The following is a 144,179-nucleotide window of genomic DNA, read 5'->3' on the forward strand; positions in this document are numbered from 1 at the left end:
CACAAGCGGAAGAGTACTTTTTCTCTTAGCTCCGTTAACCTTTGCCACGTAGTCGGAGTCCTGGCTCTGGCTGTCGGCTATGGGACTGAAAAATAAGAATCTTAAAGCTACGTATTTTGTGCAACTTCGTGCGGCTTTGGAGAAATATTATTATTATGTTAATGGCGGGCGAGTATTTCGCTTCCGCTAATTTTTCATAAGTTATTATCGCCACGTAATGGCGTCGTTGGCTGCATCGGGCGCTGCGATTGTTGAACTGTAAATTACTTGAATGCAGGTTAATTCAAGGTAGGCGGACATGAATTCGGGATCACCTCTTACAAATTAAACGTGCACAATAATATTAAATGAGTATTTTATATGCTTAATTCACACAAATATGCTTACATTTGCCAGCACTCGCAAGATGTCCGTCTATACACAATCAAGACAAGAGAAGAAGTGAAGACGGCTAAAAAATTGACAAAAGAGCGTATCTTGTCACCTCTTTAGATCATTTTGTCATAAATTATTTCTTTGCAACCGAAACTTACATAGAGAAATGATAAAAATACATATTATTCAATTTTTAGAAGTCTCTTCTTCATAAATACCGTTTTTAAGTCTTTTCGTAATATAGCCCTGGGGACGCTATACTGTGCTGTAAGTACTGCCATCCAGCCTTCAGGTAGTAGCCACATATTGAAGCCCTGTGTGTTAATATCACTGACACATTGGAAGGACGGAAGCCCTGTGCGTTGATGACCTACCAAGTTGTGACTCTGTTATGGCTTAGGCTGCGGCTATAGTGGAGCGCGGTGAGGCGAGCACAGCAGCGATGGCGAAACAAACCAGTGTCGCGGACTGCGCGTTGGTACTGTGGCACTGCAAGCAGTTGGTGGGCGGCGGTCGGTGGAGCGGGGGTGGTGCGGAACAGGGCGGCAGAGATCGGCGGTGAGCGAGTGGTTGTTTCTGAGCGCGGTCGGATGCGGTCGGGTGCGGCCGGCAGCATTTGGCTGTTGCTGCGGGTGGCAGCGTCAGTGTTCAAAAATTCAAATGGCTCCAAGCACTATGGGACTTAACATCTGAGGTCATCAGTCCCCTAGACTTAGAACTAATTAAAGTTAACTAACCTAAGGACATAACACACATCCATGCCCGAGACAGGATTCGAACCTGCGACCGTAGCAGCAGCGCAGTTGCAGACGAAGCGCCTAGAACCGCCACAGCGGCCGGCAGTGTTAGTGTTGTTTCTGGCTCATGTGTTTCTGTAGTACTGCAGAGAAAATAATAACAGCAGAAGCCTTCCAGAATGAGATTTTCACTCTGCAGCGGAGTGTGCGCTGATTTGAAACTTCCTGGCAGATTAAAACTGTGTGGCCAAACGAGACTCGAACTCGGGACCTTTGCCTTTCGCGGGGAAGTGCTCTACCATTTTTTTTTTTGCAGCTTATAAGAAAACAAATAAAAACCTCTTGTGTAAGAAAATAAAAGACGACGTTCTTCATAAAATAACACAATATCCTTTGAAAACGGAAAACATAAAATATAGCTATATTTCCGCAACGGCCTTCTATTTTTAATCTTTTTTTTTTGGTAACATAAATGAGTATACAGTCTCACCATCAGCAGCAAACTCCTTTTTTTTTTCTTTTTTGGAGCATAGGTGAGTCGAAGGGTGGCCGTGGTTCTGTCGGTGTTCGTATCGTCGGGCCTTAGTTGTGTGCATTCATTACGGACGTGGCCTTCTTTGCCACAACCGGAACATGTTCGAGGTTGTCCGTCGTAAATGACCACCGCACGGCAGCCGCCGATAGAAATGTACGATGGAACGTGCCGTTTGAGATCGATTCGGACTTGTCTCACACCATTAAGCAACGGATACGTCGTAAACTGTGCCCATGTCTCGGCTACGTGGCTCTGGACTTTTCCGAACGGGCTTAGCGCCGCGATGACTTCATCTTCATTCACCTCGAAAGGCAGTTCGAATACACGGATCGTCCGAAGGCCAAGTCCTGCATGGTCGACATCCACAGGCCCGACGTTTCCGTCGGAGTGCCGAAATTTTAGTCCATGTCGCGTCCTTTGAATAATCTCATTGCAGGCAGCGTCGGAAGTCATCTTAACATAAACGACGCTGCTAATGATCGATAGGTGTATGCCGATGAGTTCGTCACGGGGGATCATCACGTCTTCGCGTAGGAAGCGTTCGACGGCCATTGCTTTGGGTCGTGCGTATTCATTTGAGAAGGTGAACTTCAGAGTGTTCTTCCTGTAAGAGTTGGCCATTAGAGCGTGTTCGACTGAGAAGCGCTGTGACGAGGAAGTAAACAAAACACTCCGCGGGCGCAGCCGCGTGGACGGCCGGGCGCGGTGCCCACTGCTGCCCTGCCGAACGCAGACTGCCCATCTGAGCTACCCAAGCACGACTCACGTCAGGTCTTCACAGCTTTACTCCTGCCAGTATCTCGTCTCCTACCTTCCAAACTTTACAAAAGCTCTCTTGCGAACCTTGCAGAACTAGCACTCCTGAAAGAAAGGATATAGCGGAGACATGGCTTAGCCACAGCCTGGGGGATGTTTCCAGAATGAGATTTTCACTCTGCAGCGGAGTGTGCGCTGATATAAAACTTCGAGTTAATGTCTCGTTTGGTCACACAGGTTTAATCTGCCAGGATGTTTCATATCAGCGCACACTTCGCTGCAGCGTGAAAATCTTATTCTGGAAACATCCCCCAGGCTGTGGCTAAGCCATGTCTCCGCTATATCCTTTCTTTCAGGAGTGCTAGTTCTGCAAGGTTCGCAGGAGAGCTTCTGTAAAGTTTGGGAGGTAGGAGACGAGATACTGGCAGAAGTAAAGCTGTGAGTACCGGACGTGAGTCGTGCTTCGCTAGCTCAGATGGTAGAGCACTTGCCCGCGAAAGGCAAAGGTCCCGAGTTCGAGTCTCGTTTGGTCACACAGTTTTAATCTGCCAGGAAGTTTCAGCAGAAGCCTTGATAGCAGCGGTTTTTAGTTGGCGTGCATTATGGGACCAACGAAAAAACTATCATCACAATTAATTCATTCTTGACAAGTTATGTAATGAGGTGGCAGCAGAATTACAGACTATAAGAACAGAATGCATTTCATTACTTCCTTATTTCTGTCATTGTCGTAAAACGAGTGGCGATACTAAATTTGACGCAGTATAGCTGAGAAGTACATGATAATCGTGTTTTATTAAGTGAGAAATTTTTTTCCAACAGTTCTTATTTGCACAGCTTTATTTGAAGGTTTGTTACACTTTCGGTCTGCCTAACAAATGCCTTGCATAGAACGCTCGATGTCTTCTGTATGTTGCTCTTCGACACTCAGGGATCCTTGTAGGTCAATAATAGTGCTGTGGAGAACACGTACATTTCACAATATCGTCAGAAAATTCTTATGAAGTTTCTATTTTCTATCAAAACATCCTCTACTTAGCCCACATTATTCCAAAAGCACATTCTGTTAATCGCTGTGGTCTGGAAAAGCGTTTGTCGAAATATTCATACAGTGGGTCTGAAACACATTGGTTGTAATATTTGATAAAATGGCTCAGCAATGGGTATGTTTAACTTCCAATGAATGCAAAAGTCAATCTAACCGATATATTTAACAGTGGAGAGTCTAATGGTGTATTAAGCTCCCCTTCTTGCACCAAGGGAAATACACTAGACGAATGAAAATCTACCCATATTCCCTTTATTTCTCATATCCCCCAACATCGATTATAATGGATTTCTCCTGAGGATCTGCAATTACTTACAGAGCAATTGAATGAAAATTTTTATTACTATCAAACGTTGTACCAGAATTTTCTGTGCATTTTAGACAAATGTGTTTTCTGTCAAAGTGACTGACTGCAGTTCGGAAGTTCTGTATGTTATGTAAATCATTTGCAGCATTTAGAAAAATACGCTTGCATGTGGTGTAACTGTAGGCAGTCCCACAACATTATCGTCGTTTACGCCACAGTACTTAATGTTTGTGACTTATATTGTGAATGTCAGAGCCATGTCCCGAAAACTTTTTCTGGTTTCAAGGAACCACCAACAATTATAATTTCATCAGCTATCGATGGCCCTTAAAAATAACGTTATATCATTGGAAAAATCTTTAGTAGCTTGAATACAGTTATATATGGAACTTTCGCCTATTAATCAAATGGCAAAAGACTCTTCTGTTTTTCCACAATCATGTTTCGATATCTCAAGCCGCTTTTGAGATATGGGAAATGTTACAGCTATTTCATTCTGACTTTTTCGCTGTCGCCTTTCGAAATTCTTATGTAAGTTATTTAATTTTGCTGTATCACAATAACTACGACCATTAATGAAACGATAGGAAGTTAATTATGAAGCTGACGAGTAAAGCTATGAGATGGGCGAGAGTCAATTTTTTCACATTGTTGTTTTTTGAGAATCGTTTGGGAAAGTCTGCACGTCGGCCAGCTTGCGAGTTTGCCGTCAACGAAGTGAAGCGAGCCAGCCAGCTGCCAAGCTGCTCCCAGCCACTGTACATCAGGGTGCGAAGTAGCAGTGGGACAAGTGCCCCACGAGCTGCTCCGTTATGCACTGTTGCGCCGCTCCACTATAATCCGGACCTTACGTGATGGAAACAATGCTTTGGCACAAAAGTGTCAGACCAAGCTTGTAGCACGACTATCCGTTTTGACTGGACAGTACCAGTCAACACCTGGAGTCAGCTACGAGAGGAAGTCTGCGACAGTTATCGTCCTGAAATGGGTTATCTGGATGCTGCTGCCAGATGCTGTCTTCACTAAGCCGTGGGTCTGACTGCTGCACTTAAATCCAATTGACACTGGATGTGGAACGGGTGCCTACCAGATGGAAGGCCACCTGCTGACCCACTCCCAGCAGCTTCGGGTCCTCAACATGTAGGGGTCTCTGGTCGGCACCTGAGCCTGTCTAGCTGCCTCACACGGGCAAAGTCTACTGTGGCCGATTCATCCTGTCCCGGGAAAACTTTACCGCTGCCAGCCATTGACACTGACACCTGTTCTGGGGTCCTCACTTCAACGGTGTGTGCTCACTGAGTAGCGCATTTGTCCAGCTAACTCTACATACTTTGCAAAGCCTGTGACAGTGGCGCACTGACCGACTGCCTGTGAGCTGACCCTGTGCTATGGCGCCGGAGTGCTGACCACGCAACCTGGGCTCGGCTGCCGCCTGGTGGGTAAGGCGACGCCACACACTGGCCGCTTGCTGACCGAGGCACACTCCACCTGCCACCTCTAAAAGAAGGCGGCTCCTCCATCCACTGTAGAGGTCAAGTGACCCCTGATCTCTACATATGCATGAGGTTTTGTCGTTAACTCTAATCCAATCTGCACTTACTGGCTGTTTCACAATTCCTGCTGTCTTCGCCAGAAAAGTTCCAGGACATATTTAAAAAAAAAATAATAGCTTGCACTTAGCAAGCAATGATCCCAGCTCCTATGGAAGTAGTTACCTTGGCTATCTACACTACTGGCCATTAAATTTGCTACACCCCAAAGATGAAGTGCTACAGACGCGAAATTTAACCGACAGGAAGAAGATGCTGTGATATGCAAATGATTAGCTTTTCAGAGCATTCACACAAGGTTGGCGCCCGTGGCGACACCTACAACGTGCTCATACACAAACAGCAGCAGACGGGCATTGCCTCGTGAAACGTTGTTGTGATGCCTCGTATAAGGAGGAGAAATGCTTACCATCACGTTTCCGACTTTGATAAAGGTCGGATTGTAGCCTATCGCGATTGCGGTTTATCGTATCGCGACATTGCTGCTCGAACTTCGTCGAATCCAATGACTGTTAGCAGAATATGTTAGCAGGAGGGTAATACGGTACGCCGTGCTGGATCCCGATGGCCTCGTATCACTAGCAGTCGAGATGACAGGCATCTTATCCGCATGACTGTAACGGATCGTGCAGCCCCGTCTCGATCCCTGAGTCAACAGATGGGGACATTTGCAAGACAACAACCATCTGCAAGAACAGTTCGACAACTTTTGCAGCAGCATGGACCATCAGACTGCATTACAGACAGGAGCGCCTACGATGGTGTACTCAACGACGAACCTGGGTGCACGAATGGCAAAACGTCATTTTTTCGGATGAATCCCTGAGTCAGCAGATGGGGACGTTTGCAAGACAACAACCATCTGCAAGAACAGTTCGACGACGTTTGCAGTAACATGGACTATCAGCTCGGAGACCACGGCTGCTGTTACCCTTGACGCTGCATCACAGACAGGAGAGCCTGCGATGGTGTACTCAACGACGAACCTGGGTGCACGAATGGCAAAACGTCATTTTTTTGGATGAATCCAGGTTCTGTTTACAGCATCATGATGGTTGCATCCGTGTTTGGCGACATCGCGGTGAACGCACATTGGAAGCATATATTCGTCTTCGCCATACTGGCGTATCACCCGGCTTGATGGTATCGGGTGCCATTGGTTACACGTCTCGGTCACCTCTTGTTCGCATTGACGGCACGCTGAACAGGGGACGTTACATTTCAGACGTGTTACGAGCTGTGGCTCTACCCTTCATTCGATCTCTGCGAAACCCTACACTTCAGCAGGATAATGCACGACCGCATGTTGCAGCTCCTATACCTGCCTTCCTGGATACAGAAAATTTTCGACTGCGGCCCTGGCCAGCACATTCTCCAGGTCTCTCACCAATTGAAAAGTGTGGTCAATGGTCGCCGAGCAACTGGTTCGTCACAATACGCCAGTAACTACTCTTGGTGAACTGTGGTATCGTGTTGAAGGTGCATGGACTGCTGTACCTGTACACGCCATCCAAGCTCTGTTTGACTCAATGCCCAGGCGTATCAAGGCTGTTATTACGGTTCTGGGTACTGATTTCTCAGGATCTATGCACCCAAATTGCGTGAAAATATAATCACATGTCAGTTCTAGTATAATATATTTGTCCAATGAATACCCGTTTATCATCTGCATTTCTTCTTGGTGTAGCAATTTTAATGGCCAGTAGTGTATAAACAGCTGCCAACGTTACTGGATGTCTTGGAAGCAAGCAGGAAAATTTTCAGCTGTGATGCTTGTAAGCCCATTTGGCACACCCCACTGGATGTCTGTGATATCTGATTCTACATCATAGTCTGCAAGCCACCTAATAGGGTTTGGCGGTGGGTACTTTCGGTACCACTATCAGATGCCTCCAACCCTGTTCCACTCGCGAATAGTGCGTGGGAAGAATGATTGTCGGTAAGCATCTGTATTGGCTGCAATTTCTCGAATTTTGTCCTGGTGGTAAATACGCGAGATGTATGTGGGGGAAACAATAAGTTAATCAAAATATCCACGAGTGTACTGCCGGTCTATAGTGTCCAACGGGCACAATATTTCGGCGATCAAACACGTCGCCATCATCAGGTGAACTGACGGACTGAGCTCCTGTGAACGTGCCGGCACGGAGATCCGCACGCTATGGTTGCTCAGGGGGAACTGGGTTCGGTCGCGGCGGCGGCCGATTTAAATACCCTCCACCCGCGGCGCGCTCCCTCCGCCGTCCGCGCCCCGCGCCACGGTCTCGCGGTGGAACAGATTGCGACGGCGTCTGAGATGACGTCGGTGTGATGGCTCTGTCCGCCGTGGTCTCACAACTATGCGTTTGCTCGATTTACTCTTGATTAACCCAATCGCTGGTTCCCAAGCCTTGCTAAGATTATAGCCACAGTCACGGTTTATGAGGTCGTCATTGGTGCGAATTTCGATGGCCTCTCTAACAACGCTGTCCCAGTATCTCGACGTCTGTATCAGAATCCTCGCGCGGTCATACTCCATAGCGTGATTTTCCGACAAACAATGTTCAGCGATCGCCGACTTGCTCGGATACATCAGTCGAGTGTGCCTCTGGTGTTCACGGCATCGATCCTCGACAGTACGCATCGTCTGACCAATATACGACTTGCCACATTGATACGGAATCTGGTACACGCCAGCCTTCCTCAAACCGAGGTCATCTTTGGCGCTCCCCACCAGTGCACGAGTTTTATTCGGAGGACAAAACACAGTTCTGACACGGTGTTTCTTCAGAATGCGGGTGATTTTCCCCGAGAGTGCGCCTGTGTATGGAATAAATGCAGTGCCTACCTCCTCCCTCGTGACTTCATCCATCTCAACAGGTTGTGCAGCAGTGGTTGGGCGGAGAGCACGTTGGATCTGCCACTCTGAGTACCCATTTTTTCGAAACACAGTTCTCAGATGTTCCAATTCCTGGGGTAGACTCCCTGTGTCAGAGATAGTGCGCGCCCTATGTACTAGAGTTTTAAGTACCCCATTCCTCTGTGAAGGGTGGTGGCAGCTGTCTGAGTGCAAATACAGATCAGTGTGTGTTGTCTTTCGATACACCCCATGACCTATGGTGCCGTCAGCCCTTCTCCTGACCAAGACGTCAAGGAAAGGTAATTTACCCTCCTTTTCAGTCTCCATAGTGAATTTGATGTTGGGGTGTATGGAGTTTAGATGTGTAAGGAAGTCAAGGAGTTTATCCATACCATGTGGCCAGATGACGAACGTGTCGTCCACGTAACGGAAAAAGCAAGTAGGTTTCCATTCGGATGACGACAGGGCTTCCTCCTCGAAGTTCTCCATGTACAAATTCGCTACCACCGGTGAGAGTGGGCTACCAATGGCGACTCCCTCCGTTTGTTCGTAGTATTCTCAGTTAAAAAGAAAATACGTGGAAGTCAAGACATGCCTAAAAAGTTCAGTGGTATTCTCGTCAAACCTCTGACCAATCAACTCTAGCGACTCTCGCAGGGGTACCCTCGTAAACAAGGAAACGACGTCAAAACTCACCATGATATCTGACTCATCCAACCTGAAGCTATCAAGGCGTTTAACAAAATCCACGGAATTACGGATGTGATGAGGGCATTTACCCACATAAGGACTTAATATTCCCGTGATGTGTCCTTGACAAACCATCTCTGCAGGTTCCGTGCAAGACTGTCATCAATTTGAGTGGCATGGTGTTGAGTGATGATGCGGTCTCGGTTTTGCAGAAAGGTCTCAACTTTGCTCCCACCCCCAAGTTCACTCCGGTCGCAGAAATTGTTAGTGCTGTTGAACAGGTTGCAGCACGACTTCCGCCAGAATCAGCCGAGGAAATACGTCGTGTAACTTGTCGTGCGTTGACGAAATCCAAGCCGATGAAGTCAAATATCAGCACTAAAGAGAGGGCGGCCATTCGTGATCTGAGGGAACGCTCTGAAATTGTTGTCTTACCGGCTGACAAAGGCAATGCTACAGTTGTTGTCTCCCGTAAGGACTACACTGATAAGATGCAGAGCCTGCTAAATGACGATTCCTACCGGAAGATCAGCGTTGACCCTACAAAGAAGGTGGAGAACAAGACGAGGGTTCTTCTCAAGGACGCAGTTTTGCCGGAGGGTGACGCTAAGAAATTGCTACCCCAAGGTCCGGTACCGCCTAGACTATATGGACTCCCGAAGGTTCACAAAGAGGGGGTACCATTACGCCCCATTGTCAGCAACATCAGGGCACCTGACGGGAATATTAAGTCCTTATGTGGGTAAATGCCCTCATCACATCCGTAATTCCGTGGATTTTGTTAAACGCCTTGATAGCTTCAGGTTGGATGAGTCAGATATCATGGTGAGTTTTGACGTCGTTTCCTTGTTTACGAGGGTACCCCTGCGAGAGTCGCTAGAGTTGATTGGTCAGAGGTTTGACGAGAATACCACTGAACTTTTTAGGCATGTCTTGACTTCCACGTATTTTCTTTTTAACTGAGAATACTACGAACAAACGGAGGGAGTCGCCATTGGTAGCCCACTCTCACCGGTGGTAGCGAATTTGTACATGGAGAACTTCGAGGAGGAAGCCCTGTCGTCATCCGAATGGAAACCTACTTGCTTTTTCCGTTACGTGGACGACACGTTCGTCATCTGGCCACATGGTATGGATAAACTCCTTGACTTCCTTACACATCTAAACTCCATACACCCCAACATCAAATTCACTATGGAGACTGAAAAGGAGGGTAAATTACCTTTCCTTGACGTCTTGGTCAGGAGAAGGGCTGACGGCACCATAGGTCATGGGGTGTATCGAAAGACAACACACACTGATCTGTATTTGCACTCAGACAGCTGCCACCACCCTTCACAGAGGAATGGGGTACTTAAAACTCTAGTACATAGGGCGCGCACTATCTCTGACACAGGGAGTCTACCCCAGGAATTGGAACATCTGAGAACTGTGTTTCGAAAAAATGGGTACTCAGAGTGGCAGATCCAACGTGCTCTCCGCCCAACCACTGCTGCACAACCTGTTGAGATGGATGAAGTCACGAGGGAGGAGGTAGGCACTGCATTTATTCCATACACAGGCGCACTCTCGGGGAAAATCACCCGCATTCTGAAGAAACACCGTGTCAGAACTGTGTTTTGTCCTCCGAATAAAACTCGTGCACTGGTGGGGAGCGCCAAAGATGACCTCGGTTTGAGGAAGGCTGGCGTGTACCAGATTCCGTATCAATGTGGCAAGTCGTATATTGGTCAGACGATGCGTACTGTCGAGGATCGATGCCGTGAACACCAGAGGCACACTCGACTGATGTATCCGAGCAAGTCGGCGATCGCTGAACATTGTTTGTCGGAAAATCACGCTATGGAGTATGACCGCGCGAGGATTCTGGTACAGACGTCGAGATACTGGGACAGCGTTGTTAGAGAGGCCATCGAAATTCGCACCAATGACGACCTCATAAACCGTGACTGTGGCTATAATCTTAGCAAGGCTTGGGAACCAGCGATTGGGTTAATCAAGAGTAAATCGAGCAAACGCATAGTTGTGAGACCACGGCGGACAGAGCCATCACACCGACGTCATCTCAGACGCCGTCGCAATCTGTTCCACCGCGAGATCGTGGCGCGGGGCGCGGACGGCGGAGGGAGCGCGCCGCGGGCGGAGGGTATTTAAATCGGCCGCCGCCGCGACCGAACCCAGTTCCCCCTGAGCAGCCATAGCGTGCGGATCTCCGTGCCGGCACGTTCACAGGAGCTCAGTCCGTCAGTTCACCTGATGATGGCGACGTGTTTGATCGCCGAAATATTGTGCCCGTTGGACACTATAGACCGGCAGTACACTCGTGGATATTTTGATTATCAAATACGCCGGGAGAAACTCAAGAATCACAAACAATATGTTGTTTGACTCCTTCTGGAAAGTGCTGTCCCGAAATTTCAATAGTAAATATCTCCGTGATGCATAAAGCCTCTCTTGTAACGTCTGCCAGTGGAGTTTGTTTAGCACCTCCGTAACGCTCTATCGCCAGCTAAACGATCTCGTGACGAAACGCTCCGCTTCTCATTGGATCTCCTCTATCTCCTCTATCAGCCCTACCTGATAGGGATCCCAGATAGATGAACAGTATTCAAGAATCGGGCGAACAAGCGCCTTATAAGCCACTTCCTTCGTGGATGAGTTACATATCCTTAGATTCTTCCGATGAATCTCAGTCTTGTGTCTGATTTTCTCACCATCTGTTTTATATGGTCATTCCACATAAGGCCGCCCTGGATAGTTACGCCTAGATATTTTCTGGCAGGCGTTGTCTCCAGCTCTTTGTCAAGAATAGTGTAGCTGTTGTTGTTGTTGTTGTCTTCAGTTCTGAGAGTGGTTTGGTGCATCTCTCCATGCTACTCTATCCTGTGCAAGGTTCTTCATCTCCCAGTACTTACTGCAACCTACACACTTCTGAATCTGCTTAGTGTATTTATCTCTTGGTCTCCCTCTACGATTTTTACCCTCCACGCTACCCTCCAATGCTAAATTTGTGATCCCTTGATGCCTCAGAACATGTCCTACCAACCGATCCCTTCTTCTTGTCGAGTTGTGCCACAAACTCCTCTTCTCCCCAATTCTGTTCAATACCTCCTCATTAGTTATGTGATCTACCCATCTAATCTTCAGCATTATTCTGTAGCACCACATTCAAAAGCTTCTATTCTCTTCTTGTCCAAACTATTTATCGTCCATGTTTCACTTCCATACATGGCTACACTCCATACAAATACTTTCAGAAACGACTTTCTCACACTTAAATCTATACTCGATGTCAACAAATTTCTCTTCTTCAGAAACGCTTTCCTTGCCATTGCCAGTGTACATTTTATAACCTCTCTGCTTCGACCATCATCAGTTATTTTGCTCCCCAAATAGCAAAACTCCTTTACTACTTTAAGTGTCTCATTTCCTAATCTAATTCCCTCAGCATCACCCGACCTAATTCGACTACATTCCATTACCCTAGTTTTGCTTTGGTTGATGTTGGTCTTATATCCTCCTTTGAAGACACAGCCCATTCCGTTCAACTGCTCTTCCAAGTCCTTCGCTGTCTCTGACAAAATTACCGTGTCATAGGCGAACCTCAACATTTTTATTTCTTCTCCATGGATTTTAATACATACTCCGAATTTTTCTTTTGTTTCCTTTATTGCTTGCTCAATATACAGATTGAATAACATCGGGGACAAGCTACAACCCTGGCTCACTCCCTTCCCAACCGCTGCTTCCCTCTCATGCCCCTCGACTCTTATAACTGCCATCTGGTTTCTGTACAAATTGTAAATATCCTTTCGCTCTCAGAATTGTACCCCTGCCACGTTTAGAATTTTAAAGAGAGTATTCCAGTCAACATTGTCGAAAGCTTTCTCTAAGTCTACAAATGCTAGGAACGTAGGTTTGTCTTGCCTTAATCTATTTTCTAAGATAAGTCGTAGGGTCTGTATTGCCTCACGTGTTCCAACATTTCTGCGGAATCCAAATTGATCCTCCCCGAGGTCTTCTTCTACTAGTTTTTCCGTTCGTCTGTAAAGAATTCGCGTTAGTATTTTGCAGCTGTGACTTATTAAACTGATAGTTCGGTAATTCACACATCTGTTAACACCTGCTTTCTTTGGGATTGGAATTATTATATTCTTCTAGAAGTCTGAGGGTATTTCACCTGTCTCATACATCTTGCTCACCAGATAGCAGAGTTTTGTCATGACTGTCTCTCCCAAGGCCGTCAGTAGCTCTAATGGATTGTTGTCTACTCCTGGGGCCTTGTTTCAACTCAGGTCTTTCAGTGCTCTGTCAAACTCTTGACGCAGTATCGTGTCTCCCATTTCATCTACATCCTCTTCAATTTCCATAATATTGTCCTCAAGTACATCACCCTTGTATAGACCCTCTATATACTCCTTCCACCTTTCTGCTTTCCCTTCTTTGCTTAGAACTGGGTTTCCATCTGAACTCTTGATATTCATACAAGTGGCTCTCTTTTCTCCAAAGGTCTCTTTAATTTTCCTGTAGGCAGTATCTATCTTACCCCTAGTGAGATAAGACTCTACATCCTTACATTTGTCCTCTAGCCATCCCTGCTTAGCCATTTTGCACTTCCTGTCGATCTCGTTTTTGAGACGTCCTTGTCTTTTTACCTACTTGATCCTCTACCGCCTTCACTACTTGATCCCTCAGAGCCACCCATTCTTCTTCTTCTGTATTTATTTCCCCCATTCCTGTCAATTGTTCCCTTATGCTCTGCCTGAAACTCTGTACAACCTCTGGTTCGTTCAGTTTATCCAGGTCCCACCTCCTTAAATTCCCACCTTTTTGCAGTTTCTTCAGTTTTAATCTACAGTTCAAAACCAATAGATTGTGGTCAGTGTCCACATCTGCCCCTGGAAATGTCTTACAATTTGAAAACCTGGTTCCTAAGTCTCTATCTTACCATTATATAATCGATAGATTATATTATCTGATACCTTCTAGTATCTCCAGGATTCTTCCATGTATACAGCCTTCTTTTATGATTCTTGAACCAAGTGTTAACTTTGATTAAGTTATGCTCTGTGCAAAATTCTACCAGACGGCTTCCTCTTTCATTTCTCTCCTCCAATCCATATTCACCCACTATGTTTCCTTCTCTCCCTTTTCCTACTCTCGAATTCCAGTCACCCATGACTATTAAATTTTCGTCTCCCTTCACTACCTGAATAATTTATTTTATCTCATCATACAGTTCATCAGTTTCTTCATCATCTGCAGACCCAGTTGGCATATAAACTTGTACTACTGTAGTAGGCATGGGCTTCGTGTCTATCTTGGCCACAATTTAGTGTAGCTGTACAGTAGTGGATTTCTTTTCCTATGTATGCGCAATATGTTACATTTATTTACCTTAAGTATTAACTGCCAGAGTCTGCACCATTCATCACTTCTCTGAAGGTCGTTCTGCAAATTCTTACTATCTTCTGGCGTTGTTGCTTTGGTATAAACAACTGCATCATTTGCGAGTAGCCTTAAAGAGCATCCGACGCTTTCTACTAGATCATTTATATATATTGTAAACAGCAATGGTCCTATCACATTTCTCTGTGGTACTCCGGATATTACCTTTACATCTGTCGATTTAGTTCCGTTAAGAGCCACGTATTGAGTTCGGCAAGAAAGTCTTGAATCAAATGGCAAGCCTGCTCCGATATTCTGTAAGCTGGTATTCTTTTCATTAAACGGCAATGCGAGACGGTGCCAAAGGCCTTCCTGAAATCAAGGAGCACGGCATCAGCCTGAGCATCGTCGGCCACTGCGCTGTGGATCTCATGGAGGAATAGAACGAGCTGAGTTTCGCGGGCTCTCTGTTTGCGGAATCCATGTTGATTTTTATAGCGGATATGTTCATTTTCCAAGAACATTATAATTCTTGACCATAAAACAAGTTCCATAATTCTACAACAGATTGACGTCAACGATATGGGTCTATAATTGTGTGGATCTGCCTTACGGCCTTTCTTAAAAACGGGAATGACCTGCGCTTTTTTTTCAGTCGTTAGGTATCTTTCGTTGCGCAAGCGATCTACGATAAATTACTGCAAGAAGGGGAGCAAGTTCTTTCACATAATCTTTATAGAATTTTATAAGTATCTCATCTGGTCCTCAAGCCCTGCCACTACTAAGCAATTGTAGCTGCTTTTCAGTACCGCGATCGATTACCTCAATATATGCCATTTCCATGATCGCACGACGATTGAAAGGAGGGACAGTTTACGATCTTCCGCGCTGAAACAGCTTCGGAAGACCGAATTCAGTATTTTGGCCTTCTCTCTGTTATCTTCCGTTTCCGTGCCGGTGTGGTAGCTGAGAGAATGACTAGATGAGTTTGACCAACTTACTGATTTTACTAGAATCTCTTAGGGTTTTTGCTCCGGTCGGTTGACAACGTCTTACTTTCTAAATCACTGGACGCTTCTCTCATTGTTCTCCTTACGCTCATTTTTGCTTCGTTCAGATTTTGTTTCTCATCTAGGTTTTTACTTATCTTGAATCTGAGATGAAGTGCTCTTTGTTTAAGTAGCGCTTTTCTAGCACGTCTATTAAACCATGGTGCACCTTTTCATCCCTTAAAACCTTACTCGGAACATACATGTCTAGGGCATGTTGAGCGATGCCTTTTAATTTTTTCCATTTTTTCTCCACATCTTCGTCCTCATCACAGAATATTTGATGCTGACTGCTGAGATATTCTGAAATTTGTGTCCTGTTACCCTTCCTGAGCAATGTATATTCCTACGTTTCTTAACATTCCTTGTAGGACCCATCGTCATAGATGCTGTCACAGCCTTATGATCACTGATACCTTCCTCTACGTTAACTGATTCGATAAGTTTTGCCAGGAGGACCAAGACGTTACCCTCACGAGTTGATTCTCTATCTGCTCAAGGTAATTTTCGGACGAAACATCCAGGACAATGCCACACGATTCCCTGTCTCTGGCACCAGTTTTGATGACATAACACGCCCAATCTATAACTGGCAAGTTGAAGTCATTATTACAACGACATGATCAGGAAAATTACTAATATCTTGATGGAGCTTCCCTTTCAATTGCCTTTTCACTCATAGAAGCAAGAAATTGCTGCAAGGCGAGAGATAGGGCGAATATGGCGGATGTGGGATGGCAATCACAGAATGGCTGGCCAAATAAAGCAGTATGAGGTCTTGCATTATTATGCAGTAAGAACCAGTCCTGACAATGGCAAAAATCAGGGTGGCGATGTAGAAATTGCTTGTTGCAAACATTTCGAAACTTCGGTGTAAAGATTCTGGTTCACTGTTTGACCTGAAGAACATACTCATGGTGAACTAATCCTTTACCATCAAAGAATGCGATAAACACTTTTTCCCGAAGGTTGTCGTTTGACTTTCTTCATGGCTGGTGATCCAGGACCCCACCGCTCAGCACTTTGACACTTCATGTGAGGATCGTACTGCTAGCACCAGCTTTCATACCTAGCATTTGACTGAATTGTGGGATCACGTCTGCCTCTATGTAGTAGTTCAGGACAAATTCTTCATCTTTTCTCTTTCTGTGCTTCTGTTTGTATATGAGAAACAAGTTTTGTGTTAAGTTTCCGTTTCCATGAATCTTTGCGTAAAATCTTATGATACACCTCACAATTCAAATTAAGTTCTTCTGAAATCGTACAGCTCTGAGATCGTCTTGCACTTAACCTCTGCCTCCACAACAACTTTTGTGCCACCCGAAAACACTTCCTGAAAGTGCCTCGCCTGCATATGCTTGCTTAAACATTGACCACGTGTCACAAGGAATTTTCCTGAGTTTAATGCAGAACTTAATGTTCACTCTTTGTTCACGATCAGCATCCATTGTGTCGCCGTAACTAATGCACCGAGAACCCAAACAGTGTGTTGTTACGCACAGCCCTGCCGCCTAGTGTGTTTACATGCAAAAATGTCAAGGTCATTTCAAGGATACACAATACCAAGTAACGTAAGAACAACATTTGTTCCTTTGTGGTATTGAAAATTTAGAAATAAAAAAAGTCTGTCGTGGACAAATGGCGTATTACAGGCTTCTAGGGTTTGTAGAGGGAAATTATAGGTAAAGTTCTAACAAGGAATCCACGCCCAGAGATGGTCCTATTGAAGATTGTGTCACTTTCAAATCTACTGCTTCACGATACACACATAACGAAGACAATGAGCTGTGACCTATGTGTTCTGCAGCAACCAATGGTAATGGCAAATGTTTCGAATGCTCGTGGTCAGGTTCTCTTCTATGTGATGAAGAACATCCTCTTCAGAACCGAGACTGAGGAGCGTCTGTTGAGCTGTACTATCAGCTTCCCTAGCTGCGGCCATACCAGTTTCACACCCATTGCTGTAGACGAAAGAAAATGGTATGTGGTGTCATAATAACACCAGGGATGGCGCCATCTTCTCTGTTTGTGTGAATACCATCAGACAATAGAACTGACAGGTATTCCATCTTCATACTATTTTTTACATCGAAACGGTACATTTCTACATAGATACGTGCTCCTTATGAAAAATTTGCCTATTAAATCGCCTCGACAACCTGTAGAAACCTGTAGTGGAAACTGTGAAACTGTGTATAATAACACAACGTTTATTATAATGTTTGTCATCAATATTATCATTTATTGCATTAATGGGCCTTTAAGGCTCAGAGCAGAAAAACAAATCACGACATCACAAAAGGAAAAAAGAGCGCACTATAAAAGGTTATAAGAGAACATATAACAAAAAGCACAATCAAAAAGAAAGGTAGGGTCCCAACAGAAGAGATGTCCACTGCAGGTGACAGTCCATCTTTGTGGGCCTGTAGCTTCATCTGTCACAGCTGTTAGCTCCACTCTTTAAGGTTTGTTATTACTCGATCCTTCCATCGCGCCCTTGGACATTCCTCTGGGCGTTTTCCAGCAGGCTGAGAATGGAGAACTCGGTATGAGAGAGAACTATCATCTCGAAGAATGTGGCCAACACACTGCAGCCCCTCGAGCTCTAATGTTCGGCCAATGTGCGGCTTCCAAAAGTGGCTGGCATGTGTTTTCTTTCGCTCTTCGTTTCCATTTGTCTTCCATGGTACTTCAGTTGACGCTGATGTCACCCAGGGTTCACAAGCACAAGTAAGTAGCGGCCATACCTATGTTATATGCAGCAGGACCTTATTCTACTGGGGTATCAGCCTTGACTTGAATAAATCGTCATTACTAAAATTACTAAACAACATACGATTAGCGTTTATTATTCGTTTATGCACTTTTTCTTGACTTCACTTTTATTAGTCAGTGAGGATTCCAGGCACTAGAACTCTTAAATTCCCTCAACAGTTTGCCCTTGCCCATCGACAACAGTGGAAGGAAGGAGAACTTGACAGAATGCTACAATGCGATTTTTGGTTTATCATCCTTCACCGCAAGTCCAGTTTTCTTCACGTTGTGGAGAAATTGGTAAGTATCAGCACATACTTGCTTCAGGGTGTCTCCAAGAATCACAGCATCATCAGCAAAACCCACGATTATACTCGCTGCCACCATCTTCATTTCTCCGATCTGATCAGTGTCATGGCTTTATTTTTACAACATCAAGATGAATAATGTTTATAAGTAAATAAATGGGGTGTGGCTAAGAGTTTGATGCAAATATTTTCGTCTGACTCAATTTCAGTGACGGACGAGTCTGTTTAAACAGATGCTGTCAACAGCAGTCGAATACATTTGCATGGTGTGGTTTGTTTCTGTACCATATACAAAGTTGTGTTATCCTTTTCACTTGCATACATAAAAATCTGAACCATGTTTATCAATTTTCTACAACCTTTGTGTAAAGTTTACTATAATATACCCAGTAACTGCAGAGTTTTTTCAAGTTTATCGTACAATTTAGGGAGTTAAACAGAGTAGTAAGTTTAATACATCATAATAAAATTGAATGGTATTTTTTGTGTTTATATCGAAATTTTTCCGATGGTAAATGAAGTAGTTTGTTAATCAGAGAATAAAAAAGTTCCATTGCTAAACTCAAAAATAGCAGAAATTATATATTTTCATTCCTTCCACCCGATTTAATAAATGGTATGTTTTTATCGAAGGTGGAACAACAGGTGTAAGTATTTCTGAAAGGTCACAAATCACGTTAAAGGGAAATGAATTACTTCTTTTTTAATATTTATCACTGTCCTAAGATTCATAAATTCTTTTCCGTTGGAGAGGAATGTCTATGTAGAACTTGTTTTAAATAAAAAACAAGCCTTTACCGTTATCACTAGATTTAAAATTATTTTTGTAGGTCCTACCAACAGTACAAGGAAAAGGCAACTGCTGTCTGAGGGGAAAGGAGAGGGGGTCTTTGCCAAACGATATCTCGTTTGTGTGGGGAAATGCGTCCTTGACTGCGTCAGCTTATTTTGTAATACTACTAGGAAGCAACTTGTTCTCGTAAACGACCATCGCTTCGAGGAAAATCTTGAACTATATCTTTAATTACATCGGATTCGTACCGATATAAAAATCTGATAATCTAATATCGTTTTGTCAGGAAAAAAAGCCCGGAAGTGTCGTGAACAATTAATTAACTACGTAGTTAACCGATTGGCCAGCTACTTCAAAGGATGCAGATATATTTTTTCAGCGAGTGTCTAGCTATCATTCTGCCTCACCACTCACTACCTTACTATCGCACACACACTGTCACGTGCTCGTGGGTCGCACACACTGCAGCAGAATGCGTAGTTTGTTGCTTGCCATCTCACTACTTCTGGTAAGTAATATTTGCTGTTTTCGTATCGTGTCTCTTTCTTCTGAACGCTAAATGTGAATTCTCTGTTTCTATTCACACCAAACTGATTACTTTTCTGCCTAAAACTGTGTAGTGTGAAATCTACGTATTTTAATGTAAATCAAAACGATTCGACGAGCTTCACAGTTCTGTGAGTTGCTAATTGATGTATCCATTTTTCCAATGCGACACACGACCGTTAATACATTAAAGTTAAAAGAACGAATTTGTTAACAAATTTCACCAAAGATGTGCGCCGTGCACACATAGATAATTTTCATAATTTTTTTAAAAACAGTTTTGAGAAGTTTGAATATCTTGATAAATGCTCTCATTGTGATTATACACGTAGGAAAATGGTGATTTCCAATCAAAATGACACACGGAAAGAAAAGATTTTCTAAGACTTACAGTTTGAACTGTTAAGAAAAGCTTGTTTTGTAAGTAAAACTGCCTTTTCTTGCTGCAAATTAATTTATTTTTCCCAGAAACGAAAAGTGTTGGGTATTATGGGCCATACAACAAAATGTAGGTTTTTAAATAAATACAAGTTTCTGTGATTCACAAACAAATTAATCTGTTAATATATTAAAAGTACTAGATAATAAAAAGCATTTGGTTAAAAAGAACATTTCTACTTGTGGTCGACTGTACCTGACACAACGCATTAAACCTCTGGACTGAGGTATTCCGTAAGACAGTTCTCGATGGTTCTTCATACAATATTGATAGAAAACTTCATCTGGCAATTTCTTTTCTTTGTTAAGCCTTTGGGGCAATTTTAAATTTTGCTGCCAAATTCAAGACAACTTTCGAAACTCAATCCTAGCTAGCGGCATTAACCTGGAATCTAAATCTCTCATGTGTACTTGAAACATTTGTTCATAAATTTCTTCAAATGTTCATTTGAAAAATACCACCTTAGGCGTCGCTGATGTCTGCTGATTCGCTACAACGATTTTAATCTTCTTCGCAGGGTCGTTCTAGGAACATTAAAACGACCTGCAGCAGTCTTTTCGGTCATTTCGGTTTCCAAAGCACTTGAAACCGCCTCCTTCATTGCACTCCCCGACCTCTTCCGTCGACCTCCACCAATGGGATTCTGCTTCAACCTTGGTACTATGCATTAAAAGCAAAACAAAAATATATGGTCCATACCACCCGACTTTTGTATGGCCCATACTATCCGACTGACTCTGGCTCTAAAACGTAGTGGAAACAGAAACCATCTTCAGTGATCGGAATTTCATTATTACGATACAATCTACATTAGGCTACTTAAATATTGAACAGTAATATGATGATATTATTGCTTACCTTCGAAAGCATAAACCGATACTGAAAATTTCTCCGTTTACCATCTTTGACACCAAAAACAAAATAAAACATAATTGTGACACAAACTCAACAGTTACAGCACTCAAGCTGTAGCAAATGGCAGAATGGTGATTGCATTTCATTCCAAGCACTGAATGCTACCGCTCTTTTGCGGCAAACCCGAGAAACACCAAGTGCCCCTTGCTACACACTGGACCACACTAATCACATTTCTTCTGTTCCTAGTGTGCCGTTAAGATGAGCAGCTGAGCTTACCTAATACTATTTACTCTAATTCGTAAATTTCAATTTCCTGTACTGAGGTTTTGGTTCCCTCACACACAGATAATCGGATGTGATATGCAATCCAGTGATGTGATTCCAATTTTTGTTTGTTCCTGTTAAATTACATTCTGCACAGAGTTTGTACTAAAATGTAAGACAGTCAATGAATATAATATTCCAGGGCAAAAATAGAAGAAAAACAAACAATACTACGAAAAATACACAGTATACAGTACTACATTTGAGGTTTCAAGAAAAAACCACAGCCCTGCAGACAACAGACATACAAGACTTACAGTATTACATACATTAGCATACAGATTACATCATTTGTAATGTAATACATCTTTTACAAACCTAATAGCCACAAAAAATTTAAATTGTACACATTGTGGTTTATGAGAATTTGTTTCACTTTCCTCTTGAATATATGAGTTTTTTCAGTGACCTTTGTTATATTCAGTGGGAGTTTATCGTAAATACTTATTCCAGCCTGGGTAATTCCTTTCTGTTCTACATGGAGAATTACAGAAGTTTTTTCTTCTTACTTGTGCTATGACTGATGTTTTTGGCTGTTGAATACAAATATCGGCAACGAGTAGATGCACTGACTTGTGAGCACCAATATCAGAAGTGTGTTAAATAGGTACCTACAGAGTGTCCGATTTGAAACGCCACAGATCAGCCTTACAGCACGCTTTTGTATTTTAAAAACTTTTTCCAGTTTTGCAGCATCTCCCATGACTATTATATCATACGAGATCAGAGAGTGAAAATATGCGACATATGACTATATTATTTTCTCCCTGTAAACATACTGTGCAATAGCTCTTAGCGCAAAGGATACTGAGCTTTCATTCCATCTTAATTTATTATCAATTTGTTTTCCTAGGAATCGTAAAAGTTAAGTTTCATTAATTTTCTGACGATTGATATCTATTTTAAGAGCTGTTAGCTTTTCGTTTTCAGTCTGAAAGTGCATTAAATTTATTTCTGAGAGATTTAATGAATAATTATTTGCTGCAAACCATTCGTTTACTTGTCGTGTTATTGTTTCAGCTGTAATCTGTATTGAAGATTTCATGCCCTTGATCGACGTACTTATATCACCAGCAAACATTTCGATCTTTGCATTGTTACTTACTGATGCTGGTAACTCATTGAGGTACATTAAGGAGATGAGTGGTTCAAGAATCGACCCTTGAGGAACACCGTTTTTAATAGTTCCACACTCTAATTTTATAGTTTGACCTGTACCTTTTAGCACGACTCTTTGTTTTCTGTTATGTTAGTAGGATTGTAGCCAAGCTAATGATTGGTCTTTGATGCCAAATATGTCCTAATATGTTATGTTTTACACAGTTAAACACCTCAGCGATAGCAGACACCTTCAAACAGAATTGGTTCAATGTTTTAAATTAATCACAAATGTGAGAATTGAGTCCTTGTATAGTTTAGTCTTGAGATGTATTATGGATAAGTTTCATCCTTAATTTATAGCTTATATATTCTACATGCTGTTGTCAGTGGTCTAAAAATCAAATCTTTGTCTCATTTTGATGTTTTGTGATCAATATTTTTACTATTAAGTATTGAGGTAGTGGCAGAACAAGAGAGTTTTTGAGAAGACATTCAGTGTAAAAATCAAATGGTTTTTGGAGGCTATGGCTGCTCTTAATATTCATTAAAATTCAGACCCAAGAAAGTTCTCATGCTACCAGCTAAACACTTATTCTGCAATTGTAGATGGAACTTTCACGCCTACTGAAGCATGGGAACTTCTATTATCAGAATCCATATTCCAGGGTTTTTTGATTAGAAAAAGGCAATAGATGAAAGCTAGTTTGTGCGTCACACTTGGTTACAGGTTATGTGTTTTTGATTCGAGCCTCTGCCTACAATACCGTGGACGATGCCATAGTAGCGACTAGTGAGGGATGAAAACTACCAGCGTTATATGTCAGACCTTCCATTACCAGTCTACCCTAACTGCCACTTTTGATGTTAACTTTTTACTACGATTAAACGAATATTTGACTGACATAATTAGTGTCTTTTTTGCCCTGCATAATGTCTTTGAACAATGTCTTGTGTACCACATGTGCGTTACGTTGGGAGACTGGGAAGTCAGCCAAAACCAGATCGTGTCCGCGCATTTGTAAAAGTATTTCTGATGCACTCTGTATACAGAGTGAACCTGCACTGCACAGGCAATATTTCTTAGTTTGTTGTGGGATGATTTTGATACAAACGACCATGTTCTTGTTATTCAAACAGAATTGGTTCAATGTTTTAAATTAATCACAAATGTGAGGATTGAGTCCTTGTTTATTTGAACAAGTGGAATAAGTTTCCGCACATTTTTACTTTGGACTTACCAAAATGATCCATCCTTGGCTGGCCATCTCCAGTATTTCCCCCTTTCTGATCATGGTGGACACGCAAATCTCAATGACAGATTACTGGTGGGGATGGCACTTCACCAAAACAAAGTGTACATGGTATTCGAGGTGGTGTGGAGGCCCCTGAGACTGTCTGGGATTCATCGCAGGTCTTGTTCGATGTAATCCATTGGCAACTTTTTGAGGTTGTGTAGGATTTGTGGAAACTGATGATTGAGAAGTCTCACCGTCGTCTAAAAAGGAGAATGAGGGCTCTTCAGCCCATGAACTATCATTAACGAAGTCCAAACTGTCATCACGTGTGGCATACCTATTGTATGACACACTGTCATCAGAATTCGTAGAAGAAAATTCAGATCGACATATTTTGAGAAGTTTTTTCTTCTTCGACTTATCAGCCTTAGCCATGTCCTCCTTCTTCATTGTGCTTGGAATTTTCTGCTTAGTGGATCTTTCAACACGATTCAATCTTCGATGGCAGTGTGTGTTGGAATAGCAGTAAACCTCATTTTTCGGCGCGCTTGGACTGTTGTCATGTGTCGGCTGTAGGGAGAGGACGAATCTTTCCTGGGGCGATGTATACTTATTAATTTTTTAAATAAGTTGTTTCTTTTTGAATGAATATTAATGGATGGGTTACTTGTTAAAGGTGTGAAGCAAGCTATCATAAGTATGCCAACTGATCTCATACCAAACCCTGCGCACTAGCCCCAAGGCGATATCAAAACCGAATTGGATTGCACACAATACAAAAATGAGAAACAAAAAAGTATCATACACGAATACAACCACACAGTTCACCACTCTTTCGAAAACCGGCGGAAGTAGCGTCTCAATCACAAATAACGACGAAACAATTTACTGGCCAGTCAGAAGAACGAATAAAACGGGGTCCTTCCTGTGTGACACTTCCCAACAGACTGAAGGTACGGTGGATGCTACACCTTTACATACAGCCTGTACTAGCGCGATGCCAGCGCTCTAACTCCGCGGTGGCGAGAAATAGAAGCTGTGCGCCACGTAGCCCCTTATGCCAACTAACCCCAGTCTACCGTACTAAAGAGTGCCTCGCAAGTATTCCACTGCGAAATCGGTTATATTTCAAAATCCTCACTTATAAAGAACTGGTGGTATTGATGCAGGGCAACAAATAATTACCGCTTGGCTTCGAAGCAATGCCTATCATGACCGGTGTGAGTCATTCCATGCCACAGTGCATAAATTATAAGCAGTGGGAAAAAATGGTATGTATGACGACAAAAAAATTACCCACTGTGTGTGACATATACATCCTCAAGTGGTTATGATGAGGTCATAAATCACTCTGCACGCTTAATTCCCACTTACTTGTCGGTTACAAGAAATTATGGCCTCGAACTCTGATCCATTTGTCGGATAACTATCAAGAATTTTTATTCTGTCGTAAGGAGTTTGTATTGAACTCTCTCGTTATCTCTTATGAGCAAAACGTAGATTACACTAATCTTAACGAAACCTCTCGATTTGTTTTCCATAGAGCACTCTCTTCAACAAACAAGAATACTGATACATCATAATCACTGAGTACGTGTATGGTCAAGAACGTATAACTTGCTTGCGCAACTCGAGCTTGTGATAAATGAAGGCAAAATGTCTTGAAGACATTATAATATATAATTAACAAATTTTCAGGTGAAAAAGACTGTTTCAAGTACGTCGAGCGACCATTCGGGTAGTCTCGTGGATTACTGGACAGGCTCCAACCCCCGACCTGGGACGAGACGTAGACAGCTAAAAGTGATGAAGGGCCTAATCAAGAGCCAAAATAACAATAACAGCTGATAATTCCAGCAATTTTTGTATCTAGGGCATTCCAGGTGCAAATCACCATAGGCAAAAATTATGAGGCATTTGGGCAAGCATGAAGGCTTTCATTACCAGATGACATAACTGCTGGTAAACCTTTTGGGATGTAAGGTCGTGGTCCAAGAAACACTTCTGTTCCTGACTTTTCGTCCAGGACCGTGGTGGACATCATCACATGCTCTCTTCCGCTGAGTCGGCAAGTCTCAGTGGGAGGAGCGCCTCTGAGGATGTGCAGCGCAGTTCTGGACCAAACGGCAGGAACGGAAGGGTTCATGGACCACGACCTTACATCCAAAAAGGTTTACCAAGAGCTACTTGGGCATGTGTCGAAATAGCGGAAAATATCAAAATCTGCAAAACAATGCATCCACTGGTAACTGAAATCAGGAGATCCTAAGCGCAATTTGTCAATGTAAGTGACATATCCGATGGCAGAATACATGTCCGACTGAGAATGTTGCTATCACAAACCAAGAACCGACTGGAGAAATAAGGGATTGTGCCTAGTAACCGTGTCTATCCTGGAACTCAAAAGCAATGCACCAGATACAAAAATGTTTGGCGGACGTCGAATATCGGGAATGTCACCTTAGTACACAGTGGATGGTCTGTTGGATTACTAGGGTGGCAGGGTGAGCATGCCTTACTCCAATTTATTACCTGCAAATTGTTAATGTTATGAAATAGTTGTCAGTGTAGCTCAAGAACAGTGGCGTGGTAATATCGATACGTCTGTCACAGAACACTAAGAAATCAAACTGTACGCTGGACTGGGAGTATTTGCTTCCTTCTGAACTTCACTGTGTGACCAGTGAGTTGACAGTTGGACGGTCATTTGAAAGTGAGGCTCCTTGAAGCAGGAACAACTTACGGTTGGCTGACAGGCGCTCGTAAGGGGACTCTGTGGGCTGTTCTGCTGGCGATGGAAAAATAGAAATGGGCGTTTGGCGTAATTGGCCGGGAGGCCCCTTGCAGGGCAGGTCTGGCCGCCTTGGTGCAGGTCTTATTACATTCGACGCCACATTGGGCTACCTACGCGCCGGATGGTGATGAAATGATGAAGACAACACGCAGTCCCTGAGTGGAGAAAATCTCAGACCCAGCCAGGAATCGAACCCGGGCCTGTAGGACGGCAGTCCATCATGCTGATCACTCAGCTACTGGGGCTCGATAGACACGGATAACAGTCTCTGGTTGAATGCTGTGTTGAAGTCTCTCATGTAGATGTTTGGCAGATGAAGAAAATCCCAATGGAAAAATACTGTGGAAGGGATTTTCCTTTCACTCGTGTACGGGAGTGAACACTAGTGAGACAAGGAAACTTCATACTCTGGATTACAATGGTTGCCTGATCACTGCGGACTGCCAATTCTGCAACAGAAACCACAGTACTCGAACTTTAGAATAAAGTGCCACAATAAAACATCCAGAACTTAACATATTCTTAATACTATTGTCCAACTACACTACCTGATCACAAATATTCGACCGGTTATTGGTTCTGCAGAACTAACTATGAGGGTGAGTCAAATGAAAACCTTAAATTTGGCCGGCCGCGGTGGTCTAGCGGTTGAGGCGCGCAATCCGGAACCGCGCGACTTCTGTGGTCGCAGGTTCGAATCCTGCCTCGGGCATGGATGTGTGTGATGTCCTTAGGTTAGTTAGGTTTAAGTGGTTCTAAGTTATAGGGGACTCATGACCAAAGAAGTTAAGTCCCATAGTGCTCAGAGCCATTTGATCCATTTGAACCTTAAATTTGTAATAACAAATCGAAATTTCGCGCCGTTATCCTGTAAGTTGGTAAGCGTGCTACAAACAGGATGCAGAATGGCCTGTAGGTGGCAGCATAATGCAGATGCACACATACCGTCGCAGTATCAGTATAAAGATGACCGCCCCTCTTGCGACTTGCACCAGGGAAGAACAGCGTTCTGTTATTCGGTTTTTGCGTAGTGAAGCTGTGAAACCTATTGAAATTCATCGACGAATGAAGGTTCAGTACGGTGATGCATGTTCATCACAGCAGCAAGTCTACGAATGGAGTAGGAAGTTCACAAATCGTGTGACTTCAGTGGAAGATGCTCCTCGCCCAGGTCTGGCACAACGAGTTGTGACTCCACAGAACATTGCAGCAGTTGAAGCCATAGTGAAGAATGACATTACAGCATGTTCACAGATTAGTCATGGGTCAGCACACCACATTGTGCATGATGTGCTCCAGTTTCACAACGTGTCTGCAAGATGGGTGCCACGGAAGTTGACTCCTGAAATGAGAGAACGACATGTTGATGCTTGTGAAGAACTTCTTCCACGCTTTGAACGAGAAGGTGATGGCTTCCTTGCAAGAATCGTTACTGGAGACGAAACCTGGGTTCACTTCCACCAACCGGAAACGAAGAGAGCGAGCAAGCAATGGCGCCATTCCTCATCACCAAAACCAAAGAAGTTTCGAACAGCAGGGAAGGTTATGCTGACTCTCTTTTGGGACGAAAAAGGCGTCATTTTGGAGCATTACATGCCTAAGGGGGCCACTGTCACCAGTGCATCATACACAGATCTTCTAAAAAATCATCTGCGGCCTGCAATCAAATCAAAGCGACGTGGATTGCTGTCAGCAGGTGTCCTTTTGCAACAGGACAATGAAAGGCCCCACACTGCCCGTACAACAGTTGCAACAATCACATACTTACATTTTGAGTGTCTTCCTGATCTACCATACTCACCAGATCTTGCCCCAAGTGATTTCCATATGTTTGGACCACTCAAAGACGCAATGGGAGGAAAGAAGTTACGTTCTGATGAAGAGGTACGCCGCCCGGTGCATGAGTGGTTGCGCGGACTACCAACAGATTTTTTTTTCTAAAGGAATTTATGCACTTTGTAACCGCTGGAGGACTTGCATTGAGCATGGGGGAGATTATGTTGAAAAGTGATACAGCTTTGTACTAATTCTTCTCAACAAATAATATTTAAAAAAATATTTAAGATTTTCATTAGACTCACCCTCGTAGTATATGTCACACGAGGTGGACCCGCCAGTGTAAAAAGGGGCGAGTAGAATTGTGGCGTCAGAAGGGAAGCCGTTGTAGCAAAAAGTGTCGTTCAGGAGAGCTCATTGACTTCGAACGTGGACTAGACACCTCGATATTTCCTTGGTTATAAATCCATGAGGGACATTTCAAGCTTTCTAAAGCAGCTCAAGCAGATTGTTGGCGATGTGACTGACGTGGAAAGATGAAGGAACAACAATAGCTGAAGCAGGACCAGACGGACCTCTCGTACCGATGGAAAACGATCGCTCGGGATGGTCGTAAAAAAGAAAATGTATGAAGTCTGCGGACTGGATCACTCGTGAATTTCAAATTGCTGCCAGCAGTCCATCAAGCTTATTGAATGTGCGTAGGGAGTTAAAAGTGGTGGGCTAGAATGGTTGCACAGCTCCACGTAAGCCAGACATTTCTGCAGTCAGTGCTAAGAGAAGCTTGCGGTGGTCTAAAGAGCGATAGTTCTGGACAGTGGGTGACTGGAAACAAGTGAATTGCTGTGATGATTCACGCTGTGCCCTGTGCCCGATGGAAGGGTTTGACGAATACGTGGAGAACGTTACCTGCCAACATGTGTACATTCAACAGTGACGTATGGAGGGAGGGGAGAGAGTTATGGTATGGTGGTGTTTTTACGTGGCAAGGATGTAGTCATCTTTCTTCGTTTAATGAAACGCTAAATGCGGAAGGATTACAGAGTTGTGTATTCCATACAGCGGAGGAACATTTCAGAGACGGTAACTGTTAGTTTCATCATCACAATCCACCATGCTATAAGGAAGCTTCACTGAGGCGAAGCTTTGCGAGCAAAGTTGTTGTTGTGGTCTTCATTCTAAAGACTGGTTTGATGCAGCCCTGCACGCTACTCTTTCCTGTGCAAGCCTCGTCATCTCCGAGTAACTACTGCAATCTACATCTTTCTGAATCTGCTTGATTTATTCAGTTCTCGGTCTCCCTCTGCGATTTTTTACCCACCACATTTCCCTCCAATATTAAACTGGTGATCCCTTGATGTCTCAGAATGTGTCCGATCAACCGGTCCCTTTCTGTGGTAAAGCTGTGCCACAAATGTTTTGTCTGTTCAGCACATCCATATTACTTTCGTGATCGACCTATCTGATCTTCAGCATTCTTCTGTAGGACAACATTTGAAAAGGTCCTATTCTCTTCTTGTCTGAACTGCTTCTCAATCACGTTTTACTTCCATACGTGGCTATACTCGATCCAAATCTTTTAGAAAAGACTTCCTAATACTTAGCTCTATATTCGATGTTAACAAATTTCTTTTGTTCGGGAATGCTTTTCTTGCCACTGTCAGACTACATTTTATACCCTCTCTACTTCGGCCGTCGTCAGTTATTCTGCTGCCCAAATAATAAAATTCTCCTGCTACTTTTAGTGTCTTATTTCCTAATTTAATTCCCTCAACATCACCTGACTTAATTCGACTTCATTCAATTGTCCTTGTTTAGCTTCCGTTGATGTTCATCTTACATCTTCCCATTCCGTTCAACTGCTCTCCCAAGTCCTTTGCAGCCTCTGACAGAATTACAATGTCATCGGCAAATTTTGAAGTTTTTACTTCTTTTCCATGGATTTTAATTCCCACTCCAAATTTTTCGTTTGTTTCCTTTACTGCTCTCTCAATATACAGACTGAATATCATCAGAGATAGGCTACAACCCCGTCTCGCTCCCTTCCCAACCACTGCTTTCCTTTCATGCCCCCCGACTCTTATGGCTGCCATCTGGTTTCTATACAAATTGTAACTAGCCTTTCGCTACCTATATTTTACTACTGCCACCTTCAGAATTTGAAAGAGAGTATTACACTTAACATTGCCAAAAGCTTTCTCTAAGTCTAAAAACGCTATAAACGTAGGTTTGTCTTTCCTTACACTGTCTTTTAGGGTAATTCGAAGTGTCAGTATAGTCTCGCTTGTGGTAAATAATACGCTTCCACAACATAAAAAATTTTAAGCTGACCGATTTTGAAACTCGGTGATGTGGAACACATGTATCCCACGAGCCTAATAGATCCATGTTTTCATTTAAACCTACCATTTTCAGAGTTAGATTTTTAATTTAAAAATGATTTTATTAGGGTGGAAATTATTGAAAAAAGTACAGCAAATAAGTACTTGAACACATTTATTATCCTGAGAATGAAAAACATGAAATAAAACACACAAGTTTTCAACATAACATTTGAAGATGGCTTTGATGTACCACACACCAACGTTCTCCACATTATATGTTGTTTTCTGGAGCTTATACGTATCACTACATACAAATTATGTACAAATTAACGAATTACTAAGGTGTGTAGTACTTTTTGAGAAAAGTGTATAACAAAACACAGTTATTCAGACGTTCTTGGAATGGAGAAGATAAGGACTTGGAATGGAGAAGATATGGACGCTAGACAGATATGAGACATAGATAACCTAACGCTCAAAACTGAATATTACTTTAGTGACTCTCTCTCTCTCTCTCTCTCTCTCTCTCTCTCTCTCTCTCTCTCTCACACACACACACACACACACCCACACACACACACTCACATGCTCCTGACCCAACTTCGATTGCAGATGGTGTTGGCCTGTTGCTCTGTCCAGCTCATTCCTGACGCTTTAAGAACATCTAGTCACACTCGTGATGGAGATGTTCTTAAGGCGTCAAGAATCAGGAAAAAGTGCTGGACAGGGCAACAGACCAACACCATCTGTTATCGAAGTTGGGTCAGGACCGTATGGACAGCATTAAATTTTGCACTAGACTCTTGAAAGATTAAATCACAGAGGCCTCTAAGAAAGACCGAATACATCAGCCTTAACAAATCATAAATGTACGCCAGCTGACAAATTATTGCCTATGTAAACGGAAGTGACGGTGTTGCATAACCAACGACAGTAATACCATCACGCCAGGTGATGGCCACGATGAAGATCGGGACTGCAATCTGTCAACACATGTACACGTCAGAAGATATAGTTGGACATGTGGTAAAGCACCTTCTTTTGCAGTATACCACTTGATAATCCCCTTAAGGCTGAAATTGCAATACGGAAAATTAATAATTTCTACAATCCATGACGACTATGATGTCTTCTAAAAAATATTGGAAGTATGTGAACCCCAAACACAAGAAGTTAAAAAATATAAATTACGAAAAACTTTTAAACTGAATTTTCACTATGCAGACTAACAAATTACATATGGAACTTACAGATTATTGTTTTTGTTGTTGTGGTCTTCAGTCCTGAGACTGGATTGATGCACCTCTCCATGCTGCTCTATCCTGTGAAAGTTTCTTCATCTCCCAGTACCTACTGCAAACTTCATCCTTCTGAACCTGCTTAGTGTATTCATCTCTTGGTCTCCCTCTACGATTTTTACCCTCCACGCTGCCCTCCAATGCTAAATTTGTGATCCCATTATGCCTCAGAACATGTCCTACTAACCGGTCCCTTCTTCTTGTCAAGTTGTGCCACAAACTCCTCTTCTCTCCAATTCTATTCAATACCTCCTCGTTAGTTATGTGATCTACTCATCTAATCTTCAGCATTCTTCTGTAGCACCACATTTCGAAAGCTTCTATTGTCTTCTTGTTCAAACTATTTATCGTCCATGTTTCACTTCCATACAAATACTTTCAGAAACGACTTCCTGACATTTAAATCTATACTCGATTTTAACAAATTTCTCCTCTTCAGAAACGCTTTCCTTGCCATTGCCAGTCTACATTTTATATCCTCTCTACTTCGACCGTCATCAGTTATTTTGCTCCCCAAATAGCAAAACTCCTTTACTACTTTATGCGTCTCATTTCCTAATCTAATTCCATCAGCATCATCCGACTCAATTCGACTACATTCCATTATCCTCCTTTTGCTTTTGTTGATGTTCATCTTATATCCTCCTTTCAAGACACTGTCCATTCCGTTCAACTGCTCTTCCAAGTCCTTTGCTGTCTCTGACAGAATTACAATGTCATAGGCGAACCTCAAAGTTTTTATTTCTTCTCCATGGATTTTAATACTTACTCCGAATTTTTGTTTTGTTTCCTTTACTGCTTGCTCAATATACAGGTTGAATAACATCGGGGAGAGGCTACAACCTTGTCTCACTCCCTTCCCAACCACTGCTTCCCTTTCATGCCCCTCGACTCTTACAACTGCCATCTGGGTCTGTACAAATTGTAAATAGCCTTTCGCTCCCTGTATTTTCCCCCTTGCCACCTTCAGAATTTGAAAGAGAGTATTCCAGTCAACATTGTCAAAAGCTTTCTCTAAGTCTACAAATGCTAGAAACGTAGGTTTGCCTTTTCTTAATCTTTCTTCTAAGATAAGTCGTAAGGTCAGTATTGCCTCACGCGTTCCAACATTTCTACGGAATCCAAACTGATCTTCCCCGAGGTCGGCTTCTACCAGTTTTTCCATTCGTCTGTAAAGAATTCGCGTTAGTATTTTGCATCTGAGACTTATTAAACTGATAGTTCGGTAATTTTCACATCTGTCAACGAGTGCTTTCTTTGGGATTGGAATTATTATATTCTTCTTGAAGTCTGAGGGTATTTCGCCTGTCTCATACATCTTGCTCACCAGATAGCAGAGTTTTCTTATGACTGTCTCTCCCAAGGCCGTCAGTAGTTCTAATGGATTGTTGTCTACTCCCGGGGCCTTGTTTCAACTCAGGTCTTTCTGTGCTCTGTCAAACTCTTCACGCAGTATCGTATCTACCATTTCATCTTCATCTACATCCTCTTCCATTTCCATAATATTGTCCTCAACTACATCGTCCTTGTATAGACCCTCTATATACTCCTTCCACCTTTCTGATTTCCCTTCTCTGCTTAGAACTGGGTTTCCATCTGAGCTCTTGATATTCATACAAGTGGTTCTCTTCTCTCCAAAGGTCTCTTTAATTCTCCTGTAGGCAGTATCTATCTTACCCCTAGTGAGATAAGCCTCTACATCCTTACATTTGTCCTCTAGCCACCCCTGCTTAGCCATTTTGCACTTCCTGTTGATCCTCTTGAGTAGTCCCCGCCCGGAAATCCGAATTGGGGACTATTTTACCTCCGGAATATTTTATCCAAGAGGACGCTATCATCATTTAACCATACAGTAAAGCTTCATGGCCTCGGGAAAAATTACGGCTGTAGTTTCCCCTGCTTATTACAGTACATAAACTAAGCACTCTACACCCGACCTCGCGATTATAACAACGTACAAAATATCAAAGTAGGATAGTTCATTCATACACTTTAAGACAAATTTTTACTTCATTAATAACAGTAATACAAGCACCTTGTTAACGTCACTGACTTTACAATGTTTATTTTATTTTATTTGGGATTTGGTAAACAGCAGCATGCAGCCACTCATATTATGTATGTAATACATCGCAAATATTAATGACAATGTAATACGTTTTTTAATATTTCTTTCCGGAAAATCTAAGTATGACAGATATAATCCAAACTATAATTTGAGCTGATGAAGAATACTTGAAGAACCATAAGGTAGCAGGACGTCAGCTTTCTTTAAGTCTTCAGGAACACCTGTCTAAGCATACTGTTTTTTGTACAGGCAAACGAAATACGGTTTACACTTGAGTGGGAGGTATTGTCACAGCCACAATAAAGAGAATTCAAGGCAACCATTTGGTGAAGATGTGCTGGAAAATACCCATGACTAAAACGCTCCAGAATTATGCTATTTATTAATTTCTTTGAAAATTTTATGTCTTGAAACCAAGGTTTATGTGGGATAAAAGGCTAATAAACTCCCCTTATTAGCTACAAATAACTTCCAATATTGTTGACAATAAATATTAATTTTCTCCTTCATACAGGGATTGAGATATGATTTAGGAACTCTTGTGAGATCCCTGTTGTAACTGCTGACTTCACAAGCTGATCTGCCTGTTTATTGTATAAGATACCTGTCTGAGATTGAAACAAAATAACAGAAGAGACGATTCCTTTGCGGTTCCTTTGTATCACCATGTGAACAATTTCAACTGCATTGTTGTTGTTGTTGTTATTGTCTTCAGTCCTGAGACTGGTTTGATGCAGCTCTCCATGCTACTCTATCCTGCGCAAGCTGCTTCATCTCCCAGTACCTACTGCAACCTACATCCTTCTGAATCTGCTTAGTGTACTCATCTCTCGGTCTCCCTCTACGATTTTTACCCTCCACGCTGCCCTCCAATGCTAAATTTGTGATCCCTTGATGCCTCAAAACATGTCCTACCAACCGATCCCTTCTTCTAGTCAAGTCAACTGCATATATGTTTGTATCTGAGTTCTATTTTGAATTTCCTTAGATTGTATAACACTTCTTGAATCTGAAATTTTGAAAAGCTGGGCATAAAGTACCCCTCCTTGGTATTGTGACGGTTAATACGCAACATTTTCTGGCAGGGACATCTTGGGTACTTGACTTTTGTACGTCTGAAGCTCTTGGAGCTTTCCTTTCAACTACGCAGCTACTACTGCCGCACTAAAAACATTATCTACGCCCATTTTTTCATATATTACATAAAACAGCGCCCCTTATGCAAACTACACTAGCCCGTATAAAGCAATCTTTTGGAGCCTTACAAATTTAAGGCAATTCAAATTGAAAACAGCGATTACAAACGGCTATAACTATTTATTGGCTAGAGGTAATCAATGCCAGTTACAGAGAACGTAAAAAAATTGAAAATTTCAATTTTTTGCGCAAGCACAGTGAATTGGAAACCGGTGTATATGCTGTGATGCATAAGCGAAAATGTAGTGTCGCATACACTATCGGAGAGATTTTTCCCCTTCGGCGATTACCTTGGAACTTTTTCCCTCCGCCCTAAATCGCAATACTTTTCAGCCGCTTTTCGTCCACTTTGTGTCACCTTCGTGGGCCCGTGTTGTTGGCAAATCCTACCCATACACACCGACAACGCTAAGCCTTGTGAATTTCTCGATTAGTACTAACAAACGAAGGCGTGTCGGTAGAGCTTCTGTGATGGTCACCGTGTCCGTGCCCTATGTGGACGTGGTTGGACTCCTGTATATTTTTTTTACTTATCTGGACACCCCAATGTAATTAGAATTTGACCAATAGATGTACCGGGAGGCAGATCCCCCAGGAGCCAAGCGACCGCTCCGGTCGCAGGTTCGAATCCTGCCTCGGGCATGGATGTGTGTGATGTCCTTAGGTTAGTTAGGTTTAATTAGTTCTAAGTTCTAGGTGAGTGATGACCTCAGAAGTTAAGTCGCATAGTGCTCAGAGCCATTTGAACCATTTCGAGTATTGTGCTGTAAACAGTAACAGCAGAGTGGCTCAGTCAGGAGACCTTAGTGACATCGGATGTGGACTGGTCATTGGGTGCCACATCAGTAACAAATCAATCAGGGGCATTTTAATCGTTCTATAGGTGCCCAAGTCCACTGTTGTGGAAGTGACTGTGAAATGGAAATAGGAAGGCAGAACAACAGCGAAACCAAAACCAGGTGCATTGCACATAGTGACTGACAGCGACCAGTGAGCACTGTGAAGGGTGGTTGTAAGAAATCGGATGAAATCAGTGGGAAGAATCACTCGTGAGTTCCAGTGTGCTACCAGGAGTCCAGCTAGCACTGTGAGTGTGCGTTGGTAATTAATAAGAATGGCGTACAACATTATAGCAGCTTCCTATGAGTGACACGTTGCTAAGCAACACTTGAGCTGGTCTGAAAAAGGAAAACTGCAGGACATTGGATGAATGGAAACGAGTGATCTGTGCTGATCAAAGCACGCTATATCCTTTGACTATCTGATGGAAGGGTTTGGTTTGGAAAGTATATGGAGAACGTTACCCATCACCATGCGTAGTGCCAACAGTGAAGTGCGGTGGAGGTGAAGTTACGATATCGGAGTGCTTTCCGTGGTTGGGTTGTGGCAACCTTTTTGCGCTTATGAGAACGTTAAATGTGGAAGGATATGAATCACAGTTCAGAGCATTGAAGTAAAGCGTACAGTAGAGGACAGTTTGGAGGCGATGATTATATCAGTAAACAAGAACACTGTCATAAAGCAGCGTGTGTAGGCGGTTTGTGGACAACAACATCCCTGAAATGGACTGACCTGTCCAGAGTCCTGATGTGAACCCACTGGAACACGTTGGGTAGGAGAGTCTCGAGTCAGTAGACCTAGAGGGCATTAAGGTCCTCAAGCAGGGTTGGAGTACGGGATCTCCCTGGCTACTACAACTGCCGAGATTACTTCTTGATCTGGCTGCTTATAAGAATTTTAAAATTAAATTTACTGAGATTTTAGACCGCCATTCAGATTTTATTATTGTTTACACGGATGGGTCTAAACAGGGGGATTTTATGGGCTGCTCTGCTGTGTTTCCCGATACTGTCCGTAGGAAAGGGCTCCCAGAGCAGTTCTCAGCTTACTATGCAGAACTGTTTGCCATTCTGAAAGCATTAGAGCATAGGCGGCGACATCATGGCAAGAAATTCATCATCTGCTCCGATTCCCAAAGTGCTCTACGCGCTCTTGAACAGATGTACACAGGAGATCGATGGTGCAAGAAGTACAGGACGCACTCCTGCTCTTGCAAAAACAGGGTAAGGATGATATTTTCTGCTGGGTTCCAGGGCACATAGGAATTCCTGGAAATGAACTTGCAGACACGGCTGCCAAGGAGGCTTGCTCCATCCCACCTCCTGGTCGCTGTTCCGTCTCCCTGCAGGCAATAACATCTTTCGTGACTCGGAAGGACATGCGTTGGTGGGAGGCTCAGTGGCTGGAAGTGAGGGATAATAAGTTGCGAGCGGTGAAGGATTCTGTCCGACCGTGGCTTACCTCCTTCCGACAAAGACGAGCTGAGGAAGTAGCGCTTACACGGCTTCGAATAGCACATTGTCCATTGACACATGGTTTTCTGTTACGCCGTGAGGAGCCACCATCGAGTCAGACATGTGGGACACAGCTGTCGATACGACATATTTTAACTGAGTGTGTTTTATATGCGGGTTTGAGGAAAGATTTAAGTTTCCCACCAGACCTGCCCTCTATTTTAACTAATAATGAGGCGAGTGTGGCGAAAGTTTTACGTTTTTGCGTGATGTCTGGAGTTCTTCGCAAAATATTGGGATTGAGATCTTACTGTCCTGTAAAGTGGTTTGGTCACCCATTATTTGTAAATGGTCAGCCAGCCACAGTTAATTATTTTTACCTGTTTTGTACTGGTATTTTATTTTTAGTTTTATCTACCTGTTTTAATGTGCTGTGTCCAATCTTGAACTTTGAGCATTTACAATTCTCGCAAAGATCGGCTCTGAATTGATCCTTGTTTAACAGATCTTGGCTGCACTCGTCAACATTTGTTTTGGGAACGGGCGCTGCTAACTTCGTTGTTGTGCGCCCTAAAACACTAATCATCATCATCGTCATGAGTCAAACGTCGGCTTCACTCCAGTCCCTGTCGTCAAACATCAGCACCTTCTCTAGTTCCGGCTATTGAGGAAGAATAAGCTGTCATTCCTCCACAGACATTCAGACACGTGACTGAAAGCGGCCCCAGCAGTACAAGTCCTAATAAAGACAAAGGGTTGACGCAGTCCACATTAATGTCCACTGATAGGTGCCTGGATACTTTTGATCAGATATTGTATTCATTCTGAATTTCGCTATATTGTTACAGTAGTTGCAGCGTTTTAACTTGCCTGGCTGTGGGTCTGTGTTGCAGGTAGCGGCGTCCCAGCTCGGCGCGTCGCCATCCCAGAGGTCGCTGCGGGACTTTCTGCTGCAGCTGGGCCACGCGCTGCCGCTGGCAGACTCCCCGTGCAGCCAAGCTGGGGAGATTGTCTGTGCTGCGGGCTGCTATGGGGTAAGGTGCCCCTAAGCTCCATTTATCCTACTGCTCACAGAACAAGTTTGTAGGTCGAGAATCTCCTTTCTGCCTTCCATTTGCCTGAGAGTACACACAGAGGACAGAAAAAGTCATTCTCCTAGTGCAGAGGTCTCCAAACTACGGCCCGCGAGCCGAAACCGGCCTGCGAGGACCGGCAAACGGGCCCACGTTAGCTAGCCGGACATCCCCGGTGTCCGGCCCGCCAAATATTTGAGGTCGTACCTATATTGCCAACAATTGAGTTTCGAGGCCTATCGTGACCAATACGATAGATAGCGTTTCAGAGACTCATACATATCTAATCGTTCCCATCCTGTAAACTTGGAGCAATCCTGAGAGTGCTTTGTCTCATAATGACGTTTTATATTGTATTCTTTGAAGACTGATATTGCATCATTGCAAATAATACACATTGGTTTGTTGCTTGACTCCACCACGAAATATTGACATCCCCATTGCTCTTTAAAAATTCTACATCCACTGTCAACCTTTCGTTTCTTTTCCATATTTATACAGAACTTCACAAAAAATTGTAACCTGAAAATAAAATTATGCTGTTTTATACTAATAAAACTAGGGAGTAGTCTGCCTAAACAAAATGCAATGAATTTATTTTTAAGGTACTTTAATCACTAAATTCAATACTCACAATTACACAGTAATTCCACTAAAAATACAGTGAAAAAATACTCAAGTCGTGATATACGTATTTAGATTTTCAGATTTTCCTTGTCTCTTCGAATTCAGACTTTGAATTGTCCCACACTTCGTCGTCTCACCTACTAGTACAGCGCATAAAACACTAAAAAAACTCGTGAGACACTCGCAACGTAGACACAATCACGCAACAGAACTGTCAAATATATGCTCTGGGTTCTGCTACTCGCTACAAGCTTACATAACTAAACTTATTGCTGCGCCGCTTGAAATAACAATGCGTTGACATACTCTACCTCTGTTACGTCTTGCAGTAATAGTGTTGCTAACAATGATTTTGAGATTTCGTTAGCTTTGCAGGACACTTTCGTGAAGAATGTTCAGTGACATACTTTCTTGTCGGTGAAATTTGACAGAATAAAATACGCCAGAATTTCGGTCAGGTACGTCCACCAATCAAAATTATGTAATTAAATAAAAATCGTAGTTCGTTTCAGTGCTAACTATTCCCACAACCTTAGATTTTTGCGATCTCATGTTTGCTTTAACCTTACATTACGGTGATCATGGAGTGCTAGGGTGCTTTAATCCCACTAGGTAGATCTTGGCCCCTATGACTTCGTGGAGGAGTCAATGTGGCCCTTGTCCTAGTGTATGCATTGATTTCATCAAATAGTTTTGTGACCAGTTTCGTACACTGATTTCGTACACTGGTTTCCTGTGCGAGTATCTTAATCCGTGGAAATACGGGATTTTCAGAATCATTCATCTGATTTCACGAGCCTAGACCTCCCATATCAATGAAGATAAAAGCTTTGTAGTCCTGTGTGTAAGTTAAAATTTATCCCAAATTCCTAGTTTCAAAAGAATCGACTGTGCAATATTGCATCTATTATATGCGCACTTGTACAACCTTGGAGCACTGTTTTACAATTGCGTTTAGGATCAAAGTTTTCATTTACCTTTCACAAATGATGTCACTGCTCTACAGGAGATGGGATGTGCTGTGCTGCAGAAAGATATCGTGAAGAAATGTGAAATTATTTTACGTTTTCTCCAGCCAGCAGTGAGCCTAGCCGAGGCAGGCTCGCATATCGTGTAACAATCAGAATGACAAAGAGCTGGAGAGTTGACACTGGAAATGGCGTAGCACACAATTAGAGCTTTTGCTACACCTCGCACCAGCAAAAAGCCTGAATCTCGAACTGAGCAACGTGATTTCACTGAAGAGGGTACATAACGTGATTCTAGCAGCACAGCAAGGTGCCACAACAACGATTAAATCTTACACAAGAACGCTTATCAGCGAACTGACATGGTGGAAAAGTACCGAGACGTGGAGAAGAATGCCGATGAGCCTGGAGAACTAGGCACACATTCAGTCATCCCCAGCAATATGTAACGTCATTGCTTCAAAAGGATAACTACAAATACTCAGGTTTCTGACTCTTCTCCCGTTCAGTTGCAGTAAGCGTCTGTGATTTGCTGCCTATCATCTCCCACATGACTTCTACTTTCGAGACTGCAGCCAGCCTGGTCTAGTCTCAGTTGTCCGACTGGATTCGTGATTTCCTGTCAGGAAGGTTACAGTTCGTAGTAATAGACGGCAAATCATCGAGTAAAATTGAAGTGATATCAGGTGTTCCCCAGGGAAGCGTCCTGGGACCTCTTCTGTTCCTGATCTATATAAATGACCTGGGTGACAATCTCAGCAGTTCTCTTAGGTTGTTCGCAGATGATGCTGTAATTTATCGTCTAGTACGGTCATCCGAAGACCAGTATCAGTTGCAAAGCTGTTTAGAAAAGATTGCTGTGTGGTGTGGCAGGTGGCAGTTGACGCTAAATAACGAAAAGTGTGAGGTGATCCACATGAGTTCCAAAAGAAATCCGTTGGAATTCGATTACTCGATAAATAGTACAATTCTCAAGGCTGTCAATTCAACTAAGTACCTGGGTGTTAAAATTACGAACAACTTCAGCTAGAAAGACCACATAGATAATATTGTGGGGAAGGCGAGCTAAAAGTTGCCTTTCATTGCAGGACACTTAGAAGATGCAACAAGTCCACCAAAGAGACAGCTTACACTACACTCTGTAAGTAAGCTGTTTAGGTTTTTTTATTGGTAACGCCACGTAGCGCTCTGTATGAAAATCACTGGCTGTGCTATGTGCACTCTGTGGCTGGTTGGCATTGTTGTAATACTCGCCATTGTAGCGTTGGGCAGTTGGCTGTTAGCGGCGCGTAGCGTTGCGCAGTTGGAGGTGAGCCGCCAGCAGTGGTGGACGTGGGGAGAGAGATGGCGGAGTTTTGAAATTTGTAAGACTGGATGTCATGAATTGCTATATACATTATGACTTTTGAACACTATTGAGGTAAATACATTGTTTGTTCTCTATCAAAATCTTTCATTTGCTAACTATGCCTATCAGTAGTTAGTGCCTTCAGTAGTTCGAATCTTTTATTTAGCTGGCAAGTTTAAGCAAAGTCCTATATAATTTTGTCTAAGGGGACGTTTCAACTCGTTCGTCCTCTGTTAGGATATTGCTGGGCGGCGTGGGATCCTTACCAGGTGGGATTGACGGAGGACATCGAAAGGGTGCAAAAAAGGGCAGCTCGTTTTGTATTATCACGTAATACACGTAATAGGGGAGAGAGTGTGGCACATACGATACGCGAGTTGGGATGGAAGTCATTAAGGCAAAAACGTTTTTCGTCGCGGCGAGATCTATTTGCGAAAATTTCAGTCACCAACTTTCTCTTCCGAATGCGAAAATATTTTGTTGAGCCCAACCTACATAGGTAGGAATGATCATCAAAATAAAATAAGAGAAATCAGAGCTCGAACAGAAAGGTTTAGGTGTTCGTTTTTCTCGCTCGCTGTTCGGGAGTGGAATGGCAGAGAGATAGTATGATTGTATTTCGATGAACCCTCTGCCAAGCACTTAAATGTGAATTGCAGAGTAATCATGTAGATGTAGATTGCGATCTGCCAGCCCCACATCCGCTAATGTGAAGACCTGAAGTCACCCACAACTGTGTTACTGGGAGGCAGACTGTAGTGTTTGGTGAACCGTCAACCTGTCGCTGTGTTGTGAAGGCCGACTTTCATCTACCAGCAGACACTGACCTCCACAACCCTCCACCAATGGAGAGGCTATGTCGTAATTCTGCACCACCACCTTTGTCCCATGCGTGGCTGCTGCAAGTTTCTTTGAGCGCTCCCTCTGATGATCAGATGTGAGGCCTAGTAAGAAAGAGTCGACGACTTGTAAAATGTCACAGCTATACAAGCTATGTCTGGCACTCGCTGGAGTGTAAACCTGCACGATTCTACACCCGCCATGTGCAGGCCTGTACCATGAGCACGGTGAAGTAGGCCCCTGCCCATGATGCAGGTACACAAGGGGCGCAAAATCTGGCCACTTAAAAATACGGCTTAAAAATTAACTGGGAGAAGTAAGTGAGTTGTCCAAACCTTCATGTTCCTTTCTTCTGTCTACAAGGGGAGCCGTTTTCCTGCGCCGGCGACTGCGAATGCACACCGCTGTCATAGTATCATCTCTACAACGTCATTTAGTCCAGGCACCATCATGAAGTAACTACTGCTACCGACAAGACGTCTACTGCTGTAACACGGTCTTGTGGCAGCAGTGCACTTGGTTCACACAGCTCCCCTCTACACAGTTCGCTCTTGTTCAACAATGGAGCTCTTGCTGCTATTTCGGTACAGTATTGAAGGATCTCAAACGTTGGCGAGCTTACACGGAAACAGATATCGTGTTTGTCTGAAGGATCCGATTTTTGCCAGCTTAGGGCTGGAACGTGACTGTTTGAGTTAGAATGCTTTGAAGAATTTAGCAGAATAATAGGTGCTAGAGAAAACAGATCACCCATATATCAAAACATTTCACCTGATTCTAGTTTCCTGTCGGTATTTTGAAAAATATGCAGTGGGTTTTGGCGCCAAATATAACGGAGTTATTTATACAGCTCAGCTAGTTAAAGTAATAGTTACATTCAAGCTCAAGGTGAAAGAGAAGATTAAGAGTATAGAAACGGATGCAGATTTGGGTATTTTGAAGGTTTTTCAAAGGTTTTTCAAAGTACGGGTTAGGAGATGCTTATCCGAACCTCGAGTTAGCTTTGTCAGGGTCTGTAGCACCTTGGGTGAAAGCAAACTGTTAACTTTGACATCTTGTCCACAGTGTACAGCACAGCTCTTAAAATTGACTTCAGTGCCTTAATCAGAGTTTTCTGCTTAAACCAAAGAAATGTGAAGCAAATTGTAATGCTCCATAATTATTGGAAGGGATATTGCCTAACTCCGTATGAGGCCCTTTATATTCGATTTCTAATAAGTAATGTAGGCATTATTGATCATTCATAAAGAACAAATAAAACCTGTTAATTATTGTTGTTGTTACTGTTATTGTTTACTTGTGTGTCCTATTGATACCCAGTGCTTCTAAATTCCTTGTTCTGATTTTCCATATATCTCTCATTCTCTCTCCGTGTCCCACTTTTCTTTCTTCAGTTCACTTGGTTCCTCATTCTACCCAACAGTCTGCCTTGTGACTGAACAGATTCCTGTCTGCTACTTCTACTGCGTCTGTCACGATTTTCTTAACGTACTTTTTGATATGTTTGATCCGTGGTGTTATTTTCTTTTTACGAATTACCGTGTTTCATAATCTGCTGTATAGGCCTTGATGTTGGGAGTTTGAACATATCAACAAAATTTAAATCATTGTTTTCTAAACGTCTGCTGCCAGCTTTGACAATTCCTCTGTTGGCTTACAAGATGTCAGTACCTATTGGTCTTCCGTTTTGTTTAGGCGAAGAATTTTTCTTATAATTCTATGTGTTTCTTTCAAGATGTTTTCCAGATCGCCTTTCTGCTGAGAATGAACATTTCTCTCGCGTACAGAGCTTTAGCATCGATGACCGTGTTTGTTCTAAGAACTCCTCGTCATACTCTTTTGATTTGTCATGCTTCGCGTTTATTTTCTGAATGTTATATTTAATAGAGATCAGCACAAGTCTCTTTTTTTAAGGGGTTTGTACGTCAGCCTTTTCATCACATTCACTGAGGACCTCTACCTTACAACTGTGACTTACCTGCCCGTTAGTACCTCTAAATCGTCTGCAAAAGCTAAGACATTTTTCCACTCTGTAAGGATTTTATCTAAGATGAGATTAAAAATGAGTGGTCACAGTCCATTTCCTTGGGGAACACCTATTTAATTTCAAAGCGTTCTGATATTTCGCACCTAAGTTTTATTTTGGACGCCGTGTCCATGAGTTTGGTTAACGAAGCTTCTTGTCTTTCAGTCTAGCCGCTGTCCTTCTAGGATACCAAACAGACACCTATCGACCAATCAAGCCATGTCTTCTTGAAGTCGACTGCAGTGTAAATGATTGAGCTGTTTTCCCTAAATACTTCAGTAACTCTCCAAAGTTGCCATTGTGGGGCGGCGAGTAAGTTACTTCACTGGTTTAAAGTTTTGACGCCGTCTTTAATCACGTGAGCCTGGAAACTAATTTGGTGGTCAGCCAGAAAGCGACCTTAGTTTCCAGTCTGCACGGCCACATTCCGATCCAGCCCACTGAAAGAAAAGTTTCTATTTCCCATTTCTTTGCTGGATCAGGACTATAAGTTCAGTAAAAGTTTAAAGTTCCCATCAAGATGTAATTAAATTAAAGTTTCTCACAAACAACACTTAAAATTGCGTTATGTTCAATTGAAAACAAGTGTTTCTAATCTAAGAGCACTTTTAGCAGTTCAGAGACGACCTCTACAGTAACTTGCTACCAGATTGTTTTTCGCCCTGACTAACGTCACTCAACTGAAAGTCCCCAATAAATGTTCAAAAATTAATGCTCGCCATAAAAGTGGAAATAAGCTCACCACTTGCCACGCGGAATTGAATTTCATACGGACGGCACACTAACAGTTATTTTACCGAATTCTAACCGATCCAGGACGGTGTACAGTCCTCGCGAGTTCACTATCCGTTTTCACTGTCAAATATGCGCTTGTCACAGCTCGCTTCTAACGTCATCCGAGGTAGAGGGCGACCAGACGTTTAACAAACGTGGACCTCACAGTGTCTGAGAGCGAAGTGAACCTTCCTACTGCTTCAGGGCTGTATTTATAAGGTGCCGCTGCGGACTGCCGAGAAAACATCTGTTGTCTGTCTATTTGCATACGGCGGCAGTCTACAAACGACCGCTATCTCGGGACATAATCATTCCGCAGACAAGCAGTTTGAAAGCACGTTGAAAGTTTCAGCTCGCCAGAATGAAAACTTTGCTTAATAGAATTTATTTAGTTGAACTAACGGTAGATTGTTACCTCTGACCCATACCTGTGCTAAGACTTATACCAGTTGCTATTTATGTTACAAGTCTTAAACTTGGTGTAGCTCTATTATTTGATATATTTGATCATCTGGTTTAACCAAAATCCTCTATCGTTAAAATTTCAAGTACTTAATCTACAACAATTTAGTTACAAAATTAGTTTTTATTTAATTACTCAAAAACTATAAGAGGTAGATTAACGTAGACTCTCTGTTATTTTTTGGGGGGTGTACTGAAGCATAAAACAGATTTTCAAGTTTATAATTCCATTATTTAGTGCCTCTGATTTTTCCGAAAAGCGTTGATTCTGACGTTAATTTTTGTTTTATGGTTTTGGAAACCAACATCACTTATTTATAACTTCTAACTGCACCTTCTGACCAAATTCTAGCTTCCTAATGTCATTATTTAGCGTCTCTGATTTTTCTCTTAAAATGGTATTTTCCGTAAACTGTTTAGTTTAGAACATCAAGACTTGGTATTTGGAACATTATTACACTAAACTATAATTTAACAAAGTTTTAAACATAAATTTTGATTTTTAATTTGATACTAAATTGTGGTGCAATACTTGTGTGCTACATGGAGACGCGTTAAGGTGACGTGGCTCTACTAGCAGTGAACTGGGTTAAGTCCCGGCGCACTCGCTCGCCTCCACATGATACAGCGCTTGGTTTGCTTCACAATCTTTTCCACTTGTCCTATTGTCTTTAAGTCTAAGGATATGTCATCAGATTTCGTCTTTGCTGGGTGGTTGAGATTTTGGCTTGGTGCGTGTACAGGTGTCTCCCTGGGAAATCTTGAAGGTGGTTGTGGACAGCTGTATGTAGCTAAGAGAAGTAGCATTGCTCCCTATAGCTGTGATTGTCAGAACGAGTTTACTGTCCTCCTGTCTGAGACATAGGTTCTGTGGTGTGTATCCACGGATCTTCCCACTGAACATCCTGTAAAGTCACGCGCGTTTTATTCCCTATTGTTATTTTCAATAACTTAATCTTGTTCACTCATCTGCCACCTCTTTGTCTGGTTAATATTGCCACCTGTTTCCTGATCTCGGAAAAGCGTTATTCAGTCTCAGGTGATTTTTTTTTTACTTCTATATTTCTGGAAGTCTCCCTTCTATTCTTCTGAAGTGTCTTGACATTCTTAGTCCCACTGAAGTTGTTTCGTGTTTTTCTTCCGCGGTTCAGGTGCAGTTCCCAGGTAACTGCGTGTTCTTTCTTCCATTCCCCTTTTCCTCTTTTATATTAGTTTCTTGGATCCTTTCTGCGTAAATTTTCTGAAGATGAATACTCCCTTAGTGTTCTATTTTGAGGTAAATTTCACTTTGATGCGGACAAGATAGTGATTTGATTCGACGTTTGCACCTATGTGGCTTTGTATATCGTGAAATTCTTTCTGAGAACTGTATGGTACAGCAACGTCATGGATCTGATTCTCTCATCAAGCGGTAGTACGAGTTACCTCCAGATCTTTCAATTTAGAAAATTTTCCACAGGGAGGTCACCGTGATTTTCAAATTCCTTTGTTGAGACAACGCAATAAATCTGACCCCATTTCCGCTGGGGAATTCCTAACGGCTCTTTGGTACACTTTATTCCGCGCAGTTGTGTGAAGGCATCGCCTAGCAGGATTCTTATATCGGTTCTTTATTGTACAGCGTAATTCAAAAAGGAAGAACAGATCTTAAATGTTTATTGCAGACAAATTACGAAAGATAGAAATACATTCTACATTCCGCTGGATAAAGGGAAGTTCAAAGTTGAATGTTCACACAGACTAAATTTAATCGAATCTGATCACGTACCCTCGAAGTGTTTTCAAATATTTTACATTTCAACGTCGTGTTTGCACCACCAGTGTAAGGCATAACTCCTCTAGTTTTGCAGCCAATAGCAGCTCGGAATTCTATGCCTCTTACGAGCAAGTATAGTCAATCCGTTTCTTTCACTTGGCCGAGTGGCGTTTCTACTATGTGGATACGGTTTTTTAAAAGCTGGCGTTTGATTTGTTTCTACTTCTCGCCCGTAGGTGGATACACGACACATGTCAAAGCAAAATGACAAGTCATTCAGCAGTTCTCTAACAGACAGCGTTGTCAGCAACCTGGGAAGAATGAGAAACATTTATTTTTAATTTAAGAATTTATTTAAAACACAAAAAACAAGAAGACATCATAATTTGTAGAAAATAAATGTGAGTACATCATTGAATGTTGTTGCAAGATGATAGGAAGTAGCTTATGTATTTTCATTGTTCCTCAGATTAAATTTTAGTAACGTCACTTATTTGAAACGTTGGTAGTTCCGTAGCGTGTCTGTAGGCTTTCGTATCAACATCACTAGACTTGCTTGGATCTTTAAGTTTGTAGTTAAATTATAGTAAGAAGTGGTAGTGGTTAACTGATTAGTGAAGTATAATTCGATGTGCCCTGTCACGTGTGAGATGTCATCATCAACTTGTTCTGTCATTGTGTTGTCGAAAGGAAAAGTATAAGTTGTCTAATATTTAAATTATTATCTTGTAACGCATGATATCGCTGATTACCTCAAACTGCCACGAACGCGTTTATTTCGTCAAAAGATTCGCTGAATTTTTAATAGAAAACCCTGCATTATTTCCTCTTTTTTATTTGTGAGATAAACTCCTAGTGAAAGAACTAAAGCTGACGTTTGATAAAAAAAACTAATGGAAAATTTGCAAGACGTTTCCAGACGTTACACTGGAATTCGAAATCGGGTTTTTTATTTTCACTCTGCACTATTTGGAATGGATAATAACGGTTTTGAATGGCATAAGTGAGAAGTAACAAAGAGAGTCTTCAAAATACCCTTTCGAAAGCTAAAAAGCATGAATGTCACATTTCACATATCACAGCATCTGTTAAATATCATCAGCTAGGTACAGTAAGAACTGACCATGCTGGTCCAGCAGCAACAGGCTGGCAGCTTTGAAACACAGTAACTAGAAGGTTGGTCGAAACAGAAGTATAACGAAGAAACTGATTTAGACTATCTGCTTTTTAACACAGAGAGAGTTAGCTCTTCAAGGTCATGACACATCTGAGGTGTCAGTAAATAAAGGAAATTGTTTACAACTTTTGGATTGCTTGCCAGAAGAGGAACCATACATGAAACAGAAAGTGCCTTTAAACACTCCATCGGATGCTACATGATCTGACATTACAATGAATTCGTAGCTTTTATTACGGATGTTGTTAACGAACAAATGCCAAGTGAATTTAAAAATAGACCCTTTTATATCAGTACAAGACGCCGAAGCAATGGATGTCTCAACTAGAAAGCAAATGAGAGGAATTTTTAGTTTTGCAAATAACGAATCAGGAGAAATACAAGAGAGATTCGTTGGGTTTTATGACGTATCCAAAGGACAACGTGCACAAAGCATAGCCACCGTTTTGTTGCAAGTGCTAAGCAATTGAAATACCGATAAAAACAAATTAGTATCGCAAACATACGATGGCTGCAGTGCAACGTCAGTGATAAATTATGTTATCCATTCTATTGTGAAACAAGCGTATCCTCATGCTGTCTTTATCCATTGCTACGCACATCAATTGGACTTAGTCCTCCTCCATGCCCGTAAAAGAATTATGCAAGGAAAACTTTTTGTGAGAAACCTATCACCATTTCACTCATTGTTTAGAGATTCAAATAAAAACAGTGAACTTTTGAGGAAAAGTGGATTTTAACTACAAAGTCCGTGTGAAACAAGGTGGAATTTTCATCCACGGGCCGTACAAACCAATATTCTTCACTATACAGACCTGAGAGTAGTATAATGATGAGATAAACAGAGGAGGGTGGAATGACAGTTCCTTTCATCAGGCAAGTCGCCTAAATAGTATACTGGATGATCAAACTTTATTTTCTTACTGCAGATATGCCACATTTTCCAATGTACAAGTATCTAGTCAGACATCTTGCAAAGTAAAACATTGGACATAAACCGCTATAAGGTCGAAATTGAAAACTGCATGAAGGCCGTTGAACGATTGAGATGTGAGGAAGTTATTCTGAAATGCGTAGTGGAAGCTAAGAACCTTATGAATTCACCAAGAGTATCTGAAAGTAATTTTAACGAAACAGAGGCAAGTATTCGGCGATGAAGAAGGCTAGCATTCGAAATAACTGACACAGTAGTAATAGTAGTAAACATGGAAACTAGATTCCAAGACTTGCATGAAACAGTTATTGCAGAACTTGTAAATGAGAAAAACGTCTCACGTTATATTAGGCCAAACAATTTCTCTATATGTGAAGTTGAAAAGCTACTTGAAATATATCCTTTCTTTGAGACTGACAAACTGAAAGAAGAACTAACCTTTATTTACAGCAGTGAGAATAACGTCTAAAGCCTCAGGGCCTCCTTAAACGATTGTAAACAATGGATTAAAAACGTTCTCTGAACGTGTGAAATTACTGTTGTTAGTTTTTGCAGTTCCAGCAACCTCTGCGTCTTGCAAAAGAAGCATCAGTACATTAAAACGCGTTAAAATCTACCTTCGCAACATAAAGACAAATGACAGACTGTCAAACTTGGAGATTTTGGCTGTAGAGAAGGAAACAATGAAATATTCAATCAAACTGTAGTAGTTCATATCTCGAGCTGTCGATGTATACGTCCAGAAAAAGGACAGGAGAATAGGACTAAATTATAAAAAGAAGTAACTATGAGATACTACGTGTTATATTTTCATTAATGTTTAGTTGTTTTAAATTTTTATGCATTTATTTATAACAAATTTCTGTAGTAGTTTCAATCTTAGTGGAAATATATAACTAAATTACTTTTGCAGTGTTTTTATTTTACAAGTTTTTATTTAAGATTCATTTCTTTTTACGATCTTCTTCATTCTCAGCCTACCCTACAAAAATTCCACGCTTTATCACTGCACAGACGCTATATCCGTACACTCAACGAGAGAAACATGCGTTCCTCGAGGAACATCGATACTCTAGTCCACTTCAACTATGCGATGTTCAGCTGTTTGCAGAGTAGCTGTCATATGTTGGACAGAGACTCTATCTTTTCTGTACCCCACAGAAAAAGAAATCCGAAAGTCTGAGGTTTGGTGATTGGGAGACCAAAGGCAATGAACAAGATTTTGTGAGTGCATCTTGGATACACTCGACATTATCATCAGACATGTGTAGCTGACCAGTGCTCTTCCCTCCGTACATTCAACCAACTTCCAAGAATTTTGTTTACCAGCCAAAAACGTACTTGTGTAGAGGCGGTTTTTGCTGAATCGACGGTGGAATGCACGTTGCACTTGAACAACGGATTGACTTCGCGCAAATTTTAACACAAAAAATGATTACTCTTGTGGTGTAGTCGTCACGTTGGTACAAATAAACAGCAGTGCAGCTGTGGTGAAGCTTTAAACCTTCCTTTAACCAGTGACAGGCACAAAGAGTTTCTATCTTTTGTAGGTTGTCTGTAGAAAACAACTGAAATCTGTTCTTTCTTTCTAAATCACCTGGTACATCCTACTGAAACCAGTGTACAGTAGCTCCACAACAAATACAATACCGTTTTACTTTAATTTCTTTCAGAAAGTTTATACTACTTCTGATTTATTTAGTACAATGATACATTTTACTTGTTGCGTGCAATTTTTCTTATCAGCTGAGTTCAAATTAAATAATATTTTTCAGTTATAAGAATAGCTAAACCTAAGTAAAAAATAATGTCATTTTACTAAAATTTGAAACTCCTCTAGATGTTCTAACATGTTTTCAATTTAAAAATTGGGTTGTTTCGAAAATCCGCCTGATGCAAACACAATTTGTTTATTTTTTATATTTATCCATTAAGACATGTTTCTACACCTATGTGTCATCTTCTGTGGGTCGACTTTTTTTTCTGTAAAATACAATATCAAATTTATAATAAGTTAACAGTTGTAGGCCTAAGAATTAGAAAATATGCAATTTGCTTTGTTTTGTTTAGACGCTTACCTTAAAATTACATGGCATCATGAACTGGATTTTTATGAAACTTCCTGGCAGATTAAAACTCGAGCTCTGGACCTTTGCCTTTCACAGGCAAGTGCTCTACCAGCTGAGCTACCCAGGCACGACTCATGCCCTCTTCTCATAGCTTTAGTTCGGCCAGTAATTCGTCTCCTACCTTCCAAACTTCACAGAATCTCTCCTGCGTTGGAGTCTCGCTCTGGCACACAGTTTTAATGTGCCAGGAAGTTCCATATCAGCGCAAACATGGCTGCAGAGTGAATATCTCATTCTGCATCACTATGCACCGGTTTTTTATGCTCTTTTTGGTCGTTTTTTGACAGCATGTCATCTGCAAACTAGCCACGAAGAAAAATATTACATACACTCCTGGAAATTGAAATAAGAACACCGTGAATTCATTGTCCCAGGAAGGGGAAAATTTATTGACACATTCCTGGGGTCAGATACATCACATGATCACACTGACAGAACCACAGGCACATAGACACAGGCAACAGAGCATGCACAATGTCGGCACTAGTACAGTGTATATCCACCTTTCACAGCAATGCAGGCTGCTATTCTCCCATGGAGACGATCGTAGAGATGCTGGATGTAGTCCTGTGGAACGGCTTGCCATGCCATTTCCACCTGGCGCCTCAGTTGGACCAGCGTTCGTGCTGGACGTGCAGAGCGCGTGAGACGACGCTTCATCCAGTCCCAAACATGCTCAATGGGGGACAGATCCGGAGATCTTGCTGGCCAGGGTAGTTGACTTACACCTTCTAGAGCACGTTGGGTGGCACGGGATACATGCGGACCTGCAGTGTCCTGTTGCAACAGCAAGTTCCCTTGCCGGTCTAGTAATGGTAGAACGATGGGTTCGATGACGTTTTGGATTAGACGATCACCAGAGGTGTACGGCCAGTGTAGGAGATCGCTCCCCACACCATGATGCCAGGTGTTGGCCCTGTGTGCCTCGGTCGTATGCAGTCCTGATTGTGGCGCTCACCTGCACGGCGCCTAACACGCATACGACCATCATTGGCACCAAGGCAAAAGCGACTCTCATCGCTGAAGACGACACGTCTCCATTCGTCCCTCCATTCACGCCTGTCGCGACACCACTGGAGGCGGGGTGCACGATGTTGGGGCGTGAGCGGAAGACGGCCTAATGGTGTGCGGGACCGTAGCCCAGCTTCATGGAGACGGTTGCGAATGGTCCTCGCCGATACCCCAAGAGCAACAGTGTTCCCAATTTGCTGGGAAGTGGCGGTGCGGTCCCCTACGTCACTGCGTAGGATCCTACGGTCTTGGCGTGCATCCGTGCGTCGCTGCGGTCCGGTCCCAGGTCGACGGGCACGTGCACCTTCCGCCGAACACTGGCGACAACATCGATGTACTGTGGAGACCTCACGCCCCATGTGTTGAGCAATTCGGCGGTACGTCCACCCGGCCTCCCGCATGCCCACTATACGCCCTCGCTCAAAGTCCGTCAACTGCACATACGGTTCACGTCCACGCTGTCGCGGCATGCTACCAGTGTTAAAGACTGCGATGGAGCTCCGTATGCCACGGCAAACTGGCTGACACTGACGGCGGCGGTGCACAAATGCTGCGCAGCTAGCGCCATTCGACGGCCAATACCGCAGTTCCTGGTGTGTCCGCTGTGCCGTGCGTGTGATCATTGCTTGTACAGCCCTCTCGCAGTGTCCGGAGCAAGTATGGTGGGTCTGACACACCGGTGTCAATGTGTTCTTTTTTCCATTTCCAGGAGTGTATTTGTGAAGAACTGTTTCATAGTTAGAGGATTTGTGCGTTTCTGTACTTACATTTTGCGTTCTGCTTCATGTCATAGATTGGTGTCTCGATCAACTGCTGTTCAGGACATTGTTTCCACAGGTTTTCATGAAATTTTCCCTCAATATTTCACCTCCCATGCGCTTTCACAAAACGTGGCGTAACGTGATATGAACAGACGTTTCTGACTCAATACTCAGGGAGAGCCGTTATGTTATTGTCGTTGTTCACCTGTTCATAGTTGGTCTTGTGTTCGTTGTGGCGCTAATTTTGAATGTTTCGTCAGAACATGTGTGGTGTGGCTGCTGGGACAGGGAGTGTGGAGTAAGATAGAGAGTTGGAAAGCGGGGTTGGGTAGGAATCCAAGAAGTTTTTTGTTGTTCTTTTTTACTGTTTGATTGTTATGTTTCATGTGTGGAGGTGCCTTTGTCTAGTTCGCTGAGTGTTTTGTTGCACAATGTTGTATTTTCATTTAGAAAACTAATTGTGTTTGCGTAAGGCGGATTTTCAAAACAACCCAATCAGAAATATAGTTTACAGGTCGTTGGGGTGCGGGAGAGGCCGAGGGGCACAGATTGGGTAATAATACGAAGCCCGCAAGGTCACCTTGCTACTGCTCTGGTTATGTGAGTTGTCGTGGTCTAGCTGACGGCTTCGAGAGATCACTGAGACAGATGAATCAGAACATTCTAAATCTGCCCGCTGTGTCCACTGCCCTCGCCACTGCCGCGGAGAAGATTATTCAGATGCACACTACGAAATGTACGATTCGTTAATGCCGTTTCATTATCGCACAGAGTGCCTGACTGGCCTTCATCACCCAACTCCATGCTTCGTCATCCCGCAACAATAAGGGTCCTAACGCCTGACCCTTATTTATTGGTGTCAGAATTGGCTGCCAGCTAAAGACCTGATTGACAGTGGTACCTCGCTGGAGACAGTTCATACTGCTATCGTCGCCATCGTCCAGAATTCCAGATGACGCAGTGTGGTGCAATAAACGAGCATTCTTCTGTTGGCCTTCCAGGTTGTGTTTATTCTGCGTGGCCATTTCAGGTAGTAGCGACATCAGTAGCACTCTCACAGTGACATTTGTTAAACCGCAGGTCTGCAGACGTCGTTATTCACAGGAAATTGCAAAGAAACATATTTAACGCCAGTGAGATTAAATTTTAAAATGTGACAGGACTTGAGTTACCATGCACTAAGTCAGTGCCAGCTGCATATGACATTTGTAGACGTTTTGGTCATTTGACACAGGACTGTTTTGAGAAATATTGGGCCATTATCCATGGTAAAGATAAGTTAGATCATTGTTTTGTGTGTATTATAATTGTAGTTCTTCCTGTCTTTCTGTTACTGTAACGACAGTTGTAGAATTAAAAAAAAAGCCAGAAACACAAGCAGATGTTCCTGACTGTTCTCACTTTCTTGGAACAGATAATGCTTTTTTTAGCAGTTAACGCTCAGCAGAAGAAATATAATGAAAAATTACGTAGGCAAGTAGAAGTGTTGCAAGCTATTCAACAGCAGGTACAGCCGCAATCAGGAGAAACAAAACCAGTATTGAGTGTACCAGTTCCTCCTGTGGCTCCATCAGCAGTGGACATCAAACCATTTTGCAGAAAGACAGTGGAGGTTGGATCTGCGTTCAGTAATGTGTAGTAGCTACTACAAAATTGAACAGTCGACCAGATGAAACATGTTTACCTATGGCTAACTTACGATTAGTTGGTGAGGCTAAAACACATGTGATGTATCATGGAGCATTTAGTAATGCAGAAACGTTCCAAGTGCTAGTTGATGGTCTGTGCCAGCGGTACTGGAAACAGAATAGCACGAGATTGTTCAGGGAGAAACTAAGCAGTGAGTCAGTGGACTCCATCTCAGGTGGGACATGTAGCACTAATGCACAACCGTACTAGCTAACATGGATTGCAGGAGCTGATGTAGTCACCTTGTATGAAGCTGAGAATAGGACTCTTGATGTCTTCCTATCACGGGTATCCCCGTTAATTACTATACAGAATCAGAATGCAGAGTTCATCTGATCTGACCACGGCTATTAGGATCGCCACACAGTTGGAAACAATCCATATTGCTACAAAACGGCGGAATGACCATCGGGTCTTCAATTCCAAAGTGAGGTCACAGAGATGTGGCCGTGCGAGTGTTATGCAAAAGCAATGCCAATGCATAGTGTGGTCAAGTTGGTCATAAGGCATGAGAGTGCAGTTATAAGAGGCAGGGAGAACGGCACCAGAAGAAGTATCCTTAAATGCAAACGGGAATGCTTCTCACATCAGAAATAATCCACAATAAGAGATAATATTGCACAAATGTATGCAAAAACAGAATGCTGCTTGTTAGATTCAATTAAGGGCAAGGTATGTAAGTTTTTGGCGGACACAGATGTGCAGATGTCAGTCGTTAGTTCAAATAGTTCAAATGGCTCTGAGCACTATGGGACTTCACTTCACTTCTGTGGTCATCAGTCCCCTAGAACTTACAACTACGTAAACCTAACTAACCTAAGGACATCACACACATCCATGCCCGAGGCAGGATTCGAACCTGCGACCGTAACGGTCGCGCGGTTCCAGACTGTAGCGCCTAGAACCGCTCGTCCACCCCGGCCGGCTCAGTCGTTAGTCTGGACCTCTTAGACAGGAAGAGACTCTGGTCTCCATGTTACATGTTATGTAGGGTAGGTGACAATATGAGAAGGCTTTGCTACAACAATGCTTGCCTTCAGCATTGGAGCTGTTTTTGTGAGCACATGGAACTTTTGCCACATGTTTGTGAAAGTCGTTCTACAATCATTGGACCAGATTTCCTTGATAAATATCATGCTAAAATCGATCCTTTGCGATAAAAAGTTGAAGTCAGTGGAACACTTGAGACAACAACTGCAAGCGAGACTGTGTCACAAGGTGCACTGATAATGAAGTGTTGCCAACTGAACAAACATGTGTGGTAAGGATTGGTTCACATGACAATTAACCATTAAGTACAGGGAAGTTAGTATGGATTCATGTAGATGCCGATTAGCCGCAAGAAGCGTCGGTAAGGAATGAACAGTTGGATAAGTGCATATTATGTGTTCAGAAGAATAGCACTTACTGGTAAAAAAAATTGTTGAGTTTATGGTAGCTGTAAGCCTGGATAATTTGGCATGGACAAGGTTAGCCTGCCAAAGTGCTTAATGGGTGTCATTTTAGATGTTTTGGCTGAGCAAGTTATTGATAGGTTATATGATGACCACAGCTACAAGCAGACTGTTAGTGCATCTGCATTACGCAAAAAAATGTATAACTTGCGAAGAAGCGATCAACAAATGATGGATCTTTACCACTACAATTTGTAGATTTGTTTAATACAAATGATACATTATCAGTGGCGCCTGTTACACATCATATACCTGCAGGTAATAATAATCCAGTCTACAGGAAGCTTAACCATGTACCAAAGTGACTGCAAACATTAATGGAGGGATTCATTAATCAGCAACTTGCAGAAGGAATAACAGAACATAGTGATAGACTATGGTGTGCCACTGTCGTCATTGTTCTAAAAAATTACCGAATGGTAGTAACAAATACAGGTTCTGTTGTTATTACCAGTACCTGAATCCAAAAACTGTCACTGCTGCATATCCTACCCCTCAGTGTTACTGAGATATTGGACAATTTAGGCCAACACAGGTATTTTTCAATGATGGATCTAAGAAGTGCTAGAGTTAGTTCTAGAAGACAGAGTGAAAATTGCCTTCGCAAGACCATGATGCCATTATCGGTGTCACAGAATTCCATTTGGACTCAAGGACGCACATTACACAGATTGTTAGATGGTATACTTCCTCGATGAAAACTGAATAAATGCATGATATACTTTGATGATGTCAAAGATATGGAAGAACATGTAAGATATATGGAAGAAAAATGTCGCTCAGCATGTATAAATGACATTTCGCTCAATCAGAAGTTAACTGTCTTGAATATGTAATTAGTGCAGAAGGTGTGAAAACTGATCCCTGATTAATATTGCTGGTCTCTGACTTTGCGACAGCACACCCAACCCAACAACTCCATCGTTTCTGGGTCTATGCAACCATTGTAGAAAAATTGTCAAGAATTTAGAAAAAAATTGCAGGGCTATTGAACGATATATTAAGAAAAAAGGGTAAAATTTCAGAGGAAAACAGAGGGCCAAACAGCATTTCAGGCATTGAAAAAAATGTTAATATCCTATCCAGTACTGATATTTACAGATTATAAGAAAGGGTTCATTCTGTCATGTGATGTCAACAATAGTATGGTTGTTACATTCTAAGTCAGAATGTAGATGGTATTGAACTTCCAGTGGCTCATGCATCTAGACAACTCAGTAGGGCAGAACTATAGAAAAGGCGATGCTATCTGTTATTTACAGAATTACATACTTACATTGCTATCTGCGTGGTCACAAATTTAAAGTAATAACAGACCAGATATCGCTGAAATGGTTGTTGAATAGAGAGATCCTTCTACTCGACTGACAAGATGGGCACTCAAACTGAGTGAAACTGATTATGAAGCAGTTTAAAAAGTGGATAAAAAGCATATGAATGTAGATATGTTAAAGAGAAAAATTGGAGTACAGTTGTTGTAGACTGTCAGACATTTATATTACATTCATAGTACATCCATCGCCAAAATGTGGACAATGTGAAGTGTTTCCACCAGCGTTAAGAGCAAGATTTTGCAACACTTGACCACACGTTTGCAGGCCATAGCACTCACAGAACTGTTGACAGACGAGTCTCTGAAAAATTGTAGTGTAAATCTGTGAGACGCGACGTGGAAGAATATGAAAAGGCAGCAAATCTTTTGCACAGACAGCTGACATCCGAATGTATAATTACAGAGATTGCCAGAGGTGAAGAAACGATTTGAAATCGTTGGGCTGAATATTTTAGGACCTTTTAATAGAACACCTGCAGGGAAAAGTATGTATTAACAACAACACACAATTTTTCGCAATACCAGCAGACCAGCGAGCTAACACAGTAGCTCAAACAATGGTGAATAATTGTATCCTTAAGTTCATTGTACTGGATGCCATAATTACAGTTCAAGGTACAAATTTCATATCAAAGTTACTGAAGCACTTGTGTCGCTTTCTTCGAATTCGAAAATTACGAACAAGTTCTTTTTATCCACGAGCAAACGGACGAACAGAAAGGGTGGAGAGGACAATTTCCAGAATGTTAAGCCAACACAATGACAAGCCAGTATCCAACTCAATGACTGAGACATGTATCCAGCGTTCATAATATCAGCCTACAGCTCTAAATCCATACCAATACCAATCTTTCGCCATATGAAGTGGTTTATAAGAGAATGTGCCATCATCCTCTGACATGCTGAAGCGTAAGCTTGGAGCTAATAGAGAGGCAGTAAAGGAATTGGCAAAATGTTTATGTGAAGTTTGGCAAAATGTGAAATGAGCCAACCCGAAAGAATTAGAACGTCAGGAACAGGCAGGGCAACATATAGGGTAACTGCCAAAGTGCAGAACTGGTCGGTGGGTACTGTTAACAACCCATACATGCCTGAAGGTAAAGTGATGATGTTTTTAACCAGGTACCACGGTCCACAGCAAGTCATTGAAATGACTTTACTAGTAAAAGTTAAATTAGAGTTGGCGACAGAAAATCTGTTGTTCATGTGAATAGTAGGAGCAAACCATTTACAGGAATTGTTCATGTACTACCACAAGTCCCATATCCTACATCAGTATCGAAAAAGGTGTCTAAAAATTAGAAAACAGGTAGCTAATGACAATATGGCGATACGCAGTACACGTTGTGCACTCAAATCACGAGATAAATAGTTGTGATTAGACTTTTATGTTTTTTTAGAGGTTTTCTATACATTCGTTATCCTTATTTCGTTTACTATTGTTATGAACGTATAGGTGTATCTTTGTACCATGTATGATAGAGCTTGGAAGTTTGTAGTGATCATTGCTTTATGGTAGAAGTTATTTTCTTTTTTGTGTCAGTAAATTTTCAGAAGCAGGTTGGAATTGGTAATAGGTTTCTTTGTCTTAGGTGGCATGCCAGCATGAGATATCCAGAAGGATTACTGTAGTCCTGATAACACTGCATATTGTCAAGCAAGGAGTACTGAATACAATTCAGAACTAGCCTCTAAATTCTGGATTATTGTTCTCCAGATAGCCAGATGTGCTGTTAACTAGCTATCAGTGGACACTGGGATTAACTTTCGACATAAGGAAAGTAAGAAATGAGGTTCACACGTTACAAGATGTATTAACGGAATTACATCGAGATGTGTGGGGAGACAAAGTTTTAGAGAAAATGCAAAACAAGTATCAAGAACTGAGACTCTAGTATGGGGAACTGAGAGTGCATCTGAGTCAGTTAACAGAACTAGTGCCACAGAAATTAGCACAAAGGAAACGGGGAGGGCTGGATGCAGGGAAAAGATTACTGAAAACTGTATTTGGCAAAACAGACAGCGAAGATACACAAAATCTAAATAATACAATAAAGCAAATACTGGTAATAGCAGACACCACCAAACCACAGTAGATTTTCATGTGATGCAACTGCCAAACATGGAGCAGAATGTGTTAAAAAATAACAGAGTGGGAAGAGCGCTGACTACAGGACTGACACAGTATGAATGAAGTACCATACAGACAATAAATAATAACTGAGAAAGAGTTCATACTCAGTTAAGAGCACTGCATGGGAGAATGACCTTAGGTAGACTGTTTGAGCATTGCAGATAGCCTAAATGATGCAAGACTAGAAATAGCAAAACTGCAAGAAGCGGTTTACCGTTTAATACACAGGCAACTGAGTTCTTTACTGTTGCCTCCAAAACAATTTCTAGCAGGCTTACAACAGGCACAAAACGAATTTACTACAGACCTGCAACATGAGAAGAATGTAGCGCTACTATATCATACAGCAACTATCGAAATCAGTACAGATAAAGCAAAACTGCATGTATCCATTCCATACTCGATAGTGTGCATGAATGCATGATACCCTTGTCTTACAGTTTACCCATATAAGATAAAGTGGGGAGCTATAGGCGAGCGGATAGAAGTGCAAATGCAGGAAGTCTTAATAACCCCAGACCAAAGGAAAGCTTACATGCTCCTGTCATTAGAAGAGTTACGAGATTGTCTTTGAGAAAGCATTACAGTTTGTCCAGTAAGAGTGATACAGACTAGCACACAGACAGGTATAGTTGTTATTATGGACAACAGAAGTAGCAGAACGCTGGAGAGGAAGGCTGGTCCCATGACCTTATTTCCAGAGAGCAGGAGCACAATCGATTTATTCAGTCACCAGAAGCTGTCTTCATGAACTGTTACAAAAACAAAAAACCCCAAACTATGAGCAAATTAGAATTAGAAAACGGTGGCGTATTGATAAATTGTACAACTTGTGACATAGCAAGAGCAGAATTCCTCTTCCAGCCACCATCACTGGTATGAACATGATCAAATTATCACAACCCACATGGCACCGACTGGAAAAACCGTTAGAAGTTTTACCAGCACAAAATCTAACGTTACTAAACAACACCTAGGACCCAGGCCTATTACACTCAGTGGGTGAACCGATAGCATTACAGAGGGGACTAATTTTTGCAGAAGAAATGTTACAGCATATTCAGCATTGTAGAGAAAAACAATAATATAACATGACGACTGTAAGCATTAGCACAATTAGCGTTGCCATTTTTCTACTAACAGTTTGTGTGCTCTGCTTTTTCTTGAAACATACACCTTTTCATCCCTATGAGTTATCAATACATCAGATACCTACTGAGTAGCTTACTAGAATGGTTAAGGGACACAAAGGCGTAAGATAAATAAAATTGTATTAGTATATAAGGAGTGAACAGAGAGAATATATGATAGAGAAACAAACATGGACGTTGTGAACTTAAGAGAACATATCCGTAATGTCTTATGGAATATGCATGGAGACTGACAAATTTAATTTGGGCCAAGCTTCATAGTCAGTGACTGAATTGTTGCAGTTGGAACAATTATATGGACTCAGCATGTGTTATCATATGGCACAACATACTGTATTTGAATATGGTTTGGTAACGAGCAGCAATGTGTTCTTTTATATTGTTCGCGTTTCTGCACTCACACTGTGAATTGTAATAGCCATGGTGAGGGACGGTATGTAAAAGTAAAGAGGAGATTGACACGACGCTGCTAGCATGCAGGTATGAACTGTAATCAACATATGTGAGGAGATACGGCACCTAGATTATTTTTATAATTGAAATATACGAAATCATTAATAACTTCCATAATATTTATGATACAAAGGAAATCAAGTACTTGAGTTAGATTTCTCAGTAATGCACATCGATTGAACAACAACTGACATGGATCACACTGCTATTTCAGACACGTCTGAAAGAACAGACACTATTTTGATCCTGCAGCCACTACGAATCAAGACTCAAAGGAATTAAAAGTATTATCTACCAGTGGGCATTGACCTGTATCAATGAAGTAAGATGAAAATTTTCTGTCAGACAGGTATTAGAATACTGCTTACTAGGTGGATGTGGTACCCACTGCCAGCTAATTTCTTTAATTCCTTTGTGTTTTAATTAATAGTGTCTGTAAGATCAAAAGGATGTCTTGATTTATATTGGCTGCAGGATCAAAATAGTGTCTGCTCTTTAACACATATCCGAAAGAACAATCATCACACATACTATCCTGACAGGCTGAAAGAATGGCTTCCCATCACTCCATAATGGTCATATCACTCCAGACCGCTAATAGAGGAATGTCTGATGCCAGTAGATTCAATGTGGTGAAGAAAGCATTCCTTAGCTAAAACGACTTTTTCGCCTTTTTCTGGTTATAGGTGATCCTGTGCGTGTCAAACGGCCAGGGAGGCTTCCAGGAGGTGGTGCTGGAGACGTGCAGTCAGGGCACCACCAGGTGCAGTGCCGAGCAGGGGACGTGCGTGACTGGCCCCACGGCCTGCGGCGCCGACACAACTGGCAGCATCCTCTGCAACGGCCTCGGGTACTTCCCAGACCCGTACGACTGTAGCGTCTTCCACTTCTGCCCTGCTGTGGGCTACTACTCGCAGCGAATGGAGTGCCCTGCCGGCCGCGCCTACAATCCTCTCACGAGTGACTGCAGGTGAGTTTTAGTTGTTACAGGACCAGTAACAACCTTCTGTATAAAGAACACTCAGCTAGCACTGCAACACTGTGAAATAATTACATGCACGATGTAGGAGAAGTGCGGTACATATCTGTACAAACTGAAACCTAATTACTCAGCACATACACTCATGGACAAAATATTTATTCAGAGGAGTCTTAGACGTCGGCATTACTGCAAAGAATAATGCTAGTCTATTCGTGATAACGCGCATCAGAGCATTTCACGCTATATATTGAAGTAACAATCCCACATACTATCAAATTCCTTTGCGCTTCTGAGGTACACACAAACATTGGCTATAAACCACAGGCGATTAAACGTATGATTCCATTTCGTTGTGAAAACCAACAAACTGCTAATAAGGAACTCCGCAACTCTATATAAAATAAAATTTCTTGTTTCATCTCAAAGCATTTGACCTGTGTGAGTAACTTGAACTAACTGCTACCCATCATCAGCCATCTGACATCCACTGAATACTCTTCCAAACCCATCGCTACGTCACAGTTTCCACTTATACACGTGCATTTGGTTTCTGATTCCTTTGGTCCATGAATTCCCTTTATTGCTTGCATACATGATTCGCCTGCCACTCCATTGTATTTGCATTCAAATCATAGCTACGTTTTCCTTTTCACTGTGTTTTCTGATTATTTGCTCGTCGTCTTGTTTCTTCTATTAATGGTCATCATGAATTTTTCTCCACTATTCTCTCACTGAACATCAGTTAGTGAACAGTTTACGTACAGACAATACATGCCTCGCTGCCATAAGTCAAAACTGGTAACACATACAGATTGTAAGCAGTCATCTTCAAACGTATAGGAAACCTAGCTTTGCAGCCCAGCTTAATTTACAAAAATGAATTCAGCCCACTTTTCTCTTTTATTTACATCTTCCCCTGTCAGTCCAGTAGTCTTCAACTGCCATCATAAAATCATCTGTTTGTTCTATGATTTTGTAACATCCCCATCTAAATTCTGATTGTTCGGAATACTTCATCAGCCCGACCTTTCATCCATGTAACAGTGTCTTAGTGGTTAAGGAGTATCGGTTTTGGCATTGTAGATGCTACAAGGTGTTATGGCTGCTCGGGAACATCATATTCGGGACATATAAGTTTTGTAGTTATCAAGGTCACTGTGAGTTTTCAGTATGTAAAGCATACATGACGAAGAAAAATTCGCCCACTTCACGGGGCTATTCCTCACATACTAGCAATATCTGTCACAAAATTTCGTCCTGTGCATTTTTCTGACAGTAAATGGACGTTAAAGACAGACAATTTGGCAACAATGTAATCACATTACTCTAACTACCTCTGTCAGCACACAGCCCTTTCAGAACTGAATTTTTTCCTGGAGTAAGAAATTTTTTCATTTTTGCTATAGAGCCCTTAACTCATTTTTAATGAGTTTAGATACAAGACTTATACAAAAATATATACCTGTTCTGAACAAATTTTTTGTACACTTACCTTCTTTTTATGTATTAAAGCAACTAATTTTGAAATATTCACTTCTGTGATACTTAAACTGGTCATTCAATAGTTACAATTCAATATAACAATAATAATAATATTGATTTATACAGTGGAATATAACTAACCAACTACTCCCATACATACTGGCAGTTACAAATTGCTGTGTACCATTACACTGACTAACTGATATTTTTATAGTGAAGCGCTTCAATTCTGAGCACTTGTGCATGATAAAGGGATTCAAGATCCACAAATGAGTACATGAGGTTCCCAGTGGGGAAAAATATTTCTGTTCCAAGTAAGAGACACTATAATTTAATGTGCATAACTGCAGCCAGAGGATCTGAAAGGGACGGGAATAGTACTGTGCAGTTGGTGAAATGGATAGTGTTTTGGTTTACCATGTAGGTGGTCAAGGGTCGAATCTGGGTTGAGGCGATTTTGTTTTTATTTGCTAAATGTAGTCTATGGTATCTGGCGTCTCAACCGTCATACAGCGATTACTGTGGGTCTTCTACAAAACATTTGCACCTACATAGTACGAACACAGAAATGGAAGTACAATCGTTTCCATTGGGCAGCATTTAAAGAAACGTTTGCACGTCGTGGACGCAAATTATTTCGTACCATATACTAGATTCTAAACCTGTTCTGCTGTGTACCCTCCCCCGACGGTCCCATCGATTAGTATCGACCATTATTCTTCCCACATTCAGGTCTATTACATCTTGTTACTGCCTTATGTCACCAGAAGGGCTAGCAATGTGCTTTGCAAATAATTTCCAAACTCGATTACCATTCGTATATATGACCACCATGCAATCACTGACCCAGCATGGAGTCTGATAAGCACATGCTGCTTGGTAAGTATGCCCATGCATTACTGTTATTATTATTATTATTATTATTATTATTATTATTATTATTATCATCATCATCGACGAAGTGTGGAAACATCAAGCCCATTACCAGTAGAGAAACAGTGCAATTCGAAAACGAATATGAATGACGCAGAGCAAAAGTTCTAAGAGAGGTTATGCACATTAGGTGGAACAGCCCTTGTTGTTGTTGTTGTTGTGGTCTTCAGTCCTGAGACTGGTTTGATGCAGCTCTCCATGCTACTCTATCCTGTGCAAGGTTCTTCATCTCCCAGTACCTACTGCAACCTACATCCTTCTGAATCTGCTTAGTGTATTCATCTCTTGGTCTCCCTCTACTATTTTTACCCTCCATGCTGCCCTCCAATACTAAATTGGTGATCCCGTGATGCCTCAGAACATGTCCTACCAACCAATCCCTTCTTCTGCTCAAGTTGTGCCACAAACTTCTCTTCTCCCCAATCCTATTCAATACTTCCTCATTAGTTACGTGATCTACCCATCTAATCTTCAGCATTCTTCTGTAGCACCACATTTCGAAAGCTTCTATTCTCTTCTTGTCCAAACTATTTATCGTCTATGTTTCACTTCCAGAACAGCCCTTGTATTATAATTAAAAACAAGTAATTAAAGGAAAGAATGAAGGCAATGTGATTGTTAATTGTCCTTTCGCTTGCAATGAAAACAGAATATTAGTACAATTGCATTATTATGAAATGTTCTGTGTGTACGAAATTGTGCTATTGTTCATTCATTTTATCTTGCGTCGTTTCATTTTCTGCGCCCGTAACTATATATGTTTTAATTACATTTCGCGTCTTCTGAACGCTTCTCCTTCTGTTAATCTTACAAAAAATGACCGCAGACTTATTTTCCTCTATTTAAATTGTACACGCAGGAAGTTGTCTTCAGGCAACAACAGTGACTCTGAAGATGATATAAAATATGAAGAAATTCTTCTTAACTTGGTTCTATTTCACGTTAATAAAAATACTTAATACTGTTATTAAGTCTTCTCTTATTCAGACACACATACGATACAAAACACTCGTAGACCATCGTACTCTGAGCAGTGCATCTTGACCAAACCTCTACATACGAGAGAGTGAAACAAAATTATGTACGGCAAAGTGAATGATGTTTCATGGTCATTTGGCAACTCTTTTTTGTGCATTCATATCTAAGGTCTTTGCTTACGTTTATATTTAGTCTTTGATCAGATCATTATCGGTATTTCATTTTTTAATAAATTTCAACTTTACCATATCGGGGGGTGGGGTCTTTTAACATGTACCTACAGAACAGCCCTCACACTGTTCGTTGACATGGTGTAGAGATGTACAGTGTTTTTGTAAGTACTTAACTTACGTTTACATTTGCCGAATGGGGTCGATGCTCTTTATTTGTCGGCTTCTCTTTTATGCAATGGAATGGATGTCAGCATATGCCATGTATGTTAGAGTTCTACAAGAAATTAAAAGATTATATACATGATATGATAGTTTAGCGCACTGACAATAATGTTCAGTTTGCTTCGTCTTCGTTGTCGGGTTTTCCGCCTGTGCACTAACGCGTTTGGCGGCTAAGCACGAGCCGCTAACGGTCAACATGCTAGCTGCTACCGTCGCACGTGCGTGCACTCGTTTCTTAGGATTAATTTCACATTGAGTGTCACACTTTCACCTGAGTATAGCATATTAAAGGATTTTCGTGGCGTTTGTCTTCATTCCGGGTGCAGTGTGTGTGTGCTTGTTGTTCAAAATTCGACACTGTCGCAGAAGATCTCCATTCTTATGGCCCGGGCGTCATTATTACCCACCGTACTCGCATTTTCAGCGGATAGAACCCTGGCCAACGGCATCTGTCAACGAGGTAAGTACTGGCTCTAACAGCTATAGTTCACTTATTAATGTAGCAGTCGTTGTGAGACAGAATTCTGAGAAATAACTTTGTTGCACACGTATGTTAATGTCATCACACTTCACTGTCCACTTTGTTGAAAGGCTCATATTGCCGTCCAAAACACTGTATAAATTGCTCGTCTTTAAAGTTCACTCCTTTACACAGAGTTTGGTTTTCAATGAAAATTCATACAAGTATTGCTTTACAACAATATATAACATGATAGCGTGTATCTATGGCTGACATTCTATCCATCGCTTATAGTACCAACGTACATTTTTAAAGTTTTAAACCGTCATAAATTTTTCTTTAGCTAGTTTCTGTTACTACAGTTTGTTTGTTTCTTTCAACTTATCTTTGTTCACACTACATATACAAATTAATTACGTAACACATTATTATGGTACAATACATGCATATGATACATTTATATTTCATTTGATAGACATGCTTTTGTCACTCATGTGAGCTCATTACTTCCTAAGGTAGCGGAGTAAGGAAAACATTCAAACATTACTAGCCTAACTACGTTTGGCGCCACCTCCTTTGTTTGGGAGGGAAGAAGGGAAATACTCATCTACTGGTTCAATGATTTAGGAGGAAATGCTACTCGTACAGTTATGGACTATTTGCCAAGGAACTCTTATTTCATGGAAATGATGTGTACCGACTAATCATTCATGTATTACCATGTTGTTTCTTCATGCGCTAGTGCTGTGTACTTCGATTCACGTGCAGCTTAGTGTTAATTATGAACGAGTTTCAACCATTGTAGACTGATCTTTCTCAAATACATGGAATGCTTTCATGTGACACAGTAAAAATCAATTAGTTTTTGTAAAATCACATGCTTAAATGTTTATGTGTACTTTGCAGCGCATAGGTACTGGTAAATGTCATGGAGCTATACTGCGACGATGCATATTTTCATTTTTCATTTGCCAGATGACCTTTGTATAAACATCCTTATAACTAAATTGTTTACTTGAGGGGCAGCCCATTTCTTCATTTGGTACCTGCTACTCTCGACATAATTCTCTTCTTCTGCGCCGTGATGATGTACTAGCCGCTAAAATAAGAAAAAAAACTTAAAACTGATGGCACTGTGTAGCTCAGTGACCACAGATGCATTTGGTCATTACATCCGTCCGCAGATATTTCCATACTGTGTTTAAATCCACAGACATCCGTTTATTCTGTTATCCTTTATGATCATTTACCCTGCAAAGAGGATGAACTGACATTTCCTACGGTATTTTATCGTTTTTTCTTAGCTTACACGTCTCGTATATTTTTCATAATACTTCCTTTTGTTTGTAAATATGTTGTATATAGCTTAGTATGTAATTAAATCTCTCTATACATATATCAATAGGTTCCTTAGTTCTTAATAGATGTAATTGTTTTATATTACCGTTTTACTTTGTATTTAAGTTATGTATATGCACCTATCGCATTCCTGTTTGGTTGTGCCTTCGATCCAGTCTGTTGCACATACGCACATGTCAGTGCCTTCTCTCCCACTACTGACGTCAGTACCATTTCTGAGCGTGCACAGCTGAGCCATAAGCTAATTCTGTTTATACTTTCGATTTTCGTGAAGTGGTGTATTACTTTTCATTCCTGTCAGTTTTATGCTTATGTGTACAAGTCAAAAGAATTTCGTATACTACTACACATTACTTTATCCTAAAATACACTCCAGAAAAAATACACTTAGAGTTATGTACAGTATGCACAATTATCTTGTGATATAAAGAAAAATGCTACCTTGCTTCATCATTGTATAAATGCTTTTATATCTTTGTGAGGGTGGAGACACTTGTCTTACTGTTTTCTCGTAGACTAATCTCTACGTTCCAGGGTAAAGTATTATAGAAATTATATATGGTCCTGAATAATGTAATTGCCACTTCTTATTCAGTTTGCCAGATTTTGTCGATTTAGGATGCATCCCTAAGAGGACTCGTTGCCCTTCCAGAAACTCTGTAACACGTTTCAGTGTCTTATTATAAATTTTCGTTCTATACTGGGAACTGTTTTCGGGTGTAATTATGGCTTGTTTGATTCTGTCATTTCTGTAATGAATGCTTTTGGTATGGGCGACTCCCACTCATTAGTTTTTTTTTGTCTGGAACATCAATTCGTTAGGTGTGAAACCTGTTTGATGAATGTGGAACGTTATTGACAACTTGCATGAAGTGATTTAAGTATTCTAACCATCGGGTGTGTTTGTGGGGGTGTATGTCCTAATAAACCAGTTAAATTCTACAAAGACTCGTTCGACAGGACTTGCTTCCGGGTCAAAAAAGCTTACTAATACATGTCTTATGCCCTGTGAGGATATAAATTGTTTCCACTTTTGCCCAACGAAATATGAAGCATAGTGGTGCCTTTGGTTTACCTATTCTTCTCAAATAGTCTTCTTTAATTCTTTTTCTGATATTTGTGGCTGTTGCATTTTCAATGGCATACATTTTGATATGTTTCGGGAAAATATCATGTAGTGCCACTACGTATCTTACATCTCCTTCACTTTTTGGATATGGACCAGCTATGTCCAGGGATACTATATCTAGAGGGTTTTTTTGCGAGTATTAGGTGCAGCTCAGTATATTTTGACCCATTGGACTGTTTTGATTTTTGACATATTGCACACTTTCATAATACCTGTAGGACCTATCTTTTCAAATTTTGAAAATAATGAAGTTCTGCAATTTTTTCAGTACATTTACCTACTCCATAATGTCCCCATACATCGTGTCATAAATTCGTCGATATAATCTTCAGGATACACACACACCATTGAAAAGATTTTTCATGTTTCCTATGAAACAAAACGCACTATAATAGGGTGAAAACGAAGGTTGTATAATTCCCCATTTAATCATATGATTGATCTCTTTCTTTACTGCCTCTCGTTTTACCCATGGAATACGATATGAGGTTACACAAAATTTTTCATGTGGATAGACTTCAAATTCGTATTTATAGTCTTTGATTATCTTTGATTATTCGTGGCTCCTTTCTGAAACGTTTGCATACTTAAATAACAAGTTAGAAAGTTCTTGTCATTGGATATCATCTAGTATCTGTGATTCACTTAGTTTCTGCTCTACCATTTTGGAACTAATATCAGTGTTTGCTTCTTGTTCAGTATAAAATTTGTTTGTGAAAGATACAGTTGGAAGGAATACTGTACTATTACATTTGACTCGGGATAGTTTTTGTTGCTTTTATCAGGTGTGTTGACTAAATCAATGGAAAAAATCTGATCCTTTACATAAAAGTGGCATTTACCATTACCTATATCAGTCTGTGTTTTGCATGTTCTAAATGTGTCCTTGCCAATAAGACAATTAACTGTAAGTTTGTCAATAATAAGAAAATTGCTCTTCACTGTAAAATGTTCAATTTGTAATGGAACAAGTGCTTTACGTTTTACCAATTTATTTTTACTGGCTGTAGCAGTTTGCACCTTGCAATTTTGGACAGGAAATTTGACTCTCTTCTTCAGTTCATAGAAAAATGCGTTTGACATTAGGTTGGTAGTTGAACCTGTAACTAAAATTAACTGTGGACTTGTTCTTCCTGGATATTATTCGTTGTATCTGACTCATGCTGATACAGATCATCCTTGATGTCACTTTGTTTCTCAAATCTTACGAAACATGTTTGTAGTTTTGCTTTGCCCCCACTCCCTGAGAGGTCAATAGCCTGGGTTCAAATGGCTCTGACCACTATGGGACTTAACTTCCGAGGTCATCAGTCCCCTAGAACTTAGAACTACTTAAACCTAACTAACCTAAGGACACCACACACATCCATGCCCGAGGCAGGATTCGAACCTGCGACTGTAGCGGTCGCGCGGTTCCAGACTGTAGCGCCTAGAACCGCTCGGCCACTTCGGCCGGCCAATAGCCTGGGGCTTAACTAGGACCAGTTGGGGTTTACCGACGGTTTAGTGTGGCTTAACTCACCTCTGGGTATGTAACTTTGCTGCCGTGTGTTTAGATCACGTTTCACTGACTGGTTTAGTGTGTTGTTGTTGTGCCTGATTTTCTGTTGTTCTGTTCGGTACAGGTCTTTCCCCATAGATTAAGTCGATAGAAACAAGCAATGACAGAAAGTATTCAGAGTCGTGCTCAGGCATTGTGACTAATTTTTCTCTAATGAGCGATGGTAAATGACTTCAAAATTTTTAATACGTCTACCTGTGATATTGGGTTCGTCCAGCACCGCGTCTTGATCAGGCATTTTTCAAAGTATCCACTTAGACCACGGTGAGGTGCTGAAAACCTCGTGTCTGAGTCTTTCTTGAACTGCCGCAGACCAGTATCTGTCGAGGAAAGCTCATTCAAATTGTACATAAGTGCTGCAACGTTCGGCCAAGTCACCTCGTGTATACCCCACGACAAATCTGATTTTCTGTGCCTCCGTCCAGTTGCGTGGAAATACATGACGAAAAGCACTAGAAACTACTGGGTTCATTCTTTTACATTTGATAGTGAATGTTGGGAACTGTCGATGTCTCAGCAAACTTTCGTCTGCAAAAATAGTTGGTAGACACGTGCCATTTTTCTGACGTATTTATGTTGTTATTGTAGTTACCTGTAACTCTGGTTGGTAATTGCTCAGGTGTTGGAGTTGTGGGTATGTTTACATTTTGTAGTCTACAACTGTCACTGGTACCTGCTGAAGGACTCGTGACAATTTGTGGATAAATACCGACAGGTTGTGTTTGTTCGCCGTACCCTGTGTATTATTTACGTGCATATTTCGAGATCCGGTAATATTTTCTTCTAAAAGTCTGCGGATCCTACCTTCTGCGGCTTGTAGGCTAATGTTTACCTTGTTCACTATTTCATTTTATTTTTTCTGAATAGCTTTTCCTACTACATCTGTGTATAACTTACAGTCGGTTACTAACTTCTCTGCAGTGATATACTCTTATCTAACATACCTGCTTCAGCTTGACCGATGATATAGCTTAAATTTTCATTGATATTCTCTCTCTCCTTCTTAGCACTTGCTGAGTCAACTTCTAATGTTGCTACGCTTAAAGTAAGCTCTTCTACAGCTAGAGGTACGCCTTCATAGTCTTTTCTTAGCTTGTTAACGACAGTGGTTACCTTTTTTACTGTCGAACACAACTGGTTCTGTTTGGATTCAATGTTTGTGTTCGCATCTGCGATTTTCTTTATCTATTGCTCTACTAAATCATAATGGTCATCAAAAAACTACCTTCTGTTTTTAACTCCGTATTGTTACTGTTAACTTCAGAAAGTACTTTATGCTTTACTTGTTTTTTCATGCCATTCAGTTTTTCGTCGATTTCAGTGTGAAAATTTTTGGCTACGTCATTGAACTTCGGTGAGAGCGTGTCTTGCAAATACTTGAATACTTGTTTTTGTTCTTGTTTCGTTGTATTTAGATCTTGTGTAACAGAGTTTTGTTGCTGTTCTACCGTGTTCGTATCTTGTTTCTGTTCTGGCGTAACCACAAGCACGGGAATGAAGACGAAGAACGCAAGACCAGAGAAGGCAGTTAAACGATGTCTGCCAATGGTGTGCGGAATAGGAGCACGCCACGATAGGAACTCCCTCAAGCCAAAGTGCATATAAGCGCCACTCCTGCCAGCCTCGTCTGCTCAGATCGGCTCAGTATGCGGACATTAGTGGAAAGTATTTGCGGTGTATTAGCACAGCTACGAGAATAGTTAGTAGTGATCCACAAACAGTGTGACAGACTTGCCTGAACATTGTGAACGCTACACTCCTTAGGCACCCTATCCGATACGAGTGGGCAAGACCCCCAATTTCCTATCACTGAAATTGGCGTTAATATTACCTAATTTTGTGTTTATGTTGGATAATAACTGCCATAGCAGCGCGTCAGTTGTACTACTGTGGTTGCTGTCAGCTGTACTTTCCAAGTTAATGTTTGTATTATGAACAAGTGGTGTTCGTAACGTGTTATCAAGATTCAAATTTGCATTGCTCTCCAGTGTTTCATTCCTGAGTGGTCTATTACTCTGGGAGATGTGTGACATTGTTTCGTCAATTGTAAACATTGTGTCTGGAAAGTTATTCTGTTGTGGAATGTCGTCATTTGTCACACCTGCGACATTCATCTCTGACCTACTTAAACTTCCTGCAGTAGACATGCATGGCACCTGAACTTCAATTGTCAGATCGCGCACTTCTACGCCGTCTTGGCTGATTGCGATTTCGCTATTGATATCAACAATGGACATATATTTTTCTGCCATGTTGTATGAATATGCAAAAATAAAAATTTGGTATGCTGATTATTACACTTGATAACTGTAATTTAGGCGATGCCAAAGCCTGTTTTACGTCTACTATGACACGCAAACTGTTGTGTTGCGATTTCTTATGTTTTACTGACAACACGTATCACACTGAAAAATTCCTGTAAATTTTTCACACCAAAATTCAAGGAAGGGGATGATGAGGAAAAGGTTCCTATATACAGGGTGTTTCAAAATTGACCGGTATATTTGAAACGGCAATAATAACTAAACGAGCAGCGATAGAAATACACCGTTTGTTGCAATATGCTTGGGACAACAGTACATTTTCAGGCGGACAAACTTTCGGAATTACAGTAGTTACTATTTTCAACAACAGATGGCGCTGCGGTCTGGGAAACTCTATAGTACGATATTTTCCACATATCCACCATGCGTAGCAATAATATGGCGTAGTCTCTGAATGAAATTGCCTGAAACCTTTGACAACGTGTCTGGCGGAATGGCTTCACATGCAGATGAGATGTACTGCTTCAGCTGTTCAATTGATTCTGGATTCTGGCGGTACACCTGGTCTTTCTAGTGTTCCCACAGAAAGAAGTCACAGGGGTTCATGTCTGGCGAATAGGGAGGCCAATCCACGCCGCCTCCTGTATCTTTCGGATAGCCCAAAGCAATCACACAATCATCGAAATATTCATTCAGGAAATTAAAGACGTCGGCCGTGCGTTGTACCGCTGTTGGATCACCTGCTGCACTAGCAGCGCGTTGCCCTCTGTGGTTGTCGTACGCGGTCGCCCTACCTTTCCAGCACGTTCATCCGTTATGTTCCCAGTCCGTTGAAATTTTTCAAACAGATCCTTTATTGTATCGCTTTTCGGTCCTTTGGTTACATTAAACCTCCGTTGAAAACTTAGTCTTGTTGCAACAACACTGTGTTCTAGGCGGTGGAATTCCAACACCAGAAAAATCCTCTGTTCTAAGGAATAAACAGTGTTGTCCACAGCACGCTTGCACATTGTGAAGAGCACACGCTTATAGCAGAAAGACGACGTACAGAATGGCGCACACACAGACTGCGTTGTCTTCTATATCTTTCACATCACTTGCAGCGCCATCTGTTGTTGAAAATTGTAACTACTGTAAATTCGAAAGTTTGCCCGCCTAAAAATGTACTGTTGTCCGAAGCATATTGCAACAAACGGTGTATTTCTATTGCTGCTCGTTTAGTTTTTATTGCCGTTTCAAATATACCGGTCATTTTTGAAACACCCTGTACGTCAAATGAGGTGCTACCAAGCGTAACCATGCAAGCAACTTGCGTAGCCGTCCTACCTTTGTTGTGCCGAACAAAACAGCTTAATATGGAATATTTTACATAACCTGGGACCAACTCTTATTTCTTTCCAAAATTTCCCCTCAATTTTTGCCTTTTTGCAATACTTGCTCCCCATTGTGATTCATACAAGCAGAAAATACAAACAATTAGTTTTTATGAGTAATAACAATGTCATGGAAATTTATTACTATAACAATAGTTAAAAAACCCTACTTACAACCGGTGTCCTCAAGTCGTGGCAATTAGGTAGCCAGTTGTATTATAATTATAAAAAAAATAATTAAAGGCAAGAATGAAGGCAATGTGAATGTTAATTGTCTGTTCACTTTCATTGAAAAGAGAATATCAGTACAATTGCATTTCTATGATATGTTCTGCGTGTACGAAATCGAGCTACTGTTTATTTATTTTACCTTGCGTTTTATCTTTTTCTGTGCCCATCACTATATATATTTTAATTACATTTCCCATCTTCTGAAAGCTTCACCTTCTGTTAATTTTACGGAAATATGACCGTGGACTTCTTTTCCTCCATTTAAATTGTAGATGCAGGCAGCTGACTTCAGGGAACACCAGTGCCTCTCAAGATGATGTAAAATATGAAGGAATTCCTCTTAACTTGGTTTTATTTCACTTTAATAAAAATACTAAATAATGTTATTAAGTCTTCTCTTACTCAACCACACATATGATACAAAACACTCGTAGCCCGTCATACTCCGAGCAGTACAGCTCAATCAAACCTCTACAAACGAGAGAGTGAAACAAAATTATGTACGGAAAAGTGAACGATGTTTTATGGTTATTTGTCAACGCCTTCTTGCGCATTCATAATTAATGTCATAACTATAGTCGGTCTTTGATTAATTCGTCTTCGCTGTTTAATTTTTTAATAAATTTCAACTTTACAATTTCCTGGGGGTCTTTCACCACGTACCTACACACTCCCTGCATCTAATGATGTACATGCTGTTCGTCAGGCAGGGTTTAAAACACCTAATCAGTCCTGCACAATATCAAACATATGGTCCATTATGTAGTTGTATATTGCAGTCAGAAGATAGGGGTGCATAATATCTTGTCGAGTTCTCTACCGGGTACAGTTTGTGGAGCTTTTATAATTTGTAGGTTGTTTTTCTCTGTTGGGTGTTACAAAATAACGACGATAGAGAGAAAATATGTGTGACAGCCATGAATGCACCCTGAAGGACACTGATCTCCTTCGGACTGTGGTACTTGTATGTAGTCTGAAAACACATTGCAATGCAGTAGCGAGCTCATCATGCTTCTTCCAGTTCCCATACTATCTTTTTCTGCTACTTCGTGTTGCAGGGGAAAGCTTCATTTGGTGTTGCCCTTACACATCGAACGCGATTGGCGGAGCTATGACAGCATGTTCCCATTTTCCTACCAGTGATCAGGTCACCCTGTTTCTCCACGGGTTGCAGAAGTTGGTAGACATAGCGCTCTCCGACTTCTGCTCAGTTCGGAGTTAGATTAGGACGATCACGTGCAGAAAGCTGCAGGGAGGACGGGGCAGAGTGTGAGGAACAGTTACAAGATGCAGAGGGCCTGTCTAAAACCACGTCGAAGTTTCACTGTGGGAGATAAGTTCGAAAAAGGTGATACATTTAGAGATATGAGAGTGCCTCAAACATGATTCACCAGTGACTGTAATCATTAGAAGACGTCTCCATAGGATGCAATGCATGTGTGTGGCTGAATGGAAAGACTTGATTCCAAATAGCATAGAGCATTTCTATCGAAAAGCGTAACACTATAGATCTGAAAAGCCAGAGTACATTTCTTACGAGCTCAATCTCGCGTTGCATCTTTTTAAAGTGATTTGTCACGTAGCACACCATCTAATATATGTGATCATTCTCAATCAACCATAATCTCCCCTCACCTTTAAGCTAGTGGATACATCGCAGAACCCTTGACATGACATCGACACATATTGCGTTACAAATACTGGTGTAATATCTAGTGGAGTTGCAAATACTGGCTTCATACCGCGTTCCTTAGCCGAATCACTTTCTAAATTCGCTGATTTTGTTACCAGCTTACATCCCTGGCGATGTGCTGCCACACTTTCAGCCTGTTAACACACACCCCGCAATGACCATCTACATTCAATGTCTCGGTATTGGTGTGGAAAACCACTGCATTCGGAAGCAATACCATATCTTCTTTTATAAAACTTGTACAGATTTTAGCATAGAGATCGTTGTGATACTTGTGTGCGGGAGTAGAAACAAGACCGCTTTTTAAGCAGGGTGACAGTAACATAGCTTTTGCGATCGTGTTTTTAACATCTAGTGGCTTGTAAGACGACTATCTCTCTCTTACTAAGACACACTGGTGCCACTACCAAGAAAAACAAATGAGTCATGTCCATCCATTGCGGGCTTTTGCTCAATATTCTTTGGTGTCACCAGCGTTCAGTTATTGGCGAAGTATTGCATTTATTAGGGGATGTGTGAAAGATTCGCTGTGATCAACAGGCTTATAAAGTATGTGTGTTGTGACCAGTGTTCCGACATGTGCAAAGAAAATGGTTTTGCCCTGTTGTAGGAAGGTATGGATTTGATGCGGATTATTGCGATAGCCATACGGGGAATGAAAGATTTTTCTGCATGTGAAAAAATTATGTCTAGCAGTAAGATGGATATAAATTTTCATATTTCCAGACCCATAGTCATTGTTGAATATTGTCAGAGTGAGGCTGCAATCATAATATTTAATTGTAGGTACAGTGATAAAATTATGTTGCTGGCTCCCTAGAACAATACTACCTGGAATGTGAGGCACGCGGCGGCAGTGTCATGTCAGTGGAATGATTGACGTTTCCGGCTTGTGGCTCGAGCCATCTGGACTAGAGAAGCCGACTGGGGTGCAGGAATTTAGCTGACCTAACCGTGTCACTGCCGGCCGCGGTGGTCTCGCGGTTCTAGGCGCTCAGTCCGGAACCGCGCGACTGCTACGGTCGCAGGTTCGAATCCTGCCTCGGGCATGGATGTGTGTAATGTCCTTAGGTTAGTTAGGTTTAAGTAGTTCTAAGTTCTAGGGGACTAATGATCACAGCAGTTGAGTCCCATAGTGCTCAGAGCCATTTGAGCCATTTAACCGTCTCACCCTCTAGGTGGATGAACAGCGAACTAATACTCAGTATATCTTGGGGAGCCTTTGTATTGCGTGTGTTCTCCATGGAAATTTGAGAAGGTTCAGTATGGGTGTGTGTCTGCGGTGGACAATTATTCCCTCCCTTTTAAATTGTGCAGTTGGCTGCTTCTAAATATTTATTATTATTATAATTTTTTTGGTTGAAAGATCATCAATTGTGGTGTGTGTCGTGTGCATCTAGATGGAGAAAGACAGATAGAAGAGACATTTGCTGGTTCCCTGGGCATGAGAAACACTTTAGTTGACTTTGTAAAGTAGAAGGATGATTTGGAATCTATTATATCATTGACATCAATCGTCGTTAAAAAATGCTGGTGGAACTACCAGTTTCCTCTATTTTCGAGGCCGCACGGGATTAGCCGAGCGGTCTATGGCGCTGCAGCCATGGACTGTGCGGCTGGTCCCGGCGAAGGTTCGAATCCTCTCTCGGGCATGGGTGTGTGTGTTTGCCCTTAGGGTAATTTAGGTTAAGTAGTGTGTAAGCTTAGGGACTGATGACCTTAGCAGTTAAGTCCTATAAGATTTCACACATATTTTCGAGTTTTCACGTAAAGATCTTTGCAGACAAGATAAGTTTCTAGTTACTCAGTGATTTGCAGCTTGTTCCACGTCGCTGCACATCGCTTAAGTTTTAGGTTTCTAGAGATATAATTTCCACTTTTTATCTTTGGAATTATTCTGTGAAAGCGATCGGTAACACACTGTTATATGCTTGAATCGAGAACTATCGCGTAAATGATATGATATTCTGGCAAAGCATATGAAAATACATATGTTCTTTTAATCCCAAAGTCTGGATATGCCTTTAGAAAGCATGTAGAAAGCATTACAGCAAGCAAACAGGTCAGGGCCAGAAACAGTAATGCTGTGCCAAGGAGAGCCAGCCCTGCTTTGCACACCAGTTCGGAGAGTGAGTGATGTCCACAGAGGTCGCTCAGTTCGTGTATTGGACGTGTGTGTATGGTGGCCAGTTGAGTTGTGACCATTGACCACAGTGGATAACAAAGTGACTGAGGAAAACACCTGGTGATCAAAAAGTCAGTATAAATTTGAAAACTGAATAAATCACGGAATAATGTACATAGAGACGTACAAATTGACACACATGCTTGGAATGAAATGGGGTTTTATTAGAACCAAAAAATACAAAAGTTCAAAAAATGTCCGACAGATGGCGCTTCATCTGACGAGAATAGCAATAATTAGCATAACAAAGTAAGACAAAGCAAAGATGATGTTCTTTACAGGAAATGCTCAATATGTCCATTATCATTCCTCAACAATAGCTGTAGTCAAGGAATAATGTTGTGAACAGCACTGTAAAGCATTCCCGGAGTTATGGTGAGGCATTGGCGTCGGATGTTGTCTTTCAGCATCCCTAGAGATGTCGGTAGATCACGATACACTTGCGACTTCAGGTAACCCCAAAGCCAACAATCGCACGGACTAAGGTCTGGGGACCTGGGAGGCCAAGCATAACGAAAGTGGCGGCTGAACACACGATCATCACCAAACGACGCGCGCAAGAGATCTTTCACACGTCTAGCAATGTGGGGTGGAGCGCCATCCTGCATAACCATCGTTACGTTCCAGCAGGTATTTATCAGGCAGGCTGGGGATGATGCGATTATGTAACATCGGCGTACCTCTCACCCGTCACGGTAGCTGTTACTTACGTTTTGCTGTCCAGCGCCATCTATCGGACATTTTGTGAACTTTGTTTTTTCTTTTATTCTAATAAAACCCCATGTCATTCCAAGCATGTGAGTCAATTTTTACCTCTCTATCTACATTATTCCGTGGTTTATTACGTTTTCAAATTTATACTGACTTTTTGATCACCCGGTATATGGCGCATGAGCTTATGTCTTAGGATATTTCTGTCTTCACGGTATATGCACAGCAGCCTGGTAATCGATAGCTATTTGCAAGATACAGAAGTGATGATTTTTTTATGGTGCAGGATACGAATTATGTTTACTTCATCGATTTGCTAGGTGGTGATGTAGCTCGGCTGGATATCGGTTCCATGCTGAAAAATTCAATCTTTCCTCGACAATAGCAGAGCAGTGAAATTGAGGAAGTACCTTTGGTGGTAGTTTCCATATTTCATGATCTTTCTCAGGGTTTAACTGTCAGTGCAGTGTGAGTGCTGTACATTTTTTTTCGATCTGTACAAAAGTGATTTGAAAGTCTCAAAATTTGTGTGTCAGCAGAAAATGGCGGATAGTGTTCCCATAGTGACAGCATTCAGTAAACACTAATCAGAATGCTCCATTCACAAGAAGTTCCATGATGTCAGAGAGTCACAAGACATCGTTTGTGCAGGGCGTAGGTGCCTCTTGTAAGGTGTCAAAAACCTTTTACATATTGAGAACAGTATATCTTTACTTCACACAAGTCGCAGTAGATTATATCGATAGTCGAAGGCCGAGTGCACCAGAAAGTAGTCAGTGTTGAGACTCCGAGCAAGTAAGTTATTGGCTGCTAAGTGAGAAGGGCGGATTTCGGCAGGACGGCCTACCGCGCTTATAATTGTTTAACGGCTGTGTGTCACCCAAAGCCATGGACCTAACCTCCAGCAAATACGGAAATGGCATTAATCGAGTGATTTGTTGATGTGTTTAAGTGTTCATTTGTGCATCGTGATTATGCGATAACCACGCTGGGCACCCACAATTTGGATTGCACTGAGGATTGTGTATTCAGTGTTATATGAACAATATTGGCATGTGACGACATTAATAGGTGACCTGTGATGAGTTCACTGTTATTATCTTGTTATACAATGGGAGTAACTGCCTCATTCCTGTTGTTTAAACAAAGGATAAAGAACATTAACACCCAGTATGTACCGATTATTGCTACCTGACATCCTAATTAGCTTTGTTGGATATGATATGAAACCACTCCCTTGTAAATATTAACCAATCAGCCTTTATCATTTGCACACAGTCGAGATATTCTAAACTGCTAGGCTATAATCGACTAGTCAACAATGGTAGATTAATAAGGGAGTGTTTCATTGTGTCATTCCACGAAAGGACATTGTGCAATTTGAAGACAAACTTTAAGAGGAGGAGAATAACAATAAATGTTTTAAGTGTGCTTATCGCCAGAGGATATTGACAGTGTTAAGACTATAAAGAAAAGTTGAAATGGTTACGAAAACTTCACATTTGTTTATGTATGCATGAAGATTGAAAAACTGCGTGAAAAACAATCTTCGATAAACAGTACTTTATAATAGTTTTCATTGTGAAAATCTGTCTAAGAAACTTCAGGCCAAAAATTGCAGGATAGTAGAACGTTATAACACCGCATAATTAAAAATGATTGGCAGTATTGGACTACAAGGACAGTATTATTAAACTGTATTGTGGAATACAAGCATAGAAATTCGCGTGAAAAACAGTGTAAAGTGAGTATTAATGAGAGACACAGGTAGACATTATCGCGACGGAACGGGTCGCATATTCATTACAAGCGTATGAGAGAATTGCTGTACTGTGACTTTAAGCACGAAACCGGCTTTAAACCGTTTTAAAATAGTGAAAATTGATGTGGACCCATAAACTGATACGTAGGCAATAATGCGAGCGACTAATGCTATTGTTGAGTGATGTCACGAAGACTAGCCCAGCAGCCGTGTTAAAGAAAGTCAGTCAGGAAGTAATTCGACATAGCACCAGTTACAGCCGTGTAAGAGTTTCTACGCCATAGACAAGCTACACCGAGCAGCGACCAACACGCCGCCGAAGATGACGTCGTGTGGCGGAACTACAAAGTATCATGTCTGAATCGTCATCTGGTCACCGATCATCAAAACTTCGATGACAACATCTGCACTCATCACGCCGGGCAGCCAAAAACAGCGACGCTTTGGCCAACAGTAGGTGCATGGAAAGATCCAACGGCACCGACAGCAGCGGAGGCGACCAGCTACCAGTAAACACAGCACGCAACAAACATCGAATTCCGCAGCTAGTATTAGCGTCGTGTGGTGGGTGAAGACAACCTGCTGGCGCAATAACAATTTGTATTACACTATCTTCAGAGCATATAAGGAACTTTAATTACAGTATGTAACGCTATTAGAATTGTATAGCAATTTTTCCTTCCATTTTGGAATTTTCTGGCTGTGCAGTAGTGTGTCTATGTATGCAGTTTTTTTTTGTTTTTTGTGTTTTCACCAGCACACGAGGAAAAGGAACAGAGTTCCAAAGAGCCAAGATTACCTGTAGGCAGGATAAAGATGTATGGATTAGGTATTGATGCCCTAGTTGACACTGGGAGTGAAGCATGTGCTATATCTCGAAAGCTGTATGAACAGATACTGAATAATCAATACCAGCTTACCTAGTTTTTCTGTAAATGGTGTCCGAATTGTAAATGCTGTAGATGCCAAAAATAAGCCCATTAAGGAACATGCACTGATTGGATTTGAAGTAGAGGGAGAAGTATACAAAGGAACATTTTTTGGTGATACTAGTTATTAACATGGCATTTATTTTCGGAATTGATTGGCAGAACGATGTAGAAGCTATCATGAATTTCAATAAAGGCACAGTGAGTGTAAAAGGCCGTGAGGGAGATAGGAGAGAATTAACCTTGGTAGAAAGTATGAAGTCAGAAGAGGAAGAAGACTTCCAACAGGGGAAATTGTGTTGTGAGGAAGGGCCTACAGAAGAACAACCAGATTATGAGGAAGTATTGATATTCTACAAGAGATTCGCCTCAGCAGATCAACCTAGTGAAGATGCTGTAGGCAAGAAACTAGAAGATATGACACATTTGGATGAAAAGATTTGGAAGAGGTTAGCAGAGATCTTACATAAGCACAGCAAAGTCTTCTCTCAGCAGCCAGGAATCATGAAACGGGTAGAATGCAAATTGAAAATTAAGGAACGCAAGCCTTTCTAGGTTAAACAATACTCCATCACTCAGGCTAAAAGTCAAGCAGTGGAAGAGGAAATAGAAAGAATTGTTGATTTTGGGTTATTGAGAGAACCAAGAGACAATATAATAGTCAATTAATTGTGGAAGACAAGAAAGATGGGAGGGTGAGGATAGTTTTGGATGCATGTATGGTAAATAAAATTATTGAATCAGAGCAGAACAAGCCAGAAACGACAGAAGAATTAATTCAAAGATTTTGCGGTGCAAAGATACTTAGTAGCAATTACCTGATCGCCAGCTACTGGCAAATACCTCTGGCCCCTGAGTCACTTCAGTATACTGCCTTCATGTATGCTGGCAGAAGTTGTCATATTAGAGTACTGCCAGTTGGACTTAACGTGTTGGCCTCGGAATTCATTAGAGCACTGGACATCATTTTGGGTGAAGAATTACTTAAGAAAGTTATTGATTATGTGGATGACATACTCATTACAAGTAAGACATGCGAAGAGCATTTAGAGACATTTGAGGGAGTCTTGCAGGCATTTGAGGAAGCAGGGATATCAGCAAATTTGGATACATCAGAATTTGGTAAATACCAGATAAAATTCTTGGGCTTCATAATTACAAAAGAGGATAGCTACCTGACCCAAATAAGCTGGAGACAATTTGGCAGTTTCCAGATCCTTGTAACAAAAGGCGACTGAGAGCATTCTTCGGCTTCTGTGAGTTCTATCGGAAACCCCTGAAGGAATTGAGAACACTTACTACTTACATGACGAATGTCAAGAAGAACTTTAAAAGGTTAAAGAAACAGATATATTATGCCACCCTGATTTCTCCAGGGACTTTTATTTTGGAGTGGACAGTTCTGATTATGGACTAGGCACACATTTATACCAGATCGAGAAAGAAGGGTATACCGAGGTGATAGAGACTATAGCCTTTGGTAGCAGACGCTTGAATGCATGGGAAAGGAGATGTAGCGTTACAGATCGTGTGGGGTTTTAATCGATTTCGTTATTATCTAGCTCGACATCTAAATGTGGTCACGGACCACAAAGTTCTAACATTCTTAACTACAAGTAAACTGAAACACAGCTGCTTGATAAGATGGGCACTGGTGTTGCAAGATTATGACTTCAAAGTGATATATGAGCCAGGTAAATAACATACCATATCTGATGGGTCACAGCTTCCACTCAATTAACGGGGAATAGCCATGTGCGGACCAGAAGGAGGAGAAGTTGGGATAAATTTAGTGAAACGAGTACAGCATGAAGATTTTGTGAAGAGTTTCTTGAGGAACATACATAGAAAACAGAACCAGGACGAATAACTGAAATTAATCACGAGTAATTATAGATGTGCTGGTGAAGAAAAGATTAGGACATACTATTATTTCCACCAGGGAATACTGTACAAGAGAAGAAGAGAGGATGAAGAGGGTTGGAAATTATGTATACCACAGGATACAATAGACAAGTTAATCTGGTACACACATTATAGCAATGACCATTATGGACCTAAGAAATGCCTTGATAAACTGAAAGTGGACTGCATCTTCAGCAACATGGGAAGGCGTATATACAAGTTACGGGGCACCTGTGATACCTGTAAGAAAACTTAAACTACTACTGTTCAACATAAAAATGTGTCAGACCTAATGTCACAAGAAACACGGTACTTGGAAGGAATACCTAGAAAAATTCGAGCACATTCGGAACCACCTACTGCATGATTCAACAGGATTTGCACCATGCGAAAGGACATAACCTTGAAGGATGATTATCATTAATGAAGTAAAAGATCCACGCAGTGAAAAGCTACTCCTTATGTTACGGATCTAGACTGCAATAATAAAATGGGAAGGAACCATTAATTAGAACTCAGGGAAAAGTTGTAGTCTAATTGAAATTCGATTTATTCCTCTTAAACACGACAAAGCAACAAAATTATTAACCAAACATCACACAAACATTTTTATTTAACAAACTTCTTACTGACATGGGATCTATGGTGGACAAAGTGATGTGCTGGGGATCGACGCACAACACTAACCAGAACACTAATCACTCTATCTCACTTCATACACGTGAATCCAGGTTATGGCATCAAACCACACCTCCGTCAAGCATCTATATTCTGCCATACAAGAAAAACGAAAAATATGGTTCGAAAGAACAGGGTGCTAAGAAATATATATTATAGCCCTACGTCGCAGCAGCGAATACTTTACCCTCCTGCTGGTCCAGGAGGCACACCAAGATGCGTTCGGCGACTCAAGACATGGACGGCGGAAATTGTTATTAAATGCGCGATCCCAAAAAATGCAAGTACGCGGTCTCACGTCAGGTTAATTCAGAATGCAGGGACTTCCCTATGAGCCTCTGAAACCTCGATGGATTCCAGTGTGCAGGAGGACCCGTTTGCTGGTAGGTCAAACCAATTTGACTCTGTGATATGACTGTGCGCGACGGAATATGTCAGATATTTAGACAGCTGACTCAGGACAAATAAGTACACGCATGCATCACTCATTGTGACCATGATAATATAAGCAGTACCTCTGACGGTTCAGAAGGAGACTGGCACCGGCTCTAAGTCGCACACTAGCAAAGGACACTCGTATCACTGTTAAGGTAGAGACCTGCAGTTCTTTACTGGCGAAGCGTCAGTACAAGAGACTTGTACCAGAGTGAACCTTCTTCCTTTCTCACCGCTTTCTCTTCAGCTCAGGTTCAAAAGTACATTTCTCTGCTTTGACTTCCTCCACTTTCACACAAGCCAATCACGAGCTGGGGCCTGGCATTCTAAGCTTGGAGCATGGTCTTTCCACTGCAAACCGATTTGACCAATCAGAGACTTTAAAGTTAATTGGCAGAAAACAGATAAAAGATTCAGCTTTTCGGACTCTTTCCCACGCGTTTGCCGTGTCTTTTGCTAACACAATACAGGATGGAAGCACAGCCCTCCATAAACAGCTTGTTGTCTCCCCTATTGCGTCCATTTCAAAGTTTCCAAAGAACCTCCATAAACTCGCCAAAAGCCTCGTGCTTTCACAAACATGTTTTGAAACAGAGCCTGAACGCCAGTTTCCCGTCCTATGGAAATTCGCAGAACGTTTACATTTCTTTTGTCGGCTTGCTCCCTTACAAGGGCCCATCCTCTGCTTTATTCCCAGCCTACAATGCACTGTTGGGGACTTCTAGGCGCTAGCTTGTATACCTGGACGCCTGCCTCCCGTCCGGCGCCAACTTAATGTGTTTTGCACAATACAACCGCGGCACGTGGCCGTCTGGAAATGCCTCCTCGCTGTTCGCAAGGAAAACACGCTTTGTTGGCCCACCAATGCCATGCTTTTTACTGCAGTCATTTCAGTCGACACCCTATTCCTTTGAAAGCAAGTAAAGCTTACCGTATTTCCTTTCCTAGAGCAGGCAAACAAGACCATTAACTACTGCCCACCATTTCATCATAATGTATGAAGTAAAATCGCAGTAAAGATCATATTCCCTATGAACACGAAGTGGCATAACACCAAATCAGAGGTGAGAGTGCTCTGCAATCTCTCAACCTAACTTGGGAGAGGAAACTTGAACTAGTAGATATGAACATGAGGGAGAAGGCGAAAAGGAGATAGGAAAGACATGATACATTGGTGAAACCTATAATGTGCAGAGTAGGAGACCTAGTATTGGTGAAAGTGTGCGCTAAGTCAAAGAAGATAGATTGTGAAATACATAAATTTAACCATGTAGAATTATCAAGATCGAACACCCCAATGCTGTAGAGCTGGAATGCACTCAAACCAACTGAGTGCATGGCATGGAAGATGTTGAAAGTATGAGGAGATACTACCCACCTGAAGATCGGGGGAACCCAGAGGAGAGAAGTAATTAAGACGATGAGGTAGGGCCTAGCCAGGCATAAACTTAAATGTGTGTAGGTGTTTTTTGGTTATTATGTGTATCTGGAGAATAAAGATAATGAGAACTGGTGTTCAAGTGTCAGTTGTTGTCTTTTAGTTACTATCTATTCAGGATTAGTTTTTCACAGTGAGAAAAGAATTAACCATATTTAAAGGATGAACTGCATATAAGTCCTTTATAGTGTGAGAAGTATTAGTATTTAGAATATTGTATAGTGTATTAATATGAGGTAGATAAGGACCACTCAGTGAACTGTGTCAACAAAAGATGCTCAAAAGCAGGAACCACAATTTGTAACCACTGAGAAAGAGATTGGACTTGTAATGACCACACTGGCTATAGGTGGATACATGCATTATTGCGTAGAGACTACATTATTGTCATTTATCTGCATTTGCATTAAATATTATTTGTTATGTACTATGTTTTTGTTCACTGATGTATTGGGTTAAGTAGGTATTAGTCTAATTAGAGACAGTTATTTCCTGTGATGTGAGGTGCATATATAGTAGGATTTTGGTTGTGTTCTGGATGGCAATCCGAGCTGAAATGAACGAAATGAAAATAGTTTGTTACAATATGATTCAATAGATATGCAGAGTTGTGTAGTTCATTAGTTGCAGTAGAGAGGAGTTTTATTATAATCTATATGTGACAGTATTTTTTCAACAAACTATGATTTTGGGTTGTGTCGTTAGGATAGTTTGTAATCTAGATGTTATCTGTTTTGTAGAGGCAGTTTGTGACCAGTCGGAGGATATACCTATCAATTTGTAAATTTCATTCTATTTGTATTTATATATTTTTTTCTTTCTATCACTGTGAACTCTGTCTGTTTCTTTTCCATCTCCAGTTTCAAAGAAGTCCTTTGGGGGGGGGGGGGGGTGTTGATGTAAGGGGTCAACAACCCCTTACATATTGAAAACAGTTGATCTTTGCCTCACACAGTAGATCTTTACCTCACAGTGTATCTTTGCCTCGCAATACGTACTATCGATAGTCGAGCGCCGAGTGCGCCAGATAGTACTCAGTGTTAAGACTCTGAGCAAGTAAGTTGTTGGCTGCTAAATGAGCAGGGCGGATTTCGGCAGGACAGCCTACACACTTATTATTGTTTAACGGCTGTGTGTGTCATCCAGCGCCATGGACCTGACCTCCAGCAAATACAGAAATGGCATCAATCGAGTGATTTATAGATGTATTTAAGTGTTCATTTGTGTATCGTGATTACGAGACAACCGCGCCAGGCACCAGCGATTTGGATTGCAATGAGGACTGTGCATTTGATGCTACATGAAGAATATTGGTGTGCGACGACATTGATAGGTGATCTGTGATGAGTTAACCGTCATTATTTTGTCAGACAAAGGAAGTAACTGTCTCATTCATACTGGTTAAACAAAAGATAAAGAACATTAACAACAAGTATGTACCAGTTATTGCTACCTGACATACTAATTAGCTTTGTTGGATTTGATGCGAAACAATCCTCTTGTAAATATTAACCGATCAGTCTTTATCATTTTCACACGGTAAGACTATTCTAAAGTGTTAGGCTATAATCCACTAGTCAATAACGGTAGGTTAATAAAGGAGTTTTTCACTCTACAGACTAGTTCGAACAAGACAGGGGCGAGGTATCCAGAGAAAGTTCTGTGACGTCTGAGAGTCACGTGATGTCTTGTTTATTCGAGTGTTCAGAGACAATTTGAAGCAGACCATCCTCCACTCGTTTGGACAGGCGGGATGCTGTCCCTAATCCACAGTTGTGGCTTTCGAACATCTCCAGCACTGCATGACATCGAAAATTCCAGTCATTTATCTCGTCTGTAGGGCAGTGCTTCGAATTCTATTTGTGTAATTGTTCTGATTTTCCCGTCTGTAGTTAGAAAACTCTATAAGCAAGTACTAAGTAAGCCCACTCACTGTTTCAGAAAAGTGATGAACAGCATAGTAGCTGAAGGACTCAGAAATTTTCTGTGTCTTGGCAGTGCCTTCAGACAAGCAGCTAACACTCGAAATGTGGTGAGCGTCCTGTTTTTAGAGTTACAGCGGTATTTATTTTGACTTACAAATTAGTCGTTTTGGTGTGTATTGCGGCTGATATCGGTTTCGGGATCTGTTACCCACAAAAGCGTGTGAAGTTTCTTAGTGATGTTCAATAAGTGGGCAGTGATCGCTTTATAGAGTCCATGTTCCAGTGTGTCGGTATCCATTGCAAAACTGACACAAACTACTGTGCAGCGAGATATATATATATATATATATATATATATATATATATATATATATATATATATATATATTGGCCACGAAATCTTGGTCGAGGATTGTTGCAGTGTCTGTGTGTTTATGGGTTGCATTTTTTCACATGACTTGTCAAGCCAATGGCAGCACGGCATCTCTTGCCGCAATTGTCACAAGTGTATCTGGCTGCTGAGGCAGGAGCAGTAGTAGCATTGCGAAGCTTTTTCTGCCTTAATCTGTCTAACAAGCCTTAGCCTTCATCATTCTTCGACATTCCAGATGATATATTATCACGCCACTCTGGTCTCATGCTAGCCCGTGCCTCCCATCTGTTTGTGTCGATTCCAAAGCTCTCCATATCTCGTTTACAGGAGTCCTTAAACCTCAATACAGGACGTCCTACAGGTCTTTTGGCTATAGAGATCTCTGCCAGCATCATCTCACGTGGTAATCTGTCAGGATCCATGCGGTGCACGTGTCCCAGTCAGCGCAGTCGTCTCTGCTTCAAGATAGCTGAAATACTGTTGCAGTTAGTTTTAGATAGCATTGCTTCGTTGGTCACTCGGTCCTTCCACATTACTTCGACGATGGATCTCAGGCACCGGATGTGGAAAGCATTAAGGCGACGTTCTTGTTTGGCATAGGTAGTCCATGTTTCCGATGCATACAAAAAGATGCTGAGGACGCAGGTTTGATGTACAAGAATTTTGGTGGTCAAAGAGTCATATTGAGTTGGATTTAGTAACTCCTGAAGCAGCCTGTGCTCAAAGACATAGGCATTTCCCACAAAGTGTGCGAAGTGTCTCTGGGATGGTTTCACAAGTGTGTCGCGATCTTTTTAGAGTCTGTGTTCAAGTGTGGTGGTGATGGTATTCCTCGAAATAAAACGTGTAATTACATCGCAAGTTATATAAATATCCTTGCGTCATCTGCAAAGCTCACCTGCAAGGCAGACATCTGGGACATCTTCTAGTTATGTATGTGACAGTATTCCGCACATTGCTCAAACTCCAGATGTGATAACTCCCGAGGCAGTTTGTGTTCATCGACGAAGGGTATCTGTGCACCAGGGATGAGAAGGAGGAGAACGGCTGCGGGTATTTTCAATGCGACAGGAAGTACGTGGCTGTCCCTGTGCCTGCCATGAGGTAGTTCTGCGAGTCCGATGCGCTCCCTGCCCGAGTCTCTGCTCCTGTTGGAAGTGGCCACGGACCAGAGTGAGTGAACATCTTGTTTTTGCGTTTCAGAGGACGACTGGACTTCTATCAAATGAGCTACATTTACAGCAGACGCATTTATCAGCATGAGTTGGGAAGTGTAACATGGCCACATCCTGCTGCATCTCCATGATTTGATAAAGCATATTCATCTTCACCAAATATCATTGGTTTCCGGCACCGTCCAGGTGGCTATGGGCACAATCCTCGGCTGCATGATTACAGCTAATGTACTCATTAAATTCCTCCTTGTCCTGCACAGATATCTCATCCATTGAACACAGTAAACAATTACGTCTGTCCTCCCAGTCCAGCAGCTAGAAACAGAGTGACTCGTTTTCCGCCATTTTTTCTACAGACCGCCATCTTGGATTACATCACAGAAGGGGGGGGGGGGGGAGGGCCAACAGCGCCCTCCAGTCTTGTGAACAAGGTCATTTGGGCTCTGGACCTATGAGAACTCAAACTATTTAAATAAACAATGCACACAAGGGAAAGATTTACATCCATCCTAACTGGCAGCCCAGCACAGATTTTTTTTCCTGCAGATTTACAGATGGGGTCAGAAGGGAGGGGAGGTGATGGGGTAGGGGGGAGGGGAAGGGAATGGGGGGAATTGTTATGCTAGTGGAGGTAGCCCAATTGACCTATTTTCCTGCCAACATTTTAACTTCTCACCATGACGTTACTAGGACATTGCCACATCTATGACCACTATTTTGGGTCCACCATCTTGAATAAATTTGGCAACACTGCAGAGTGGGGTGTTAGCCTCTTTGCCATACTACTTATGCTAATGTCAACACCACAACATATCACTGAAGTGGGCACGTGACTATCGACTCTGGAAGTTGGCACAGTGGCAGAGCATTGCGTTGTCTGATGAATCCCAATGCCTTATTCATCATGGTGATGGAAGGATTCGAAGTCGTTGTCTTCTGGGGGAACGGCCTCTTGACACCTGTGCTTTGGACAGAGTCCAGCTGGCCGCAGGTCCATTATGCTCTGGGGAACATTCAAGTGTGCATACATGGGTCTAGTGAACTCGTGCAAGGCTCCATGTTGGCCAAGGAGTGTCGTACACTGCTTGCTGTTCTGTCTGAACAGTGTACTTCTGCAACTGAAACATTGCTTTGCACATTGCGTAACTGTGAATTACATGAAAGTGATTACTGAACACTGCTCTAATCATGCTATGTCTTACATCTTAATTAACAGCATTTGGTAATGAATAAACATAAATGCCTTTTACGCAAAACTAATGACAATCAGCATTGTAGTGAGTGACGTCACGATTTTCGCTTTTTACGAAACCACTCATAGCTAAAGAAATTTTGTTGTTCTCCATCATTACCAAATTGTTTCCATGCCTTACAATTCAATTGAACAGTATTTGACCACTGTGGCCGAAAGGCACGCGATTTAGCTCTCGCAGGCTGGTGTGAGGTCTGGAACAGGACAAGGAAATTAGAATTTAGAAATAACGGACATAGCTGGTGGAATACTTAGCTTTAATCCATTAATGATAAAACGTCGCTCTTGACGGTACATAGTTCACAATATCAATAGTAACTAATAATGGCGCCTTGCTAGGTCGTAGCAAATGAGGTAGCTGAAGGCTATGCTAAACTATCTTCTCGGCAAATGAGAACGTAAGTAGGCAGTGAACCATCGCTAGCAAAGTCGGCTGTACAACTGGGGCGAATGCTAGGAAGTCTCTCTAGACCTGCCGTGTGGCGGCGCTCCGTCTGCAATCACTGATAGTGGCGACAAGCTGGTCCGACGCATACTACCGGACCGCGGCCGATTTAAAGGCTACCACCTAGCAAGTGTGGTGTCTGGCGGTGACACCACATTCCTCCCCCGCAAATCGGCGTACGGTTGTGGAATAAGGCTTCCGCCCGCCGTGGGGAGGACCCCATGTTGACGTATGCGACGAGGTGGGGAGCCTAACAACAGTCGAGGCTGTGCCACCCGCACCCTGTCATTCGGACCGCGGGGAGCTAGGAAACACCTGAAAACCTGCTCCAGGGTGCACGCCAACATGCGGTGTATGCGCCCGTAGAGAGACAGGAGGGGCCGAAGGGTCGACCTCCATCGGGCCGGGGCACCCGACGGGCGAAGACGACATATGGTCTGGAGCGGGCAAGAGTTCCATGTCGGAAGACAACTGGTCACGGGAAGCAATCGGCGGCGCGTGACCCAGGGAGGCGTCCGGCGGTTGCAGCGACGCGTCCACTGCGGGCGTCGCCGGCGGGAGAACAGGCGGCGGCGGCGGTGGCGGCGGCGCGTCGCCATGGGGCAAAATGGAAGGCAGCTTCGGTAACACCTGGGGCTGAGGCGAGCCAGAAGATGGGTCCCCAGGGCGCTGACCGGACGGCACCGTCGCTGAAAGCAGACGGCGAGCGGCAGATCCCGTGCGACGACAGAGGCGCAGCTGATTGAGATGTCGACGTACCTCACCAGAGGCCCCCAAAACCAGATACATAGCGCGTCCGAGCCAGCGAAGAATGCGCCCTTCGAGCCAACGCTGTGAACTTCGATAGTGGAGATAGTAGACAACGTCGCCTGGAGCAAAAGCAGGTGTCTGCCGCTGCACAGGAACCTGAAGCGGCGGATGTAGCAAAGACATCAAGGTTCGATGATGACGACCATGGAGCAACTCAGCCGGCGAGCGACCATCTCGGGGCTGATAGCGATACGAGGACAAAAAGAGCAATAACGCGTCCTCCCGAGAATGCGACTCTTTCAACTTCAACATCTGTGACTTGAAAGTCCTGACAAATCGTTCAGCGGCACCGTTTGACTGTGACGAAAACGGCGCGGACGTCAGATGTTGAATACCATTGGCCTTGCAGAATGACTGAAATTCTGCGGACATGAATTGTGGGCCATTGTCGGAAGCAATAGTCTGTGGAAGACCTTCAATGCAAAAGATAGCGGATAACGCTTGGATGGTGGCAGATGACGTCGTGGAAGACATCCGGACAACAAAAGGAAAATTACTGAATGAATGTACCACAACCACCCATCGAGCATTCCAGAATGGACCAGCAAAATTGATATGTAAGCGTTGCCAAGGGTAAGTGGCTTTTGGCCATGCAAAGAATTTCCGCGGTGGTGCTGATTGTTGTTCGGCACACACCATGCAAGAAGAGCACATATTCGTAATCGCGGCATCGATTCCGAACCAAGTACAGTGCTGACGAGCGAGTTGTTTCGTTCTCAGTATACCCCAATGTCCTTGGTGGAGAAGCTGTAAGACAGAGGACTGCAACGAACGTGGTACCACCACCCTGGACTGATCATTATCAGAACGCAACAGCAAAACACCACGTCGTACAAAAAGTCTCTCCTTGTGAGCAAAAAATTGGCGAACCAACGGGTCCACGATCCGCGACTTTGACAAGGGCCATTTCGTAGCAACAAAACGCAGAACAGGAGCAAGGACAGGGTCGGCAGCTGTAGCTCTAGCTACACGACGAAAATCAATCGGAAACGATTCGACCACGTCATCAGTTTCTGCATCAATGAACATGCAAGCAAGTTCGGAGGAATCGAATGCCCTATCCTCAGCAAAAGGCAAGCGGGACAACGCATCGGCGTTTCCGTGCTTAGCAGTGGACCGATACAAGATATCGTAGCGGTAATGCGAGAGGAAAATAGACCAGCGAATGAATTTCTGCGCTGTACGTGGAGGTACAGGCTTGGTCGGATGAAAAAGCGATGACAAAGGTTTGTGGTCTGTGATTATGGTTAAGTGACGACCTTATAAGAAATCATGAAACTTTGTAACACCAAATACGAGAGCCAATGCTTCTTCCTCGATCTGTGAATAATTTCTTTGAGCAGACGAGAGCAATTTGGACGCAAAGGCAATAGGGCGATCGTGCGATCCATCTTTTTTTTTGTGCGCAAGCACAGCACCGATCCCGAAATCTGATGCATCCACCATCAACAAGAGGGGCTTCTGGGGATCGAATGGCGTAAGGCAAGTATTGGAAAGCAACGCCGATTTCAAACGGAGAAAGGGGCGTTCGCATTCCGTTGTCCAGACGAACGGAACACCTTTACAGCGTAAGCGATGAAGCGGAGCTGAAATGGAAGAGGCATGCGGCACATAGCGGTGGTAGTAATTTATTTTTCCCAGCTCACTCTGTAGCTCTTCAAATTCTGCGGCGACGGCAAGTCTTGTTTGGCACGGAGGTGCGTTGGCCTGGGATGTATCCCTTGAACATTGAGTACATGTCCCAAGTATGGCAAGTCACGAGCAAAAAGGCACACATTTGTCCTTCCGCAAGCGAAGACCATTTTGTCGCAAGACCTGAAATAATGTTCTGGGATTGGCCAAATGTTCTTCTTCCGTCTTTCCAGGGAACACAATATCGTCCAGATAATTTGCTGCAGTAGAGACCGACGCACAAACAGTTTGTAGATATTGCTGAAATAATGCAGGGGCAGATGCACACCTGAATGGCAGTAGACTGAATTGATACAACCCAAGATGCGTGTTAACCACCAAAACGCGCTGGGATTCTTTGTCCACCGGTATTTGCAAGTACGCATCTGCGAGGTACAACTTCGAAAAATATTTACCCGGGCATAGTTTGTCAAAAAGATCTTCCGGGCGGGGTGAGGGATAAGTAGCAATCACTAGTTGTGGATTCACTGTTGCCTTGAAGTCCACACAAAGTATCAACTTTCCGGAAGGTTGTGGCAAAATTACTAAGGGTGACGCCCAGAGAGAAGCCTGCACACGTTCAATTACACCTTGTGATTCCAAATCGTTAATGTTTTTGCGACCTCATCACGCAATGCGTGGGGAACATTGCGCGCTCTGAAAAATTTCGGTTGCGCGTTTACTTTCAGTTCCAAATGTGCTTTATAGTTCTTAGCGCAGCCGAGGCCCGGTGCAAAAATGTCTGCAAATTCTTCACATAGACGAGAAACACTGTCTGAAGGCACTGTCTGGTTCACTGATAGGATCTGATTTACTATAGACAAGTTAAACAACTGAAATAAATCGAAATCAAACAAGTTCACTGCAGAAGAAGAACGAAGGACGTAAAATGACGCAAGTTTTGTTTATCCTTTGTATGTTGCAAGAAGGCTGCCCTGTCCTAACACAGGGATCTCTTGACCTGAGTAGCTAGTTAACATTTGCGGCACGCAGCGGAGGTGTGCCCAGCAGTTTGTAAGTGTCTTGGTTGATCAGTGAAACGGCAGCCCCGGTATCTAGCTGGAATGGTATCACTTTGACGTTAATGTCCAATTCCACAAAAAGTTTGTTGTCCTGCTGACGACAAGAGCGACTGTCTCGTGCAACGTGAACTGACACTGGTACATAATCACATGCGACTTGCCGGGAGTTCCAGCGATGTCGACGCACACTATTTTTGGGACGAACACAGTCACTGTTAGAGAGAGCGGCAGTGCGCGGAGTGGAATGAACTACATGAATTTCCATGGGCGAAGTTTCGCGAGCCTGAGTATCCTTGGTTCGATTCCGATTACGGTGCGAAGCAAAGGGCCTGGAACGGTTTTGAGCTTCCGATCTGAGCTTTTTCTGGCAAACACTCTGAACATGTCCTTTTTTATTAGAATAAAAGCAAATAGCTTGGCGTGACGGGCAATTCTCACGCGAATGTTTAGTAGCACACCGCGGGCATGATTTGATCACTGGATTTGCTTGCCGGCGCGGCACACGTGGCTGAGAGCCTGGCGGTAGCGGCGCGGCCGGGCGCGAGGGCTGTTTACTGCTCCGTGCAGCTCGCCCGGCGGGCCGGTTAACCTGACACACTGCTGGCTAAGTTTCAAATGATTCCTGAGGAAAGTCAAGTGTGTCCTGCTGATCCAATATGGCAATCACTTGTTGAAGGCAGGGATTTACTAGTTTCAAAATCTGTTCCCTTATACGAACATCAGAAACGTTCTGTGCAATTGCATCTCGTACCATAGTATCTGAATAAGGGAGTCCACATTGACACTCAAAAGCACAATCCCTAGTAAGCCCTTGCAAGGTTGCAACCCACTCCCAATTAGTCTGACCTGCCGTACGTTTTGTACGAAAGAAGGTATACATTTTCGCAACGACATTGATACTTTGAAATACATCTAATGCAGACAAAATTTCGTCGCAGGACAGAGTTGCTACGTCGCGTCGGGGAAATAATTGGACTATCACACAGTACGTTTGTACGCCGACTGAAGACAAGAAAAATGGCTGCGGCTCGTTACCTTGAATTCTATAGGCGGCGAGATGGAATCCAAATTGGCGTGATCACTCCGTCCAGCTTTCCAGTGCAGCATCAAAAGGTCGAAAAGTGAGTGCAACAGCGCACGCGATTTAACTCACGCAGGCTGGCGTGAGGTCTGGAACAGGAAAAGGAAATTATAATTTAGAAACAACGGACGTAGCTGGTGGAATACTTAACTTTAATCCATTAATGATGAACGTCGCTCTTAACTGTACATAGTTCACAATATCAATAGTAACTGATAATGGCGCCTTGCTAGGTCGTAGCAAATGACGTAGCTGAAGGCTATGCTAAACTATCTTCTCGGCAAATGAGAACGTAAGTAGGCAGTGAACCATCGGTAGCAAAGTCGGCTGTACAACTGTGGCGAGTGCTAGGAAGTCTCTCTAGACCTGCCGTGTGGCGGCGCTCGGTCTGCAATCACTAATAGTGGCGACACGCGGGTCCGACGTATACTACCGGACCGCGGCCGATTTAAAGGCTACCACCTAGCAAGTGTGGTGTCTGGCGGTGACACCACAGGAAGTATAAAGAGTTATTATGAACTCCCTCTCCACATCTCCGCGCAACATGTTCACGTAATATATTCGATACGTCATCCAGAAACGCTCCTTCTCTAAACATGGACAGCAAGCTACACCGCGATGCAGAGCGCCTCTCTTGCAGAGTCTGCCACTGGAGTCTGCTAAACATCTCCGTAACGCTATCACGGTTACCAAATATCCCTGTGACGAAACGCGCCACTCTTCTTTGGATCTTCTCTATCTCCTCCGTCAACCTGATCTGGTACAGTTTCCACACTGATGAGCAATACTCAGGTATAGGTCGAACGAGTGTTTTGTAAGCCACCTCCTTTGTTGATGGACTACATTTTCTAAGGACTCTCCCAATGAATCTTAACCTGGTACCCGCCTTACCAACAATTAATTTTATATGATCATTCCACTTAAAATCGTTCCGCACGCATACTTCCAGATATTTTACAGAAGTAACTGCTACCAGTGTTTGTTCCGCTATCATATAATCATAAATAAAGGATCCTTCTTTCTGTGTATTCGCAATACATTACATTTATCTATGTTAAGGGCCAGTTGCCACTCCCTGCACCAAGTGCCCATCCACAGCAGATCTTCCTGCATTTCGCTACAATTTTGTAATGCTGCAACCTCTCTGTATACTTCAGCATCATTCGCGAAAAGCCGCATGGAACTTCCAACATTATCTACTAGGACATTTATATATATTGTGAAAAGCAATGGTCCAATAACACTCCCCTGTGGCACGCCAGAGGTTACCTTAACGTCTGTAGACGTCTCTCCATTGATAACAACATGCTGTGTTCTGTTTGTTAAATATCTCTTCAATCCAACCACACAGCTGGTTTGATATTTCGTAGGCTCTTACTTTGTTTATCAGGCGACAGTGCGGAACTGTATCGAACACCTTCCGGAAGTCAAAGAAAATAGCATCTACCTGGAAGCCTGTATCTAATATTTTCTGGGTCTCATGAACAAATAAAGCGAGTTGGGTCTCACACGATCGCTGTTTCCGGAATTCCAAAAACGACATGATACGCGAGCAAAAAACATGTTCTAAAATTCTACAACAGATCGACGTCAGAGATATAGCTCTATAGTTCTGCGCATCTGCTCGACGACCCTTCTTGAAGACTTAGACTACCTGTGCTCTGTTCCAATCATTTGGAACCTTCCGTTCCTCTAGAGACGTGCGGTACACGGCTGTTAGAAGGGGGGCAAGTTCTTTCACGTACTCTGTGTAGAATCGAATTGGTATCCCGTCAGGTCTAGTGGACTTTTCTCTGTTGAGTGATTCCAGTTGCTTTTCTATTCCTTGGACACTTATTTCGATGTCAGCCATTATTTCGTTTGTGCGAGCATTTATAGAAGGAACTCCAGTGCGGTCTTCCTCTGTGAAACAGCTTTGGAAAAAGGTGTTTAGTATTTCAGCTTTACGCGTGTCATCCTCTGTTTCAACGCCATCATCATCCCGAAGTGTCTGGATATGCTCTTTCGAGCCACTTACTGATTTAACGTAAGACCAGAACTTCCTAGGATTTTCTGTCAAGTCGGTACACAAAATTTTACTCTCGAATTCACTGAACACTTCACGCAATGCCCTCCTTACGCTAGCTTTGACATCGTTTACCTTCTGTTTGTCTGAGAGGTTTTGGCTGCGTTTAAACTTGGAGTGAAGCTCTCTTTGCTACCGCCATGCCACGAGTGGTTCTAGGCAGCATTCTCCACAGGCTGGTACGCATTCTGTTTCAGCTTCCGGACGACGGACTCCGTCTGCACGAGTGGCCCCGTCCCCGCTTGCGTCAGCGAGGGTCAGACTGGAGCACTGGCCACCGACCCTGGCATGTACTACGTCTGCGTTGTCGACACCAGTAACGTACTGATCCCATCGCTCTTCAAGTGCCCCAACGGAGGAGTGTATAACCCCGCAATATATGCGTAAGTCACCAGCCAAACAGCTTACAGCAGTCACTGCGAAGCTAAGATGAAAAGATACTAATGAAATATACTACTGAAATGTTTGGTTTGTTGTTTCATTATAACGCAAGTCAAGAGTTAAACTAGCAACGAAGCTTTCTATAACAGCATTTGTGCATAAAATTTTCTCGGCCTTCAACTGGTGTCAGTCCAGCTTTCGACGATTAGCTCCATCTGCACTTTCTGAGTTGGCCCATAGCAAATGCAACATCTCCCAGGCACTATTATTGTTAAATGCTGTCGAATAAGCGGCCTAATTATATCAGCATCTAGGTATTCGGTAAACAGAGCTACGATGAAAAAGTGAAAGCACCTATCGGTTTGTTGATCAACAAAACTTACGGAGACACTGTAACAGCAGAAGATATTTATTTCCTAGGCAGCAGGCTAGAGAGAACAAAAGTAACGCAAATTATTGAACTGTAAGGAAGCTTTTACAACATGAAAGTTCGAGTGGAGATCATTACGGAGATTGAATGCTACTCCTAAAATGTACAGATGGAACTCAGTATAGTATGAATATGAAAGTTGAACGGTAGAACTACAGAAGTTTTTATTTCGTTGCAGAGAAGGAACCGAAACACTTGCATACGAAATTAAGAGATATTATAAAGAATAGAGAAAAAAGAAATCTATGGGAAGTCCCCACCAGAATACATCTCAGATTATTGGAACATGCTAGGGCATCCAGAAGTAATTAACCTGGCTCTGGTATGGAAATTTCTTGTGGCTAATATTACAGAACGTGAAAGAGATTGTTGAGCTATTTAGATAAGTATTATCACATGTAGGAAAAGCTGCTACGTTGCGTTAAAGTTGTCGAAAGAACAAAGATTCTAAAAATATCTTCTCGGTGAAGAGAATGATTAGATGTAATCCAGCATGTCACATCTAAATTACCTTTATATCAGTAACACTAGACTAGAAGAACTAAAGCTTTCTTTAACTGTAATCGAAAAAACTATTTAATCTGTTTTCGAAGATGCTGTAACAAAAATGGTCCTTAAAATGTAAGGTCACCTCGACATTTTAGTTGATTCATCTTTTCAGACTTTTTCTTTAACACAGATGCTTTTATTTACGTATCAGCCTTACTGTTATCTCACCGAGAATGTTAGTGAAGGCGTCATCAATTAACGTGTCGTTTGTAGATGTTCTGTTTTGACGGTTCATCAATAATAAACTACCATACAATCACTTTATACTATATTTCACTTTCGTAATTTTTCGATGGAGATGTTAATCTCCAGCTTCTACAGTATAGCCCAGATTGCCCTCTAATTCCTTATAGTTTCTGCTGATGCACCTCCAAGGAAAATGATGGACACTTGAGAAAATAAATACTACAGGAGTTATTTCACAATTTCCCATCAACCGTCAGAATGTTAATGGAGTGTTCACTCTCGCTGAGTCAGTGTATAAAAATAATAATAAAAAAATAGTTGCTTTGACTTTGTCGAAAAGTGATAAGAACTTGCAGCAGATAAAGAATGTTTCCCCAGTCCTTCTAAGGCCTTGAAAGTTCTTCACAGGACCCAGTTTCACATGAGGAATAGCAAGGATTAGAGCTCCTTTTGTCACATGATATACTGCAATCTATGGACATAGGGCAACAAGCAGGTTCCATATCCCCAGATTTCCGGAAAGCATTGAACTGCAGACCGTTAACGAAGATCCGAGCACAGAAATTAGGTTGCCAGATATGTAAGTAGTTCGAGAACTTCTGAAATAGTAGAGCGCACTAATTTGTCAACAAGGGAGCGTTCATCAGAGACAAGGGTATCGTTAGGAGTGCCCCAGGGAAGTGTGATAGGACCACTCTTACTCTCTCTATATATAAATGATCTGACAAACAGGGTGATGAACAATCTGCAGCTGTTTGCTGATGACGCAGTCGTGTACGTGAAAGTGTCGTCGTTGCGTTCCCGTAGAGGATACAGGATGACTTAGACAGAATTTCTATTTGGTGTCATGAATAGCAGCTAGCTCCAAATTTGGAAAAATGTAAGTTAATGCAGGTGAGTAGCACAAACAGTCCTGTGATGTTCGAATGAAGCATTAGTGATGTGCAGGTTTACATAGTCGCGTCGATTATGTATCTGGGGGTAACGTTGGAGAGCGGTATGAAGAAATGGAATGAGCATATAAGGGTGGTAGCAGGAAGACGAATGGTCGACTGTTAACTAGGAGAATTTTAGGAAAGTGTTGCTCACCCATAAAGGAACCGCATATAGAACACCAGTGCAACCCATTCTTCAGTTAATTTTTTTAAAAATTTGTAGTAAGATCCTACGGAACCAAACTGCTGAGGTCATGGATCCCTAGGCTTAAACACTACTTGTTGTTGTTGTTGTTGTGGCCTTCAGTCCTGAGACTGGTTTGATGCAGCTCTCCATGCTAATCTATCGTGTGCAAGCTCCTTCATCTTCCAGTACCCACTGCAACCTACATCCTTCTGAATCTGCTTAGTGTATTCATCTCTTGGTCTCCCTCTACGACTTTTACCCTCCAATCTGCCCTCCAATGCTAAATTTGTCATTCCTTGATGCCTCAGGACATGTCCTACTAACCGATCCCTTCTTCTAGTCAAGTTGTGCCACAAACTTCTCTTCTCCTCAATCCTATTCAATACCTCCTCCTTAGTTATGTGATCTATCCACCTAATCTTCAACATTCTTCTGAAGCACCACATTTCGAAAGCTTCTATTCTCTTCTTGTCCAAACTATTTATGTACATGTTTCACTTCCATACATGGCTACACTCCATACAAATACTTTCAGAAACGACTTCCTGACACTTAAATCTATATTCGATGTTAACAAATTTCTCTTCTTCAGAAACGCTTTCCTTGCCATTGCCAGTCTACATTTTATATCCTCTCTACTTCGACCATCATCATTTATTTTGCTCCCCAAATAGCAAAACTCCTTTACTACTTTAAGTGTCTCATTTCCTAATCTAATTCCATCAGCATTACCCGACCTAATTCGACTACAATCCATTATTCTTGTTTGCTTTATATCCTCCTTTCAAGACACTATCCATTCCGTTCAACTGCTCTTCCAAGTCCTTTGCTGTCTCTGACAGAATTACAATGTCATTGGCGAACCTCAAAGTTTTTATTTCTTCTCCCTGGATTTTAATACCTACTCCAAACTTTTCTTTTGTTTCCTTTATTGCTTGCTCAATATACAGATTGAATAACATCGGGGAGAGGCTACAACCCTGTCTCACTCCGTTCCCAACCACTGCTTCCCTTTCATGCCCCTCAACTTTTATAACTGCAGTCTGGTTTCTGTACAAATTGTAAATAGCCTTTCGCTCCCTGTATTTTACCCCTGCCACCTTTAGAATTTTAAAGAGAGTATTCCAGTGAACATTCTCAAAAGCTTTTTCTAAGTCTACATATGCTAGAAACGTAGGTTTGACTTCCCTTAATCTTTCTCCTAAGATAAGTCGTAAGGTCAGTATTGCCTCACGTGTTCCAACATTTTTACAGAATCCAAACTGATCTTCCCGGAGGTCGGCTTATACTAGTTTTTCCATTCGTCTGTAAATAATTCGCGTTAGTATTTTGCAGCCGTGCCTTATTAAACTGATAGTTCTGTAATTTTCACATCTGTCAACACCTGCTTTCTTTGGGACTGGAATTATTATATTCTTCTTGAAGTCTGAGGGTATTTCGCCTGTCTCGTACATCTTGCTCACCAGATGGTACAGTTTTCTCAGGACTGGCTCTCCCAAGCCCGTCAGTAGTTCTGATGGAATGTTGTCTAATCCCGGGGCCTTGTTTCGACTCAGGTCTTTCAGTGCTCTGTCAAACTCTTCACGCAGTACCCTAGCTCCCATTTCATATTCATCTACATCCTCTTTCATTGCCATAATATTGTCCTGAAGTAAATCGCCCTTGTATACACCCTCTATATACTCCTTCCACTTTTCTGCTTTCCCCTCTTTGCTTAGAACTGGGTTTCCATCTAAGCTCTTGATATTCATACAAGTGGCTCTCTTTTCTCCAAAGGTCTCTCTAATTTTCCTGTAGGATGTATCTATCTTACCCCTAGTGAGATAAGCCTCTACATCCTTACATTTGTCCTCTAGCCATGCCAGCTTAGCCATTTTGCACTTCCTGTCGATCTCATTTTTGAGACGTTTGTATTCCTTTTTGCCTGCTTCATTTACTGCATTTTTATATTTTCTCCCTTCATCAATTAAATTCAATATTTCTTCTGTTACCCAAAGATTTCTACTAGACCTCGTCTTTTTACCTACTTGACCCTCTGCTGCCTTCACTATTTCATCCCTCAGAGCTACCGATTCATCTTCTACTGTATTTCTTTCCCCCATTCCTGTCAATTGTTCCCTTATGCTCTCCCTGAAACTCTGTACAACCTCTGGTTTGGTCAGTTTATCCAGGTCCCATCTCCTTAAATTTCCACCTTTTTGCAATTTCTTCAGTTTTAATCTACAGTTCATAACCAATAGATTGTTGTCAGAGTCCACATCTGCCCCTGGAAATGTCTTACAATTTAAAACCTGGTTCCTAAATCTCTGTCTTACCATTATATAATCTATCTGATACCTCTTAGTATCTCCAGAATTCCTCCATGTATACAACCTTATGATTCTTGAACCAAGTGTTAGCTATGATTAAGTTATACTATGTGCAAAATTCTACCAGACGGTTTCCTCTTTCATTTCTTAGCCCCAATCCATATTCACTTACTATGTTTCCTTCTCTCCTTTTTCCTACTGTCGAATTCCAGTCACCCATCACTATTAAATTTTCATCTCCCTTCGCTACCTGAATAATTTATTTTATCTCATCATACATTTCTTCAATTTCTTCGTCATCTGCAGATCTAGTTGGTATATAAACTCGTACTGCTGTAGTAGGCATGGGCTTTGTGTCTATCTTGGCCACAATAATGCGTTCACTATGCTGTTTGTAGTAGCTTACCCGCACTCCTATTTTTTGTTCATTATTAAACCTACTCCTGCATTACCCCTATTTGGTTTTGTATTTATAACCCTGTGTTCATCTGACCAAAAGTCTTGTTCCTCATGCCACCGAACTTCACTAATTCTCACTATATCTAACTTTAACCTATCCATATTCCTTTTTAAATTTTCTAACCTACCTGCTCGATTAATGGATCTGACATTCGACGCTCCGATCCGTAGAATGCCAGTTTAGTTTCTCCTGATAACGACGTCTTCTTGAGTAGTCCCCGCCCTGAGATCCGAATGGGGGACTATTTTACCTCCGGAATATTTTACCCAAGAGGACGCCATCATCATTTAACCATACAGTAAAGCTGCATGCCCTTGGGAAAAATTACGGCTGTAGTTTCCCCTTGCTTTCAGCCGTTCGCAGTACCAGCACAGCAAGGCCGTTTTGGTTAATGTTACAAGGCCAGATCAGTCAATCGTCCAGACTGTTGCCCCTGCAACTACTGAAAAGGCTGCTGCCCCTCTTCAGGAACCACACGTATGTCTGGCCTCTCAACAGATACCCCTCAGTTGTGCTTGCACCTACGGTACGGCCATCTGTATCATTGAGGCACGCAAGCCTCCCCACCAACGGCAAGGTCCATGGTTTCTAACTTACGCTAAGGACAACACATACACCCATGATCAAGGGGGGTCTCGAACCTCCCCGGGGAAAGCCGCGCGGACTGTGACAATGGGCCTACCCAACGCGGCGTTCTTGAGTACTGTTCGAATGTTTGCGATCCCCACCACGTAGGGTTGAAGGAAGACATAGAAGAAATTCAGGGTCGGGCTGCTAGACTTGTTACCGTTAGGTTCTGCCAACATGTGAGTATTACGGGGATGCCTCACGAGCACAAATGGGAATCGATTCAAGAAAAACGTCTTTTCACGAAATGCTATCGAGAAAAGTTAGAGAGTAGGCATTTGAAGCCAAATGCGGAACTATTCTGCTGCCCATAATTAAAGTTCCAGTTTCAAAATGCTGTGGGAAGAGAACCACTGCTCAGAATGACGTCAAATTCTAACAGTGTGTTAGTGGCGCAGTGGGAAACGTCATGGAACAAAAAAAAATTTACGAAAATTTTATCAATAGATGGCGTTGTAAATGTCTTAACGTGAATGGGGCCGGCTATAAATGACAGATAAATCGCAATACTTCGGCTATGGTTTGAGGTGCGCTTTACATCATCCGTTCTGTTCAATGTGCATCACTCCACAAGTCCGGCAGTTAACAGTTTCTCCACTGTTTGGTTAGCCCATACACCATGGAAAGTTCGTACCACATCGGTTTTTAATTGTTCTGATGCCAAAAACCGCGTAAAAAGCAAACGACAACTGTTTGTAATTGACCTGGGGCCAAAAAGCGCACACAAAGCCAAACCGCATCCGTTTCTGGTTGTCATGAGACTGGCACAAGACGTGTTCAGTATGCTGTCCACCGTTTTCTGCAACAAGTTGAAATCGAGAAACACCATCTTCCACAAGGGAGCGGAGTGTCTCAGTGGATTGCGTTCAGGATGCTTGCGCAATGCGTGCCAGTACACCTACGTTCGTAATTGGAGAACTAAACACAACATCTTTCAGACCGGTCCACTACCAGGAGTCAAAGGGATTAAAACTGGGCGATGTGGACGACCAGGTTGTAGGGAAATGACGGCTGATAATTCTAGCATTTCCGAAATGGATCTTCAGCAACCGTTTCACTGGCTGTGCAATGTGCGGAGGTACGCCCTCTTACATAAAAATGATCCTACTCCCACACGCACGGTGTTCAAGGGTTGGAAACACGTTGGTGCCCAAAAGACTCTCATAGCGTTTACCAATGACGCTACAGGTAACAGGACCCGCAAGATTCATCTCCTCAAAAAAAGTACAACTCTGTGACAAACGATGCCGTCAACCAGCACCGCACAGACACCTTAGCAGAATGAACTGGTACTGGATGATGTGCACACGGATTTTCCCTTGCCCACGTTCTGCAGCTCTGTATATCGGCATGTCCTTGGAGATGAAAATGGGCTTCGACTGTTCACGGAATGTTCCACGGCCACCTATTGTTCACTTCCACGTGAGCAAGTATTCCAGAGCGAACTCCTGTCTTGCTGTCAAGTCAGCAGGAATCAAGTCCCGAACACGGGTGATTTTGTATGGATAGCAATGCAGGATGTTTGGCATCATTTTGTGCATCGTTTTCACAGGCATGTCCAACGTTCGGGCAATTACCCGTGTGCTGTATGTTTACACACCGCCGCTCGGCCCCTCCTGCAATGCTGTGGCTTTCCTCCCTCTGCCTCATTCTACTTCAAAAGAACCTGTCTTTTCGATTTTTGCAATTATTTTTTCCAGACCCTTAGCAGACATCGAACTAACGTCTTTGTTCATACGTTTTAGTGAGCGGAGCTCCTACAGGGCTACTGGCGCACAGTCACCGTTCATGTAAAAGAGCTTTACCAGCATGGCGCGATCCTTCATGAAGACACTCATGTTGGACGTCTCGGACGCAAGCTGAGGAACACCTGTGTGCCGTCCGTTGGAGTGCGTACGAGGGGGACCCAAAAGAAACAGGATTGTTGTCATAAAAATTTAATGATGATCCTTTCTACAAAATTACTTCAATCACCTTCAAAATACTCTCCATTACATGCGATGCACTTGTCAAGTCTCTTTTCCCACTGTTGGAAGCATGTTTGGAACTCTTCAAGTTTGATGTTGTCCAGTGTCCTTTGCGAAGCTGTTTTTACCGCCTCCACATCGTCATAACTCTCCCCTTTTAGCGTTTTTTTCATTCGTGGAAATAGGAAAAAGTCGGACGGGGCTAGGTCCGGCTAATACGGAGCGTGGGGAACGACAGACCACCTCTGAGATACCAAATAGTGGGTCACTCGTAAGGCCGTGTGTGCTGGAGCGTTGTCGTGATGCAGAAACCAGTCATCTGATCGCCAAAGTTCCGGGCGTTTCCTCCCCACATCCTCTCGCAGACGCTTTAAAACATCCAAGTAAAAGTGCTGGTTAACAGTCTGGCCAGGGGGTACAAATTCCCGATGCACTATTCGACGAACATCAAAAAAGACAATGATCATCGTCTTCACATTTGACCTCACTTGCCTTGCTTTTTTGGTCTGAGTCAGATCGGAGTCCTCCACTGGCTTGGGTTCGGGGTTCTACCCGTAACACCAACTCTCATCCCCTGTAATGACTTTGTTCAAGAAGTTTGGATCACGTGAAATCTATGTTTTCGAGTCCTGACACACATTCATGCGGATGGTTTTTTGCTCCTGTGTGAGAAGGCGCGGAACAAATTTAGCAGCAACATGTCTCATGTGCAAATCCTCACTCAAAATCCGCTGGCACGAGCCCCAACTGTTTCCTGTCTCTGATGAAATTTGGTCGACCGTTTGGCGACGATCCTCGTTGATCCTTTGTATAGCTAGTATCCGCACTGTTAAGTATTTGAGAACAAAGGCACTTGGTGACTTGCTACAAAATTTTTACATGATGGGTGGAGGAAATGGGCGGGCAGAAGGACTAGGAGGAGATGGAAAGAGAGGAGAGTGAGCAGCCGATGGACAAAGGAGGGGAAAGAGGGGATGCACAGAGTGATGTGTGGAGGAGTTGGGAAGCGAGAAGGAGTAGAAAAAGAGTGACAGAGAGAGGAGGGAGCAGCCGATGGACAAAGGGAGGGGGAAGAGGGGATGGACAGAGTGGTGAGTAGAGGAGGTGGGAAGAGAAGAGTAGGAGAAGATGGACAGAGAGAGGAGGGAGCAGCCGGTGAACAAAGGGAGGGGGAGCAAGGGATGGACAGAGCGATGGGTGGAGGAGGTGGGCAGGGAGAAGGAGTAGGAAAAGAGTGACAGAGAAAGGAGAGAGAAGCCGATGGACAAAGGGAGGGGATGGACAGAGTGATGTGTGAAGGAGGTGTACAGGGAGGAGTAGGTGAAGATGGACAGAGAGATGAGGGAGCAACCGATGGACAAAGGAAGGGGAGGAGGGGATGGACAGAGCGATGGGTGGAGGAGGTGGGCAGGGAGAAGGAGTAGGAAAACAGTGACAGAGAGAGGAGGGAGCAGACGATGGGAAAAGGGAGGGGGAGAAGGGGATGGACAGAGTGATGAGTGGAGGAGGTGGACCAGGAGCAGTAGGAGATGACGGACAGTGGGAGGCGGGAGCAGCCGATAGGCAAAGGGAGGTTGAGGAGGGGATATACAGTGTGATGGGCTGAGGAGGTGGGCATGGAGGAATAGGAGATGTACAGAGAGAGGAGGGAGCAGCCGATGGTCAAAGGGAGGGGAAGGAGGGGATGGACAGAGTGATGGGTGGCGAAGGTGGGCAGGGAGAAGTTGTAGGTGAAGGTGGATAGAGAGAGGAGGAAGCAGCTGATGGATAAAGGGAGGGGGAGGAGGGGATGGACAGAGTGGTGAGTGGAGGAGGTGGGCATGTATGAATAGGAGAAGATGGACAGAGAGAGGAGGGATCAGCCAATGGACAAAGGGACTGGGAAGAGGGGATGGACAGAGTGATGGGTGGAGGTGTGCAGATAGAATGAGTAGGAGGAGATGGACAGAGAGAGGAGGGAGCAGCCTATGGACCAAGGGAGGGGGATGAGGGGATGGACTGAGTGATGAGTGGATGAGGTGGGCAGGGAGGAGTATGGGAAGATAGGCAGAGAGAGGAGGGAGCAACTGATGGACAAAGGAAGGGGACGAGGGGATGGACAGAGCGAAGAGTGGAGGAGGTGGACAGGGAGAAGGAGTAGGAAAAGAGTGACTGAGAGATGAGGGAGCAGCCGATTGACAAAGGGAGGGGGAGGAGGGGGTGGACAGAGTGATGAGTGGAGGAGGTGTGCAGGGAGGAGTAGGAGAAGATGGACAGAGGAGGAAGCAGCTGATGGACAATGGGAGGAGGAGGAGGGGATGGACAGAGTGGTGAGTGGAGGAGGTGGGAAGAGAGGAGTAGGAGAAGATGGACAGAGAGGAGGGAGCAGCCCATGGACAGAGGGAGGGGGAGGAGGTGATGGACAGGGTGATGGGTGGAGAAGGTGGGCAGGGAGAAGGAGTAGGAGAAGAATGACAGAGAGAGGAGGGAGTAGCTGATGGCGGATTTGATGGACAGAGTGATGAGTGGAGGAGGTGGGCGGGGAGGAGTAGGAGAGGATGGACAGAGTGAGGATTAGCAGCCGATGGACAAAGGGAGGAGGAGGAGGGGATGGACAGAGTGGTGAGTGGAGGAGGTGGGCAAGTAGGAATATGTGAAGATGGACAGAGAGAGGAGGGAGCAGCCAATGGATAAAGGAAGGGGGAGGAGGGGATGGACAGAGTGATGGGTGGAGAAGGTGGTCAGGGAGAAGGAATAGGAGAAGAATGACAGAGAGAAATGAGGGAACAGCCAATGGGAAAAGGGAGGGGGAGAAGGGGATGGACAGAGTGATGAGTGGAGGAGGTGGACCAGGAGCAGTAGGAGATGACAGACAGTGGGAGGCGGGAGCAGCCGATATACAAAGGGAGGTTGAGGAGGGGATATGCAGTGTGATGGGCTGAGGAGGTGGGCATGGAGGAATAGGAGATGTACAGAGAGAGGAGGGAGCAGCTGATGGTCAAAGGGAGGGGAAGGAGGGGATGGACAGAGTGATGGGTGGAGAAGGTGGGCAGGGAGAAGTTGTAGGTGAAGATGCACAGGGAGAGGAGGGAGTAGCTGAAGGACAAAGGGAGGGGGAGGAGGGGATGGACAGAGTGATGGGTGGAGAAGGTGTGCAGGGAGAAGGAGTAGGAGAAGAATGACAGAGAGGAGGGAGCAGCCGTTGGACAAAATGAGGCAGAGGAGGGGATTGACAGAGTTATGAGTGGAGGAGGTGGGGAGGGAGATGTAGTAGGAGGAGATGGACAGAAAGAGGAGAAGGAATCGAGTGATTAATAGAATTATAAAAAAATATGTACTTGGGCCACGCCGGTTACTCAGATAGCACGGCAACTGAACTGTGTAACTGCTTCTCACTTCATATTCCAGGCATCAGTTTGAAAGAGATATGTAAGGGAACGATAAAACTATTGCTTGTAGAAAGTGCTTTATATTCAGTCAGTGAATACAAATGAAAGTAGGTGTACAATGTAACAGAAATAATATGTGTATAGGCAGATGGATGGTAAATAGAAGATATGAACTTCTTTGTGATGTATTAAAATTGTAACGTGTATCGGGAGATTGTACAGTAGATAGAAAATGTGCAACTATCTGTTGTGTTATTGTATTTAAAAATGATATACCTGTTATAATTAAATAGTGTATATGAATATAATTTTGTAAGGATGACAATGCAAATATATAGTTACATCTAAACCTATTACATGCTGTCCAGGTTAAAAATATAACAACATAGAATGCAGTAGCTTGAGACATAATTGAGATACTTATTGGCGGTCTGCTTCTACAGATAAGGGAACTCCAGATGTGTTCTGTGTCCGCTCCCGGCAGTTGGTACCGTGTGCTTGTACACGTAACTGCTTTGTTCACGTAATCACACATCAGAAGCCATGTGGACTGCACAGCTGTAGGTGTTCTGTGTGCTTCCTCTCGCCTAGCTAACGACCCTTACACTGATACAACGTCGTTTTCGACATGGGTATGGACTGCGACTAACTGAGGACGTTCCCACTTACGTAACAATCAACAAATGGAACAAGCGGCTTCTGGAAACTGGGAGTTTGTTTCGGTGTTGGGTCACCACGTGAGTACGCAGTTCCACAGGCTACTATTGAACTAATCCGTACGTCTTTCCAGCGGAGTCCTCATAAGTCAACCCTACAAACAAGTAGTCAATGGCAGTCACCTCGTTCGACAGTACACTGTGTCGTCCATAAAAGGTTGCGCCTACAGGCGTACAAGCTGCAGCTTCGTCACAAAATCAAGGCTAAGGACATGCCCCGATGGAAGGCATTCGCGGAGAGAGTTCGGGCAAGAATGGGTGAAAACTAGGCATTCATCAATTTCGTCTCTTTTTCGAACGATGCTGACTTCAATACTTCTGGCACGGTAAACACGCACATGTGCCATATGTTGGGAACTGTGCCTTACTCCCCCCCTCCCTCCCTCCCATGTAGTGTTAGAGTGTGAACGTGACTCTCTGAAAGTGAATGCATGCTGTGGATTTGTGAAAAACAGGGTTATACGCCCATTCTTCATTGCAGAGCCTACAGTTATTGCAACAACGTACGTAGACATGTTAGAACTGTATGCTGTGCCACAACTTCTTCGTGACCTGATCTTTCAACGAGATGCTCATCATACCATTTTGCGAACATTACAGGATGTTCTTGGATCGTTAGTTTCCAAATTGCTGGACTGTGAATGTATTCCACCGATTGCTTGCCCCCCTAGAAGCCCAGACACCTGATTTTTTTTCTGTGGCGGTTCACCAGGAATCGCGTGTATCAAACACTAACTTGCTATCTACCAGATCTGCGTCATCGCATTCGTGCAGCTTAGAAAATGTTACGCCTGCAGTGTTGCAGAACACCTGGGGAGTAGTGGAATACCGATCAGATGTCTGTCGCACCACTAATGGTGCCCATATCCAGGTGTATTAGGTGTGAATACGGTAACAATTTGAGTTACCATACTTGGGGAAACTCACAGTCAACGAATATCTCAATTACTTCTCATGTTATTACATTTTATATTCTGATGCGTTTAACCAGCATACCCTGTATGTACATCAAAAGCTGCTAAATAAATAAATCATTCATTTCAGCTGCGTCGACCCTACATCGCCAACATCTAGCACAGGAGCGGCCACGACGGCGACCACTACCACAACCACGACCACGACCACGACCACGCCAGCCCCTCCCACTCCCACCCCCGCTCCCACCAGCACCACCACAGCCAGCTCCGCCCCCATCCCAGGAACCCCCTGCTCGCCGCCACTGATCAGGGTCGCCGACCCAGATGACTGCACACGCTACTACGAGTGCAGCGAGTACAGGACGTGGATGCACGCTGCCTGCCCCTACGGCACCTACTACAACCCCGTGCACAGCAGCTGTGAGTTTGGCTTCTGCTAACGTGGCGCCCTGACGAAGTCAAGTGTATCTCTGGAAGACCTCTCTAGCTCTTCACAATCAACAGCAACCTGTTACGAATAAATACGTTATAAAATCTGTTTACGTTTCTCATATTGCACACCTTCTATCACAAAGGTCATCCAAAACGGAGCAATGCTGTAGTTACACTTATTGAAATATTCCGTACTATAATGCAGTGCCCAGATGAGTTCCTTGTTGAATCCCAATGTTTCGTCCCCATCTGCGGAGGACATTTTCGAGAGAGGCTGTAGCTTGTTCAGAGGTCTTATCCACATCCTAACCCGCTACTGACTGAAATAAAATGCCCTTTCCGTGTGCCTTGTGCACATGCGAGACCTTTCGAGTTTTGAAAACTCGAGTGCCATTGGCCTTTATCGGTTGCTGTCGTCCGCTGTTGCCATCACCCCGTGATAGAAGGTTGGTACATGCATTTAGCACTTGAATCTAGATACATACTACTTTCACATCTTACCCCTTCCGATTAAAAACATTCCGTTGTTTAGTGGTCTCCACAGCCGCCCTGCATCGCCATTGATACACTACTGGCCATTAAAATTTCTACACCATGAAGATGACGTGCTACAGACACGAAATTTAACCGACAGGAACAAGATACTGTGATATACAAATGATTAGCTTTTCAGAGCATTCACACAAGGTTGGCGCCGGTGGCGACGCCTACAACGTGCTGACATGAGGAAAGTTTGCAACCGATTTCTCATACACAAACAGCAGTTGACCGGCGTTGCCTGGTGGAACGTTGTTGTGATGCCTCGTGTAAGGAGCAGAAATGCGTACCATCACGTTTCCGACTTTGATAAAGGTCGGATTGTAGCCTATCGCGATTGCTGTTTATCGTATCGCGATGTTGTTGGTCGCGTTGGTCGAGATCCAATGACTGCTAGCAGAATATGGAATCGGTGGGTTCAGGAGGGTAATTCGAATCCCAACGGCCTCGTATCACCAGCACTCGAGATGACAGGCATCTTATCCGCATGGCAGTACCGGATCGTGCGGTCACGTCTCGATCCCTCAGTCAACAGATGGGGACGTTTGCAAGACAACAACCTTCAGCACGAACAGCTCGAAGACGTTTGCAGCAGCATGGACTATCAGCTTGGAGACCATGGCTGCGGTTACCCTTGACGCTGCATCACAGACAGGAGCGCCTGCGATGGTGTACTCAACGACGAACCTGGGTGCACGAATGGCAAAGCGTCATTTTTTCGGATGAATCCAGGTTCTGTTTACAGCATCATGATGGCCGCATCCGTGTTTGGCGACATCACGGTGAACGCACATTGCAAGCGTGTATTCGTCATCGCCATACTGACGTATCACCCGACGTGATGGTATGGGGTGCCATTGGGTACACGTCTCGGTCACCTCTTGTTCGCATTGACTGCACTTTGAACAGTGGACGTTACATTTTAGATGTGTTACGACCCGTGGCTCTACACTTCATTCGACCCCTGCGAAACCCTACATTTCAGCAGGATAATGCACGACCGCATGTTGCAGGTCCTGTACGAGCCTTTATGGATTCAGAAAATGTTCGACTGCTGTCCTGACCAGCACATTCTCCAGATCTCTCGCCAATTGATAACGTCTGGTCAATGGTGGCCGAGCAACTGGCTCGTCACAATACGCCAGTCACTACCTTTGATGAACTGTGGTATCGTGTGGAAGCTGCATGGGCAGCTGTACCTGTACACGCCATCCAAGCTCTGTTTCACTCAATGCCCAGGCGTAAGCAGCCCGTTATTACTGCCAGAGGTGGTTGTTCTGGGTACTGCTTTCTCAGGATCTGTGCATCCAAATTGCGTGAAAATGTAATCACTTGTCAGTTCCAGTATAATATATTTGTTCAATGAATACCCGTTTATCATCTGCATTTCTTCTTGGCGTAGCAATTTTAATTGCCAGTAGTGTAGTATCTGCTCGTGGCTGTCAGTACTCTAGCCTTATCATATCTAATAAGCTGGTCTCTTGACTGCAAAGGAAGTTCCACAGTGGTCCAATCTTTCTGTTTCTGCTATTCCGCAGTTGCTCTTGTGTTCTTGTAGACGCTTCTGGACAATTCTTGCAGTAATACCCTCGTAGACTTCTTTACGGCTACATAGTATCCTGTAAATTCGTGCTTCTTCAGCGGTTTGTGAGCAGTCTTTAGAAGTTCCTGCATGTTTCAGGTGTGTTTGTACATCACAGCAATAGTTTGTTTCGTGATCATTGCTATACCGCCAGTTACGTCTGTAATCAACGGAACTGGGACACAAACTTGGCTTTCCCGCTTATTGTGAGTGGTCACCTTACCACTTAGGTTACCTGAGCACGATTACCAGACCAATCTTCCACATATCACGCTGTCTACATCCTCATATCAAAGTGTAACGTCTACAAGTATAGTTTTGATCACAGAGAAATGAACAGATTGGATTGCAACATAAGGATGTAGACAGCGTGATATGTGGAAGTTAGGTCGGACTGGGAAGCATTCTCAGATAGCGAAAGTGGCTAAGCCGAATGCTCGCGATAAACGGGAAATCCGTCCTCAAGTCACTGTCCAGTACAAACTTTTATATGTCACAAATGTGTAGCATAGTTATATCAAATACAGCTCAAGCTGAAATAATTTGAATTTCAGCTAATATATTTCGAAAAAGAGAGTACTTTTTAGGGTTTCACGCCTCAACTGGTGAAAACGGAACTTTTATAGGATCACTTTGTCTGTCCCACTGATAAGACCCTTTTTTTCTCAGTAATGGGTAAACGTATCCAATTGAAATATATTTCACATCTAAGGTCTAGGGTCCCTTCTCAAGACCCTTTTTTTCTCAGCAATGGGTAAACGTATCCAATTGAAATATATTTCACATCTAAGGTCTAGGGTCCCTTGGCAGTGTAAAAAATTTAGACATCTAAGCCAGTGCAATCAAAAGACACGGCCAGATTTTTGAGACAAACTTACTCACCAAACTTATGTGCTACTTCTCGTTGGGTAGAATCATGATATTTGGCAAGAAGCAAGGTTTGTAACATAGAAACTACAGTATGTAGTACTGTACAAATATACCCACTGTTATTTTGCAGCGTCATTTAAACGCTTCTATAGTTATAATAATAGTAACAATAATAACGTAAGGGCTTCACCCGAATATAAACCAAAGTAATTCACGCCACCCATAAGGCTACGCGAATAACTGTATTTTCATTATTAATCAATGAGAGTAGGCAGAAGTCAGTGGGCAGGCATACGTCGAACGATCGGTATAGAAGGCTCAGAGTTAGATTGAGCGGGAAGGTGCACTGGTTGACATGGCTGGATGTAGATGGGAGTGCCAGCTGTTCGGGAAAGTGATAGGTGTCTAGTACCTTCTAGAATGATATGAGCGTAGTAATACCGCTCGAGTATTGGAAAGGTAGAATACTGAGGGGAACCCCCCAAAGCACAACTTCGATGGCGATATTGCGAGATATCGGCGTTGAGAGAAAATAGTCCCACTTGTTATTAACCCTTCAGGTTAAGAAAAATACTGGGTGAGCAAAAAGTCAGTATAAATTTGAAAACTTAATAAACCACGGTATAATTTAGATAGAGAGGTAAAAATTGACACACATGCTTGGAATGACATAGGGTTTTATTAGAACAAAAAAACAACGAAGTTCACAAAATGTCCGACAGATGGAGCTGGGCAGTAAAACGTCAGTGACTGCGCATGACAATCGTGTATAAAAGGAGCTGTAATGATAGAGAGAATCAGATGCGCCAGCAGTCGCAGCATGTTGACATTACCTGAAAAGGCGCTTTTAGTGAAGCTATATTATCAGAATGGGGAATGTGCTAGTTCAGCGTTACGATCCTATCGCCATAGAAAGGGGATTCGAACGGGTAAGGGTCCATTGACAACTGCAGCTGTGACGAGAATGATTTCGAAGTTCGAAGCCACGGGTTGTTTAGACGATAGACCCCGTAGTGGCCGACCGAGCACAAGACGTGATGCTGCTGAGACAGTTCAGGAAGAAATGGAGACTGTAGCGGGTTCGTCTATGCACGGGGACGTGAGCGCTCGTGCAGACGCATGTCGCACCGGCATTCCATACACTACTGTTTGATTGACACTTAGGCGTACTCTCCGATGCTATCCGTACAAAATCCATTGGCATCATGAACTGTTACCTGATTTACCACATCTATCGTTATCGGGCCTTTTTTCTTCGAGGAAATGCTGATTCTGGTTTTGTAACTGCTACCGTGACGGGTGAGAGGTACGCCGATATGTTTCAGAATCGCATCATCCCCAGCTTGGCTGATAAACACCTGCTGGAACGTACGATGTTTATGCAGGATGGCTCTCCACACCCTATTGCTGGCCGCGTGAAAGATCTCTTGCGCGCGTCGTTTGCTTATGATCGTGTGCTCCACCGCCACTTTCACCATGCTTGGCCTCCCAGGTCCCCAGACTTCAGTCCTTGCAATTATTGGCTTTGGGGTTACCTGAAGTCGCAAGTGTATCGTGATCGACCGACATCTCTAGGGATACTGAAAGACAACATCCGACGACAATGCCTCACCATAACTCTGGGCATGCTTTACAGTGCTGTTCACAACATTATTCGTCGACTACAGCTATTGTTGAGGAATGATGGTGGACATATTGAGCATTTCCTGTGAAAAACATCATCTTTGCTTTGTCTTACTTTGTTATGCTAATTATTGCTATTCTGAGCAGATGAAGCGCCATCTGTCGGGCATGTTTTTGAACTTTTGTATTTTTTTGGTTCTAATAAAACTCCATGTCATTCCAAGCACGTGTGTCAATTTGTACCTCTCTATCTACATTATTCTGTGATTTATTCAGTTTTCACATTTATACTGACTTTTTGATCACCTGGTATATTTTAAATGTAATCTAAAGCACGTAATTGAAGAAAGGGCTTAAGGTAACGATCTCCTCTCTTATATGCTATTTTCTTTCATTAGTTTATAAAATTTTTAACTACGTGATTACTCATCGGCGCGGAAGTACGAATAAACTGGAGGGGAGTGCTGGTTTTGGTGTTGGCGCTTTCGTTCTCGAGAGTCGCTCTGGTCCTTCAAAATGGACGGACCGGGTCCTTAAAAATAGACAGCTCCGTATCTCACTGCTCCAATGAAATGCTAACTTTATTCGGTCAATAAGTAAGGCTTTACAGGCACTACTCCGAGTGTCTGGAACATTAGCTGAGTAGCAATTTTATGCGCCAGAAAAGTTTACGAGAGGCTGTGAATTTGATAGTGCGATACGAAGTCTCATTGGAACTGTGATGAACTTTAGAACAAGGTAGAACCGTGTACCGCAATCAGGATGCAATCTCATTGTCATGGGTTAAGTGATTTCATACATGGCTCGGCGCTGGTGTGAATTTCTGATAAGTCTTAAAAGTTTTACAGTACATTGTGAGCATATAATTTTGCAAATGAAGTCGACAGGTGTAGTAGCCAGCTTGTGTGATTACTACTTATATGGTATTATGTTAACACTGTGCTATATACAAGGAGCAATATAGAGGTGAGATAAAATGTATAATATGAAAGTAACAATTGCATTAACATCTATTGATGTTAATATTTGCGCTTTAATTTTCATTAAGTTGTGTTATTCTTTTAAAAACAGTCATTCTGTGAAATCAAAGCAAACTGTATATTGTGATGTCTCTGAGAGAGAACGTCTCTGACACTGTTGTGTTTGTAGATCTGCAATCTTTGTGATAACTTCACATGGGTCAAATTTTTTTGGTGTGTGTGTGGTGCTTTGCACAATTTGGTGATGTACAAATTACATAAGTGCTGGATATATGTAGGAATATTCGAAAAATACAATCCTGCAACTTCGCAACAAAATCGCGCGGAATTTTCGACGTACTTAACCTCACATATTTCTTTACGCTGTATTTCACCATTTGGAGGTTAGTTATTTTCACATAGGACACTTCTAACACTGTTTTCTACCGTCGGGCAACAACACATCAAAAATACTTCGCCACAGCGGAATAATAAAAATCGAAAACGGACGATAATGTAAAGCGTATCTTGAAAATCATGTGAACAGCCGTCTGATGATGAACTTGCCAATTCGAAACCGGTAACGGCGCTATTTACCTAAATAAATAGCAGTTTTAATAGTGGCTGGTTGCTGTTTTCTTCTTTGTAAGAATTAATCTACATTAATTACTGTAATAGCAAGCCCTTGCAATTGCAACATGTGCTTTATTGGAGGACATTGCTCCTCTGAATTGTATTTTATTTATCACTGTAGGTCCGAGTTCTTATTTGGTGCAATGCCCCTTTTTCCTTACAATATTTCTTGGTTAATTTGTTGCTTCCCAAGATTACTTACAGTGAGTAGCATCGAGAGCGGGAGAGCAGGGCTATCTTTGAGACCCAAACATCTTTGAGAAATATAAAGGTCGTGGTCTGTGGTGTGGCGCCAAGGCTCTCAAGTGACGAACCGCTGACACCGATACGTTAATAATAGTGTGCAACCCATTTAATATCACATTCCAGCATTCGGTGTAGTCACAATGGTAGTCAGGAGGAATACCTCTCAGAGTAATAAACTGCTCTACCGACCCTACTAACTTCCTCTGTGGTGCGATCGGCCTTAAAATGGAAAAAAATCCAATATGGCGCCAAAGTGTTGGAAAAATTTTCAGTGGTGACATGTTAGATGTAACGCTGAAAGCACCCGCCAACGAAAGAAATTAAATAACACCGGTTAGTGAAATGAATCAGGCAGTTTTAAAATAGCACATCAGCCACAAAGTACTTAGTAAATATTACGAATTTGAAGACATTATTGGAGTTCCGCAGTGCAAGCCTTTGCATGAAATCGTTTCCTATTGGAAGTAAAGTGCGGGTCAGCTAAGTAGAAGACATCGCACACCGTATAACGAGAATCGAGCAGAAGAAGTATTGGAAGAGCTGATGTAGGCAACAGCTGGTGGCGGAACACGACTTCACGAAAGACGAGGCGACATCGGGAGTCCCACAAGTCTACCGTTGTCGTCACCGGCAAGAGGAGGCTAGGGCCTCAGAGCAAACATCTCAAGCAGCACGCCGGGCAACGCGCCAGTTACGTGTAAGAAAAGTATTCTGTTTACCCAAAACAATGAGTGAGAAAACTGCGAAGCAAGCAGACAAGCATAGGTTCTCACCTGTTGATGAGCTGCGTGAACCCTCCAATAGTTTCAAAGGTGTTAAATAAACAAGAGCCACTAATGATAGTGTTGATGACTTGGCAAATGATACGATGCCAAGTGTAGAGGAAGTGGAGTTTAGCATTAAAATTACGAAGGAAGTGGAGGAATAGACTCTGGACGATTCAGGTAATTTTACGGCTGCGAGTACTCGAATTCTGGAAAATTCAAATCCTCAAAAGGTTTCAGAACAGATACTTGCTGGAGAGGGAAATGAGCAATTTCTGTCAATACTAAGTGCCTTAAGCACTCAGATAAATATAGTAGATGCAAATGCAGAATCAGTAAATGTAAATGTGCAATCTGTAATATCGGAAGTCGAACCTGTAAAGTCTGAGGTCAAAAAAGAGCTGAAAAAGGTAGAAGCTAAACTTACTGGGGAAATGACTAAACGGAAAAAGGAATTGGATATTCGTTTTATTGAGAGAGGAATGGGAAACAAAATTTTCGTAAATGGACACACAGAACAATTTACGTTTGTTCAGAGCGATTGCATGCAATTAATTATGAATTCCACATCTGCAGAAAAGTCAGTAACTTGGCGTAATGAAGTCAGAAAGGGAAAGGTAGAGATGGTTAAAGGTGCTGTATCAGAGATGAATAGCGTAATTAGTGTGGAACGCGATAATAGGCAATCGTTTCAGTACACCCAAATTGCTCATAACAAAGTAGTTTATAAACAAATATTTAATCTTGCAGAGGAAACCAGTAAATCATTACGTAAAATTGTGCATTATCCAACCTCTGGATCTGCAGATGCAGTTTTAGTGCAAGAAGTTTAATTATTTTGTTCCAAACGGGAACGTGCACCCAAAAGTATGTATTCAGAGTTTTGACAAGGTTTTTTATAAAATAATTGTTTATTCTCGATCTTTATATTATACAAGCAACCCATCACCTTATATAATTAGTGGGTCCTTCAATTGTTACAATATTGTTAGCAGCTATTTTACAAGGTCTACAGGTGAGCTTCAGTAGTGTTACAATGACCAAGATATTTACTATAATATTACTCTAATTATTCTAATGATGTACTTAATGACTAAAGCTCTACACTGCCTGCAGCATCACAGACGCGTCAGTCAAGTATATAAACCCGCGGCACAGCCTTGCCCATCGAGCTAATGCCGACGAACGTGACCCTGACACTAGCCATGCCAAGGATAACTTGAATATTTCGCTGCAGGCACCTGTTATATGTTTCCTAATTCTAAGTCCTACTTACTAAGGAATCCAACCTACGTCAATTCCGGTGCTTGGCTTGGTTCTGTCTTGTTGTACTCCACTCTCCCTAGTCCTGCACGTGGCGGATTCCAACTCTAATGGTAGTCTACCTATCCACGCACAGGCGGTACAGGATTGGGGTACTGGGACACATTTTGTTACTTATTACTGCTCACGATTGTCCCACAGATATCCCGATAGAACTTTTCGTGATACCTCGTTAGCTAGGATGTTTAGTGTTCGAAATCTGTGCTTTCGTCTCAGTAGTGTGTACGTATCGTTGTTCGGTAGTTGAAGTCGTAGCGAGGCTACTATATATTGCCAAGGGGGCACTCGTAAAGCACCCTCCGGTGCACCACAGTCTCATGAAGGCGTAGCCCTCCTCCCAAACCGACACAGGTGTCGAATAGGTCCCATGACCAGTGACAAAATGGAACAGTCCCCGTGTTTACTCGTAGTGTCTCGAATCTAACCGTTCTTTCACGTCTGGTAGAAATTGGAATGTTTTTCGGCCAGTGTCATCGGCTTCTCATGCCTCATGCCACAGCTCTTCACCTCTTCTCCTGATCGCACTATAATCCCCAGCGCGAAAGCCCAGGATGTCCCCTGTTTCCCGATTTCCCCCTTCTTGGTCTAGAACCATGCTGCTTGCTCTCTGATTTTAATGTCAAGAGGACAGAGCCCCATTATTACCAACAGGGCCCCATCTGGAGGTGTCCTGTAGGCCCCGACTGACCTTCATATCATGTTCTTTTTCACCCTTCTCACTGTCATGGCGGACACCACCCTCGTGAGCCTCCCGAAGCGTAACCCACTATTGATGTTAGCATGCTCTTATGATATAATTTTATTAAATGAGGGGGAAGATAGAATCTTATATGACCAATGTAAATGAGGTTATTGAGTACTTCTAGGGCTCTTTGGGTCACCGTTTCGATGTTCTTTGCAAAGTTCCATCTTTCATCAGTGATGACCCCCAAATAATGCGCCTCTCGTCGCCCAAGAACTGATGAGCCCTCGATTCTCACTGTTGGGTTCCTTACTCGTTGTCCATTTAGTAAGAGATATGTTGACTTATTTGGTGAAATTGCCATTTTTGTATTTCGACACCATAGTTGTAGTTTTTGCATAGCCCTTTCTATCCTTGGCTCAATATCTTCGCGGCTACAGCCGCCAACCAACAGGAGGAGATCATCCGTGTAGGCTATCACCTCTTTGCTCTGTTGTAGGCTGTCCAATAATGGCTCCATGTGGATGTCCCAGAACAAGAGGCCTAACACAGAACACTGGGGGCATCCTTCTTCTATCGTTTTTCCAGCTTTCCCGCTAGGGATGAAGTCAGACCTCCCGATCCTCGCTATAACTCCTCAGACAACCGTATAGCGCCCCTGGACATTCTTTCTCTCGTAAACAGGAGAAGAACGAAGTCGACCACAGGTGGTCGAAGGCGCCACTGATGTCCACCATGATGCCAACTATGTTCTTGTAGAGGGCTGAGACACAAACCACGACTGCGTCAGCCGCCGATCGCCCAGTCGTAAAGCCGAACTGCCTGTCACTCATCCCGCACAGCAATCGACGTGCAGAAAGTCTGTCAGCCAACAATTTCTCGAGTAGTTTTCCAAAAAGGTCAAATAAACAAATCGGTCTGTATGATTTGGTTTCGATCGGGTCTTCTTCAGGTTCTTTCTTTATGATTACCACGTTTGCAACTTTCCAGGTTTTCAGAAATTTTTGCTGCCTGGGGCTCTCATTGTGTAGTTGGGTAAGAGGTGTGACCAGCTGAGGGGCTAAGAATTGCACTACTTCCGCGACAATGCCGTCTGACTTAGCGGATTTCCCTCTCTCTAACGATTTAATATGGGGAGCCACACCCTCTTCAGTGGAGGGGTATACTGCCCTGTCATTAGTGTATCTAACAGATCGTCGTTTCTCATTTGGCGCTGACCTTCGGTTTCCCTATCTGCACTGTTGTTAGGCAGCAGGGACCAGATGAGTACCTCGGCAATTTCCTGCCAGGATTCCCTCAGCCTGTCCTCATGCCTGACTGTAGTCATCACCCTTGGAGAACGGGTCTTCTCTCTTTCCAGTTTGTAGGGTACTCCCCATAGTTCATTGGTTTATCACGTAGCTTTCCCAACTTCTACATCTACATCTACATTTATACTCCGCAAGCCACCCAACGGTGTGTGGCGGAGGGAACTTTACGTGCCACTGTCATTACCTCCCTTTCCTGTTCCAGTCGCGTATGGTTCGCGGGAAGAGCGACAGTCTGAAAGCCTCCGTGCTCGACCTAATCTCTCTAATTTTACATTCGTGATCTCCTCGGGAGGTATAAGTAGGGGGAAGCAATATATTCGATACCTCATCCAGAAACGCACCCTCTCGAAACCTGGCGAGCAAGCTACACCGCGATGCAGACCGCCTCTCTTGCAGAGTCTGCCACTTGAGTTTGCTAAACATCTCCGTAACGCTATCACGGTTACCAAATATCCCTGTGACGAAACGCGCCGCTCTTCTTTGGATCTTCTCTATCTCCTCCGTCAACCCGATCTGGTACTGATCCCACACTGATGAGAAATACTCAAGTATAGGTCGAACGAGTGTTTTTTAAGCCACCTCCTTTGTTGATGGACTACATTTTCTAAGGACTCTCCAAATGAATCTCAACCTGGTACCCGCCTTACCAACAATTAACTTTATGTGATCATTCAATTTCAAATTGTTCCGCACGCATACTCCCAGATATTTTACAGAAGTAACTGCTACCAGTGTTTGTTCCGCTATCATATAATCATACAATAAAGGATCCTTCTTTCTATGTACTCGCAATATATTACATTTGTCTATTTTAAGGGTCAGTTGCCACTCCCTGCACCAAATGTCTATTCGCTGCAGATCTTCCTGCATTTCGCTACAATTTTGTAATGCTGAAACTTCTCTGTATACTACAGCACCATCCGCGAAAAGCCGCATGGAACCTCCGACACTATCTGCTAGGCCATTTATATATATTGTGAAAATCAATGGTTCCCCTGTGGCACGCCAGAGGTTACTTTAACGTCTGTAGACGTCTCTCCATTGATAACAACATGCTGTGCTCTGTTTGCTAAAAACTCTTCAATCCAGCCACACAGCTGGTCTGATATTCCGTAGATTCTTTTTGGAATGTCTCCTTTGACTGTCTGTACTCTTGCAACCATCGTTGCCTTTCCCACCAGACGACACTACACTGATAGTGCCGCCTTCGTCTTCTGACAAACTGGCGCATATGCTCTAGTTTGGCTGACCATGGTGACAGAGAGGCCGTCATGGCCTTCCTCCTAGTTGGTACGGCTGGTTTCAACGCTCTAGTAATCGCACTCACCAGCTCTTCAGCATACTTGTTCACATCTGTATCTTGCCGTTGGTCACCTTCTGGTAATGCAGAAATGTCGCACTCCCTTGCTAGGCGTTTCCAGTCTGCTCTGTTATAGTTCAACTGGAACTCCCACCCCATGGTCCAATGGCACTCTCTGTTGTGCTGTCATGAATGTAATAGCCGGCCGCGGTGGTCTAGCGGTTCTCGGAGAGCAGTCCGGAACCGCGCGACTGCTACGATCGCAGGTTCGAATCCTGCCTCGGGCATGGATGTGTGTGATGTCCTTAAGTTAGTTAGGTTTAAGTAGTTCTAAGTTCTAGGGGACTGATGAACACAGTAGTTAAGTCTCATAGTGCTCAGACCATTTGAACCAGCCATGAATGTAATAAGATTGAAATCACTTGTGGTGGCACTGTCTTCAACCTTCCAATTTTTTACATTATTGACTTGCTAGGCGTTCCCAGTCTGCTCTATTATAGTTTAACTGCACTTCCCAACCTATGGTCCAGTGACACTCTCTGTCGCCTATCGTGAATGTAATAAGACTGTGATCACTTGTGGTGGCATTATCTTCAACTTTCCATTTTTTTTTAAATACTGACGGCGTTCGGTGTTGTAAGTGTCACGTCAATGTTTGTACCTTGTCTCCCTCCCGTTGTATAGGTGGGAGGGTTACCAGGCTTGTTGGCCACCACAAGTTGCAAGGCCATAATCGTTTCTTCCGCCTTTCCTCCATTTGCGTCTCTCGTGCCACTCTACCATAGGGGGGACTTTGCATTTATATCAGCAGTTACATTAACTTTGCGTCGCCGCAACGCCGTGATTACTCTAGGGAGGTGATCCAGATGTTGCTCAATATCATCTCCGTACTGGAAGAACATATTTACGAGGGTTAATACTCCGGCGGGAGATTGTATTTCCACAACGTTGCAGTGACTGTTTGTGAACTGCGAGAGACTTGTTAGCTGCAATGAATTGTTTGTAATTATTATTGCCGCTCTCGGACCGTCCCCGCATCTGACTAGTTGCCATGTTGCGGCTGCGAAAGCTATCTGCCCAGCTTGGGAGTACAGCCCCTGCAGGCGGAGCACATCTAGTCTCTTCTCCTCCACTACCATGCGTAGCTCCTGCATCACGAGTCTACTGTTGTGAGTCTTTAGTTGACCAATAGTTATTGTTGTCATTATGGGAATATGTGTGTATGTGATCATCTGCCCAGTTCTTCCCCAATTGAAAGCAATGCGTCCGTTTGCCAAGACTGATTGTGTGTCGATATCATCCAGATCAAATTTTTCACCTCGTCTTTCAAACACTTTCTTGAACAGATCCCGCAGGTGGGGAGATTCATCGACTTGAGCTGTATTCTGTCAGCAGCCTCCATCACCGAGAAGGTGACTTTCCTACTATATTTATGCCCTACCCAGACCACATGTCGCAATGCAGTGGTCAGGGTAGTCGGTTGCTCCAGCCTTGCCAATTGCATGGCATGTTCTATGTTCTGATATACTCTGACAGGGTTTGCAGGCGGTATTCTGACAGGAGTGGATTCTTGTATAGCTGGGAGCACACTAGTGCTTGTTACTTTATTTTCTTTAACTGGATATTGTTCCACCTTGCTCAGTTCGCTTTTCTGCGTGGCCACTGGATCACTACCACAGGATGCCCTTTCCGCTCTAGGTCTTTTATCAGCCTATATCCCCGACTTTGGGAGGAGGGAGATGCAACCATCGTGGGAAGCTCCGTCTGTATCCCGATGTCAACCATTTCTATTTTTTGGGTGCCTGAAAGCGACCTCATGAATTCCCTGAATTTGCTTGCCCTCATAGCGTCCCTCCTCCTTTTGCTCGTGGTTTTTCTCTTTCGCATCCTGTTCTCATTTATGTTTTCAGTCATAATCTATTCTTGAAATAAGTCTCTGCTCAAGCATCCTATATGTAGGGCAATTTCGACCAATGACACCACATGATCTTTTACCTCGCTTTTTACATGGAATGCATAACCCTGCTGCTTTGCAGTCTTTTCGTGTGTGATTTTCCTCACCACTCTTGGAGCAAGCCGGCCCTCTGGTGCGGTGCTTGAGAATGTGGTCCAGGTCCCCACAGTTACGGCAAGGAGGTACCACGAGATTCTCACTTACGTCGACCGCGTGAAGATCAATGTAGAGTTTGCGCATTGTCATGACTTTCTTCCACACAGCTCCGGTGACCTCTTCAACGTGATGGACGACGTCACGTTCCCGAGGCCCTGTCTTAAAACTCAGCTTAAAACTCCTTTTAAACTCCTCGTCCTCCATATCATCAAAGTTCTGTCGTTTTATTGTTTCGTATAATTCCTCATCTTTCATTAGAGTTGGCACGACATACAGAATAACCACAGGATTTCGTTTCTTGTGTGGTTCGCATTAGACCACCTTGCATAACATTGACAAGGTTTTGCCTAATATATGGGAAGTGGAGCAACAAATAACTTTTATAGTAGGATATGTAAAGCCGGCCGGTGTAACCGAGCGGTTCTAGGCGCTTCGGTCCGGAACCGGTCTGCTGCTACGGTCGCAGGTTCGAATCCTGCCTCGGGCATGGATGTGTGTGATGTCCTTAGGTTAGTTAGGTTTAAGTAGTTCTAAGTTCTAGGGGACTGATGACCTCAGATGTTAAGTCCCATAGTGCTCAGAGCCATTTGAACCATTTTAGGAAATTTAAAGGAAGATGCCGTAATATGGGCAAATGACATCGCGGATTCTTGTAAAACGGTAAAGGAATTCCAGATTAGGTTTTTGAAGAAATACTAGTCTAAAGAAATAAGAGCGATTTAATGAGGGATTTTCTACGTGGAGAGCCGTATCAGTTACAGTACGGTTTATTAACAGATTTCTGTGAACACTGGTAGGCAAAATAAAAATTATTTGAAACAGACCTGTATGTTGTCATTCACGCCTCTTACCATACGATGTACAAGAAGCGATGCACCCTGAGATGTGTACGAGAATTATTATCGCTATCTTAGTAGAGCAGAGCGATTACAAGTGCAGAACAACAGGCAGCAAGACAGACAGCCGCCGAGGGAAAGGCGCCGGCAGGTAAATACGAAGCGCGCGCAGCCAAGGCGCACATACAGAGCGTCGACCACAGCATGCGCGGAATCGAAATTTCGGCAACAATAACGCACATGATGGTCAGTTCAGTTAAACTAAGAGGTATCACAGTGTTCGATCGACTAGAGACAATACAGGTACCTGAGGGCCCACGAAGTCACACACAGTCCGCGAGGGAACCTGAAATGTCGCGTGATTTTCAGGCGGGAATGGGGGCAGGCGCAGCAGTCGAACCTAGGTTACCCTAGACAGAAGCGCCGCTGGAGGCGGGGGCGGCGCTTTTGTTGCTCGAGCTAATCCGCTCGCCGCGCCTTCAGAGGATCTCACCTCCGTTCAGCATTTAAAAGATAATGAAAGTTTGCATCTGTGTAAAGGCATTAATTTGATGGGGAAACAGAAATCGGACAGCGTTTTTGACCTTCCCGAGTCGTTTAAAGAACCACTGACTTAAGACATGTTTAATGAAGAATCGAGGGGTGACACGTTGGGTATACGTAATTTCAGCCATGAAGTATGGAGTTTGTGGTCTTCTGACAGCGAAGAGAAATTACAAGACGAATTAAAGGAGGTAAGTGGTGTTAATAATAGTGTGATCGGTGAGCAGGATATTCAAGCTAATGGAGTGCTTATTAATAATGATGAAGCGATTAGGGAACTTATTTTTCAAAGAGATGCCAGCGAGGACCCTGGGTTTATCTCCGACAGGATTTTTAGTGATGAGGAATGTCGTAATTTGGACGCACAAGAGGGATGGCGTCAGGCACAAAACCTGTGAAACTTATCGCTTCACGATAGGGTGGGCGATCTTCGTCGTTGTTTACCTAGTGTTACCAATAATAAGAAGGCAAGGAATTGTTCTGATTTTAGTAGAAGGGGAATAATAAAATGATCTTTTGAAGGGAGATGATGAAAGTGATAATGTGACCAATTGTGTGAATCCAATTATTACTACCCAATTAGTAGGTGTAACGGCAGATTTTCTTTATAGATAGTGGTTCACAAGCGCAGCTGTGTCGGGAGAACTCTGTGAAGTAATCCCAAAGAAAGAAATTTTTTGAGTTATGCCAGTTATGGGTGTAAAAGCTGTAGATGCAACAAGGAAATTTTCCAGACTCATTAAACATGAAGTGTGGTTACCCGTGGTGCTGAATGAAAAAATATTAGAATATAATTTTTTTAATTATTGAAAGTCTTAGCGTAAAAATTTTGGTAGGGGTAGATTTTTTAAATGGATTTAAATGCTCAGTGGAATTTGAAGGCAAGAGAATGAAGCTGAGTGTGCAAGAACGAGATTTTGTAGTGCTTTTGAAACCCAATTCAAATTTGAAAGGGACAGCTCATGTATTTTCTTTATTGAGGCCGGCAGTAGTGGCCGTGAGGTTCTAGGCGCTACATTCTGGAGCCGAACGACCGCTACGGTGGCAGGTTCGAATCCTGCCTCGGGCATGGATGTGTGTGATGTCCTTAGGTTAGTTAGGTTTAATTAGTTCTACGTTCTAGGCGACTGATGACCTCAGAAGTTAAGTCGCATAGTGCTCAGAACCATTTGAACCATTTTCTTTATTGATCGCTTCCAGAATGATAATGGATCAAAAGAAATAAGAATTTATGATGTACAGAAGGAACTTGAGCAAAAGGATGCTTAGGAAACAATAAAGGATAAGGTAGCTAAGGTTGAAGTTGTGTCTAGTAGCTAGAAAAATACGTAGGAGATCGGTAAATATAAATGTCGTGTACTAGGGCCTCCCATTGGGTAGACCGTTCGCCCGGTGCAAGTCTTTCGATTTGACACCACTTCGGTGACTTGCGCGGCTACGGGGATGAAATGATGATAATTAGGACAACACAACACTCAGTCCCTGAGCAGAGAAAATCTCCGCCACAGCCGGGAATCGAACCTGGGCCCTTAGGATTGACATTCTGTGGCGCTAACCACTTTTTTTTTTAAGGGCCTCCCATTTCCCCTTCTAGCCCTTCCATTCGCTCTCCTTTAAGCGCCTTCTTCGGCGAGCTTCAATGCTGCCTTTTTTTTATGGGTTATGAAACTGAATTGCATCTTGAAGACAATGTTAGAAAATTGTAATCCGAATAGATTACCGTGAAAATAACTCTCACTATTATACTGTTGACTCCATTAACGGAACGCAAAATATTCTTGTATTAGAATTTAAACAAAAATGAGAGAGAAGCAAAAGCAAAATTAAGAGAGGAAATTAAACTTCTTCAGTGATGCACATTTTAATAGTTTTTCCCTACTATTCTTGTGCTGTGGCATGACTCCTGTTTTCACTCAGCTACCGGGGGCGGACTGGAAGATCGGTCACACTGATCCACGATCTGGCAGCCGTGTGTCTCCAGCTGTCTTCATCCTAAACGACCATTATCGTCCCGCACTCTTCTCCATATCACCAGGATCCATAGAAATTGTTGCAGTTTGAGAGACTGTAAGCAGAACAAAGTAAAATCAAGAGGTACATACAGGAGAAGTTTTTTTGTAATCGTATATGAACAGTGAGAATGACCGTAATGAGTGTAAATAACTGACTGTAGAAACAGAGTCCTATACAGTAACACCTGTGTACAAACCTCCAAATAATGTATTTAGTTTCAAAGAACAAGATAATTTATATTCAGAGCCTGTCAAGTTGCTCATGGGAGATTTTCATTGCCTCAGTGTATCATGGGGTTACAGAGAACAGAGTGGAGAAGACCTTGAAAGCTGGGTAGAACGCACAGGTCTGAAACTAATACATGATCCCAAGCTGCCTTGCTCCTTCAGGAGTGGAAGGTGCGGCCGTGGATATAACCCAGATAATATATTTGCAAGCGAAAATGTAGCCCACCAAGTGAAGAAAGAAATGGGAAACCCAATTCCGTGGACACAACATCTAGCAATTATTTGTACTATAGAAGCAGTCATCAAACCCAACTATACCACTATGAAGAGAAGGTTTCACTTTAAACGAGCGCAATGGGATTAGCCTGCTGAGGAACGTGACTCCAAAATCCTTGAACTAGATCCTTCTCCAGAGAAATATGATAGTTTTATAAAGCTGGTCAAAGCTGTCTCATTTAGGTACATACCATGTGGATGTAGAACAACTTATATACAGGGACTAGGTAAAGACACGAAAACACTTATGAATAAATATAGACAGCTCTTTGAAGATGACCCACTTTCTGATGAAACAATACAGGATGAAGAAGACCTGATACTAGCCATATCAGCTACAAGGAAAGAATTGTCATCACTTCTGTCTCTGTGCTGTTCATTTTTGGAACACAACCTACTACCAGCTTAGAGACAAAAGTGATGATACTTTCTGCAGGACCTGACCATCATTTTGCAGGACAATTTTCAAACACGTACAATGCAACCTGTAACTGATTTGTTTGACTGATGCGTCTGCTAAGTGCTATACCACCTACTGCACTCCCCTGACTTAAGCCCTCGTCAGTTCAACTCAATTTATAAAGTGAAACAAACACTTAACGGGATTCGCTTCAGAACTGCTACAAATTCGTCGCGCAATAGACCACGCCACTCAAACTGTCAACACAACTGGCACGCTAAGAGTATCCTACGACTTCCACATCGCTGGCAAAGGTTATACACAATGCTGGTGACTACTTTGAAGGTCAGTAAAACTTTGAAACACGTATCTGTTTTGTACGAGCTGTAAATAAATAGTTGCCACTATCTACACTAATTACCAGCCAGTTAGTCCAGTCACGAGATCGTTCATTAACGCAAGTGACCCAGGAATTGCCGCCCAAGGTAGAACTTTTGAGGAGGTTGAAGGAAAACTCCCAACAGGTCTTAAAGCACTATCTGACTATTTTGATAGCAACTACCTGAAGCCAAACCCTTCAAAAACACAAGTGTGTGCATTCCAGTTACGGAACAGAGAGGCTTGGAGGAAACTGAGAATTACCTGGAGAGGTCAACAGCTGACCCATTGTGACACCCCAAAATACCTCAGAGAAAAGTTGGGCTGTTCCTTCACTTTCAAAGAACACTACACAGATACAAAAATGAAAGTCTGTTCTAGGAATAACATTATTAGGAAACAGACTGGCAACAACTGGGGAGAACATCCACATGTCCTCCCCACATCTACCCTTTGTTTGTGCTTCTCCGTTGCTGAATATGCAGCACCTGTATGGCAGAACTCCAGCAATGCCAAAGAGGCAAATATTGTCCAAAATGAAACAGGACGAATTGTAACCGGTTGATTGCGGGCAACCCCTGTTAACAAAATCTACTACCTCATCAGTGTGGCACCTACAGACATCCGAAGGAGAAAGGCAGCTGAAATAGAAAGAAAGAAGAAGGAGACGGACCAAAGACACCCCGTGTTTGGAAGAGAACTTCAACCACCAAGACTCAAATTGAGAAAAAGTTTCCTCCAGACAATGCAACCAATTCAGACAACATCTGCAAACCGTAGGATATAACTCTGCCATAGCTCATCATCAGAGAAATATTGGGATAATCCCAATGAAGAACTTGCTGCAGGTCATCACCTCCGATACGAGACATGGAAGATCCTCAGTAGACTGAGAACTGGAATATCTCGGTGTAAGGTGAGCATGAAGAAATGGGGATACATCTCAGGGACCGAACTGTGTGAGTTCAGTGAACCTCAATACCACCAGCATCTACTCAACAGCAGGAAACTAACAGAACATGTTTCCATGGATGATCTGGTTGTCACCAATGATAAAGCAGTCCGTGCAGCGGAATTCTGAGCAGCGCATGGAAAAGTTTTGCGTCACCTCGGTTCAGATAGTTCTGGAACCTGTACAGAAAATTGGAACGGAGGTCAACATAATCATCATTCCCGCCATTTTTATCGCTCATGAAAACCACACATTGCATGTTGTACCAACATGCAGCGAGACATTCAGAGGAGGTGGTCCAGATTGCTGTACACACTCTCTACCTCTAATACCCAGTAGCACATCCTTGTGCATCGATGCATGCCTCTATTTGTCATGGCATACTATACCTCTAGTATTGATTCATGCCTGTAATCATCGTGGCATACCATCCACAAGTTCATCAAGGCACTGTCGGTCCGGACTGTCCCAATCTTCAACGGCGGTTCGGCGTAGATCCCGCAGACTGGTTGGTGGGTCACGTCGCCCATAAACAGCCCTTTTCATTCTGTCCCAGGCATTTTCGATAGGGTTCATGTCTGGAGAAGCTGCTGGCCACACTAATCCAATGATGTCGTTATTCTGAAGGCAGCCATTCACAAGATGTGCACGATGGGGCAGCGAATCGTCTTCCATGAAGACAAATGCCTTGCCAATATGCTGCCGATATGGTTGCACTATCGGTCGGAGGATGGCATTCACGTATCGTACAGCCGTTACAGCGCCTTTGTGGCGTTCGCTGTGTTATTCAGTGGTTTGGTATTTAACTTATTTGTAAATGAAAATGATAATCTTATTTTATTACATTGAGTAATTACTAAATAATTTTTCTCCCGGCTAAAGATTTGGTCAAGTTGCTAAAGAACTCGAAGTTAACGTCGTGTTACAGTGTTGTCTGTAAGTTGTGTAAGTGTCACTAAATCACAGTTCATACAACAGATTCTATTCATCTACATCTACATCTACATCCGTACTCCGCAAGCCACCTGACGGTGTGTGGCGGAGGGTACCCTGAGTACCTCTATCGGTTCTCCCTTCTATTCCAGTCTCGTATTGTACGTGGAAAGAAGGATTGTCGGTATGCTTCTGTGTGGGCTCTAATCTCTCTGATTTTATCCTCATGGTCTCTTCGCGAGATATACGTAGGAGGGAGCAATATACTGCTTGACTCTTCGGTGAAGGTATGTTCTCGAAACTTCAACAAAAGCCCGTACCGAGCTACTGAGCGTCTCTCCTGCAGAGTCTTCCACTGGAGTTTATCTATCATCTCCGTAACGCTTTCGCAATTACTAAATGATCCTGTAACGAAGCGCGCTGCTCTCCGTTGGATCTTCTCTATCTCTTCTATCAACCCTACCTGGTGCGGATCCCACACTGCTGAGCAGTATTCAAGCATTGGGTGAACAAGCGTACTGTAACCTACTTCCTTTGTTGTCGGATTGCATTTCCTTAGGATTCTTCCAATGAATCTCAGTCTGGCATCTGCTTTACCGACGATCAACTTTATATGATCATTCCATTTTAAATCACTCCTAATGCGTACTCCCAGATAATTTATGGAATTAACTGCTTCCAGTTGCTGACCTGCTATTTTGTAGCTAAATGATAAGGGACCTATCTTTCTATGTATTCGCATCACATTACACTTCGCTACATTGAGATTCAATTGCCATTCCGTGCACCATGCGTCAATTCGCTGCAGATCCTCCTGCATTTCAGTACAATTTTCCATTGTTGCAACCTCTCGATACACCACAGCATCATCTGCAAAAAGCCTCAGTGAACTTCCGATGTCATCCACCAGGTCATTTATGTATATTGTGAATAGCAACGGTCCTATGACACTCCCCTGCGGCACACCTGAAATCACTCTTACTTCGGAAGACTTCTCTCCATTGAGAATGACGTGCTGCGTTCTGTTATCTAGGAACTCCTCAATCCAATCACACAATTGATCTGATAGTCCGTATGCTCTTACTTTGTTCATTAAACGACTATGGGGAACTGTGTCAAACGCCTTGCGGAAGTCAAGAAACACGGCATCTACCTGTGAACCCGTGTCTAAGGCCCTCTGAGTCTCGTGGACGAATAGCGCGAGCTGGGTTTCACACGATCGTCTTTTTCGAAACCCATGCTGATTCCTACAGAGTAGATTTCTAGTCTCCAGAAAAGTCATCATACTCGAACATAATACGTGTTCCAAAATTCTACAACAGATCGACGTTAGAGATATAGGTCTATAGTTCTGCACATCTGTTCGACGTCCCTTCTTGAGAACGGGGATGACCTGTGCCCTTTTCCAATCCTTTGGAACGCTTCGCTCTTCTAGAGACCTACGGTACACCGCTGCAAGAAAGGGGGCAAGTTCCTTCGCGTACTCTGTGTAAAATCGAACTGGTATTCCCTCAGGACCAGCGGCCTTTCCTCTTTTGAGCGATTTTAATTGTTTCTCTATCCCTCTGTCGTCTACTTCGATATCTACCATTTTGTCAACTGTGCGACAATCTAGAGAAGGAAGCACAGTGCAGTCTTCCTCTGTGAAACAGCTTTGGAAGAAGACATTTAGTAATTCGGCCTTTAGTCTGTCATCCTCTGTTTCAGTACCATTTTGGTCACAGAGTGTCTGGACATTTTGTTTTGATCCACCTACCGCTTTGACATAGGACCAAAATTTCTTAGGATTTTCTGCCAAGTCAGTACATAGAACGTTACTTTCGAATTCATTGAAAGCCTCTCGCATAGCCCTCCTCACACTACATTTCGCTTCGCGTAATTTTTGTTTGACTGCAAGGCTTTGGCTATGTTTATGTTTGCTGTGAAGTTCCCTTTGCTTCCGCAGCAGTTTTCTAACTCGGTTGTTGTACCACGGTGGCTCTTTTCCATCTCTTACGATCTTGCTTGGCACATACTCATCTAACGCATATTGTACCATGGTTTTGAACTTTGTCCACTGATCCTCAACACTATCTGCACTTGAGACAAAACTTTTGTGTTGAGCCGTCAGGTACTCTGTAATCTGCTTTTTGTCACTTTTGCTAAACAGAAAAATCTTCCTACCTTTTTTAATATTTCTATTTACGGCTGAAATCATCGACGCAGTAACCGCTTTATGATCGCTGATTCCCTGTTCTGCATTAACTGATTCAAATAGTTCGGGTCTGTTTGTCACCAGAAGGTCTAATATATTATCGCCACGAGTCGGTTTTCTGTTTAACTGCTCAAGGTAGTTTTCAGATAAAGCACTTAAAAATATTTCACTGGATTCTTTGTCCCTGCCACCCGTTATGAACGTTTGAGTCTCCCAGTCTATATCCGGCAAATTAAAATCTCCACCCAGAACTATAACATGGTGGGGAAATCTACTCGAAATATTTTCCAAATTATTCTTCAGGTGCTGAGCCACAACAGCTGCTGAGCCCGGGGGCCTATAGAGACATCCAATTACCATGTCTGAGCCTGCTTTAACCGTGACCTTCACCCAAATCATTTCACAATTCGAATCTCCGTCAATTTCCTTCGATACTATTGCACTTCTTATCGCTATAAACACGCCTCCCCCTTCACTGTCCAGCCTATCTCTGCGGTATAAATTCCAATCAGAGTTTAGGATTTCATTACTGTTTACGTCTGGTTTCAGCCAACTTTCTGTTCCTAGTACTACATGGGCGTTGTGACCGTTTATTAATGAGAGCAGTTCTGGGACCTTTCTATAGACGCTTCTGCAGTTTACTATTAGCACATTAATATTGTTATTCCTTGTTGCATTTTGCCTACTCCTGCCTTGCCGCGTCTCAGGAGGCGTCTTGTCGGGCCTAGGGAGGGAATTCTCTAACCTAAAAAAAACCCCATGTGCACTCCACACGTACTCCGCTACCCTCGTAGCCGCTTCCGGCGTGTAGTGCACTACTGATTATGATCGAAATAGTTATCTTCCGCAAAATGATCATTAAAACCACCGAATATCAGCCGCGCACAACACTGATGTATGTTACCTGAAACAATATTCTTCGCAACTCATGCGTAATTAATTTCGGCTCCATACATCAGCTAGAAAAGTTTCTTATAAGGATCGTGCTATGAGCACTGTTTTTAAAGAACCAATCTGATTCGAATCGTTTTCATTAAAATGAGTTCGGGACCACCGGTGCACATTTATTTTTACACATTTAGATTACGTTGGGCATTTATGTCTGCAGAGTTGCGTAATTTGAATTTGCCGCTGAGATAATTGTTAAGATGGCGGCAGACATTTGATACAGACTTTCTACTATTAGAGCAAATAAGTAAGTATTTGAAATGCTTATTAAACTCTATAAACTCTCCTTTCGTATTGTGCACTATTTAGACTTCATCAAGGAAACATTTGATTTGTTTCTAAGGAAAAGACAGACAAAAACGCGATACAAATCGCTATCATCAATGGCTGCGCTCCTTGCAGAAGAAAGAAATAATTAACACAGATAATGCTTACTGAGAGAGGAATTAAAGTTACAAATAATTATTCACTCATATTTACAATAATAATTGTTGTGGTTGGCAGGAGAGCCAAGACCGTGTTTCTACAGGAGGCCGAAATGGACGCGTTTTAGCTCACGCAGGCTGGCGTGAGGTCTGGATCATGATAAGGGAATTAGAATTGAGAAAAACGGGCTTAGCTGGTCGAGTACTTAACTTTAATCCATTAATGACGAACGTCGCTCTTGACGGTACATGATTTACAATATCAATAGAAACTGATAATGGCGCCTTGCTAGGTCGTAGCAAATAACGTAGCTGAAGGCTATGCTTACTATCGTCTCGGCAAATGAGAGCGTAATTTGTCAGTGAACCATCGCTAGCAAAGTCGGCTGTACAACTGGGGCGAGTGCTAGGAAGTCTCTCTGGACCTGCCGTGTGGCGGCGCTCGGTCTGCAATCACTGATAGTGGCGACACGCGGGTCCGACGTATACTACCGGACCGCGGCCGATTTAAAGGCTACCACCTAGCAAGTGTGGTGTCTGGCGGTGACACCACAATAATTAACCCTATTCTCAAGTAATAATTAACAAACAATTGCAATTTCTTAACAGGCCTCAGTTTGATATGCGTCCGCAACCTACAAAAGCCAACCAACAAATGGTAAAAACAAAGGAAGACAAACGCAGATCATAAAAGGAATTTACAATTATCATTGTCTTTGTATGATACACATCGTTATATCCAATTACATCACAGAATATTCTATAAATAATTAATATTTATCATCGTTTTCACTATTTTTTCGTATGTCGAATAGATAATGTTTATAACTGTTACATGCGTAATTTCCTCTCGTCGCACTGTAGCTAAAATTTATCTCGTGGATGTTACACCTTCCCTGACAACCAGTGGTGTACGTCGGCCCCACATAATGCCACCCCAAAACAGCTGCGAACCTCCATCTTGCTGCACTATCTGGACAGTGTGTCTAAGGCGTTCAGCCTGAATGGGTTCTCGAAGGCGTATGCGACACTCATCGGTGAAGAGAACGTGATGCCAATTCTGAGCGGTACATTCGGCATGTTGTTGGGCCCATCTGTACCGCGCTGCATGATGTCGTGGTTGCAAAGGTGGACCTCGCCACGGGCGTCGGGAGTGAAGTTGTGCATCATGCAGCCTATTGTGTACAGTTTGAGTCGTAACACGACGTCCTGTGTCTGCACGAAAAGCATTATTCAACATGGTTGCGTTGCTGTCAGTGTTCCTCCGAGCCATAATCCGTAGGTAGCGGTCATCCACTGCAGTAGTAGCCCTTGGGTGGCCTGAGCGAGGCAAGTCATCGACAGTTCCGGTCTCACTGTATCTCTTCCATGTCCAAACAACATCGCTTTGGTTCACTCCGATACGCCTGGACACATCCCTTTTTGAGAGCCCTTCCTGGCGCAAAGTAACAACGCGGACGCGATCGAACCACGGTATTGATCGTCTGATCATGGTTGAGCTACAGACAACACGAGCCGTATACCTCCTTCCTGGTGGACTGACTGGAACTGATCAGCTGTCGGACCCCCTCCGTCTAATAGGCGCTGCTCATGCATGGTTGTTTACATCTTTGGGCAGGTTTAGTGACATCTCTGCACAGTCAAAGGGACTGTGTCTGTGATACAATATCCACAGCCAGCGTCTATGTTCAGGAGTTCTGGGAACCAGAATGACGCAAAACTTTTTTTGATATGTCACAAAAAGGTTTCCTCCTAAAATAAAGCGGCATAACTAGTGTGTGTAAATGCCATTACAAGGCGTAAGGTCACCCGACCCTGAGCCACCCTGGTGCTGGTACCACAGGTCCTTAACAGAAGTGACACCGACAATGACACTTCCCAACACAGAAGTGCAAATGTGTTAAGTGCAGCGAAAGTGCCGTGTGCAAAAGCTCAACACATACTCGTGGAAGACAAAGAAGAATGCAAAAAAAAGAAACAGCTCACAAAGAAAAGTATAAAAACTGTTTGTAGTAATAAGTAGAGCACGCGAACTACCAATGATCATGACAAACACAATTCTAAAAGAAAACGGTCATATTGTTACAGTGACCATTTGAAGTTGCTTTAAAATAAATCGAAACGCATCTGATCTTTATAAGATTGTTATTATAGTTGCTAAAGATAGGAATTAACCTATACTACTTGAGTACTTCTTTCTCGTTGAGCAATGGAGCAACTGTCGTTGTCGGTGATGGCATGACGTCTTCCTACTGCATTTCATACGCAGCTAAAAAAAATTAATTTTTTCACAATAAAATAGTATCCTGAAGTTTTTAGCATTTACGTGCCGTAGTAATGTAATACCACCATCAGTTCCGTGAGGCCTGTGGCTGGCAAAAGCGAAAGCAGCAGATTAGCAGTTCAGAGACAACAGTCAGGTCATATGTTATTTGTGCTTGCTCAAAATGATCGCAAGTCACAGTTAAATGATCCATAAATAATATCAGGGAGAAGCTTTGCTAATAGCAGAATGAAATCAATGGCTGAACGTGAAATGCATTCGACACATTGCGTGTCTTTATCATGATCTTCTGAGCTCCCAGTGCCAGCTAGCTTTTCTGAAGCGAATATTAGAAAACTCATAACCATGTACAACTTAATAACTGAAGGTAGTACATTTCCTTTTAAACGAAAAGTTAATATAACCTGTTTTTAATATGTTTAATTATAAATCAGAGCTAGTTCTTCTAGGACTTACATAAAATACATCTACTCAGTTCGACGGAGACATGAGAAAAGCGTACAGTTTGGTGAGTGGAGCTTCACTCCTCGCTTACATTTGCAACTACAATTCCTCCGATTCGTTTCAGTCGCAGGCTGACTCCTCTGACGGATTTGGTCTGAGTTCACAGTTCATACACGATTTATTACATTTTTCAAAGACAACATGAAACATTTCCTTTACAAAAGACCACACATTCGCACAAGAAAATCACTTTGAAATATATTTTATATTATTATTTGTTTAAGAAATGCTTCAGAGCACAGTACACGAACAGACATATCAGTACGCTATATGCACACTCCTGGAAATGGAAAAAAGAACACATTGACACCGGTGTGTCAGACCCACCATACTTGCTCCGGACACTGCGAGAGGGCTGTACAAGCAATGATCACACGCACCGCACAGCGGACACACCAGGAACGGCGGTGTTGGCCGTCGAATGGCGCTAGCTGCGCAGCATTTGTGCACCGCCGCCGTCAGTGTCAGCCAGTTTGCCGTGGCATACGGAGCTCCATCGCAGTCTTTAACACTGGTAGCATGCCGCGACAGCGTGGACGTGAACCGTATGTGCAGTTGACGGACTTTGAGCGAGGGCGTATAGTGGGCATGCGGGACGCTGGGTGGACGTACCGCCGAATTGCTCAAAACGTGGGGCGTGAGGTCTCCACAGTACATCGATGTTGTCGCCAGTGGTCGGCGGAAGGTGCACGTGCCCGTCGACCTGGCACCGGACCGCAGCGACGCACGGATGCACGCCAAGACCGTAGGATCCTACGCAGTGCCGTGGGGGACCGCACCGCCACTTCCCAGCAAATTAGGGACACTGTTGGTCCTGGGGTATCGGCGAGGACCATTCGCAACCGTCTCCATGAAGCTGGGCTACGGTCCCGCACACCGTTAGGCCATCTGCCGCTCACGCCCCAACATCGTGCAGTCCGCCTCCAGTGGTGTCGCGACAGGCGTGAATGGAGGGACGAATGGAGACGTGTCGTCTTCAGCGATGAGAGTCGCTTCTGCCTTGGTGCCAATGATGGTCGTATGCGTGTTTGGCGCCGTGCAGGTGAGCGCCACAATCAGGACTGCATACGACCGAGGCACACAGGGCCAACACCCGGCATCATGGTGTGGGGAGCGATCTCCTACACTGGCCGTACACCTCTGGTGATCGTCGAGGGGACACTGAATAGTGTACGGTACATCCAAACCGTCATCGAACCCGTCGTTCTACCATTCCTAGACCGGCAAGGGAACTTGCTGTTCCAACAGGGCAATGCACGTCCGCATGTATCCCATGCCACCGAACGTGCTCTAGAAGGTGTAAGTCAACTACCCTGGCCATTAAGATCTCCGGATCTGTCCCCCATTGAGCATGTTTGGGACTGGATGAAGCGTCGTCTCACGCGGTCTGCACGTCCAGCACGAACGCTGGTCCAACTGAGGCGCCAGGTGGAAATGGCATGGCAAGCCGTTCCACAGGACTACATCCAGCATCTCTACGATCGTCTCCATGGGAGAATAGCAGCCTGCATTGCTGCGAAAGGTGGATATACACTGTACTAGGGCCGACATTGTGCATGCTCTGTTGCCTGTGTGTATGTGCCTGTGGTTCTGTCAGTGTGATCATGTGATGTATCTGACCCCAGGAATGTGTCAATAAAGTTTCCCCTTCCTGGGACAATGAATTCACGGTGTTCTTATTTCAATTTCCACTCCTTTGTGCAAACCACTGTATAGAATTTAACCAGACTTTGTACACATATCACTTACTATACCTGGAAATAGCATTGTGGGGATAACAACCACCTGCCTCCAATAGTGGTAGGTGTGTGGCGGCTGATAGGCAGTGCCTTAGAAGCATAGCTCAGGAACCCCTGAAACCATTTCATCCAAATTTGGTACAAAAATTTTAGAAGATTTTTTATAGAGATACAGTGACAGTAATAGACACGTAACACCGCTAGTGAAGGGGGTAAGAATCCATGAAATAAAAAAAGAGTTAGATAACGTGGCCGTTATTTAATTAGCATAGAATACATAATTGTTGGGATCTCTAAGTTCACTGGTGATAGTCCTGCAGACGTTTCACACCAAGGGGTGGGAAGGAGGGGGGAGTTAGGGGGGGGGGGGGGGCAAAGACATTCCAGCATATCTCTGTAATGGTTAAGCAACTTCTTCTGAACCCAGCACATGTATTACTTGCTGTATGGAAACAAAATTGCTGTGAAAGTAGTACAACACCTTTGGGCGAGGCTGGGTGTGAAAAAAATTGAAATAAAAGATCAACTCAGAAATGTATGAGCAGTTTCAACCAGATTTGATAAATGCGTGACTTATTATTTGGTGAAAATTGGTGTGAGGGTAAGAAACTCCTACTAACCCTAGGGATGGAAGTGGGGATGATATAGGGTGACATGTAAAAATCTTCAAAAACGACTTGTAGATATTTATTCCTGTACTTAGCCGACTTGAAAAAACTTAAAAGTATGAAGCACAATCTGACTCTTTTATATAGGATATTAATGACAATTCAGATACTGTAATCTTTGGTACATTAATATTTACCCACTTCACTATGTAGTTGTTTTTTTGTTTGTGTCTGACAGTCTTCCCACAAACTCATCAAATAATTCACTACTTCCTGTTTCCTGCATGGTCGTAACGTCATCGCTAAGAGAACTACGCCTGTTGTGATAGACAAACCATTTTGCATCCACAGATCCACACTTCAACACCTGACTTGCTGCCTAGGAGAAAATAAGCATTAATGACTTTTTCCTGCAGCATGTACTAGGAGGTACTAACCAGCCTAAAAACATTCCACTCCTGAGAGCTATAATTACTAGTCTGCAAACCCACTTATACCCCTAATAACCTGTATGTTGTACAGCGCATCAACTAGATCGTGAACATGAGCTCTGCAGCAAGCCAATAATTTTCTCAGGTTGTTTCAGACCAAGGATAATGCCACGTGGCTGAATAGCTGATACATTTAACATTATCTCTGTAGCTGGATCGTGTAAAACAGCATGTAACCAGTTGCCGGCGTGTACCACATATATGTAACACATGGTACGCTGGTGTAGCCATTGGCAAGGAGCTAGTCATTCTCTGAACTGAAACAGGATTAGCCAGTAAAGAGAAGATGCTTTTCTATTGTTGCTGAATCCATATCTCTTCACTGTCGCATGTAGCAAAAAGTGATCAATGCTGTAGTTGTAGTTTTATTCATGCGATATTCGTTTTTACAAGGATATTGGATATATAATGAAATTACAATTTAAGATAAATAAACGCATAATCGATACATACAGCCATTCACAAACAGATCTAGTTTGATATGAATAGAACATGTACCTGAGCATGGCCGTCTAATAGGAAGCATTCTGGCATTTGCCTGACGTAATTTAGGGAAACCACTGGAAACTTAAATTGGGGTGGCCAGATGCAGATGAGAGCATCCATTCTCCACAATATGAGGCCAGTCTGTTTAAACCTTTCACAGTTAAAAGTTATTTTACACATTTCAGAAGTGCTATCTGTTGTGATAAATAATACACCTCCACTACCAAAGAAGTTCTAAGTTGGCCTGTTTTGAAAATTGGTGAGTTGGAACAGATATGTCCCACGAACCTAAGTCCATGTTTTCATGTGAACTTAAGATTTTCATAGTTGTTTTTCAGTGATTTTTGCGGTATGGAAAATATAGAAACAAGTACCGGTATAAGAAATCAGAACCAAAACACAATAATCCTCGCGACTACGAAAAAACATGACTTATTGTGCACAAATTTTCAACATACAGTTTCAAGATGGCTTTGACATATCCTACAGCAATGAACACCAATGTTTTCCACAGTCTGTGAAGTTTGCTGGGTCATATAAAAACTTATGTACCAACCAGAAGAATTACTAGTTTCTGTAGTATATTCCAAACCAATATCAATGGTGTATAATAAAACACAATTAGTTGCTTCAGACATTCTTAGAACGGAGAAGGCGGCGAATTTATCTCATTTTCACGAAACAAGCGCACTGTGCCAGCTATAAACAGTCGTTGCACCATTTGATTGCTTACAGCTTTCTATATATCCATGATCCATAGTAATTTTCTTCAAGTTCCAAAGGCTTATCGCTAGATGGTAGCGCTAAACAGATATGGGGTATAGACGTCCCAGCCCACAGAACTCTACATTACTTTTGTGGGACAAATTATGTCTCCCATAAATCCCAGAAATAGAGCAACGTCATCGGTTTATCGTTATTTTGCAATACTGTATGCAATTTGTGATGTTATAGGACTAACACACAGTTCTTCCTTATCTTTGATTTATGTTTCTGTACCACACACTGAGTATTTGTTTCCCTTGCAGACAGAACAATCCCCGTCTGTGTGGAAATATTCGCCTTAATTCCAGTAACTGCTCACATCTATCTTTCTACAACCTATTTTTTTCGCACTGTTTAACATTAAGACAATATTATAACAATAGATCTTGCTACAAGACTGATTACAACTATAAATAGCTGCAGTATGAGAGACTACAAGGAGAAAACAAAGTGTTACTACCCTCTGATTACACGATTAATCTTTCACAGCTGCAACTAGAGGTGTCATGCAAATGACTGATAGTAGTAAAGTGTAAGGATGCAAATTAAAACTACTCCACGTTTCTTCGCTTCTGGGTATAGCGAATGAGATGTTTCGATTCTTTAAAACATACTGGGTAATTGCCAGTCGTGTATAAAAGTTATTCCTTACTAAACATTTTTGCGGCCTATACGGGAATACTGCTAAAATGAATGGAATACATATAGGGTGGAACCGACAGGGGAGATGATTGTGTACAAAGTAAGGTAAGGTAAATACCAATATGTTTATTTCCTTTAACAGTAGAACAGCTATAGCGCAAAATGACACGTATGACAGGCATTAGCAATTATGGTAGAGTTTTTGTGAAACATTAACAACTCTCGTAAATCTGCACAGAAAGTTTCAATAAACGGTTTCCGTAGCTGGCATCTACGAATATTCATCAATCTGTTGGCGAAGATATAACGAAGTTAATAAAGTGTTGTGCAGACTGGAGCAGGCAGAGAAGGCATTCCTGGTCTAAGGAAATCTACTATTATCATAAACCGCTCTTAATTTGAAGTAGAAATTTGCAATAGTGTCTGTATAGAGAACAGCATTGTATAGTAGTGAGTCACGGATTGTGGGAAAACGGGAGAATAAGGGAATCGAGGCGTTTGGGACTTGGTGCTATACAAGGATGTTGAAAATTACGTGGACTGCCAAGATAAGGAATGAGGAGTTTGTTGGCAGAATCGGCAAGGAAAGGAACAAGTAAACACTGATAACAAGAAGAGAAGTGATGGTAGAACATGTACGAGGGATGATCAATAAGTAATGGGTCACATGCTTTTTCCTTGACCAATTTGTGTTGGAAAAGTGAGAAATTTCTTGTAAACATCGTCGAATATTTCCTCAGCAGCCATTATATTTTCATCAGTTGCGACAGGTGGCGGCGCTACACGCAGCCTTCAAAATGGTGTCTGCAACGGAGGTTCGTTCCAAGGAGAGAGCTGTCATTGATTTCTTTTGGGGAAAAACCTGAGCATTGTATATATTTTTAGGCGCATGCAGAATGTCTACGGAGACCTCGCAGTGAGCAAAAACACAGTGGGGACGTTGAGCG

At 42.8% G+C, this 144,179-nt stretch overlaps 1 protein-coding gene across 2 annotated transcripts; it reads left to right on the plus strand.

Annotated features, from left to right (window-relative positions):
* Positions 1-19,514: 19,514 nt before the first annotated feature.
* On the plus strand, positions 19,515-111,755 carry LOC126278478 (mucin-5AC-like). 2 transcript variants are annotated; one of them, XM_049978626.1, is made up of 5 exons: positions 19,515-19,641; positions 38,281-38,417; positions 62,170-62,453; positions 98,383-98,568; positions 111,345-111,755. In XM_049978626.1, exons 1-5 carry the CDS (start codon positions 19,602-19,604, stop codon positions 111,655-111,657), a joined length of 960 nt encoding a protein of 319 aa, XP_049834583.1. In that variant the 5' UTR covers positions 19,515-19,601; the 3' UTR covers positions 111,658-111,755. The 2 variants fall into 2 exon arrangements, with proteins under 2 accessions (XP_049834583.1, XP_049834582.1); XM_049978625.1 differs by having other exon boundaries at positions 19,522-19,637; positions 38,277-38,417.
* The last annotated feature ends 32,424 nt before the right edge of the window (positions 111,756-144,179 follow it).

The sequence above is a fragment of the Schistocerca gregaria genome, chromosome 6, assembly GCF_023897955.1.
Source record: "Schistocerca gregaria isolate iqSchGreg1 chromosome 6, iqSchGreg1.2, whole genome shotgun sequence".
Lineage (NCBI taxonomy): Eukaryota > Metazoa > Arthropoda > Insecta > Orthoptera > Acrididae > Schistocerca > Schistocerca gregaria.

Excerpts from the sequence above, each read along its gene's own strand:
- LOC126278478 (XM_049978626.1), top strand. The coding sequence starts at position 19,602 with ATGCGTAGTTTGTTGCTTGCCATCTCACTACTTCTGGTAA. Across the intron at positions 19,642-38,280 it reads CATCTCACTACTTCTGGTAA|CGGCGTCCCAGCTCGGCGCG; the intron begins GTAATATTTGCT and ends TGTTGCAGGTAG. Across the intron at positions 98,569-111,344 it reads TATAACCCCGCAATATATGC|CTGCGTCGACCCTACATCGC; the intron begins GTAAGTCACCAG and ends CATTCATTTCAG.